This window comes from Oryx dammah, unplaced genomic scaffold, assembly GCF_014754425.2.
Source record: "Oryx dammah isolate SB20612 unplaced genomic scaffold, SCBI_Odam_1.1 HiC_scaffold_16, whole genome shotgun sequence".
NCBI classification, from domain to species: Eukaryota; Metazoa; Chordata; class Mammalia; order Artiodactyla; family Bovidae; genus Oryx; species Oryx dammah.
Genome location: NW_024070200.1, coordinates 61,636,579 through 61,766,971, shown reverse-complemented (window position 1 = coordinate 61,766,971; position 130,393 = coordinate 61,636,579). Strand labels below are relative to the sequence as shown.

At 38.4% G+C, this 130,393-nt stretch overlaps 1 protein-coding gene and 1 long non-coding RNA gene across 2 annotated transcripts; both read right to left on the bottom strand.

Moving 5' to 3' along the window:
- Positions 1–546: 546 nt before the first annotated feature.
- Positions 547–6,993, bottom strand: LOC120875265. Its single transcript, XR_005723903.1, has 2 exons — positions 5,479–6,993; positions 547–4,803 (listed from the first exon to the last, which is right to left on the bottom strand). It is a non-coding gene; the product is annotated as an uncharacterized LOC120875265 (long non-coding RNA).
- A 1,927-nt stretch (positions 6,994–8,920) lies between these two features.
- Positions 8,921–98,392, bottom strand: LRRC28 (leucine rich repeat containing 28). Its single transcript, XM_040257135.1, has 5 exons — positions 98,152–98,392; positions 72,235–72,337; positions 47,549–47,724; positions 45,467–45,626; positions 8,921–9,209 (listed from the first exon to the last, which is right to left on the bottom strand). The coding sequence occupies exons 1-5, from the start codon at positions 98,390–98,392 to the stop codon at positions 9,137–9,139; spliced, it is 753 nt and encodes a 250-aa protein (XP_040113069.1). The 3' UTR covers positions 8,921–9,136.
- Positions 98,393–130,393: the final 32,001 nt, after the last annotated feature.

Genomic DNA, 130,393 nt, shown 5'->3' with positions numbered 1-130,393 from the left:
ATCCCAGACTATTGTGCTAACTATAAGTATTTTCACTGAGAATCTGATGTAAATCAATGCTTTGAAATTAATATTAAACAGAAGGTTAATTGATCAGATCCCAGCTCATTTTTTTTTTGTTGTTCTAGAAAAAATATGCCAAGTGGAAATGTCTGGGGTGGGAGAAAATCTCTTTACTGAAGACTGTAGTGGTTGTGGCATGCTAGACAACTGCACTAATCAAAGTGCATTTTGAATGAAATCCTAGTTCAGGGCTCCAGCCACAGTGACTTTGACATTAAATAAAAAGTTACAGTTTTTCAAGATTGCTCTAGCTGAAAAGAGCTAAACTGATGATATATACCTATAAAAGTAGTAGCAATCTAATACTTGCTGATAAAATTTAATCTCCCATCTGCCTTCCCAAATAAATTGGTACTACATAAAGAAACTAAGAGAAATCGATGCTTTCAAGTTCAATAAAAGCAAAATTTTTTGTTTAAAAATGTATTAAATATATATATTACATAATATTGGTAAAAAATTTAATACTACATAGCCAGTATGTATGTATGTATTTTTATTGATATGATTATCACAAAATATTAGTTGAAGGAAGCAAGTTATAAAATAGTTTGTATGCTAAGATGCCATTTAAGGAAATCCACAAGTATATGTGTAGCATTCATAGAAAAGACTGAAAAGACAAATACTTATGAAGGGGTTATTGGGATAGTAAGCTTTTTCTTCATCTCTTTCTCTAGGCTGCAGTATTGCTTTTGTAATTAGGAAAAAAGCCTACTTTAATATGAATTACAAGATGTAAAAAATTACACGAATAAAGAATTCTTATAGGAAGATAGGGATTAAATAAAAAAGAGCAGATTTTCCTTTTAGGATTGTCTACCAAGTGCTTTTATGCATGATTGCATTATATAATCAATGCATAGGACTCCTTAATCATAACTCACAACACAATTTACTGGATTGTTTCAAATAGTAAGATCATACTAATAATACTGCAACTGGATTTATATTTTTCTTTTAAAATTTTTTACCAGACCAATCACCTAAAATTAAAGAAGATAAACCTGAAGAGGGCAAGATACAACTACTGTTTCTTATGCATAGTTACAAAATCTCTTTTAATTTAAAATCTAAACATTGTTTTGGTCTACTGAACTAAGACTGCATATTCTCAAAGTGGGTGTAATTGTTTGGTCAATAAATTAAACAGTGATCTTTATCAGTTTCAGAGAATTATTAACAGCCTTGGATAGAAGTATTTTTTTTAAATCATGATAAACACATAGCTGTAATTATGATGAAAAGATACAAAACGACCTTTAGTAAATAATACCCCCCTATAAATTTTTGTTCTAGATAAAAAATGGTACCAATCAGTGTTGTAAACTAGGATAAAAGCAATATGATTTACAAGTACTTTACAGAAGAGTACTTCCTAGTGCTTTCTAGAATTTTCCACTTGATTATATTTTCAAACACATTAATTTCATGGTGTTTTACTTTTAGTGGTCTCTGTTCCTTGAGGGGCCTCACTGGAATGGTGACTGTTTGTTCAGTGGATTAAGTGAGTTGGAACACTCACCACCTGGGATTTTTAAATTACTGTGGATTTGGCCTGATGCTGATGTTAACTAGTAAGCACAGACTCTAAAACCAGATGAGTGTAAATACTGAGTTTCCACTCACTTCACAGCCACAGGGACTGCAGTTCCATTCTTGGATTCTGGAAGGATTATTGGTCTATCGAAAAATAGCTTGTTTACAGGTATGTAAAGTAAGCTGTGTCACTGGTTTTGAGTTTTAAGTTGAGATATAATTCACATACCACAAACCATCTCTTCAGTGTGTGCATTCTTGGTATATTCACAAGGTTGTGCAACCATCGTGACTACCTAACTCCAAACTGTTTTCATTACCCCATAAACGCCACACTCATTAGCGGTCATTACCCATTCCCCACCCCCCCCATCCAGGCAACCATTAATCTATGGTTTCTTCTTTTACCCATTGATTAATTAGAAATGTAATGTTAAATTTCCATATATTTATAAAATTGCCGAGTTTCCTTCTGTTAATTGTTTCTAATTTCATTCTCTTGTGGTCAGAGAACATATTTTGTGTGATTCTATCCTATTAAAAATATTGACTTTTTTACCCTAAGGAACGCTCCAAGTGCACTTTAAAAGAATGCGCATTTGCTGTTGTTCTATGGATGTCTGTTAGGGCTACTTGGCTTAAGGTGTTGTTCAAGTCCTCTCTTTGTTGACTTCTCTTTAGTTGTTCTATCCAAAATTGCAAGTGAAGCACTAAAGTCTCCAACTGCTGTTATTGAGTTGGCTATTTCTCACTTCAGCTCAATCAGTTTTCTCTTCATGTATTTGGTGCTCTGTTGTTAGGTACATATATGTGCATAATTATGTCTTCCTGATGGACTGATCCTTTTATTATTATGTAATGTCTTTGTCTCTAGTAACAATTTATGCCGTAAAGTCTCTTTTGTTTGAGATTAATATAGCCACACTGGCTCTCTTTGTTAGTGTGGTATATCTTTCCTTTTTTTCGGTTTTACTTTCAATCTATGTGTTACTGACTTGTAGGCAGCATATAGTTGGATCATGATTTTTACCCATTCTGCCATTTCTGCCTTTTAATAGGAGTGTTAATTCATTTACATTTAATATGATTACTGATAAGGTAGGATTTAGTCTGCCATCCTGCTATTTGTTTTCTATGTCTTATGTCTTTTTTTCTGTTCCTCCATACTTCCATGCCTTCTGTTGTGTATTTTTAGTGTGCCATTTTTGTATCTTTTGTATCCTTTTCTGTATCCTTTTTGTATCTTTTACTATATATTCTTTAGTTATTGTTTTACCATATATTTCTTAGTGTTTTCCCTGAGGATTATAATTAATATCTTAATATATAGTCTAGTTTTGATTAATACCAGCTTAATCTCAGTATTATACAAAAAGTTTGTTCCCATACAGGTTTGTTCCCTCTCCCTTTCTTTGTACTGTTATTGTCACACATATTTTGTTTTCTCACTTTGTGACCATCAACAAAGATTTATAACTTTTTAATGGAGTTGCTTCTTAAATTAGGAGTAAAAAAAGTTGTGAACAAAAAATGCATTTATGCTCTTTTATGTTTACCCATGTAGCTCCCTTTATCTGTACTCTTTATTTCTTCATGTGCATTTGAGTTACTGCCTATTGTCCTTTTATTGTAGCCTGAAGGACTCTGTTTATTATTTCTTGTAGGACAGGCTTGCTAATGCTGAATTTTGTTTTATCTGAGAATGTTTTAATTTCATCTTCACTTTTGAAGGACTGTTTTGCTGGATACAAAATTCTTCCTTGATAGTCATTTCCTTTTGCATTTCCAAGAAGCCATCCTTCTCCCTTCTGGTCTCCACATTTTCTAATAAGAATTTCTTGTGTATGAGTCAATTTTCTCCTTGTCTTTATCTTTTGACAGTATATGTCCAGGAATGAGTTTGAATTTATCCTACTTCAGGTTCATTGAGCTTCTTGGTATGTTAATAGTTTTCATCAAATTTTGAAGTCTTTGGTCATTATTTTTTCAAATATTCTTTTTCTCTTCTCCCCTTATGTGACTCCTGTTATGCATTTATTGGTACATTTGATAGTATATAGTATCTTATGGGTTATCAAGGCTCTATTAATTTTTCTAATTAACCTATATTCAAGTTTGCTGATTCTTTCTTCTGCCTACTCAAATCTGATGTTGATCCCCTCTGGGGAATTTTTCATTTCAGCTATTTTTATTTAAACTCTACAATTTATGTATTTTAAATAAATAATTTCTATCTTTTTATCACTTTTTATTTACCACTGAGTTTTCTACTCAGTGATACACCATTTTCATACTTTAGTTATATGAATATATGAAAATAGTCAATTTAAAGTCTTTACATATTCCAACGTTTGGACTTTCTCAAGACAGTTTATTGACTTTTTCCACTTTTTATGGGGCAAGCTTTTTTTTTTCATCTCTCTCTCTCTCTCTTTTTTTTTTTTTTGAGGACAACTAATAGGATAACTTTAGATTTACTTACCCTTTTGCTAAGAGTTTGATGAAGTTGCTGGTTTGGGTTGTTCAGCAACTCATCGGAACTAATTCTTTAAAGTCCATATTCTTCATAAAAGATAGACTCTGAAGTCTTTCTCAGGTAGTTTCTTAGTCACTGAATGATTAGACAGTACTTCCATAAGCACCTGAAACCAATAACTCTCCCAGTCTTTGCTGACAGCTTTGTATGCATGTTGGGACATCCTCCAACACCAGGCCAGGAGGTTGACAAGCCTTCATCTTCACTTTCTGCTTGAGCAGTTCACCAAGACCAACCTAAGGTGAGAGTTAGGATGTCTCCAGGTCTTTCCTGAGCAGGAGTAACAAACCTTGGCTTGTGCAAAGTCCTTGGTCTATGCATGTACAAGGTCATCTAAATTCCCAGGAATGGCAGAGCTTTTTGAAGCCTCTCATTACTCAACTTTTCCTTTTTAGTTTATGGTTGGCCTGTGGTTTGCTCCAATGGTTATTACTTCAGGCAGCCACAAATGCCTCTGATTTTTTCTCATTAAATACTTGGAAAAGCATTGGTGGCAAACTCTGATCAGAGAAAATACAGTCTTGCAAGTGAGGTCTTCCAGGAAACCACCAGACAATTCTCTGGGAATGAGGCACTGAAAGAACTCCAACCCCATCCTTCCAGTGGCTTCTATGCTGCTGCTTCTACCATGATTGTGAACTGTTGGTCTTCAAGGATAAGCAGAACTAGAGATGGGCGGGGGGTGGGTGGTGGTGGTGGTGGAAATAAGACTAGTTAAAATACCATAAAACTTACAGTTCTTACTGAGATTCAGCTATTTCTCTTGCATAAATATTTCTTGGGATGCTGCAAGATTAATTTCCAGAGTTCTGAAAAAAGTTGACTCTGATTTTTTTGCAAATTTTTTCCTTGTCTTTATGGAGGAGAGAATCTCCAGAGGTGCTTATTCTACCATTTTGGCTGGCTTTAAGTATTTAATGTCTTTATTTTTCTTAGCAAAGTGAATCTGGTTAAAACAATAAAGTCATCACCATTGACATTTCTAGGCACTGACATGGTTCAAGCTCAACTATTCCATAAACAGCAGTATCTGTGAGAATGACCAAAGTGGATATAATATGAATTGTAGAAAATATCCACACTATAAATGAGCAGTGTCAAAATGTTTCAGCCAGCAGATTCAGAATATTAGAAAAAATTTTCACAATATAAAAACGAAGGAAGGAATGAATCTTGGTGTACTATAGTCTCAAAACTGCTATGAGAAGCAAAACCTGACAGGTAGCAAGGATAATCCACACTCTGCTGTAAGGTAAACTGGAGGCAGGGGGGCTGGGGGAAACCTGGCCAAAGCTTGCAAGTCTCTTAATTACATATAGAAATGACTTCCAGATGCTCACCTTCTGTCCAGCTACTGCACTGGGCTGTCAGTACTTTTCGGTCTCTGTGTACCATATAGCCATGCATCAAAGAGAATATCCTAGACTGTGAAGCGGTCTCTTTCCCTGACCAAAGATAACAGGCACTCAGCTATGATCAATCCCTTTCCTAGAGACACTTGCATCTCTTTCAGATCTATCAGCTACTAGCACAGGGAGGTACTTCCTGGGTAGGGATAGTGAGAATTGAATGAGTTTTAGATAGCCATGTAGTTATTTTTGAGAATACAGACTTCATAAAAATTCCCTCAGTTTAACAGAAGGCAAGATATTCACTTAATTTTCCTGGATAAATGTAGAAGAGCCTCATCAGGAGTATAAGCAAGAGTTGATGAAAACCACAAAAATAGTAAGAGCATAATAAATTGTCCAGGGTTATGTAAGGATACATTTTAAAACAAGACTCCTGATTTTTAAATAAGATTATAAGTCTATGAAATGAATTTACATCTCAATATTGAATTACATCAGGTTGCATTAGTGTTGGCCCAGTTAGGAATCCACGATCATAAATCATCTGAACAAAAATGTTTTGATTTCTCCTGAAGCAGTGTATCATGTTTAAGCCTTTTACACTAAAGATAAACATGTCTGATTTTTCAACTGAGGAAACAGAAACCTAATTTTACTATTAATAATTTCTAAAAGTGGCTTTGAAAGAGATTACAAAATAGGTATGTATTGAAAACTATGTGTAGAGCCTCATAAGCCAACTGGTATTGAAGTATTTTTTCTTAAATTGTGAACATTTTAATTTGTGGAATTAAATGTGGAAGAAAAGAGAGATGTACATTAAACTGGGAAGACAAGCCAGAATGTGAAAGGTTTTAGTGAGTGTTGAGTACGTTGACCAAAAGATATTTAATGTAGACCACGCTTTTCCAGAAAAGGAGAGTCAGATAACAAAGGAGTTCATCCTTCTATTAACTAGAACGTACCCTCCACTAGCCAGGACTCTTCTGTGTATCGGTCAGTTTTAAAACTATTAAAGTGTGCTCAAAATATGTATTTTATTCATCGAAGATGCAACATTTCACTGATCTATGCAATGTTATGTAATTGACGATTCTGGTATAACAACTTGGCATTTCAAAGAACACTGATACATTAATCCAGTTTAAATGGACCCTCTTTGAACTCTATCTTAAGAAGGTCTATGCCCAAAAGGGTATCCTGGATTTTAAAATTTACCAATATCCACATATCAGATTACTGATGTAAACTTACCTGAACAGGCTATATTTTCCAAACAATTAACTTCTGGGGCATTATTATAATTGCATGAAGTATTTCTCTACCTAAGATAACCATTACTCAGGAAAACACATATATAATAACTTCAGAATTTTCTGCAAAGCTCTGGACACAATTAAATATTTAGAATGTAGGCAAATCTTCTCCAGTCTACAATACTCCTTTATAGTATTAAAAGGTTAAGAATGACACCAGTGAATGAACAGCACCAAAGAAGTCAAATTATAAGTTCCATTTCTCATCAATTAAATTGGATTCTGCATCAAATTGGGTTCTGGTCTCAGGATTAAGGCTAAGACCATCCAAATGTTGTCTGCCTAGCCCACTGCTGGAGTTCAACTTATGTTATTCATACAGAGGCTGCTTGGATTGTAGCTGTCTTTGTAAAATCTCAAACAAGTTAAAAGTATTACATATTCTTGTTTCAATAGAATCCTGAATATTAGGTTATCAAATTTCACAACTCCATTTTAAGACATATGATTGTGGAGGGAGAAGTAGAAAGATGTTGAAAACATATTACTGTCACTTAAATGATAGGTAGCAGCCTCTTAGGCCTGAACCACATTTGTGAAATTTCATGCCACATTTTCACCTCCCAATTTATATACATGGAGGGGTTACACTAAAACCTCAATTATTCCAAAAGATGAAAGAAGTGTTACATTTGATATAGATCTTCAGTTCCTATTATACTATAAGCCTTTGAAAGATTAAGGCTGAAGAGGCCAAATTATGAAAGGGACAAGAGGAAGTAAGAACAGTGGAAATACAGTTGGCAATGTTCTGCCTTCACCATCCTATGTGTATAGTCTGCTTTCCGGGCAGCAGGTGGTATGACTGAAAAGATCACACATTCGTCAGTAACTAGGTAGGATTTTTTAGCACTGTTAGAGCCTAGCATTACAGATTTAGGGCAGCTAATAAAATTCCATAAACCAAATTTTTGACAAATATGAAATTTTTGGAAAATAATTTTCTTATCAAGTAAACCTTCCTGGTTCCCTTTTAGTCCTGCCTTTAGAGAAAACTATGTACAATTAAACTTTTTAAAAACATAAAAAAAGAATCAGTTCACAGCAACCAGAGGAACATCTGGCAGCAAAGCAACATTAAAATGCCATCCTTTCAAAGGAAGAGCAAATATGTGAGTCCTCCACTAAGAGCATTATCTTATGTCAGAGTACAATCTCACACTTTCCATTTATGGCCTTTTTGCAAAAGTCCAAGGCTGAATTTGGACCTGCGTTTCCTGTGTTTTCTCAGTGTTATCTGGACAACAGTGTGTCAAGTACTTAAGAAATCCAGGGTCAAAATGAAGATTATCTAATGCTGCAGGTATTTAAATAAATGTGCACAGACTGTACTTAGAATCACCTTGCTAAAAACTAGTAGAAGTAGCTGAGACTTGTTTATCATATGTAACAAAGATATTTCAAAGTCAGTATAAGTTTAACCATAATCCATCTAACAAGAAACACCAGAGGTCATATTTTGATGTGTTCCCTTCTCCCCTTCTCAGTACCCAGAAAATGTTTAAATCCGGAAAGAAAAGAATCAGATTTTTTTAAAGCCTCAAATATTCCTCAAACTCTTCTCAAATAAAAAATAATCTTATGAGGGAATAAAAAAAATCAAAAATTATTTTTTGTAGTCTTTCTAAAGTGTCTATTTCATTTATAGTCTAGTTTTATTTTTAAAACCCTCACAAAATAGGTTGCAAAACTTTATAAACAAGGTTGTAACTTTCCAGAGGGTGTGTGCTAGGACCCTTGTGAAGCCCCTACTAGAGTCCAACTTGGAGCCAACTCAGGCACCCTCTCTCTCCTCCCCCTCACCCCCCCCCCCCCCCACCCCCACCCCTCTGCCAACAATTCAATACTATTGAGGTCATAGGGTTGGCTGAAATTTGTTAAAAACATGGAGAATAACCTCTGGGGAATAATTCACTGGGGAAAGAAAGACAGAGGAGAAGATTACAAGTACCATTGAAGGTATATATGTTCAAAAGTTAATTTGGTTGTATTATCAAATTCTAGTTCTTCAGGGAGCTGAAACTTGCTCTAAATTAGATTTGGGGAGGCGTATCAAGCTAAATAGTCTGCATATGAGACACACTCACATAAAAAGAAAAACAGAAGACCAAGGGTTCTTAATTTGGGGGAGGATATATTCCAACTTGGGGGAAGGCATTTCAGTTCTGAAGCTTGATCGTGACGTTTCCAGAGTCCTGTAGTCTCCAAGTGTGGCAGGACGCAAGGGCTGCTGGGCTGGCTGGACTCTCCACCCCTTTGCCACACAGTGTGTGATATGCAGGCAACTGCAGTGTCAAGCTGGCACCACTCCTGAGGCTCTTGAGTGTTTATCAACTCAGTAGGTCAAAAGTCTGCAGACATTGGGTGGAGCAGCAGTAAGCCACAAAACTCACAGTTGTCCTCCTGGGAAAAGAGGGGGAGATGAACACTGTGAGTTCAAGAGGAAAGCCGCAGGATTCCTTCCATTAGAGACAGTCTTTTTCTTGGTTAAAATAAAGGATTAGGTATGGTCAACAGAACACACAATAGAAATGTAAATTCCTTTTAAAACTGAGCACTGGAATCAGGTGAGGTATGCATGTGCTCATTTTACTAGCAGCTTTCAGACAACACCTCTATGTTAGCTGGAGTGGGTTGACTTGCCCTCCTCCAGAGGATCTTCCCAACCCAGGGGTCGAATCCAAGTCTCTTATGCAGTCTCCTATGCAGTGGCAGGCAGGTTCTTCACCACTGGTGCCACCTGGGAAGCCCCCTATGTTAGCGGCTAAGGAAAAATAAGCTTTATTCCATGCTATGGTCTGAATTCTGCTTGCTAGACCCAGTGCAATAAGAAAATTTGAAATACATTATAAAAATCATGTAATTGAAAATGTCACCAATTTAACTAGAACATATATATATATATGTATATATATACACCAAAGAGTTTAAAAAACACAATTTTAAGGGATTTATCCTACAAATGTATTCCCATAGATTGCTTATAGAGGTAATTTCAGAATCTGAATCCCGGAGTTTGAGGGTCTTCTCCCACAAGCAGAGGAATCCCATCTCAAACTCCACTTGGCATCTTCCTGCAGTGAGTCGTGAGCCAGTCTGGGCAGCCCCAGTGGCTGGATGCCTTGTTTTCCCACCAGGAGTGCTATCCTCTGGTGAGGAGAGAATAACCTACTGTTGATCACACAGGACCCCCTGTGCTGGCGTTTCCTCTTTTCCCCATTCCTCAGCCCAGTCTCTGCCTTTCTCTGTGGCGGCACCAGTGGTAAACAATCCACCTACCAATGCAGGAGACATAAGAAATGTGGGCTCAATCTCTGGGTCAAGAAGATCCCCTGGAGGAGGGCATGGCAACCCACTCCAGTATTCTCGCCTGGAGAATCCCATGGACAGAGGAGCCTGGTGGGTTACAGTCCATAAGAATTGCAGAGTTGGACTAAAGTGACTTAGCACACACACATGTAGTCCAAGCAGGTGACCTCTACAGACCTTACCTCCCAAGCTGCTGATGGCTGGTTTCTGGCTGAATTAGGACAGTAGGAGGCACAGCCACAGGAAGAGAGAAAAGCTGAGCTTTTTTTTCTTCTTTTTAAGAAAAAGTTAATACAGGTATGCTGCTAAGTCACTTCAGTTGTGTCCGACTCTGTGCATAGACGGCAGCCCACCAGGCTCCCCAGTCCCTGGGATTCATGAGGCAAGAACACTGGAGTGGGTTGCCATTTCCTTCTCCAATGAATCAAAGTAAAAAGTGAAAGTGAAGTCGCTCAGTCATGTCCGACCCTCAGCGACCCCATGGACTGCAGCCTTCCAGGCTCCTCCGTCCATGGGATTTTTCAGGCAAGAGTACTGGAGTGGGGTAGGTACATATAAACACTGAATAAAATTCATCCATTTTAAGTGTACAGTTGAGTGAATTTTGAAATATGTACAAGTATGTAACACCACAATCAACATATAAAATATTTCTCATCTCTCTAAATGTTCCTTGGGTCCACTTGCAGCAAAGCACCGTCCCCCAAACCCCCTGCCAAGTCTCTGGCAACCACTGATAAACCGTTTTGTTTCTCTAAGGGCTTTTTCTCTGGGTCACCACAATCCTTCAAAAGAAGTTTTGCCATATATCATCTTGGATGATCAAAGATCTCAAGGCAAGAGCTAGACCTACTTCCATGGGTTCTCCTGTCTTACATTTTTGTACTAATCCTGGATTTCCTAACCAGCTGGGTTTGGCTGATATGAGGATATGCCTCCCCTGGATGGACCTTCCTATATGGCTTTAGTTCTCACTGGGCTCCAGTCACACTTTTCAGCACCCAACCAGGCAGCTGACAACTCTGCCCTAGCCTTCACATCCTGCTTGCACAGAGTCTCACTTCCTGCCAGCAGAAGTGAAAGCTCAGGGCCTTCTTGGGTCTTCTCTGAACATGCCCACATTTTTATGCATGCACATGACCTTACATACTCCCAGAAATATGTCAGTGCTTTTTGAAGCCCCTGCAGAAACCTCATTCTCCTATCTTCCTTTTCAGCCTTCAGTTCAGTTCAGTTCGGTTGCTCAGTTGTGTCCAACTCTTCCAACTCTTTGTGACCCCATGGACTGCACCACGTCCATCACCGACTCCCAGAGCTTGCTCAAACTCATGTCCATTGAGTCGGTGATGCCATCCAACCGTCTCATCCTCTGTCATCCTCTTCTTCTCCTGGCTTCAGTATTTCCCACCATCAGGGTCTTTTTCCAGTGAGTTATCTCTTCATATCAGGTGGCCAAAGCGCTGAGCTTCAACTTCAGCATCAGTCCTTCCAATGAATATTCAGGACTGATTTCCTTTAGGATTGGTTTGAACTCCTTGCAGTCCAAGGGACTCTCAAGAGTCTTCTCCAACACTGTAGTTCAAAAGCATCAGTTATTTAGTGCTCAGCTTTCTTCATGGTCCAACTCATCCATACATGATTACTGAAAAACTATAGATTTTTTTTTTTTTGAAAAACTATAGATTTGACTATAAGGATCTTTGTTGGGAAAGTAATATCTCTGTTTTTTAATATGCTGTCTAGGTTGGTCATAGCTTTTCTTCCAAGGAGCAAGCGTTGTCTAATTTCACAGCTGCAGTCACCATCTGCAGTGATTTTGGAGCCCAAGAAAATAAAGTCTGTCACTGTTTCCCTTGTTTCTCCATCTATTTCCCATGAAGTGATGGGACCAGATGCCATGATCTTCATTTTCTGAATGTTGAGTTTTAAGCCAGCTTTTTTACTCTCCTCTTTCACTTTTATCAAGAGGCTCTTTAATTCCTCTTCACTTTCTGCCATAAGGGTTGTGTCATCTGCATATCTGAGGTTATTGATATTTCTCCCGGCAATCTTGACTCCAGCCAGTGCTTCATCCAGCCCAGCATTTTTCATGATGGACTCTGCATACAAGTTAAATAAGCAGGGTGACAATATGCAGTCTTGATGTACTCCTTTCCCCATTTAGAACCAGTCTGTTGTTCCATGTTTGGTTCTAACTGTTGCTTCTTGACCTACATACAGATTTGAGGGCAGCACTTTAACAGCATCATCTTTTAGGGCTTGAAGTAGCCCAGCTGGAAATTCCATCACCTCCACTAGCTTTGTTCATAGTGACGCTTCCTAAAGCCCACTTGACTTTGCATTCTAGGATGTCTGGCTTTACGTGAGTGATCACACCATCACGGTTATCTAGGTCATTAAGATCCTTTTTGAATAGTTTTTCTGTATATTCTTGCCACCTCTTCTTAATATCTTCTGCTTCTGTTAGGTCCGTACCGTTTCTGTCCTTTATTGTGCCCATCTTTGCATGAAAGATTTCCTTAGTATCTCTAATTTTCTTGAAGAGATCTCTAGTCTTTCCCATTCTATTGCTTTCCTCCATTTCTTTGCATTGATCACAAAGGAAGGCTTTCTTTATCTCTCCTTGCTATTCTCTGGAACTCTGCATTCAGGTGGATATATTCTTCCTTTTCTCCTTTGTCTTTTGTTTCACTTGTTTGTCAGCTACTTGTAAGGCCTCCTCAGACAACCATTTTGCCTTTTTGCATTTCCTTTTCTTGGGGATAGTTTTGATCACTGCCTCTGTACAATGTGAACCTCTCTCTATAGTTCTTCAGGCACTCTGTGTATCAGATCTAATTCCTTGAATCTATTTGTCACTTCCCCTGTATAATTATAAAGGATTTGATTTAGGTCATACTTGGATGGTCTAGTGGTTTTCCCCACTTTCTTCAATTTAAGTCTGAATTTTGCAATAAGAATTTCATGACCTGAGCCACAGTCAGCTGCTGGTCTTGTTTTTGCTGGCTGTATAGAGCTTCTCCATCTTCAGCTGCTTAGTCTATTATTTGGCCCAACAGTTATTCACTGCCTCAGACATCTGTGAAGTTAAGCAATTGCTTGCAATTGTTTTGACAATTTTTGACAAATACCCTCAGGGAAGAGGTTTTTTGCACTGGTGAACTCTGACTGAAGAAATAAAAAGACAGGCTTGCAAGCAGGGTTTCTTAGTGAACCACCCTTTGAAGATGCTCCTACTTCCTCCCACACTTTTCCAATTGCTGCCAGCTTTCTGGTTTTAACTGTGATTTCAGATCCTTAGTTTTCAAGGTTAAGACTAGAAGATGGGACTGTAAGTTAAAACATCACAAAGATCTCTGTTCTTTATGAGATCCAGCCACTTTTCTTGAATAAGTGCACTCCAGATTGCTGTAAGCTTTTTGTTAATTTCCAGAAAAATTCAAAAATCTGAAAAATTCAATTCTGACAACTTTTGCCAGTTTTTCTCCTTGCTTTAATGGAACAGTTGACTATTTCCCCTCACTCTATCTCTACCTCTCTGACCAGAGCTTTTATTGGGCAGGCCCCTCCTGATGGCTCTAGTTCTCAACAGCCTCCAGATCTTCCTTTGTTAAACCTTCCTACTGCTGTAATTTCCCAGGTACTTTCTCATCCCTGTGGGTGCTCTGAATCTTGCTGAACTCCTATAAATAGTCCCTCACCATTAATTCCTCCTCAACACTCTAGCTTATGTATGCTTTCCAGCCAGTACCGTGGCTGATTTAGTGTGTGTTAGAGGGAGTGGCCTAAGGAACAGTCCATCAGAGTGGGATTCTGGGGTTGGGTTGGTGAGGACATGAATGACCTCCTTGCTAGGGAAACAACGGGACATCACTTGAAGCTGTGGTATCACGATGACTTAAATGGTCACTCAGACGGCCAGTGGAGGATAAGGTGCTGGGAGATCAAGTGTGGTGGTACTTGACTGCTGTGGCATCATGATGAATTCAAAGACTGTGGAGGGAGATGGAGTCTTCTGACTGCTGAAGAGATCCCCCCAAATCCCAAGCCCCCTCAAAAAAAAAAGATAAACTTAGTGACTTAAACTCTCAATTCAAGGCACAGGTAGAGAATCAGAAAGTTTCTATGGTGGCCTTAGAGGAATTCTTATTTTATGAAGCTGTGTGAGTGTCATGCCTGAGGTCTGAGTGTACAAGCTGCAGAACCACATGCCAGCTACAGGAATATTTATGCTAAGTCTCTTATGCTAAGATAAAGTTCTGGCTGGGAAAGGGTGAGGACTTGAGACTTGAGATGGAAACCTTTGTGTAGACAGGAGGATAAGAACCTTAAACCTCTAATATCTCTAAACATTTCTTCACATTAGAAACAGCCTTTCTTGCCTTCTAAGAAAACAAGCATTCACTTGAATAAAAAGATTTCACTGACTTCATCTGGTGTGGTTACCTAAAAAGGAAATTTTTCTTCTTAGGACCCACACGAACAATACTCCCTGCCTCTAGGGCCATAGAGAAAGTAAAATCCCAGGATGATTCAGAGTTAATTGCAGGAGCTGCTCCTGGGAGAGATTACATACATGAAGGAATCTTGCCAAATTTTATTTGCAGGAATTTAGAGAGCAATGGAGTCTAAGTACATTAGCCAGTGAGAATAAGTCTAAGACTGGATCAGGCCAAGGAGGGTGTTTCACATAGGCCTTAGGATTTAATGTGTTTGTTTGAGTACCTATAATGGTTAATAGAAGTCTTGACCCAGTAGAGGCCTACAGTCAGTGAGAAAGAGATGCTGGAACTTCCACTGTGTAGTCCAGAGGAAGAAAAACAAAGGCTTAGAGAAATGGGGATGTTGTAGTGGATCCAATGAGGTGTGATCTGCTCAGTCACTACCTGGAAATCTCTGGGTGGGTCAGGAAAGCAGTCCCTTCACTGAAACATTAAGATATGTATTGGTGAGGGGAAATCAAATTGGAAATAGCAAACACACCTGATACTTAAACACAACTCATGCCTACTAGAGGTGAGAGAGAAGGCCTGCAAAAGCTCAGGTATCTGCCACATTGGTAAAGTTTCAAACGGAAAGAAGAGTTACATCCAGAACTACTCACTATGAAGAAACAGATACATATTTGTGGGTTCCTTTGGATTTTGGAGGCAAAATACATTTTGGTGGGAGCTATTGGTTGTACCAAGAGGGAATAGTCCCATTGCTCCCAGGTCCTTTCTCTTATAATTAAAATAACACAACAAGCAAGCATTGGAAGACTATGAAAGACAGAACGAAGAACAGACAGCCTAGGACCCTAGGGCTTGAGAGGCAACACAGCAATGGTAAATCCCCTCGGCTTCCTTCCTGCCTCCCATATACCTCAGATAGGACTCCGTAGACACTTCCAACCCAGAAGGACCAACGAGCAGGAGCGAAAAACAAAACAAACAAAAAAACCAAATCCCTCGAACCTCCAAGAGAAGCCTGTTCTCCCTATCCAAAAGATTGGGACACAGAAATCCATCAATTTAGACAGAAAGCAAGCAATTCGTTGCTTAGGGCTGGGTATGGGGAAACAGAAAAGTGACAGCTAAAGAGTACAAAGTGTCTCTTCAGGTGAGAAAAATGTTCCAAGACTGTCTGTGGTATTGACGGAACGTATCTGTGACTATAGTAAAAACTGCTGAATTGTATACTTTAAGTGGGTGAATTGAATGATATGTAAACTATCTCAATAAAGCTGTTAAAAAATAATAGCACTGAAAGGAGAAATAGATAAACTCACAATAAGAGTGGGAACTTCAACATTTTTACTCCCAGCAACCAAACTACTAGCCTCTCAGCACAGGTACAGTAGAACTGAACAACTCACTGATGAAAGAATCTAACTGACATATACAAAACACTTCACCCAACAGTAACAAAACACACTTCCTTTTTCTCCCAGAAGCCCATGGGACATTCACCAGGACAGACTATATTCTGATTCTGTGCCGAAGAACAAACTTCGCAAATTTGAAAGAACTGAAATTATACACAGGGAATACATCTGGTTTCATCTCTGACATAAAGAGCCTAGAAGTTCTCATTCCTGTTCTTATAGTAAGAACAAGCTGAACAAATAGAAAATCAGTAACTTTTTGCTATTGACCAGAGAACTGAGGTCATAGGGCAAACTGCAACTTCAAAATCTGGCAAGACAGGTAGCTCCAGAGGGTAAGAGCTGAGATTTGCTTACCTGGACAGAAGATACTAGAATTGCAGGGGAGGCTAAGTGTGGAAAAGCCTGAGAGTGAGATACTCCTGGGGCTGCAATATTAGGGTGACCAGGACACAGGAACCTTATAAGGTGTCAAGGTGAAAATCCAAAAAAGATCCCCTTGCTACTCAGGAAGAGGGAAAAGAGTAGTCACTATGTAACATGTTCCGAGCATCCTCCATATAAAGGACTGTTCTCCAGAGGAAAGAGCTTACTAACACCTTACCCCAGCTAGTGAAGGACATTATTCCCACCCAAGCCTGTTTTGGCCTGCCCATTCCACCTAAGTGGGGAAAGCAAGCTATGCAAGACAAGAAAAATTTGTGAAGGTCACAGCCTAGAGATAAAGGCCCACTAAATTAGTGAGATAAAATCACAAAATTGAGAACACTTCCCTCCCTCATTAATAACCAGAGTAAATGGCCTGCAGCATAAGGACATTGGAGTACAGATCAAATTAATACCAAAAACTACTAACGATGAAAGATTAGAAAGAGAAATTAAAGAAACAATCCCATTTACCACTGAATCAAAAAGAATAAAATACCTAGGAATAAACCTACCTAAGAAGCAAAAGACCTGTACTCTGAAAACTCTAAGACACTGATGAAAGAAACAGGATGACACAAACGACGGAAAGATATGTTGTTTACTGGATGAATCAATATTGTCAAAATGAGTATTCTACCCAAGGCAATCTATAGATTCAATGCAAGCACTATCAAATTGCCAATGGCATTTTTCACAGAACTTTGACTGTGTGGGTCACAATAAACTGTGGAAAATTCTGAAAGAGATGGGAATACCAGACCACCTGACCTGCCTCTTGAGAAATCTATATGAAGGTCAGGAAGCAACAGTTAGAACCAGACATGGAACAACAGACTGCCTCCAAATAGGAAAAGGAGTAGGTCAAGACTGTATATTGTCACCCTGCCTATTTAACTTATGCAGAGTACATCATGAGAAACACCGGGCTGGAGGAAGCACAAGCTGGAATCAAGATTGCCGGGAGAAATATCAATAACTTCAGATAGGCAGATGACACCACCCATATGGCAGAAAGTGAAGAAGAACTAAAGAGCCTCTCGATGAAAGTGAAAGAGGAGAGTGAAAAAGTTGACTTAAAGCTCAACATTCAGAAAACTAAGATCATGGCATCCAGCCCCATCACTTCATGGCAAAGAGATGGGGAAATAGTGGAAACAGTGGCTGACTTTATTTTTCTGGGCTCCAAAATCACTGCAGATGTTGATTGCAGCCATGAAATTAAAAGATGCTTACTGCTTGGAAGGAAAGTTATGACCAACCTAGACAGCATATTAAAAAGCAGAGACATTACTTTGTCAACAACGTCTAGTCAAGGCTATGGTTTCTCCAGTGGTCATGTATGGATGTGAGAGTTGGACTATAAAGAAAGCTGAGTGCCGAAAATTGATGCTTCTGAACTGTGGTGTTGGACTCTTGAGACTCTTGAGTGTCCTTTGGACTGCAAGGAGATCCAACCAGTCCAACCTAAAGGAGATCAGTCCTGGGTATTCATCGGAAGGAATGATGTTGAAGCTGAAACTCCAATACTTTGGCCACCTGATGCGAAGAGCTGACTCACTGGAAAAGACCCTGATGCTGGGAGGGATTGAGGGCAGGAGGAGAAGGGGATGCCAGAGGATGAGATGGTTGCATGACATCACTGACTCAATGGACATGGTTTGGGTGGACTCCAGGAGTTGGTGATGGACAGGGAGGCCTGGCGTGCTGCGGTTCATGGGGTTGCAAAGAGTCAGACACGACTGAGCGACCGAACTGAACTGAACTGAGAACAAAAAGTTTGTATGGAAACATAAAGGACTCTGAATAGCCAAAGTAATCCTGAGAAAGAAACTGGAGTTTGAGGCATCAGGTTCCTTGACTTAGGATTATACTACAAAACTACAGCTATCAAAACATCATGGCACTGGCACCAAAACATAAATACAGATCAAAGGAATAGGGTAGGAAACCCAGAAATAAACTACGCACCTGTAGTCAATTAATCTATGACAAAGGGGCCCAGAACATCCCATAAGTGGTACTGGGAAAAGTGAACAGCTACATGTAAAAGAATGAACTTAGAACATTATCTATCACCATATACTAAAATAAACTCAAAATGGATTAAAGACCTACATGTAAGGCTGGATATTATAAAACTCTTAGAAGAAAATATAGGCAGAACACTCTTTGATATAAATCACAGCAGTATCTTTTTGCATCCACCTCCTAAGAGAAGCCATGCATTTTGAGAAGATGCCCTGGAAGGGGAAATAGCAACCCACTCCAGTATTCTTGCCTGGAAAATTCCCTGGACACAGGAGCCTGGCAGGTTACAATGTATGGGGTCACACAGAGTCATTCATGATTGAGTGAGCACACACGCACACCTAAGAGTAATGAAAACAAAACCAAAAGTAAAAAAAATGAGACCTAATTAAACTTAGAGGCTTTTTCACAGCAAAGAAAACCATAAACAAAATGAAAAGACAACCCACAGAATGGGAGAAAAGATTTGAGAATAAAATAACTGACAAGGGATTAATTTCCCAGTATGGAACCAGCTCATGCAGCTCTAAATCAAAAAAACAAACAACCCAATCAAAAAATAGGCAGAAGATCTAAATAAACATTTCTTCAAAGAAGATATATCCAGATGGTCAAAAAGCACATGAAAAGATGCTCAACACGGCTAATTATTGTTGTCGTTATTTAGCTGCTAAGTCATGGCCAACTCTTTTGGACTCCATGGACTGTAGGCTCCTCTGTCCCTGGGATTTTCCAGGCAAGCATACTAAGTTGGTTGCCATTTCTTTCTCCAGGGGATATTCCTGAATCAGGGATTGAACCCACATCTCCTGCATTGGCAGGTGGATTCTTTACCACTGAGCCACCAGGGAAGCTCGGCTAATTATTAGAGAAATGCAAATCAAAACTACAGTGAAGTATCATTTCACATTTGTCAGAATAGCCATCATCAAAAAATCTATAAACAATAAATGCTGGAGAGAATGTGGAGAAAGCAGAACCCTCCTCACTCTTAGTGGAAATATAAATTGGTGCAATCAATATGGAGAACAGCATGGAGGCTCCTTAAAAAACTAAAAATAGAAGGGCATATATCTGGAGAAAACCATAGTTGGAAAAGACACAAGCATCCCACTGTTCATTACAATAGCCAAGAGATGGAAGCAAACCTAAAAGTCCATCAACTGAGGAATGGATAAAGATCTAGTATATATACAATGAAGTATTACTCAGCTATAAAAAAGAATGGAATAATGCCACTTACAGCAACATGGATGGACACAGAGATCATTATACTTAGTGAAGTATATCAAGGACAAATATCATATAATACCACTCATATGTGGAATCTAAAAAAGTGATTCAAATTAACTTGTTTACAAAATAGAAACAGACTCACAGATGTCAAAAAGAAACATGGTTACCAAAGGGGAAATGTGGGAAGGATAAATTAGGAGTTTGAGAGTAACAAATAAACACTGCTGCTGCTGCTGCTGCTGCTAAGTCGCTCCAGTCGTGTCCGACTCTGTGCGACCCCAGAGACGGCAGCCCATCAGGCTCCCCCGTCCCTGGGATTCTCCAGGCAAGAACACTAGAGTGGGTCACCATTTCCTTCTCCAATGCATGAAAGTGAAAAGTGAAAGTGAAGTCGCTCAGTCATGTCAGACTCTTAGTGACCCTGTGGACTGCAGCCTACCAGGCTCCTCCACCCATGGGAATAAACACTACTATATACAAAATAGATAATCAACAAGGACCTATTATATAGCACAGAGAGAACTGTACTCAATATAGTAACCTATATAGGAAAAGAATCTGAAAAAGAATGGATATATGTATATGTATAAATGAATCACTCTACTTTACACTCAAAGCTAATATTGTAAATCAACTATATTGCATATAAAATAAAATTTTAACATAAATAAAAATTTAAAAATAAAACAAAATAAAATCTCAGCACTATTAAACCTTGGGCTCATCTTACATGGCCTGCAGGGGGTGCAGTAGGCAGTCCTGAGGGTGCTGGGGGAAGAGGGCCCACCATGCTCCTAAAGCTCATTTACGAACAGTGCATCCTGGGCTTGACAGAATATTGAGGCAAAGATCTAGCTTTTAAATTAGATAGGAGTACAGAAGGTAACTCTTGAGAAAATAGGAGAGAATGAAAATATTATGACAGAAATGCATTCCTGTTAAAAATTTGCATTTAAAAACAAAAACAGCTGCAAGATGCTAACTCTCTGAAGAGAAGCATATAGAGAAGCCCAAATCAAGCAAGGAGAATTTAAAAAGTACACTAAAGAAATCTGAATAGGAATCTGAAGCCTCTAATACCTACTACAGCCAACATAAAACAGAGCTCAGCTCCTAGCCAAACTAAAATAAAATCTCACACTAAAGGCCCATTTATCTCAGTTCTTATTACTCAGTACAAAATGTCTGTGTTTCAACAAAAAGTTTTAAGAGATGCCAAAAGGCAGAAAAAGTTCATGCTGAAAAGACAAAGGAAATCCTAGAACTAGACTCAGATATAACAGAGATGTTAGAATTGTCACAGGGAATTAAAAAAAATAGAAAATCCAAAATCTGTGGAACGATTTCTAAAGGTGCAGCGTATGCACAATTAGAATACTAGACGGAAAAGGAGAGAAAAAAGCAGAATTATTTGAAGTAATAATGGTCAAGGACTTTACAAAATTAATCACAGATCCAGAAACTTAACAACACCAAGCAGGATAAAACAGAATCAAAACAAAAACACTACAAATAAGAACTATATCCTATCACTTATATATGGAATCTAAAATATGCCACAAATGAACTTGCCTACAAAACAGAGCAGGCTCACAGAGAACAGCGGTGGAGAGTGGGGAAGGGATCAATAGGAGTTTGGAATCAGCAGATGCAAACTAGTATATATGGAACGGATAATCAGGCTCCCTACTGTATAGCGCTGGGAACTATATGCATAACCCTGTGAAAACCATAATGAAAATGAATATTTAAAATAATATATATGTATATATATATATATAACTGAAAATCACTTTCTGTAGAGCAATGTTACAAATCAACTATACTTCAGTAAAAAAGAAAGAAAAGAAATATCATATTCAACCTGGAGAAAACCAAAGAAAAAAAAAATCTTGGAAAAAAATGTTACCTATAGAGGAAAAAGCATAAGATTACCATAGACATCTTCTTAGAACCATGCCAGTAAGACTAGAGTGAAGTATTTGTGGGCTCAAAGGAAAAAAATCACAAATTGAATATTCTATATCCAGTGATATTATCCTGCAAAAGTAAAGGAAAATAAAGACTTTTTCAGACAAACTGAGAGCTGAGGGAATTCATTGCCAGCAAACTTGTACTTCAAGAAAGATTGAAAGGAGTTCTTCAGTGAGAGGAAAAGGATATAGGTAAAAAATTCAGATCAAAATAAAACTAGAGATGACACGATATCATATATATAAAGTTTCTACTCTAAAATCTACATAAACAGACCAAAAAAAAAAAAACCCAATTTAGAACTAACAAATGCATTCAGTAAAGTTGCAGGATACACAGAAATATGTTACTTCTTTATACTAGTAATGAACCATCAGAAAGAGAATTCAAGAAAACAATCTCTTCTACAACTGCATCAAAAAGAGTATCTATAAATAAGTTTAACCAAGGAGCTGAAAGACGTATGCCCTGAAAACAGTAAGATACTGACGAAGGAAACTGAGGATAAAACAAATTAATGGAAATATATTCTCTTTTCATGGGTTGGAAGAATATTGTTAAAATGTCCATACCACCCAAAGCAATCTATAAATTTAATGCAATCCTTGTCAAAATGCCCAGAACATTTTTCTCAGAACTAGAATAATCTAAAACTTCAAAAACATTTTTTTGTAAGTCCACTTATTCATTTCTTTTGAGATTCCACACATCAAGGATGCCATATGATGCTTTTCCTTCTCTGTCTGACTTACTTCACTCAGTATGACAATCTCTAGGTCCATCCATGTTACTACAAACGGCATTATTTTATTCATTTTAACGGCTGAGTGATATTCCACTGTATATATGTACCACACCTTCTTTATTCATTCCTCTGTCACTGGACATTTAGCTTGCTTCCATGTCTTGGCTGTTGTAAACAGTGCTGCAATGAACACTGGGGTGCATGTATCCCTTTGGATCATGTTTTTGTCCAGATATATGCTCAGGAGTGGGATTGCACAGTAATATGTAGCTCTATTCTTAGTTTTTTAGGGAACTTCCATACTGTTCTCCATAGTGGCTGTAACAATTCACATTTCCACCAACAGTGAGAAGGGTTCCCTTTTCTCCACACTGTCTTTAGCATTTATTGTTTGTGGATTTTCAATGATAGTCATTCTGACTGGTGCAAGGTGATAAGTCATTGAAGTTTTTATTCGCATTCCTCTAATAATTAGTGATGTTGAATATCTTCTCATGTGCCTCTTAGCCATCTGTATGTATTCCTTGGAGAAAGGTCTATTTAGATCTTCTGCCCATTTTTTGATTGGATTGTCTGCTTTAACGCTGTTAAGCATCATGAGTTGCTTGCAAATTTTGGAGACTAATCCCTTGCTGGTCATATCACTTGCAAATATTCTCTCCCAATCTGTGGGCTGTCCTTCATTTTGTTTATTGCTTCCTTTGCCATGCAAGAGCTTTTGAGTTTATGCTCTTTCTCTTTAATACTTTCTGACTTGAATCTTAGTTTGTTCAATAACAATATTGCCATTCCCTCTTTGTTTGTTTGTCTTGTTGCTATAATTTTCCTACCTTTATATCTTCAAGTTCAGTTCAGTCGCTCAGTCATGTCTGACTCTTTGCGACCTCATGGACTGCAGCACGCCAGGCTTCCCTGTTCATCGCCAACTCCTGGAGCTTACTCAAACTCATGTCCATTGGTTGGACGGTGATGCCATCCAACCATCTCATCCTCTGTCATCCTCTTTTCCTCTTGCCTTTAATTTTGCCAGCATCAGGGTCTTTTCCAATGAGTCAGTTCTTCACATCAAGAGGGCAACATATTGGAGTTTCAGCTTCAGCATCAGTCCTTCCAAAGAATATTCAGGACTGATTTCCCTCAGGATGGACTGATTGGATCTCCCTGCAGTCCAAGGGACTCTCAAGAGTCTTCTCCAACACCATGATTCAAAAGCATTAATTCTTCGGCACTCAGCTTTCTTTATGGTCCAACTCTCACAGCCATACCTGACTACTAGAAAAGCCATAGCTTTGACTACACAGACCTTTGTTGGTAAAATAATGTCTCTGCTTTTTAATATGCTGTCTAGGTTGGTCACAGTTTTTCTTCCAAGGAGCAAGTGTCTTAATTTTATGGCTGCAGTCACCATCTGCAGTGACTCTGGAGACCAAAAAAATAAGTCTGTCACTGTTTCCACTGGTTCCCATCTATCTGCCATGAAGTGATGGGACCAGATGCCATGATCTTCATTTTCTCAATGTTGAGTTTTAAGTCAACTTTTTCACTCTCCTCTTTCACTTTCATGAAGAGGGTCTTTAGTTCTTCTTCACTTTCTGCCATAAGGGTTGTGTCATCTGCATATCTGAGGTTATTGATATTTCTCCCAGCAATCTTGATTCCAGCTTGTGCTTCAATCAGTCCAGCATTTCTCATGATGTACTCTGCATATAAGTGAAAGAAGCAGGGTGATAATATACATCCTTGACATACTCCTTTCCTGATTTGGAACCAGTCTGTTGTTCCATTTCCAGTTCTAACTGTTGCTTCTTGACCTGCCTACAGATTTCTTAGGAGGCAGGTCTGGTGGTAAAGGAACCAAAAGCAAAACCAAACAAATGGGACCTGCTTAACTTTAAAAGTTTTTGTATAGTAAATGAAACTATCAACATAATGAAAAGACAATCCACTGAACGGGAGAAAATATTCACAAATGGTATTACCAATAGGGGTTAACACCCTAAATATGGGCTTCCCTGGTGGCTCAGTGGTAAAGAACCCACGTGCCAATGCACGAGACACAGGTTCAATTCCTGGATCTGGAAGATCCCCTGGCCACTCCAATATTCTTGCCTGGGAAATTCCCTGGACATGGGCTATAGCCCATGGAGTTGCAAAAGAGTCAGACATAACTTAGGGACTAAACAACAATAACCCCCAATATATAAACAGATCATAGAATTCAATAACAAAAAAACAAAACAAAAAACAAAACAAAAACCAAGCAACCTGATTAAAAAATGGGCAGAAAACATGAATAGACAGGTTTCCAAAGAAAACATACAGGTGGTTAATGGGCACATGGAAAGATGTTCAACACTGCTCATCATCAGAGAACTACAAATCAAAAACCACAATGAGATATCACTTCACAGTTTTCAGAATGGCTATTATCAAAGCGTTTACAAATAAAGAATTTTGGCAAGGATGTGCAGTACAGGGAGCGCTAGCACACTTCCAGCTGGAATGTAAACTGGTAGAGCCACCACGGAACCAGTATGAAGGTTCCTCAAAAACCTGAGACTGACCTACCGTAAGATTCAGCAATTCCACTCCTGGGTATACAACCGAAGAAAGTAATTCAAGAAGATACACACATGCCAATGTTCATAACAGAATTATTTATAATAGTGAAGATACGGAAGCTAAGTGTCTATCAACAGATGAATGGATATATACATATGCATATATATATAGACACATACACAATGAAATATAAGTCAGCCATAAAGAAAATAATGAAATCCTGCCATTTGCAGCAACAAGGATGGACCTGGAGAGTCTTATGTTAAGTCAAATAAGCCACCCATGGAATGAAAAATACTGTGTGTTATCACTTATATGTGGAATCTAAAGAGTAAAACAAAGAATATATATAACAAAACAGAAACAGATTCATAAATATAGAGATAAAATTGATCAAACTAGTGGTTACCACTGAGAGGGAAAGAGGAGGTGGGCTAAAATAGTGGATTAAGAGGCATAAACTACTATGTTTAAAGTAAATAAACTACAAGAACATATTATATAGCATAGGGAATACAGTCAATATTTGTAATAACTTTAAATGGAGTATAATCTATAAAAATACTGAATCACTGTGTTGTGTATTTCAAATTAACATAATATTGTAAATAGACTATACGTCAGTAAGATTTTTAAAAATAAAGATAGATTTCCCTGGTGGTCCAGTGGCTAAGTCTCTGCACTCCCAACGCAGGGGGCCGGGGTGGATCCTGGTTAGGGAACTAGATCCCACATGCTGCAGCTAGAGATTCTGCGTGCTGAAACTAAGTCCCAGAGCAGCCAAATAAATAAATACATGTATATGCATATATGTATATATATGTAAATGTATATAAAAATAAAATAAAAATAACTTACTGCAGAATAAATAAACAGGAAGGTTGCTGGAGAAGGAATAAAGGTAAATAAAATCTTTTATGTTTGTAATTTTCAATTAACCTAAAAATTAATTTGTTTCAAGAAATAAGGGTAACAATGTACTGTATAATTACAACAGATGAACAGTGAAATGAATGAGAACATTGTCATGGGAGGAATTAGGAATATTCTGTTAAAAAGTACTTGCAATACAAGTGGAGCACTGCAGTGTATCATTTGAAGGTGGAGTTTGATTAGTTTAAAATGTTTATTGAAAATGATAAGGGAACTATTACAAATTTTTAGAAAAGAAGTATAATTGACAAGCTATAAGAGGAGATAAAATAGAACCATATAAAAAGCTCAATTAAAAACAGAAAAGGCAAAAAGAATGAGGAAAAAAAGAACAAATATAGACAATAGAAAATAGTTATAAACACAATAACAATTAATCCAACTAAATCAATAACCACTTTATATGTGAATAATCTAAACATACCACTGAAAAGACAAACTATTTGAGCAGATGGAAATACAAGACTCAACTATGCTGTGTACAAGAAACTCACTTTAAACATAAATGTATAGATTGGTTAAGAGTAAGGGAACAGTAAAGGTAGTCACTGTTAACACTAATCAAAAGATAGATGTAATGGCTGTTTTGTTACAGATAAAGCAGACTTCAGGACAGGGAAGACTATCAGAAATAAAGAGGAACATTACATAGTAATAAAGGGGTCAATTCTCTAAGAAGAGATAGAAATGTGTAAGGTGCATGAAGTTAAAAACAGAGCATCAAAACCTTCAAGGCAAAAATTAACACAGCTTTAAGAAGAAACAGACAAATCCACTATTAGAGTTGGAGACTTCAGCATCCCTCTTTAAGTAACTGAAAGATCAAGAAAGCAGAAAATCAGAAGGGATATAGTTGAACTCAATATCATTAATCAACTTGACTTAATTGACATTTATAGATACTCTACCCAACAACAGAGAAACACACATTCTTCTCAAGCTCCATAGAAATTAAAATATTTTGAACTGATGAAAATGAAATATAACTGATCAAAAAATTTTGGTATGAGGCAAAAGAAGTACAAAAGGAAAATTTATAGCACAAATACAAATATTAGAAAAGAGGAAAGCTCTAACAGCAATAATATTAGCTTACCCGGAAGTTAGAGAATGAAGAACAATTTGTCTAGAGCAAGTGAAAATCACAGAGCATGTTCTGTGTCCACTGTGGAATCAAATTAGGTAACAAAAACAGAACAGGAAAACCTGCAAATGTATAAGTCTTTTCCACTGGTTAAACAGGCAGTCCCAAAGGATATAAAAATTTACACAACAATGAAAATAAAACATTCCAAAAATTTTGAGACACTGTATAGCCGTGCTGAGAAATTAATAGCTTTAAATGCTTATGTTAGAAAAAAGGAAACGTATCAAGTCAGTAATCTAAGTTTTTACCCTAACCACCACCATCCCCCACAAAAAGCACAAAATAAATCCAAGTCTAGTAGGAGGAAGTAAAGAGGAGAAACCAGTTAAATTAAACCTTTACTGGGATTAAGAAAGTTAATAGAGTTGATACATTGCTAGTAAGACTGGCAGAGATTTTTAAAGAAGACACAAATTAACATAAGAAATGAAACATGAAATCAGTATATCCTGCAGCCATTAAAAAGATACAAGGGATAGAATTTAGTCAAATAAAAATTTTTGGTCATTTGGTACTGACTTTTCTCTTTCTTTTAAACTTTATTTTTGGAAAAACTAGATTTTCAGTGGAAAGCTTTTCTGTTGATTATTTTTAAATACAATTTAATCAAAAATGATTTTTTTTATTTGAGTGATATTTTAAAGACTTGAATTTGGCTTTATCACCAGTAATAACTGTCTCCTTGCTTATTTGGTGTGGTAGTTTTGAGATGCTTGAGTATCTCATGGATCTATGGTTGAATTTGCTTCATGGTCACCAATCAAGTTCACTTTGTGGGCATATTAACATATTGTTGGTAACAGCTGTTTGAACTGTTGTGGAGATTATTTAGTAAAGTATATTAAAAGCCTTAAAACCAAAAAAAAAAAAAAAAAAAGATACAAGGGAACAACTTCATACATAAATACGCAAACTGAGAATAGATGAATTCCTTGAAAACTACAAATTATCAAAACTCAACCAAGATAAAATAGCCAATGTGATAACTGTATAACTATTAAATAAATTGAATCTGTAATTTAAAATGAGAAATTTCCAGGCCCAAATGGTTTCTTTGGAGAATTCTGTCAATCACTTAAAGAACTGAGAGGAATTTTTACACTACCTCTTTCAGAAAAATACGAGAGGAGGTACACTTTCCAGCTCATTTTATGTGGTCAGCATTACTCAGACTTTAAAACCAAAGTACAAAACTAGAAAACTAGAGACCAATAGCTCTCATAAACAGAGATAAAAAAATTCTCAAGAAAGTATTAACAAATTAAATACAGAAATGCACAGAAAAAACTATACACCATAATTAAGTGGGAGGTATTCTGGGTATGTAAAGCTGGTTCAATACTTGAAAATCAGTGTCATCCAATAATTCATCAACTGGTTAACAAAGAAAAATCAGTATGATATCAATAGACTCAAAAAGTATTTGACCAAATACAACATCCATTCATGATAAAAACTCAGCAAACCAGGAAGAGAGAGAATCCTTCTCATTTTGATACATATTTGATAAAACCTACTGCTTACATCAGATGTACAGGCTGGATTTAGAAAAGACAGGAACCAGAGATCAAATTGCCAACACCTGTTGGATCATAGAGAAAGCAAGGGAATTCCAGGAAAACATCTGCTTCACTGACTATGTGAAAGCCTTTGGACTGTGTGGACCACAACGAACTATGGAAAATTCTTAAGGATGTGGGAATACCAGATCACCTTACCTGTCTCCTGATAACCTGTATGCACGTCAAGCAGCAACAGTTAAACCTGGACATGGAACAATGGATTGGTTCAAAATTGGGAAAAGAAAATGATAAGGCTGTATATTGTCACCCTGCTTATTTAACTGCTATGCAGAGGACATCATGCGAAATGAGGGCCTAGATGACTCACAAGCTGTTTAATCAAGATTGCCAGAAGAAATATCAACAACCTCAGCTATGCAGATGATACCATTTTAATGAACTAACAGCAAAAAAAGACATCCATTTCATCACAGGGGACTGGAATGCAAAAGCAGGAAGTCAAGAGATACCTGGAGTAACAGGCAAGTTTGGCCTTGGAGTACCAAATGAAGCAGGGCAAAGGCTAACACTTTTGCCAAGAGAATGCACTGGTCATAGCAAACACCCTCTTCCAACAACACAAGAGATGACTCTACATATGGACATCACCAGACGGTCAATACTGAAATCATATTGATTATATCCTTTGCAGTTGAAGATGGAGAAGCTCTATGCAGTCAGCAAAAACAAGACCAGAGGCTGACCGTGACTCAGATCATGAACTCCTTATTGCAAAGTTCAGATTTAAATTGAAGAAAGAAGGGAAAACCACTAGATTTAGGTCAGGTGACCTAAATCAAATCCTTTACAATTATTCAGTGGAAGTGACAAATAGATTCTAGGGATTAGATATGATAAGACAGAGTGCCTGAAGAACTGTGGATGGAGGTTCATAACATTATACAGGAAGTGGTGATCAAAAACATCCCCAAGAAAAGAAATGCAAAAAAGCAAAATGACTATCTGAGGAGGCCTTACAAATGGAAAAGGAAAGATATATCCATCTGAATGCAGAGTTCCAAAGAAGAGCCAGGAGAGATAAAAACGCCTTTCTAAGTGATCAAGCAAAGAAACAGAGGAAAACAACAGAATGGGAAAGACAGATATCTCTTCAAGAAAATTAGAGATACTAAGGGAACATTTCATGCAAAGATGGACACAATAAAGGACAGAAATGGTATGGACCTAACAGAAGCAGAAGATAATAAGAAGAAAGCTGTGGTACATATACACAATGAAGTATTACTCAGCCATTAAAAAGAATACATTTGAATCAGTTCTAATGAGGTGGATGAAACAGGAGCCGATTATATAGAGTGAAGTAAGCCAGAAAGAAAAACACCAATACAGTATACTAATGCATATACATGGAATTTAGAAAGATGGTAATGATAACCCTATATGTGAGACAGGAAAAGAGACACAGATGTATAGAACAGTCTTTTGGACTCTGTGGGAGAGGGAGAGGGTGAGATGATTTGGGGGAATGGCATTGAAACATGTATAATATCATATAAGAAACAAATCACCAGTCCAGGTTCGATACAGGATACTTGGGACTGGTGCACTGGGATGACCCAGAGGGATGGTACGGGGAGGGAGGTGGGAGGGGGGTTCAGGATGGGGAACACATGCACGCCCATGGCGGATACATGTTGATGTATGGCAGAACCATTACAATATTGTAAAGTAATTAGCCTCCAATTAAATAAATTTAAATTAAAAAAACATAAAAACAGAAAAAAAAAAGAAGTGGCAAGAATTCACAGAAGAACTATACAAAAAAGATTTTCATGACCCAGATAACCACCATAGTATGATCACTCACCCAGAAAGAGACATCCTGGAGTGCAAAGTCAAGTGGGCCTTAGGAAGTATCACTATGAACAAAGCTAGTGGAAGTGATGGAATTCCAGCTGAGCTATTTCACATCCTAAAAGATGATGCTGTGAAAGTGCTGTATTCAATATGCCAGCAAATTTGGAAAACTCAGCAGTGGCCACAGGACTGGAAAGGGTCAGTTTTCATTCCAATCCCAAAGCAAGGCAATGCCAAAGAATGTTCAAACTACCACACAATTGCACTCATCTCACACGCTAGCACAGTAATGCTCAAAATTCTCCCAAGCCATGCTTCAACAGTACATAAACCGAGAACTCCCAGATGTTCAAGCTGGATTTAGAAAAGGCAGAGGAACCAGAGATCAAACTGTCAACATCTACTGGATCATAGAAAAAGCAAGAGAATTCCAGAAAAACATCTAGTTCTGCTTCATTGACTACGCTAAAGCCTTTGACTGTGTGGATCACAACAAATTGTGGACAATTCTTCAAGAGATGGGAACACCAGACCACCTGACCTGCCTCCTGAGAAATCTGTATGCAGGTCAAGAAGTAACAGTTAGAACTGGATGTGGAACAACAGACGGTTCCAAATTGGAGGAGTATGTCAAAGCTATATATTGTCACTTTGGTGTGCTACAGTCCATGGGGTTGCAAAGAGTCAAATACCACTTAGTGACTGAACAACAACTGCTTACATCATACTTTACAGTGATGTCCATTTTCACCACCTTAGTCAATATAGTACATATGGGAAGTTCTAGCCACTGCAATAAAGCAAGAAAAAAATTTTAAAGGCACACAGATTGAAAGGGAAGAAATAAAAACTATTTCTACTTTCAAATGACATGTCTATACAGAAAATGTCAAGAATCTATCAAAAATACTGTTTGACTCTTAAGCAAGGTCAACAAGGTTGTAAGTATTAATCACCTTTCTATATACTGACAATAAATAATGGAAATTGAAAATTTAAAATATAATATCATTTATAATCACATGAAGAAAGTGAAATACTTGGGTATGATCTTAAAACATTTAAAGGTGCTTAAAATTATTAAATGCTGATAAAAGAAATAAGAGAATACCTAAATAAATGGAGAGACATACTGTGTTCATTCACTGAAAGATTCATAAATAATGAAGATGTCAATTCTCTCCAAACTGATTTATAAATACAATTCTGTATGTAGCAGCAGCAGCAGCATGCTATGTGAATTTTAAGTTATTAGATACTTTGTATTACCTTCATTAAAAAAAAAGTAAAGTTCCTTAAAACCCTAGTTCAGATAATTCCATACCTCAGAATGTGGATAGCTAGATAAATAAAAACTTTGGCACAAATTATCTTAAAAGGCAAGTTCATTTTTAAGGCTCAGCTATCTAAACATATTTCTTCCTGCTTTTGAAAAAGATAATTATGTTAAGTGAAAATTCATTCATAGAAGTGATATACTTCATACCACAATTTAATTACAAATAAAGTTTCTAACATCAGGAAGCAACAGTTAGAACCGGACATGGAACAACAGACTGGTTCCAAATAGGAAAAGGAATATGTCAAGGCTGTATATTGTCACCCTGCTTATTTAACTTCTATGCAGAGTACATCATGAGAAACGCTGGACTGGAAGAAACACAAGCTGGAATCAAGACTGCTGGGAGAAATATCAATAACCTCAGATATACAGATGACACCACCCTTATGGCAGAAAGTGAAGAACTAAAGAGCCTCTTGATGAAAGTGAAAAAGGAGAGTGAAAAAGTTGGCCTAAAGCTCAACATTCAGAAAATGAAGATCATGGCACCTGGTCCCATCACTTCATGGGAAATAGATGAGGAAACAGTGGAAACAGTGTCAGACTTTATTTTTCTGGGCTCCAAAATCACTGCAGATGGTGATTGCAGCCATGAAATTGCCACTGCCCCTTGGAAAGAAAGTTATGACCAACCTAGATAGCATATTCAAAAGCAGACATTACTTTGTCAACAAAGGTCCATCTAGTCAAGGTTATCGCTTTTCCAGTAGTCATGCATGGATGTGAGAGTTGGACTATAAAGAAAGCTGAGCACTGAAGAATTGATGCTTCTGAACTGTGAACTGAACTGTGGTGTTGGAGAAGACTCTTGAGAGTCCCTTGGACTGCAAGGAGATCCAACCAGTCCATCCTAAAGGATCAGTCCTGAGTGTTCATTGGAGGGACTGATGCTGAAGCTGAAACTCCAATACTTTGGCCATCTGATGTGGAGAGCTGACTCATTGGAAAAGACCCTGATGCTGGGAAAGATTGAGGGCAGGAGGAAAAGGGGATGACAGAGGATGAGATGGTTGGATGTATGTCCATCACTGACTCGATGGACATGAATTTGAGAGAACTCTGGGAGCTGGTGATGGACAGGGAGGCCTGGTGTATTGTGGTTCATAGAGTCGCAAAGAGTTGGACATGACTGAGCGACTGAACTGAATTGAACTGAAAGTTTCTAAGCAAAATAATCCAATTTCATAAATATATGTGGGATTGCTATTCGCTGAAGCATAATGCCCACTGGATCATCATTAATTACTTATGATGCTCAACAGGGTTAGGCAGGCAACCTGGAGGTGTTATATTTGTGCTTTAAAGAAATTCCAAGTCTGTGTAGTTATTTACTTTTTAAAAAACTTTTTATTTTCTATCAGAGTATAGTTGATTAACATTGTTGTGTTAGTTTCAGGTATACAGCAAAGTTATACATGTATGTGTAATCTATTCTTTTTCAAATTCTTTTCTCATTTAGGTTGCTATATAATACTGAGCAGAGTTCCCTGTGCTATACAGTAAGGTCGTTTTGATTATCCATTTTAACTATAGAAGTGTGTAAATATCACCCCCAAACTCCCTAACTATTCCTTCCCTTAGAATGAATCAGAAATTCATCTCCAGGTCTGTGAGTTTGTTTCTGCTTTGCAAATAAGTTCATTTGTATTGTTTCATTTTAGATTTCATATGTAAGGCATAGTGTATGGTATTTCTCTTTCTCTGATTTACTTCCTTCAGCATGACAATCTCTAGGTCCATCCGTGTTGCTGAAAATGGCATTATTTCATTCTTTTTAATAGCTGAATAATACGTATACTTATTTACTTTTGGGAGGCTCATCTTAAAGTGTATTTTTAACTGCTTGTTTCATTAATGATCTAAGTTGTTACAAGTACATCAACAGGTCTACTGCCAGACAATGTGTTGTGTTGGTTAGGTCCTTTAAAAAAGTTACCGAACTGTGGCACCAGGGACATGATAGTTTCAGGGAAAGAACTTTTAGCTATGCAGTAAACTCTCCAATTAGGAGAAGATGCTGATAAATTCTACAAAGAACATCAGACATGACATTTGCTGCTTTAGTGTCTCTTGAGTATATTTATAGGCAAGGCAGAAGGAAGAGCATTTCAGCTCAGTTTTAAAATACAGAAATACCACTATTTTTAAGGAAAAAAATAACAATGTTGTTGCACATATTGGAGCCCAACAAAATCATAAGAAATGTGGTGTTTTCTTTATAAACCTCTTTCTGATTAGAAACAAAAAACATATCCTTGACTCATACAGAAATTCAAGCTAGAAGTAAAATAATATTAGACAGAATTGATCAGATGAAATCCCAAGCTTGTGAACATATTAACATGTAAGAGGATTATAGGAGAATTATCTGATGATATATTATATTTCTTGTTACATTTACGTTAAAAAAGACATGGCAAGAGTCTGTGTGCAGAACCAAAGACTTAAATATATAGTTTCTCTACTAGAGCTGTCATGCCCTAGACCTTTAGGAGTGAGATATGTATTGGAAAACAAGTATCAGGTGGTTTAATCACAGCTGAATCCCTAGCACTTAGCACAGAGTTTCACACACAGCAGATGGTCAATACAGAAGTGCTGAGTGACACAATGAGGAAAAAACAGTTAAGAATAATTTACTTAAATCTCTTGAAGAATATTTGACCCATGCAAAATTTCATAAGTCACCTTAAGAGGGTGCCAACATCTAGGTTGCTTCCATGTTTTAGCTATTGTAAATAGTGCTGCAATGAACAACGGGACACATATGTCTTTTTCAGTTTTGGTTTCCTCAGGGTATATGCCTGGGAGTGGAATTGCTGGGTCATATGGTGGTTTTATTCCTAGTTTTTTTAAGGAACCTCCATACCATCTTCCATAGCGGCTGTATCAACCTAGATGTCCATTAACAGATGAATGGATAAGGAAATTGTTGTACAGCCACACAATGGAATATTACTCAGCCATGAAAAGGAACACATTTTAGTCAGCTCTAATGATGGAAAAGGCAATGGCACCCCACTCCAGTACTCTTGCCTGGAAAATCCCATGGACGGAGGAGCCTGGTAGGCTGCAGCCCATGGAGTCGCTAAGAGTCGGGCATGACTGAGAGACTTCACTTTCACTTTCATGCATTGGAGAAGGAAATGGCAACCCACTCCAGTATTCTTGCCTGGAGAATCCCAGGGACAGAGGAGCCTAGTGGGCTGCCGTCTACGGGGTCCCACAGAGTTGGACACGACTGAAGTGACTTAGGAATGAGGTGGATGAACCTAAAACCTATTCTACAGAGTGAAGTAAGTCAGAAAGAGAAAGATAAATATCATATTCTAACACATATATATGGAATCGAGAAAAATGGTACCGAAGAATTTATTTACAGGGCAGCAACAGAGAAACAGACATAGAGAATAGACTTATGGACATGGGGAGAGGGGAGGAGAGGGTGAGATGTATGGAAAGAGCAACATGGAAACTTACATTACTGTATGTAAAACAGATAGCCAATGGGAACTTGCTGTATGGGTCAGGAAGTTCAAACAGGGGCTCTGGATCAACCTACAGGGATGGGGAGGGAGATGGGAGGGAGGTTCAAAAAGAAGGGGATATATGTATACCAATGACTGATTCATGTTGAGGTTTGACAGAAAACAGCAAAATTCTGTAAAGCAAGTATCCTTCAATTAAAAAAAAAAAAAAGAGGGTGCTAACAAATAGGCTTTTGCTGAAAGGAAAAAAAACCCCAAACATAAGTAAGAAAATAATGTCAGCATTATCGTTGTAAAGTAATACCCACAAAAAGCAAGGGTAAGGCAATGTGAAATATTTTGTAAGTGATAAGTCATTTAATCATATAAGAATTAGACAGAAGATATTATTTAAAAATAAACTACCAATGAGTGGGAAAAAGGAGTATTAACTTGTCCAAACAGACAAAGTCCTGCACACTCTCTAGCAAATGGGTCCCTACCCTAGGAAGAACAGTTACCCAGACATATTGTTCTCTCATGTAACCACTCAGGCTTAAAAGACCAGGGAGAACTCCTGAAAGAACAAAGCTCTGTAAATCTGAGCTTGAAAGCAGCCAGCTGAAGCCATGGTATCCTTACCACCACAGTGACCAGCTCACAGTAGATGCTCACAGCATGTCTGCTGACTGACTGGACAGAACAATAATTGAGTGGACCCATTATTCTGAGCTATTTGGAAATAACTCCAATGGCTTTTTAATAGTGGAAATAGAAAAAAGAATCCAAAAATTCATATTGTCCCACAAAAGATCTGAATGCTAAACAAATCTTGAGGAAAAAACCCATAACTGAAGGCATCATACTTCTTGATTTCAAAATATTCTACAGTAATCAAAATAGTATGGTACTGATATAAAGACAGATATATAGACCAATGGAACAGAGTAGAGAGCCTGGAAATAAACCCACACACAGGCAGTCAACTGATCTTCCACAAGGAAGCCAACAATATACAGTGGAAAAGGACAGTCTCTTTGAGAAATAGCATGGGAAAACTGAACATCTACATGCAGAAGAATGAAAGCGTACCCTTATCCTGCAGCATACACAAAAACCAACTCAAAATGAATTAAAAACCTAAACATAAGACCTGTAACTATAAAACCTCTAGAAGAAAACAGTGGAAAAGCCCTGACATTGGTCTTTGCCATGACACCAAAGGCACAAACAACAGAAATAGGCAAGAGGGACTACATCAAGCTAAAAAGCTTCCAAGCAGCAAAGTAAACAACCAGCAAGAGGAAAATGCAACCTGCAGAATGGAGATAATATCTGCAAACCCTGTATTTAATCATGGACTGATCTAAAGTATATCAGGAACTCCTATAACTCAATAGCAAAAAAACTCAATCTGATTTAAAAGTAGACATTTTCCCAAAGAAGACACAGAGACAGCCAATAAGTACATGAAAAGGCTCTTAACATCACAAATTATCAGAGAAATGCAGATCAAAACCACAATGAGACATCCCCTCACACCTGTCAGGATGGCTGCTCTAAAAAAAAAAAAAAGACAAAAAGTAAGTGTAGGCAAGGATGGAGAGAAACTGGAATCCTTATACATCTTGGGGGGAATGTAAAATGCTACAGTTGCTATGGAATACAGTTTCTCAAAAAATTAAAAATAGAATGAACATATCCAGCAACCCCACTTCTGAGCATATATATATTCAGAAGATTTAAAATCAGGGTCTCAAAGAAATATCTGCATTCCCATGTTCACAATATCGAAAACATGGAAACAACCTAAATGTCTATCAATTAATGAATGGATAAAGAAAATATGGAATGCACATACAATAGAGGGCTTCCCAGGTAGCTCAAACGGTAAAGAATCTGCCTGCAATGTGAGAGACCTGGGTTTGATCCCTGGGTTGGGAAGATCCCCTGAAGGAGGGCATGGCAACCCACTCTAGTATTCCTGCCTGGAGAATCCCCCATGGACAGAGGAGCCTGGCTACAGTCCATGGGGTTTCAAAGAGTTGGACATGACTGAACAACTAAGACAGACAGACAGACAGACAGACAGACACACACACACACACTAGCATATTAGTCAGCTTTAAAAAAGAAGTCCTGCTCTTTGCAACAACATGGATGAACCTGGAAGATAATATGGTAGGGGAAATAAGCCTGTTATAGGACAAATACTGCACGATTCCACTTACATGAGCTATCTAAAATGGTCAAACTCAGAAGCAGAATGGTGAGTTACCAGGGACTACGGGAGGGAGAAGCAGGAGTTGCGTTCAATGGGTGCAGTTTCAGTTATGCAGGATGAGTAAGTTCTAGCGAGCTGCTGTATAATACAGTACCTACAGTTAATACTGTATGGTACACTTACACATTTGCTAAGAAGGTAGATTTCATGTTAAATGCTCTTACCCTGATTAAAAAAAAAAAAAAGGAATAGGAAGCATCAAGAATCTGGATCCTCAGTTAAGAAGTCAACTAAGAGATATTCTATTTTAACCTAAAATAGTATTATAAGAGTTGTCATTTCCAGTGGCAGTACTTCCATCTGATACACTTCCTTTTGCAGACTTTTTCCTAATTTTGTTTCAATGATAATGTATGACTTGAAAACATTTATTTTGTTTCCCCTGCAAATAAATAAATAAGTAAAAAAGAAACCATTGGTCAGCTAATGTTTTAATAATTAAACATCATTTTTAACTTTTAAAGCAACACCAGTTTGTTGCAAAAATTCAACACTACTCAAAGAAAACCAGTGCTTTGGTGAACCATCAAGACTTTTCCTACATATTCAAACAATTTAAACCACATATATACATACACACACACACACACACACACTTATATGTATTTATATATATATACCCATGGCTGACAAAAATTGGGTATCACTATGTAACCTGTTTAAAAACATTTTTAACTTAAAAATTGCTTCCAGAATCTTTCCTTTTCTTTTTTAACCTTACAAAGTTTCAAGCAAAAGGTTTTCTTAAGTCCCTTCCCTGGTGGCTCAGACGGTAAAGCGTCTGCCTACAATGCGGAGAACTGGGTTTGATCCCTGGGTTGGGAATTTCCCCTGGAGAAGGAAATGGCAACCCACTCCAGTACTCTTACCTGGAAAATCCCATGGAAGGAGGAGCCTGGTAGGCTACAGCCCATGGGTCGCAAAGAGTCGGACACGACTGAGGTTGTTTGTTTGTAGCTATATACTGGGTTTCCCTTGTGGCTCAGCTGGTAAAGAATCTGCCTGCAATGTGGGAGACCCAGGTTCGATCCCTGGGCTGGGAAGATCCCCTGGAAAAGGGAAAGGCTACCCACTCTAGTATTCTGGCCTGGAGAATTCCGTGGACTGTATTGTTCATGGGGTCGCAAAGAGTCAGACACGACTGAGCAACTCTCACTTTCTTTTCACTTTAGCTATACACTACTTTTTATTATTATTTTGTATATTTATAAAAACACATCCTTACTGAGAATATTCAAATGATTCTATAGTATACAGAATTGAAAATTAAAGTCCCTACCTGACTACTCCATAACCCTACAATCTTCCCTTTCAAGGTGATCACAGTTTACAATTAGATTTACATCCTGTGGGATTTCTTAGTGCACACAAACACATGCATGTATACACATATATATTTTTCAGAAGTATCTTGTGCAGAATATTAGAGCTAATCTTCATTTTATGAGCAGTATTTCAAAATTTCTTTGTAGGTAGTGATTTATCCAGTAGCTGTTAATAATTATAGCATAGTGTCTAAAACACAGATTTGAAGCCAGACTGCTAAATGGATCAAATCCCAGCTGTGCTGTGAGGTCCCAGCCCAGGTTCTAACCTTCCTGAGATCCAGTTCCACAACCTCCTACCCCCATAACATGGGGATTATATTAGGTTGGACCATATGGAAGGCATGATTCTCCTAATAATAGTACCTATCTTACAGTATTAAGTAACATAGCTCAACTTCCAACTGGGTCTCCTGACCCTCTAATGCTTATGAGTTCTTTCATTCCAGCCCCAGGGATTTACTGTACAAGAGCAGAGATATCACATGTCACCACACCAACACCAAAGCATACACTGTAGTATCTGTTATGGACCAGATTTAATCAAGTGATATGGAAAGGAACACTGGGATTCTGGGCAGTTTCTGTCTCAAAACATTCTGGTGATCTAACTGAGACCTTTTGAATGTGTATGGTGGTGAATTTTCTTATCAACTTGACTTGACTTGACCCAGTTATTTGGTCAAACACCAGTCTAGATGTTGCTGTGAAGGTATTTTTCAGATGTAGCACCAGCTGCAGCTTAGTTGCTCAGTCGTGTCCAGCTCTTTGTGACCCCATGGACTGTAGCCCACCCGGTTCCTCTGTCCATGGGGATTCTCCAGGCAAGAATACTGGAGTGGGTTGCCCTGCCCTCCTCCATGGGATCTTCCTGACCCAGGGATCGAACCCAGGCATCGCAGGTGGATTCTTTACCGTCTGAGCCACCAGCGAAGCCCTTTTTGACATTTAAATTCACAGACTCTGAGTAAAGCAGATAATGCTCCATAGTGTAGGTGGGCCTCATCCGATCAGTTTTAGAGCAAAGACGCACAAGGACTTTTCCTGAAGACAGCTACATAGAAACCCTACCTGAGTTTCTAGCCTGCTGCCCTGTGAAATTCAGACTCAAGGTTGCAGCATCAACTCTTTCCTGAATTGCCAGCCTGCCAGCCTGCCCTGTGGTTCTGGACTTGCCAGCTACCAAATCACGTGAGCCAATTCCTTAAAAGCAATCTCTGCCTATATTTATTATTTACAGATATAGATACACGTTCTGTTTCTCTGGAGACTGCTAACTAATACAAATTCAACTACTGGTAAGGGAAGCTGCGGTAACAAACATTTAAAAATCTAGATGTGACTTCGAAATTAAGCAGTAGAGGCTAGAAGAGTTTTGCCTTGTGGAGACTATTGGTAGAAATATAGATATTAAAGAATATCAGGTGAGGGCTTACAAATAAAGAAGAAAACTACAGAAAAGGGGCTTCCCAGGTGGCTCCATCATAAAAAATCTGCCTGCCAAGCAGGAGATGTAGGAGACATGGGTTCAATCCCTGAGTGGAAAGATCCCCTAGAGGAGGAAATGGCAACCACTCCAATATTCTTGCCTGGAAAAATCCTATGAAATGTAGGCTATAGCAAAAGCTTCTACTGTCTTAGACAATACATATATTGTCATGAACAGGATGTTGCTGGAAATAGGAGGTATTAAGACAAAAATGAGGAATGTGTTATTATAAAATGAAAGAAAGATCATCATTGTTAGAAAGCACAGAGGACTCAACTGAATTGTGTTATGCTGAATGGAAAAGAGAACTTGTCAGTGATCATCTTGGGTACAGGCATACCTCAGATATATTGCAGGTTCAGTTCCAAACCACCACAATAAAGCAAATGGAGTAATAAAGCAAGTCACACAAATTGTTTGGTTTCCCAGTGTATATAAAAGTTATTTTTACACTATAATGTAGTCAAAAGTATGCAAAACCATTATGTTTTAAAAAACCAATGTGTATACCTTAATTTAAAAGTATTGCTGAAAAATGCTAACCATCATCCGAGCCTTCAGTGAGAAGTAGGAGTAACATCAAAGATCACTGATGACAGACCCACTATCACAAGTATAAAAATAATGGAAAAGTTCCAAGTGAGAGTTACCAAATGTGACACAAAGATAGGAAGTGAGCAAACACTGTTAGAGAAATGGAACCAATAGGCTTTTTTGATGCAGAGTTGACACAAACCTTCAATTTGTAAAAACTGCACTATCTGTGAAGTGCAATAAAATGAAGCACAAAAAGATGAGGTACGCCTATATTTAGCTGAGGAGGTTTCTAAGCAAAGTCCTGAAGGCATGGCCTGGTTTCTCTTTGCTGCTTACAGTAAAATGTGAGAGGAGGGAGATAAATTGAGGGAGCTGTTCAGCAAAAAGGAATCAGAACTTGAAGATTTGGGAAATTCCCAGGCTACCTGCAAAAAATGAGAAAGCATGTTCTGGAGAAAACACCAAGGGTACAGCTAGACAACCTTTAAAAGATTAGGTGTGAGATTTGTGATCTGTTCAACCATTTCAGCAGAAATGCTGATAGCTTGGAGGGGACAGAGATGCAAAAGGGTAAAGAAATGCTGTCAGACTTCTGGGATTCCACAGGCAGGAAACAAGCTGTCAAGTAAAGGGAAGAATAACCCTGGGGATGGGGTCACCTCTCCAATTCCAGAGGGTGGAGTAACTTCCTTGGTTTTAGAGAGCAGGGCCCTCACTCAAGGCTAAGGAGGTGAGGCCACTTCACCAGAGGGTCTAAAGGACAGAGCATCTAACCAGAGGATTATTCTCAAGTATTAAAATCTAACGGAATTTGTCTTTCTAGGTTTTGGACTTTTCTGAAACTCATGATCTCTTTTTCTCCTTTCTGTAATGTAAATGTCTATCTTAGGCCTGTCCCAACCACGTATACTGAAAGAAGATAACCAGTCTGGTTTTACAGATTCACAGATGAGGAGTTCTGTCCCATGGTGAGTTATGCTTGAGTTTTATTCATACCTGATTTAGATATTTAAGATTAGATTTTGAATTCAAGAGTTGATGCTGGAATAGGTTAGCATTTGGGGAGTGTTGGGATGGAATGAATTTATTATGCATGTGAGAAGGACATGAATTTTTGGAGGACAGACTGTTATGGGCTGAATTGTACCCCCCTAAATTCACATGTCAAAGTCCTAATCCCTAAAACCCCAGGATGTGACTGCTATCAACTGAACTGTGTCCCCCCATCCTGCCACTGATCCATGTTTAAGCCCTAATCTCCAGTGTGATGGTATTTGGATATGGGGCTTTGGGAGATGTTAGGCTTAGATGAGTTCATAATGGTGGGGTCCTGATGATAGGATTAGTGCCCCTATAAGATGAGACACCAGAGACCGTGTGCATGTGTGTGATCATATTCTCTGCCACTCGAGGCAGCAAGAAAATGGCTAAATTCAAACCAGGAAGAGGGCCCTCAGCACAACCTAACCATATACACTCTGATTTCACACTTCAGCTTCTGTGTGAGACTGAATTTCTGTTGTTTAAGCCAGCCTATGGTATTTTGTTTGTTTGGATGGTGACCCTAGCAGAATAAAACAGTAACCTTATTTGGAAACAGGATCATTGCTGGTGTAATGAGGTAAGTTAGGATGAGGTCATCAGGGAGGGCCCTAATGCAATGCCACTGGTGTCCTTATAAACAAGGGACATTTGGACACCAAGACAGACTCACACAGAAGTAAGACAATGTGAAGAGAAGGGAGATGATGGCTATCTACAAGGTTTAGACCCTTCCGTCACAGCCTTCAGAAGGAACCAATCCTTTCACATCTCTAGCCTTCAGATCTCTAAGACAACATCTACAGGAGATCTTGTCAGACAGTTCTGTGGTATTCTGTTGAGGCATCTGTAGGAAATGAATAAAATACCCTTGCAAAACCTTGATTAGCCGGATTTCCTATTGGGAAATACAAAATTTATAAGGCTCATACACATGTGGGAAAAGCCAGACATATGTTCTAGTAATAAATAATCCTCTGAGTTGACATTCTCCACTTTGACAAATGAACAGTAATTTGGGGAAATGAAAACTTGCTATGCCTATTGTGATCAAAAGTTATGAACATACTAGCTATTATTCTCTCTATAAATATTTGAAGATTTTGGTATGTACTGTTTATGCAAAATACTGCAATTTCTTTTTACTTGACTCTGTATTAAACGTAGGTTGGAACTAATACTTGTATGAGACTTGGTATTTTAGAGGCGTATTCAATATGTTCCTCTAAAATGATGCCAAATATCCAGATTAATTTAGATATTGGCTGATATGCTGATTTATTTTATGACAAGCAATGTAAACTGAACTGAATATATTAGAAAACTTAAAAACAATATTGTCAAGACCTTTTCGAATTTATGATATTAAAAATATTGATTTATTTTTAGCAATAAGCTATTGAGATTCAAGTATTTGGTTTTCAGTTATAAAAGAAAGTACTTTAAAGACTATGTTAGGAACTAAAGTCAAAGCTTTTAATATAATCTCCATAGCAACATGGGAAGGAGCGAAGTCCAGCGGATCAAATGAAATATACAAATTCTAAAATTCAAATCTTAGCATTAACTCACCACAGAAAGCCATGTTTGTATCTTGGTATTTCAGTTTGTGCTATAAACATAGGCACTTCTGGCATAGATTAACAAAAGGGCATTGCCTATGATCTATGTATTTGATACACTCATTTTACTAAACTAACAATATTATATTTATGTTCTAAAGCAATATAAGATATTCATACTAGTTGAAGCAGAGAAACAAGTAGCAGTAAATAGAATATGCAAATACTTATCGAATAAGTTTCCCAAATTTTATGTAAAGATAACACAAAAATGACTTCATTTGAAGGATCTACTTTATTTTCACAAATTAATTACCATGATGAAATGAAAATTTAGCTTTTAAATCGGTATTTAGGATTTTATCAGCTGCTAACAGAGGATCCTTGCCATACTGCACTGTTTTAATTTTCACATTTTTTGTAAGGAAATGTCCTCTACAGGAAGCTGTGCAACAACAATGCAGAAGGATTTTACTACAGTTTAATGAATTTAAGATTTTCCTATAATGATATCTTACTAATATAAACATCATTTGCTAAAGACATACACACAAAATAAATTTTTAAAAGTTTTTGAGCTACAAAAAGATATCACAGTTAACAGTTACTCAATATGTATTACATGCCAGGTACCATCCTGGGCTCTTTATATAAAATAATCTCATTTAATCCTCACAATGACCTTTTAAATAGATATGATTACTAAGTTCATTTTACTGACGAAAAGACGAAGCTCAGAAATGTTACGTCAATTTGCCCAAGATCTCCCAGGGAAGGAGTCAGAATCATGGCCGGAGACTTGATCAATATATTCCCTACTGCTTCTTACAGATGTGCCTATTTCATTTGTTAATATTACTCATGTAGTTAACACTCAAATCCTGACTCCATCCTTTCAGCTCTGATCAGAAGGAGGAGATTAGCAAGGTTTGGAGGAGGGCTTCTGGAGGCAGGCAGGGTAAAGAAGCAGGAGACTAAAAATAAAGAAAGTTGAAACGGGAACTGAAAGTATAGCAAAACAGGATTATTAAGGTAAGAAAAAAGACAAATGCAGTTTGGGGAAGGAGTGGGTAGAGAGATGGAAAGGTAACTACCATTTGCTGAGCACCCATTATGTGCCAGGTGTCTGCCTTCATCGTCTGCTGATCCTCAGATGCCCTGCCCAGCAGGCTGTTCCAGCTCCATTCTGAGGCTCTGAGAGGTGCAGTACCCTGCCCACGCTCGCTCTCATTCTACAAAAATGATTATAAAGGAAACGCTTCTGGGACTGAATAGGGGTAACAAGCTTTCCTGAAAAATGTACTAACCCAAAATACCACATTTGAGGATAAGTGAGGTATTATAGCATCTTTTTTTTTCAACTTTGAAAAATGCGAACTTAGAAGATCCTAAATTTAGAAAATCTATAAGCTGAGGCAGGGCTAATGGAAGATTTTTCATTTCATGTCCTATTTTTAATTGTCTGGTATTCTTTTTTAAACTACCAGTATGGAAGTTTTTTATTTAGTTAACATTCTTTGCAAATTCAAGGCACTATGCCAAGAAACAGAGTGGCAAGAGAATGCCATTTGGAAGTGTTAGAAATTCAAAACAGAAACACACACACAATGTTCAGCCACACAGTTTCAGTTAGCAATGTGAGTTAAATAGAAGGGCTGGGCTGGACCCATTATATAACAAATATTTTGTTCTTACACTCCTTGCCTAAAGACTATTGTGAATAGGGGAACAGCAGGAAAACACTTCTCCAAAGAATGAGCTACTCTAAACAACATATACAATAAAACCATTCTTCACAAGACCAAAAATGTAATAAAGGGAAACCCAGTTTTCTTATTATACTGAAAATGTGCTCTTGTTTCATTTAGTTGTATGGCAGGAAGCACTCTAGGCCCCTTTCAAGCTGCTGACTAGACATCACTTTTTACGTATGTCCTCCACCCCTCCCCACGTTCCCACCCCTTGCCCAGGTATAAGCCCTGGTGCCCTCTTAGGCATGATTACCCCTGGTGCAGCCCTGCCATTGGCGTCTCTCTCAAGGGAAAGAGCTTGGGGTAGACAATCGTGAACATGGGCTCGCTGCACCGGTGACAGTGCCCCAGGGGGCAGTGCAGCAGCTCCAGCAGACTTCTGGGTAACGAGACTGGAGACAGAAAGTCCAGATCTGGAACACAAGAGAAAAATCATACACAAACAAAAAATGAGACATCCTTGAACGAGGCTTCTTATAATACATCTCACTCTTAACAAGTAAATTCGGTTAGTGAAAAGTACTGTATGTGGAAAGTTTTGTTATCTGATAGGCACTGAATGAAAACATAACATTATTTAGAAATGAAAGATTTTTTTTATACTTTAGACACTAAGAGAAACCCTAAGTCTATTCTTTTAAGAGCAACCTGAGCTGTCCTGAGGTGGAAGCAAGGAAAGAATAAGGCCAAATATTGTTTAAGAACAAAGACCAAAAAGGCTGTTGGGTTTACCCAGAGAGGGTCTGCAAACTTCTGTAAGACCAAATAAAAAAAGGTCCTTTTTCAAAAAAAGGACCAAATAAAAAAGGTCTGCGACTGAAGACTGAAACAGACTTTCATTAAGTTCCTCCTAAATCTACTGGGGATTTAGAATGTTTCAAGCTAAATTACATTTACTGAAAAGAATGAAAAGGGGAAACAAAGGAATCAAAGAAAACGAAAAATAATGATTCCCTGTCTCCCTCCATGAGCTGTCATTAATAAAAACGGGATGTTTTTTCCTTAGTTTAATCTGAGCACACAAAAGAAATGTTTAAAGCAAAACATCCTAGGCGTCTGGGCAATCCTGAACACAAATGTACCCTGGATTGCTACTGACAGTGAACACCAGGAGAGAGAAACAGTCATGATGAGGTGACACCTAAAATTCACTGAATCATCTTTGGGAAGGAAATACAAATTATCTTACTATCTTCTGTATCTGTCCAGATTTTTCAATAACCATTTTGAAAAATGTAATTTGTTCATAGGTTAATAATTTCAGTTTTCTGTTCAGTTTTTGAAAACAATACATTCCTGGGAGGTTAATGTTAGATGTCTTTGTATGAACTTTTCTTTTATTTAAAGCAAGGACAAAACATTTAGCAGTTTTAAAAACATTTGAAATGTATTTTCTCATTAACATTGCCTAGTGCTTTTCTTTTCTTTTTTAGGAGAAGGCAATGGTACCCCAATCCAGTACTCTTGCCTGGAAAATCTCATGGATGGAGGAGCCTGGTAGGCTGCAGTCTGTGGGGTCGCGAAGAGTTCGACACGACTGAGCGACTTCACTTTCACTTTTCACTTTCATGCACTGGAGAAGGAAATGGCAACCCACTCCAGTGTTCTTGCCTGGAGAATCCCAGGGACGGGGGAGCCTTGTGGGCTGCCATCTATGGGGTCGCATAGAGTTGGACACGACTGAAGTGACTTAGCAGCAGCAGCAGCAGTGCTTTTTTAAAGCATCTCAGGTCCACTCCATATCACCTAAGACATATATACACTACTAAAGACTTTCCAAACCAAGAGTTGGCATCCTGTGGTAACACTGCCACAGTCCTGGAATTAATTTTCCTTTACATATATAAATTTCTCAGATGTGAGGAAGGTGCAAGGCAAAAGCCTGCTATGTTGGAAGAAGTACCAACTTTGCTTTAGGGGTAAGATCTTTGCACATTTTTTCTTATGGGAGAAAGTACCAATGCCAGTCTTCTCACTTCTACCAAATATGTGTTCCCCAAAACCAACTTCTTTCAATTTCAACCACATAGTTTAACCTGTAACCTGTTCTTTTGACTGAACACCATATCTAGTGAACGCTTCTCTGTGTCTGTAGGGGTTGCTAAAGGGATCAGTGTTGACAAAATACTAAACTTTTCTCTTACAAAAAATGTCCCATTGCACAACTGAGCAAATGTACTTAATGCCACTGAACTGAGCACGTAAAGGTGGTAAATTTTATGTTGGGTACATCTTACCACAATTTTGAAAGTGAACATCAAAATAGCATAAAACACAATCCCTAAGCTCACTGAATAAGAAGTAGGGGAAAAAAGAAAAGAGAGGTCCCATGTACCTTTTAGAGAAGCGTGGTAGGTGTGATGCAGAGTCCTCATGGCCAGCTCCTGCAGAGGCAGGACATGATCCGTCTCTGTCCCTATGGCCTTCACCTCAGCAGGGAGGAAAACGGTTAGTTGCCCTGATGAAAAGGAAAGCAGCTTCACCTCAGAAACTTGAATAGGAGCACCACAGCTACAGAAAGACACACATTCACAGTAGTGTTAGCCAAAAGGAAATGACTATATGTGCCAATAAAAATGTGTTAATCAAAATATACATTTAGAATTTTAAGACACTGCTGAATTGCCAAAATTCTTTTCAAAGTGAACAGATGCTATCTTGGGTTCCTTAATAAAATCTGGCACAGAAATTTAGACTCATCATTTGGAACTCAGCTAAAATCTTCACTGAGGTCCAGGCATTGCCAGTAAGGACAAACTTGGAAGGAATTTCCTTCGTCGGGTCTATACAATTTGCTTAGTAAGCTCCATTTATCCTCGTTTTCTTACCCTTTCTAAGTTTATGTTTACTGAAATTTTCAAAATTGAAAGGAACAAAGAGAACTCTGTTAAGTTATAATACCTCGGTTTAACAGAATTTTTGTGTGGGGAAAACACCCAACAAAGTAAACAGATTTTTAATGGTAGCAGATAACTTCCATAAACTTGTGGAGAAAATATTCTTGGCAGGGTCTATTGAATAAGCCAAATCACATACTATTCCCTACAGCCACGCATAACCAGAAGGCAGAGACATTGCTGTTCCTTTAGCTTTACAGGGTTACTAAAACTCAGGAGTCCAATCTCTTTCCATTTCCTGTCTGAGATCACCAGGTTACCTAAACACCTCAACACCTTTCTTCTCTAATGACAAACAGGTGCCAACAAACCTTGACTCTCCAGACACAATACGAGGTACTCTCTTGATGCTTGTCTAGAGACAGGCAATGAAGAAGGTACAGTACTGGAAGGCAGAAGCCCTTGGCTTATTTGTTCACTATAAGTTCCTACATTTATTCATTCCTTTCATCAGGAAATGGGCTTCCCGGGTAGAGCTAGTGGTAAAGAATCCGCCTGCCAATGCTGGAGATGTAAGAGATGTGGGTTCAATCCCTGGGTCAGGAAGATCCTCTGGAGGAGGGCATGGCAACCCACTTTAGTATTTGTGCCTGGAGAATCCCATGGACAGAGGAGCCTGGCAGGCTACAGTCCATGGGGCAGCAAAGAGTCAGACACTAGAGTGACTAGGCACTATTTCATCAGAAAATATTCCCAGGGAACTTGCTATACAGAAGTCAAGATACTTAAATTAATAAAAAAAAATGACTTTCTTCCCTTGAAAAATGTAATAATTATGATATAATTAACAATATAATTATTCTAATATTGGGTCAGAGAAGATGGAGGAACTGACTGTCTAGGGAATTAGAGAAGGTTCTACAGAGAAGAGAGTATCTGACCTAGAACTCAATTAATTTTACTCAGTTTTTCCACTCAGCTCAACAAAATGAACCTCAGGAGGCCACACTGGCCTTCCTACTAGGCAAAACCTGTATCTCAAAAGGAAGCATTTTTTCAAATTCTAACAGTATAGTTTGGCTTTGCCTTCTTCAACAACAGCATGACAAATTCTGTGTCTGGCTCTTTTTGTCAACATTATCTTCCTGGGATACACCCATGCTACTGTGTGTACTATAATTTATTCATTTTCATTGCTGTGTTGTACTGGAAAATGTATGGGCTGTTTCCAGGGCTGGGCTATATGAACATTGTTGTATGTATTATTTGATACATATGAGCATGAAATTCTGTTAGGTACATACGTAAGATCAGAATTGAGCTTATTATATTGAGGAGAGATGGACAATTAAAAGATACACATATGCTAAAACAAGAGTGAAGAGGGGAGTGAGAGCTATACCATTTCAGATAACATAATCAAAGAAAGTCTTTCTGAAAAGGTGACGTTTGAGCAGAGACTTGACTGAAGAGAAGAGTTAACTCAGTCAGAGCCTGGTAGGCACCTTAACTTGAGGACAGGGAACTAAGAGTTCAGGGTGCCCAAAACAGCAAGAGTTCACAGGACAGAGAACCTCAGGGGAGAGAGATATAATGTACACAGAGAGAACTCTGGGGATTTGCAGAAGGCCCCCTTTGAATATTCAGATGAGTACTGATCAGCACATGCAAGGAAACTACCTGAGGCTGGAAAAAGGAAGAGGTGAAAAGATTAAGGCTAACAGTGCCCCAGCAATCCCACACAGCTGGAAATGGCTCCTGCTCTTATCAGGTAGACTTAAACATCAACAATTCAAGGGACCCAGAGCAGAATCTTATCTCAGGAGCAGTGAGTAATTAGTGCTAGACTGAACACCATTCCATTCCCACCCAACAAATCCTTAATAGCCATATCTGAAAGATTAAACTGTTTCCAGTTAACTTAAATGCATCCCAGGACATATATTAAGAATAGTTACATGAAATCAAAAATATTCTGCACTCAATCAACATCATAAATTTCACACTACATGGCATCCAACCAAAAATGACATACAATGGGGGAAAAAAATCACATGACTGAAACAACCAAGATAGATATTAAAACTGACAGGAAAGGTCATTATATCAATAGAAGAAAGATGTGTTGCATCCATAGCTCTCACCTAAAGCAACCAGAAATAAGACAGTAAAGTAAGCCCTAAGTAAATAAAAGAAATAATAAAGAGCATCAAGATAATCAATAACATAGAAAACAGTAATAGAGATAAATCAATGAAAACAAAAAAGCTGGAACTTTGAGAACATTAATAAACTCAAAAAACCTCTAACTAGACTAATCAGAGAGAAGACATAAATTACCAATATTAATATGAGAAAGACATTGCCCAGTTTCTACAGATAATAAAAGGGTAAGAAGCAACTTTATACTAATACAAAGTCTTTGAAGGACAAAAATTAGCAAAGCTCACTCAAGATCCACAGAAGCTGAACAGCCCTACATTTATGAATGAAGTTGAACTCGTAGTTGAAAGACTGGAATACTTCTCAATTCATTCTCTGAAGCCATCATTATCCTGACACCAAAACCAAGTGGACACATAACAAGAAAAGAGAAGCAATTAGTATCACACATAGACACAGACGGAAAAAGTTAAACAGAAATTTAGCAAATTTAATTTAACAATGTATAAAGTCGTTATGATCAAATAGTTTACTTAATCAAGATTGTATTAATCTTAAGGAAATAATGTAATTCACTATATTAAAGCCTAAAAAGGAAAAACAATATAATCACTTCAAAAGATGTGGAGAAAGGGTCTAACAAAATTCAACATGCATCTGTAATTTTAAAACTCTCAGCAAACTAGGAATAAAGAGAATTTACTAATCTGATAAATAACCATCAATATTGTACTTAATGTTGAAAAACTTTTGCCCATAAATCAGCAAGACAAACATGTCTGTTCTCACTACTTCTATTTACCATACACTGGAGCTTCTAACCAGTACAATAAAGAAAAAAAAGAAATAAAAGGCAACCAGATTTGAAATGAAGAAGTAAAACTATCTTTCTTCCCAGAAGACATGGCTGTATGTAGAAAGTTGAACATAGTCTTTAAAAAACCTGCTGGAACTAATAAGTGAGCTTGTTAAGTTTGGAGGATACAAGATCAGTTATAGGAAATTATATTTCTATTGGTTACAATAATCAATTGGAAATTAAAAAAAACTTTGAACACCATGTATAATACTATTTGAAATATGAAATACTTAGGGGTAAATCTGAAAAAAAAGTGGTCTGAGACATATACACAGAACCCTACAAAAAATGCAGAGTAATTAAGACTTTTATTGTGATCATAGGCTAGGAGATGCAATATTGTTAAGATGTTAATTCTGCGCAAATTGATCTATAGACACAATGCAATTAAAATTACAGGCCTTTAAAAATATATATAAATTGAAACTTTGATTCTAAAATTTATATAGAAATGCAAAACAGCTAGAATAGTAAAAAAAAAAATTTTAATTTAAAGACTTAAAATTGCTTGGTAATCAAAGCAATGTATTATTGGTGCCAAAACAGGTGAACAGATCAACAGAGAAGACAATGTATCCAGAGACAGACCCACACATACATGGACAACTAATTTCCAACTAAGGTACAAAGGAAATACAGTGGAGAAAGGCTAGTATTTTACACAAATGGTATCTGAACAACTGTATATCCATATGTAAAAAATAGGAACTTCTAGACTGAGATGAGTACACAAAAGTTATCATGGAAATGTTTTACAAGAAGTTAAATAAAAGTGCAGATTTGAGAGAATAAAAAATTTTTAAAAATAGGACCTTCAACCATACCTTGTACCATACACAAAAATTAACTCAAAATGAATTACAGACCTAAATGTAAATCTAATGCATTAAAAATTCTAGAAGACAACATAGGAGAAAACTTCTGTGATTTGGATTATAATAAACTGTGAAAAATTCTGAAAGAGATGGGCATACCAGACCACCTGACCTGCCTCTTGAGAAATCTGTATGCAAGTCAGGAGCAACAGTTAGAACTGGACATGGAACAACAGACTGGTTCCAAATAGGAAAAGGAGTACGTCAAGGCTGTATTTTGTCACCCTGCTTATTTAACTTATATGCAGAGTACATCATGAGAAATGCTGGGCTGGAGGAAGCACAAGTTGGAATCAAGATTGCCGGGAGAAATATCAATAACCTCAGATATGCAGATGATACCACCCTTAGGGCAGAAAGTGAAGAAGAACTAAAGAGCCTCTTGATGAAAGTGAAAGAGGAGAGTGAAAAAGTTGGCCTAAAGCTCAACATTCAGAAAACGAAGATCATGACATCTGGTCCCATCACTTCATAGCAAATAGATGGGGAAACAGTGGCTGACTTTATTTTTCTGGGCTCCAAACTCACTGCAGATGGTGACTGCAGCCATGAAATTAAAAGACGCTTACTCCTTGGAAGGAAAATTATGACCAACATAACTTTAGACAGCATATTCAAAAGCAGAGACATTACTTTGCCGACTAAGGTCCGTCTAGTCAAGGCTATGGTTTATCCAGTGGTCATGTATGGATGTGAGAGTTGGGACTGTAAAGAAAGCCGAGTGCAGAAGAATTTATGGTTTTGAGCTGTGGTGTTGGAGAAGACTCTTGAGAGTCCCTTGAACTGCAAGGAGATCCAACCAGTCCATCCTAAAGGAGATCAGTTCTGGGTGTACACTGGAAGGACTGATGTTGAAGCTGAAACTCCAGTACTTCGGCCACCCGACACGAAGAGCTGACTCATTGGAAAAGACCCCGATGCTGGGAAAGATTGAGGGCAGGAGGAGAAGGGGACAACGGAGGATGAGATGGTTGGATGGCATCACTGACTCGATAGACATGGGTCTGGGTAGACTCCGGGAGTTGGTGATGGACAGGAAGGCCTGGTGTGCTGTGGTTCATGGGGTCGCAAAGAGTCAGATGCAACTGAGCGACTGAACTGAACTGAAAAGCAAGATCCATAAAGGAACAAATTGATAAGTTGGACTTTATAAAAATAATAACTGTCTGCTCTCCAAAAGGCCTTGTGAAAAAAATGTCAGTTCTGGACTGGGAGAAGACACTTGTGAAACAAATAAATACGATAAAGGACTTTTGTCCAGACTCTAAGAGAATTTTCAAAACTCAGTAATAACACAAACACCCAAGGGAAAAAATGGGAGAAAGACTTTAGACACTATATCAAAGCAGATATCTGGATGGCAAATAAAACATAAAAAGATGCACACCTTTATTCACTAGGGAAATGAAATTTTAAAATATAATGGAAATATCATTACACACCTAGGATTAAACCTAAAAGACTTACTATTCCAAGTATTAGCAAAAATATGTAAGAACTGAAAATCTCCTTTATTATAGGTGGGAATGTAGAATGGTACAGTTGTTTTTTAAGTTTGCCAGTTCTTTCAAAAATTAAACATATATGTACTATATGATCCAAATACTCCACTCCTAAGTATTTACCCAAGGAAATTTAAGTCTAGGACATTTAAAAGACATTCTATATATGTTCGTAACATTTTATTGGAATAAAGCCAAAAACTAGAACCAACACAAATGTCCATGAACAAGTGGACGGGAACAACCTACAGTATATGCATCCAACGGAATTCTACACAGCAATAAAAAAATGAACTGTTGATCCACACTAGATCATGAATAAATCTCCAAATCGTTATGCTAGTAAAAGAAGCCAAGAATTTCATGTAAAACTCAAGAAGATACAAATTAATTGACAGTGACGGAACACAGATCAGTGGTTACCTGGAGACAGGATGAAGAGAAGAAAGGGGAAATGATTACCAAGGGGAATGAGGAAACTTTGGTGGTGGTGGATATGTTTATTATCTTAATTGCAGTGATGGTTTCAAGGTATGTATGTATGTTTATACATACATATGTAAAAACTTTTCAAATTATATATATATATATATATATATATATATATATATATATGAAAGTGAAAAGTGAAACTGAAAGTCTCTCAGTCATGTCCGACTCTTTGCAACCCCATGGACTATACAGTCCATGGAATTCTCCAGGATAGAATACTGGAGTGGGTAGCCTTTCCCTTCTCCAGGGGATCTTCCCAACCCAGGGATTGAACCCCGGACTCCCACATTGCAGGTGGATTCTTTACCAGCTGAGCCACAAGGGAAACCCAAGAATACTGGAGTGGGTAGCCTATCCCTTCTCTAGTGGATCTTCCTGACCCTGGAATCAAACTGGAATCTCCTGCACTGCAGACAGATTCTTTACCAACTGAGCTACTAGGGAAGCTGGTAGTTAGATGTGTGTGTGTGTGTGTGTGTGTGTATATATATATATATATATATATATATATACACTTTATTGTTGTTGTTTAGTCGCTAAGTCATGTGTGACTCCTTTGAGACCCCATGGATTGTAGCTCCCCAGGTTCCTCTGTCCATGGAATTTTCCAGGCAAGAACACTGGAGTGGGTTGCCATTTCCTTCTCTATATACATACTTTATATCTGTGCAGTTTATCATGTCAGTGTAGAATTGGGAATAAAAGCCTAACTGGGCGTGGGCTGTGAGAAAATAGAAAGAAGTGGAGAAAGTGAATATAGACATTGCTTTCAAAGAGCTGTTTTTTAAAGGGAAGCAGAAAAATAGTGGAGAAGTCAGAGAATAAAAACAAAATCTTATATGGAAGAAGTATACCATGGGAGGAATATATATAGCATCATTCAGTTTACACAAAGTTAAAGACAAAACTTGAAAATACACTATACGGGGATGTATTTACATATATTAAAACCACAACTCAGTGAAAATGAATGATAAATACATAATTCAGAATAGTGGCTAACCTCAGAGAAGCAGAAGGAGCAGCATGGAGAGAACCTTATAGGGGCTTCAAAACTGTTAGTGATGTCATTTTTGTAAGCTAATGATACTTATACACACTTCCCAGGTTGCTCAGGGATAAAGAATTTACCTCCCAGGCAGAAGACATGGGCTCAGTCCCTCGGTCTGGAAGATCCACTGGAGAAGGAAAAGGCAACCCACTCCAATATTCTTGCCTGTGAAATCTCATGGACAGAGGATCCTGGTGGGCTACAGCCCATGGGGTCGCAAAAGAGTCAAACATGACTTCGCAACTAAACAACAACAATGATGTTTATACTGATGTGCAGGGTCAAAATATGGAAGCTTTCAGGTCAAATTTTAAGAAATGACCCTCTTACTTTAACTGATGCCAGAGAGAGTGGACTTAAGCAGAAAGGTACCCTGTGGATGCTGGTGGCCTTATAAATTCGAAATCATACCCCTTACTAGGGAACACTGTATTCAATAAGCTATGGCTCTTCTTGCCTACAGGCCAAATTGGGCCTGGAGTTTTCCATATCCTGTCATTCCAGATACAAATTTTACTCTTCCCCCAATCTAATTCCTGACGTCTTTTCTGACATTCTCTTTTACCAATGGCATATCACAACGTTTGCTGTTTCTAAATCACACTTTATATAACTGCATTATGAGAGTTCTTCTGTTGCTAACTCACGGAATATGATCATTTCCTCCTCTATCTAGTCGTTCTATATGGTACTTACGGAGTTCCAAGTAAAGACTGGTTGTTTTGAGTCTTCACACAGAGGGAAAGAAATGTGAAAGAGAAACAATAAAAAGCAAAAGGCATCATCATCATCAGTCATCCACAAAGGAAATACTTTCAGGGGAGCTTGTTGGTACAGTCTATCTCAGGAGATGTTCTAAAGAGATGAGCATCACAAATACCTGTATTTGGTTATCCACCAGGATGGCCACATTTAAAGAAATGCTTATTTAGAAATATGATAGTAATCTGCCAAATGGGATTTTTTGGAAAATGTCTCATGTATGGATTAAATTAAATATATCTTGAGTTGTGTGTCTATCATGGTGAACTATGAAGAACCACAATATAGGCTAGCTAAATCTGTTCAGAGAATGACAGATGAGCCACAGACTGGGGGAAAATATTTGCAAATCACATATTTGATAAGAAACATGTATTCAGAATATATAAAAAACTCTCAAAACTCAATAATACAAGCCCAAACCATCCAATTTTTTAAAAATGGGGCAAAAGATTGGAACACATTTCACTGAAGATAAGAGATGACCCTTGAATGAGTTTGAATTGTGTGGGTCCACTTAACGTGGATTTTTTTTCCAATAATAAGTACTACAATACTACATGATTCAAGGTTGGTCCACAAATGTGGTTCAGTTCAGTTCAGTCACTCAGTCATGTCTGACTCTTTGAGACCCCATGAACCGCAGCACGCCAGGCCTCCCTGCCCATCACCAACTCCCAGAGTCCACCCAAACCCATGTCCACCGAGCCAGTGATGCCATCCAACCATCTCATCCTCTGGCATCCCCTTCTCCTCCTGCCCCCAATCCCTCCCAGTATCAGGGTCTTTTCAAATGAGTCAGCTCTTTGCATCAGGTGGCCAAAGTATTGGAGTTTCAGCTTCAACATCAGTCCTTCCAATGAACACCCAGGACTGATCTCCTTTAGGATGGACTGGTTGGATCTCCTTGCAGTCCAAAGGACTCTCAAGAGTCTTCACCACCACAGTTCAAAAGCATCAATTCTTCGGCTTTCAGCTTTCTTCACAGTCCAACTCTCACATCCATACATCACCACTGGAAAAACCATAGCCTTGAGCAGATGGACCTCTGTTGGCATAGTAATGTCTCTGCTTTTTAATATGCTGTCTAGGTTGCTCATAACTTTCCTTCCAAGAAGTAAGTGTCTTTTAATTTCATGGCTGCAATCACCATCTGCAGTGATTTTGGAGCCCAGAAAAATAAAGTCAGCCACTGTTTCCACTGTTTTCCCATCTATTTCCCATGAAGTGATGGGGCCAGATGCCATGATCTTCGTTTTCTGAATGTTGAGCTTTAAGCCAACTTTTTCACTCTCCTCTTTCACTTTCATCAAGAGGCTCTTTAGTTCTTCTTCACTTTCTGCCATAAGAGTGGTGTCATCTACACATCTGAGGTTATTGATATTTCTCCCAGCAATGTTGATTCTAGGTTGTGCTTCCTTCAGCCCAGCGTTTCTCATGATGTACTCTGCATATAAGTTAAATAAGCAGGGTGACAATATACAGCCTTGACATATTCCTTTTCCTATTTGGAACCAGTCTGTTGTTCCATGTCCAGTTCTAACTGTTGCTCCTGACCTGCATACAGATTTCTCAAGAGGCAGGTCAGGTGGTCTGGTATGCCCATCTCTGTTTTTCCACAGTTTATTGTGACCCACACAGTCAAAGGCTTTGGCATAGTCAATAAAGCAGAAGTAGATGTTTTTCTGGAACTCTCTTGCTTTTTCGATGATCCAGCAGATGTTGGCAATTTGATCTTTGGTTCCTCTGTCTTTTCTAAAACCAGCTTGAACATCTGGAAGTTCACGGTTCATGTATTGCTGAAGCCTGGCTTGGAGAATTTTAAGCATTACTTTACTAGCGTGTGAGATGAGTGCAGTTGTGCAGTAGTTTGAGCATTCTTTGGCATTGCCTTTCTTTGGGATTGGAATGAAAACTGACCTTTTCCAGTCCTGTGGCCACTGCTGAGTTTTCCAAATTTGCTGGCATATTGAGTGCAGCACTTTCACAGCATCATCGTTCAGGATTTGAAACAGCTCAACTGGAATTCCATCACCTCCACTAGCTTTGTTCATAGTGATGCTTTCTAAGGCCCACTTGACTTCACATTCCAGGATGTCTGGCTCTAGGTGAGTGATCACACCATCGTGATTATCTGGGTTGTGAAGCTCCTTTTTGTACAGTTCTTCTGTGTATTCTTGCTACCTCTTAATATCTTCTGCTTCTGTTCGGTCCATACCATTTCTGTCCTTTATTGAGCCCACCTTTGCATGAAATGTTTCCTTGGCATCTCTAATTTTCTTGACGAGATCAAAGTGGAACCCTGGATACAGAGCACTAACTATAAGGTATATGTGGATTGTGAACTGTGCCAAGGACCCGCCTCAACCCCTGAATCATTCAAGGGTCAACTGTACATGAAAGGGAACTAAGCACATGAAAAGGTGTTCAACATCAACAATCATTAGAGAAATGCAAATTAAAACCATGAGACATTACCCACTTACTAGAATGTCTGAAAGAAAAAAAAAAACTGACAAGGATTCTCATGAAATACACAGTAACACAGTCATGTTGGAAACAGTTTGGCAGCTTTTTGTAAAGTTAAACATATAGTTACCACAGAACCTGGCAAATGCATTCTTAGATATTACCCAAGTGGAATGAACTTATGTTCACACAAAACCCCAGATATGTTTGCAGCAGCCCATGTCATTCCATTTGTATAACATTCTGGAAAAGGTAAAATAAAAGGATACAAAACACGCCCTATTTCCAGGAGCTGGTGTGTCTCCTTAAGAAGAGAAGTTAAATCTCATTAAGAAGAAAAGTTAAGGGACATGAGGGACATTCTTGGGGTAAGTGAACTGTTCCAAACCTTGATTATAATAGTGGCTATACAATTGCATGCATTTGTGAAAATTTGTGGCATTATACACTAAAAGGGTGAACTTTTCTGTTTGTAAATTACAATTTAATAAAATGAACAAAAAACAAACAAATAGTACCTCTCCCAGAGCCCTCTGTTCTGCTAGTCTTTTAGTTACTGGATTATGGGGAAATCTTAGGGGAAGGGCAGACACAGCAGCGGGGGACCGCAAGAGCTTTTAATTCAATGGCTATTCATTAACTTGTGCAGAGACACTTCAATACTGTCAATAAATTAACAACCAGTATGGGTACAATAAAGCAAAGCAGCTGCACAATGGCCTGTCAATGGTGTCAACATTTATATGAAATTTTCCTCAAATGTTTTTCTTTGATTTGCTACCTTGCCTTTATCTCTCATACTTTCAAAACCTCTGTTGACTCTATATGATCATATAAGAGTCTGTAGCAGCACAACTGTGATTTTGTATGAGTATTTCCGTGTGTTAAACGGGCATAACTCTTATGAACCATTTTGTAAAGATGTGGAAATAAATTTAAAATTTACTTTATAATTACTCTGTTTCTTAATATGGAGAAAATTCAGATGAGAGGACCATATCCAAAATGCTATTATGCAGCATGGCCACTAAGTCTGGAAACACAGGCCGACACATAATAAATGATTCTTTTGATGACATACAATACATGGTAGGATGATTAAATTTTTGTGTCAATTTGGCTAGGCCAGGGCATCCAGATATTTGGTCAAACACCAGTTCAGATGTTTCTGTAAACATATTTTAAAGGCGAGATCAACAATTAAATCAGCATATTCAACAATTAAATCAGCAGATTTTGATAAAGCTGATTACCCTCTGTAATGTTGAGTGGGCTTGTCTAGTCAGTTGAAGACCTTTACGAGGAAAAGACTGAGTGCTCAAGGAAAAATTCTGCCTCTAGACTGTCTTTAAACTCAAGCTGCCATATCAGCTCTTCTTTGGGTCTCTAACATGCTCTGCAAACTTCAGACTTGCCAGTGCCCACAATCATATGAGCCAGTTTTGTAAAATAAACCAATTTCCTTCTCCTTTCCCTCTCAGTGTCCATCACCCCACCTACTCACACACCCACACACACATGTACACACACACAGTCTCTCTCTTTCTACTGGTTCTGTTGCTATGGAGAAGCCTGATACTCATGGTAAAGCATATTGTTTTCAAACTTTATAGCCATACTTTAGTATGAGAATACTGAGAAAAACCATAGAATAATAAAAACAGGTAAAAAGCAAGCAAGTGATTCACAAATAATTACTTCATACTGTTATTGCCTTAACAGCTGCTGCTTCTTAACCTTACAACCGTTGATTAAACTCTACAAGGACACTGTCCAAAGAATGTAACAATAACAAAGGTTTAGAAAACTGAAAGCCATACTTTTCCTAATGCTAGAAAGATAGGTTTCTGACAGAAACCGCTGAAAAGACTCACATGAACAGTTAAGTGGATCCTCATTTCACATACCATCTAATTTCCCTTTGAAAATTCTTTAAGCACAAGTTCCTATTCTTCACCACTGGCTACAAACAGCTAATTAAACTCATTTTACAAAACTTCTATTACATGCCTTCTCTGGTTAACCCTGGAGAAGAGGGGCAGCTCTGCAGAATGCAGGCTGTGAGGGAGGAATTCACACGAGCAGGTGTCCTTCTGCTGGTCCTGGCCAACCAACCGCAACCTCATCAGAGACTCCACTACACGGAGTGACGTAGGAAAAGAAAGGGATTCTTCACCCTTGCTTTCGGGAAGCTAGTAAAGAAGCTCAAACATACAGAGGTGACTTTAGACCAAGGAGAAGAGGGAGACAGTGTATACAGTGCAGTGGTTAGGTGTGGACAATAAAGTAGATGGTAACTCTACTGCCAACTAGCTTTGTGACCTGGAACACCTTGCTTAATCTTTCTGAGCTCCAGTTTCTTAATTTCTAAGACAGGGATGATATTACAAGGGTTGCTGGGAGGATTATGTGCAATAAACAGATAAATCTATGAGTATAGGACCTGGTACACAGTAAGGTAGAAATACTTATAGCTGTGCTTTCTTCTTATTATAATAAGTGATTCTGGGGGGTAATATACATGCTGTGGTGGTTTTCATATTCACTTGGCTTGATCACGGTACCCAGACCTTTAGTCAAATGCTAGCCTCGATGTTGCTGTGAAGGATTCTCTATTGAAACCTAAGATTAACATGATGATATTCTAGGGAAAGGGAACAGGGATTTGCACAGGGCAGACAGGGCTACACAAATAGTTCCAGTGGCTAGAGAGTCATGTCTATGGGAGAGTAGAGCAAATGGGAGAGGAGGCAGGAAAGGCACCTATCTTGAAAGTTAGTGCTGCTCATCTCAGTAAGAAGTCATCGTGAAACAGTAAAGAGAGATGGGAGCTCCATGATGTGTTCAGTTCACAATAGCATGAAATAACTATTAAGTGGCAATTATTAGGCTTTGGTAACTTTAACTTCTAACTCAATAGTTTTTATTATTTTAGAATGAATGCTGAGGTAATTACAAAAAAGATTACATTCAAATCCTTAAGTGGGTTGGTTATTATAATGAGTTGGTGCTCCAGCGGCTAAGGTTCCACGTTTCAATGCAGGGAGCCCGGGTTCGATCCGTGGTCAGGGAACTAGATCCCACATGCTACAACTAAGACCCAAGACAGTTAAATAAATAAATGCTTTAAAAACTGAATTGAAATCGGTTAAAAATGTCAGGACCCTTGGCTTAGTTACACAGACAATTTATAACAATGATCACAATTCCTTTTCAATTCAATGTTTTCAGAGCTGCCATTCAACATGTAAACCTAAACAAGATAAATGAATAGTAACGTAACTTTGCCACTAAGATTATGCTCCAAAACATGTATGTGATTTAGCAAATTAATTCATATGCATTTTCAAACTTATCACTCCACCGACCAAAGTGTTGAGAGTAAAGAATTAGTTTAAATCCCCTAACCAAAAGAACCCAAATGACTAAATTTTGTACTTCAGAAAATATACTGTCATCCACATGCTCATTATTGAGGGAACTGCTATCAGATTAATCCTTTTTAGCAAAAAAAAAAAAAAAGCTAAAAGGAAAGGGGAGAAATGAATATGGGGAAGGAAAGAAGCTATGCCACCCTGATAGAATAAGCCTTGATTTGGATAAAGCATCTGTCCTCTTGGCAGAGTCTCTTCAAGACTTAGTTTTGTTCCATCTGGGAACACATTTATTTTACTTTCATTTTTGAAGGATATTTTTGCTGGTTGCTAGGTTGACTGTTTTTTTCTTTGGCACTTTAAAAATATCATTCTACTGTTTCCTGGCCTTCAAAATTTGAAGGCAACAGTCTTTTGAGTTCTTTGTATGTAATTTGTCATTTTTCTCTGGTTGGTTTCAAGATTTTCTTTTTACGTTTGGTTTTCAGCAGCTTTGTCTGGGTATGGTTTTTTTTTTTGTAATCTATATTGCTTAGAGTTCACTTAGTTTCTTGAAAATGTAAATTTATATGTTTAATCATATTTGGCAAGTTTTTGGACAATATTTGTTCAAACAACTTTGTTGTTATTTCTGCCCCATTTTCTCTCAGGTTTTTTTATACTGTCTGGCAGTTTCCCAATGATGCTGTAGTTCATACTTGTTTTCAATGTTTTTTCATGTTCTTCAGATTGAATCTTTTCTATTGATCTACCTTCCAAGTTCACTGACTTTTCCTCTTATACCATTCTGTGTTAAGCTGTAAAGTTTTTACTTTCCTTGACACTAGATCATATTTTCTTTATTCTTCAAATGTTATGCAATTTGAGATTGCACCCTGGACATCTGGAAAGTTATATTGTGGATACTCTGAATTCTGTTAAATTTTTCTAAATCTTAGAAGGAATGTTAGTAATTTTTAAATAAGCAATTAATAATTGCATTGGAATCAAAGTACAAACTCTTGAATGATAGCTCAAATCGTACCTCAGTTTTGTTATTTTTTTTAATCTGTAGTTAGGCTGCTTTGTGCCTGTCCCATGGAGGTGTGATTCAAGTATCTACTATTGCTTGTTTTGGGTATGTAGGCAGCCCCTACACAAAAATGCACTGTAATCCAAAGGATATTTTCTAGTACATTGATTTAACTCAGAATTCAGAATGCATCAGACAACTCTGTTATCTTCAGCAGTTATATTAACAAACCATTTAACCGAAGTATTTATCCAACTTGTACCCAAACTCAGCTATAATTGCTTATTTATATAAGAAAAAGCACAGCAATGACTTGGTTTTCTTTGACTCGTACAATCAGACAACTGAGAAAATAAACCTGATACAGGGCCACTTTTGATATAGGTCTTCTGAGTAGGCAAATGTGCCAATTCCACTTTATAAAATTCTACCATGGGAGAGACTTCTCCTTTGAGGTAAAACAAAAAAGAAATAAAGACATTTATTTCTGTAGTAAGACAAATCCAGACAAAATAACAACCACATTTTTCTAAGAGACTAGCAAAGAGCACGAGTGCAATCCAGGGTGGCTCCCATGCTCCTCCCCTCCTGGAAGTCTCCTCCACAAGGAACAGGGTTAACCAGTGTAATCAATAGGATGTAAGAGAAAGCCGGTATGTGACTTCAAAACTAGGTCATAAACAGGCACTATGCTATAGATTTTCACTATTCTACTTTTCTCTTAGGGTAATTATTTTTTATATTAGGATAAATATCTAAATGATCTTTTCTACAATTATCAGCACAGTGCTTACTTGCTACTTAATGTTCAATAATTATTTGACAAATAAACATGAAATAAGCAGAAGCTACCTTTATTCATATTTCTATGAATAGCAAATATAATTTCATGAGACTTCTGAGAATTCTTGAAACTGTGCAATGTTTAATTGCTATTTTTATACCTTTTTATATGTTTTACATTTGCTTCTCTATTTTCCTTCTGTGATGTGAATTTTATACACATATATACATATCTATCTATATATCTGACTTTTTAATATCATGCCACAGATCCCTAAAGCTGTACTCATTCTGCTCCAGTTTTCCGTGACTGTTAATCAGAAAAGGGTAAGATGATAGTTTCCGGGAAAGCACAGCACAGCAGGAGCTGGTGTGCTCTTTATCCTAGACCTACTCCTGGGCTAGAAGGAGCATGTGATGGTGGTGGAAAACAGTGTGAGATTCTTCTGTTTTCAGCTTAAATACCATCTGCTTGGAAAGAATCAGCGCCAGGTATGTTTAGCTACTGACTGTTCATCTGGATCCCTAGTTAGATTATGAGGTCCACGAAGGCAGGAGGAGCTGAACAGTTTGGCTCCTACACCGTATAGCCACTGTCTAGAGAATAACCACACAGAGGAGCTGCTCAAAAATATGCACTGAATAAACAACTGAACCACGATCCTCGTTCAGAAGCAAGCGGTACACTTCCTAGGACTCCGACACCCTAATGTCCTTCACACAGGTTTACCTTAGAAGCTTGTTCTTCACCTTGCCCTTCTTTTCCCAAACCACCTTTCCTTGGACTTGGAATGGGAGACTCCCTTTGAATATATACAACAGACAAAAGAGATAAAAGAAGGGAGCTCCTTAATTCTGTTGTTAAGACTTCAATAGTTACCATGTATTAGAGTTCGATGGCTGCTGAATAACCGTCGACAGGAGAATGTTGGATCCCACCAAAAAAAGATACCATGCACCCAAGGGCAAAGGAGAAGCCCCAGTAAGATGGTAGGAGGGGCACAACTGCATTAAAATCAAATCTAAGACCCGTCAGAGATGCTTGGAGGGCACCAACAAAACCTGTGCCCACCAGGACCCAAGGAATGGAGCAGTGACCTCCACAAGAGACTGAGCCAGACCTGCCTGTGAGTGTTTCAGTGTCTCCTAAGGTGGCACAGGTCGGCAGTGACCTGCACGGGGACAGGGGCTCTGGTGCAGCAGATGCGGGAGGCGTGGCATGTGGCCTAAGTCCTCTTGGAGGAGGTCACCAACAGCGCCACTATCGAGCCGCCGAGCAGGTGACTCACCAATTGGAGAACAACTATACCAAAGAAGTTCTTCTACTGTTGCAAAAGTTCTACGGCCCGTAACAGACTGCCCAACCTGGGGATCCCACAAAGGGACTGAGAACCCCCAGGAATTTGACTTTGAAGGCCAGCAGAATTTGATTATAGAACTTCCACAGGACTGGGGAAACAGACTCTTGGAGGGCACAACAAAACTTTCTGTGTACCAGGACTCAGGAGAAAGGAGCAGTGACCCCACAAGAGACTGAGCTAGACTTGCCTGTGAGTGTCCGGGAGTCTCTGGCAGAGGTGTGAGGCCTCCAGCAGGGTCAGGGGTGCTGAACACAACAACCCTGGGAGCTGCAGCATGCTGCCGTAAGTCCTTTTGAAGAAGGTTGCCATTACCGCTACCATAGTTTGGCCTCAGGCCAAACTATAGGGAGAGAACACAGCCCCACTCATCAGCAGAAAATTGGGTTAAAGATTTACTGAGCATGGCCTGGCCCACCAGAGCAAGACCTAGTTTTCCCCACAGCCAATCCCTCCCATTGAGAAGCTTCTATAAGCCTCTTACCCTCATCCATCAGAGAGCAGACAGAATGAAAACCATAATCACAGAAAACTAACCAAACTGATCACATGGACCACAGCCTTGACTAACTCAAAGAAACCAGGAGCCACGCCGTGTGGGGCCACCCAAGATGAGTGGGTCGTGCTGGAGAGGTCTGACAGAATGTGGTCCACTGGAGAAGGGAATGGCACACCACTTTAGTATTCTTGCCTTGAGAACCCCATGAACAGTATGAAAAGGCAAAAGAGATGACACTGAAAGATGAACTCACCAGGTTGGTAGGTGCCCAGTATGCTACTGGAGAAGAGCAGAGAAATAATTCCAGAAGGAATGAAGAGGCTGAGCCAAAGTGGAAACAACACCCAGTTGTGGATGTGACTGGTGGTGAAAGTACAGTCTGATGCTGTAAAGAACACTATTGCATAGGAACCTGGAAGGTTAGGTCCCATTAATCAAGGCAAATTGGAAGTGGTCAAATAGGAGATGGCAAGAGTGAACTTTGACATTTTAGTAATCAGTGAGCTAAAAGGACCAGAATGTATGAATTTAATTTAAATGACCATTATATCTACTATTGTGGGCAAGAATCCCTTAGAATAAATGGAGTAGCCCTCACAGTCAACAAAAGAGTCCAAAATGCTTGGATGTGCTTGGGTGCAATCTCAAAAATGACAGAATGATCTCTGTTTCCAAGATAAACCATTCAATGTCATAGCAACCCAAGTCTATGCCCCAACCATGAATGCCAAAGCAGCTGAAATTGAACTGTTCTGTGAAGATGTACAAGACCTTCTAGAACTAACACCAAAAAAAAGATGTCCTTTTCTTCATATTCTGTTGTTTTCCTCTATTTCTTTGCATTGATCTCTGAAGAAGGCTTTCTTATCTCTTCTTGCTATTCTTTGGAACTCTGCATTCAGATGCTTATATCTTTCCTTTTCTGCTTTGCTTTTTGCCTCTCTTCTTTTCACAGCTATTTGTAAGGCCTCCCCAGACAGCCATTTTGCTTTTTTGCATTTCTTTTCCATGGGGATGGTCTTGATCCCTGTCTCCTCTACAATGTCACAAACCTCATTCCATAGTTCATCAGGCACTTTATCTATCAGATCTGGGCCCTTAAATCTATTTCTCACTTCCACTGTATAATCACAAGGGATTTGATTTAGGTCATACCTGAATGGTCTAGCGGTTTTCCCTACTTTCTTCATTTTGAGTCTGAATTTTGTAATAAGGAGTTCATGATCTGAGCCACAGTCAGCTCTTGGTCTTGTTTTTGTTGACTGTATAGAGCTTCTCCGTCTTCTTTGGAAGGAATGATGCTAAAGCTGAAGCTCCAGTACTTTGGACACCTCATGCAAAGAGTTGACTCATTGGAAAAGACTCTGATGCTGGGAGGGATTGGGGGCAGGAGAAGAAGGGGACGACCGAGGATGAGATGGCTGGATGGCATCATGGACTCAATGGACCTGAGTCTGAGTGAACTCCGGGAGATGGTGATGGACAGGGAGGCCTGGCATGCTGCGATTCATGGGGTCGCAAAGAGTCGGACATGACTGAGCGACTGAACTGAACTAAACTTTCTTCATATGGGACAGGAATACAAAAATAGGAAGTCAAGAGATACCTGGAGTAATAGGCAAATTTGGCCTTCAAGTACAAAACGAAGCAGGGCAAAGGCTAATTGAGTTTTGCCGAGAGAATACACTGGTCATAGCAAACACCCTCTTCCAACAACACAAGAGATTATTCTACACATGGACATCACCAGATGCTGAAATACCAGTATTTGGTCAATACAGAAATCAGATTGATTATATTCTTTGTAGCTGAAGATGGAGAAGCTCTATACAGTCAGCAAAAACAAGACCAGGAGCTGACTGTGGCTCAGATCACAAACCCCTTATTGAAAAATTCAGACTTAAATTGAAGAAAATGTGGAAAACTACTAGGCCATTCAGGTATGACCTGAATCAAATCACTTATGATTATACAGTGGAAGTGAGAAACAGGGATTAGACCCGATAGAGTGCCTGAAGAACTACAGATGGAAGTTCACAACACTGTACAGGAGGCAGTGATCAAAACCATCCCCAAGAAAGAGAAAGGCAAATGGTTATCTGGGGAGGCCTTACAAATAGCTGAGAAAAGAAGAGAAGCGAACGGCAAAGGAGAAAAGGAAGGATGTATCCATCTGAATGTAGAGTTCCAAAGAAGAGCAAGGAGAGATAAGAAAGCCTTCCTCAGTAAACAATGCAAAGAAATAGAGAAGAACAACAGAATGGGAAAGACTAGAGATCTCTTTAAGAAAATTAGAGATACCAAGGGAATATTTCATGCAAAGATGGGCTCAATAAAGGACAGAAATGGTATGGACCTAATAGAAGCAGAAGAGATTAAGAAGAACTGGTAATAATACACGAAAAACTATACAAAAAAGATTTTAATGACCCAGATATCCACGATGGTGTGATCATTCACCTAGAGCCAGACATCTTGGAGTGCGAAGTCAACTGGGCCTTAGGAAGCATAACTACGAACAAAACTAGTGGAGGTGATGAAATTCCAGGTGAGCGATTTCAAATCCTAAAATATGATGCTGTGAAAGTACTGTACTCAATATGCCAGCAAATTTGGAAAACTCAGCAGTGGCCACAGGACTGGAAAAGGTCAGTTTTCATTCTAATCCCAAAGAAGGGCAATGTCAAAGAATTTTTAAACAACTGCACAACTGTACTCATCTCACATGCTAGCAAAGTAGCGCTCAAAATTCTCCAAGCCAGACTTCAACAGTACGTGAACTGAGAACTGCCAGACGATCAAGCTGGTTTTAGAAAATATACAAGCAACTCCTGCAGCTCAATTCCAGAAAAATAAACGACCCAATCAAAAAATGGGCCAAAGAACTAAACAGACATTTCTCCAAAGAAGACATACAGATGGCTAACACACACATGAAAAGATGCTCAACATCACTCATTATCAGAGAAATGCAAATCAAAACCACAATGAGGTACTATTTCATGCCAGTCAGAATGGCTGCGATCCAAAAGTCTACAAGCAATAAATGCTGGAGAGGGTGTGGAGAAAAGGGAACCCTCTTACACTGTTGGTGGGAATGCAAACTAGTACAGTCACTATGGAGAACAGTGTGGAGATTCCTTAAAAAACTGGAAATAGAACTGCCTTATGACCCAGCAGTCCCACTGCTGGGCATACACACCGAGGAAATCAGGATTGAAAGAGACACGTGTACCCCAATGTTCATCGCAGCACTGTTTATAATAGCCAGGACATGGAAGCAACCTAGATGTCCATCAGCAGATGAATGGATAAGAAAGCTGTGGTACATATACACAATGGAGTAATCCTCAGCCATTAAAAAGAATACATTTGAATCAGTTCTAATGAGGTGGATGAAACTCGAGCCTATTATACAGAGTGAAGTAAGCCAGAAAGAAAAACACCAATACAGTATACTAACGCATATATATGGAATTTAGAAAGATGGTAACGATAACCCTGTATGCAAGACAGCAAAAGAGACACAGATGTAAAGAACAGTCTTTTGGACTCTGGGGGAGAGGGAGAGGGTGGGATGATTTGGGAGAATGGCACTGAAACATGTATAATATCATATAAGAAACGAATAGCCAGTCCAGGTTCGATGCAGGATGCAGGATGCTTGGGGCTGGTGCACTGGGATGACCCAGAGGGATGGTATGGGGAGGGAGGTGGGAGGGGGGTTCAGGATTGGGAACACGTGTACACCCATGGTGGATTCATGTTGATGTATGGCAAAACCAATACAATATTGTAAAGTAAAAATAAAATCTGAAAAAACAAAAGGCAGAGGAACCAGACAGAGATCAAATTATCAACATCTGTTGGATCACAGAAAAAGCAAGAGAATTCCAGAAAAAACATCTTACTTCTGCTTCACTGACTACAGTAAAGCCTTTGACTGTGTGGATCACAACAAACTGTGGAAAATTCTTCAAGTGATGGGAATACTAGACCACTTTACAAAGCTGCCTCTTGTGAAACCTGTATGCAGGTCAAGAAGCAACAGTTAGAACCGGACATGGAACAGTAGACTGGTTCCAAATCAGGAAAGGAGTACATCAAGGTTGTATATCATCACCCTGCTTATTTAACTTTGCAGACTACATCATGAGAAACGCTGGGCTGGGTGATGCACATGATGGAATCAATATTCCCAATAGAAATATCAATAACTTCAGATATACAGATAACAGCATTCTTATGGCACAAAGAGAAGAGGAACTAAAGAGCCTTTTGATGAAGGTGAAAGAGGAGAGTGAAAAAGCTGGCTTAAAACTCAACATTCCAAAACCAAAGACCATGGCATCTGGTCCCATCACTTCATAGCAAATAGATGGGAAAACAGTGGAAACTGACAAATTTTATTTTCTTGGGCTCCAAAATCACTGCCAATGGTGACTGCAGCCATGAAATTAAGATGCTTATTCCTTGGAAGAAAAGCTATGACAAACTCAGACAGCATATTAAAAAGCAGAGACATGAGTTTGACAAAAAAGGTCCGTCTAGTCAAAGGTTTGGTTTTTTCCAGTAGTCATGTATGGATATAAGAGTTGGACCATAAAGAAAGCTGAGTGCCGCAGAATTGATACTTTTGAAATGTGGTGTTGGAGAAGACTCTTGAGAGTCCCTTGGACTGCAAGGAGATCAAACCAGTCAATTCTAAAGAAATTCAAACCTGATTATTCATTAGAAGAAATGACGCTGAAACTGAAGCTCCAATACTTTGATACCTGATGCAAAGAGCCAATTCATTAGAAAAGACCGTGATGCTGGGAAAGATTGAAGGCAGGAGAAGGGGATGACAGAGGACAAGATGGTTGGATGCCCTCACTGACTCAACAGGCATGAGTTTGAGCAAGCTCCAGAGATGGTGAAGGACAGGGAAGCCTGGTGTGGTGTAGTCCCTGGGGTCACAAAGAGTCAGACACAACTAATCAACTGAACATTAGAATTTTGAATACGTTTTTGCACAGAAATATTTTATAAGTAAGTATAACTTTCAGGGTGCAAAATGGATTAAATGACCATTTAATGAACTGGCTAGGAGTATAACCACCAATACTGCTTCTATACAAAATGCATTCTAAGTTAAACCGATAGATTAAAAATACCTTTTGGATCACATTTTATTGGCACATGGGACTGCCAACACTCCAAAATCCACTAAAATTAGAAAACTGATTGCTTGATAACTTTCCTTTTAATAATTTTATCTTATTATTACTACCAAAGGAATATGCCAATAATAATAAAAAGTGTAGGCTATCTGCTAATAACTGGCATATTTTGCCTTATTCTTTATTTTCTCAAAGATGTGAAGCTCTCATAAAATTCACTAATTGTGCCACCAGATGCCAAGTCAACAATGAAAATATATTTTTAAAAAGCGCAGGGGTCGGGGGTGGAATTCTCTGGTGGTTCTGTGGTCAGGACTCAGTGTTCTCTCTGCCATGGGCCCAGGTTCAATCCCTGGTCAGGGAACAAAGATCCTGCAAGTCATATGGTGTGGCCAAAAATTAAAAAGAAATACAAGGAAATATGTACCTCTCAACTCGGCACAAATAGAACCTTGTGGCAGTCAGTAACAGCTATAGCTAAACACCAAAAAAACACTTACTTACACTCAAGTAAGAGCTATTCCTTTATTATGGCAGAAATTTTAGATCATATTACAGTGCAGTCTCTGAAGGCTTTGATGCAGAAAAAACTGCCTTCAGCCTTGGAGCCTGCTTGCATCATTACATGGATCTTGGTGACTGAGGGTATTTTGCTCACACTTGGAAAAATTAGGCTATATTATAGATAGTTTAAGAACTTATTAGGATTAGTGAGTGAGTAGTAGCACAGCTGTTGTACGATCAGCTGCAGAAAAATCACTGAGCTAAAAACTCTACCACATATTCTACTATCTGTTCTTCACAGAAAGTTCTGGAATATATCTCTGGGCTTATATTTCATCAGCCTGCACAGGCACTGAATTCATCTAGGGCTCTTCCAAGATAACAAGTGCATAATTTTTCCTAGGGGAAGGCCACTACTTCTAGGATTACCCTCTCTGGAGCAATCACTGCTCAGGGCCCATCCCCTGGAGCCAGGCCAGCAGGGGAATGGCTGTCTCTATGTACAGGCTTATTGTCATCCCTTTTCTTGCCAGAAATATATAGAGTACGAGTCAAGTTATTCAGGATGTTTGAAATTATAAAGAGAGAGTCAATATGCTGGCTAAGTAGCCTCAGAGGTGTTCCAAGTATCCTGTGGCTGCTTAAGTGAGGAAAGTGAGGCCAGTCAAAAGCTGGACTGGCAGCTGAGCTGTCCTGTATTGAGCCCATGCCACTCTGGGAACCACTTCAGGGTGCTTCTGTCTCACTGCTATAGGAGGAGAAGCTGACATTATCTTTCTAAAAGCCTAACTGAGAAGGAAAGATTAATGCTGTCCTGAAAATAAAAGTTCTTCATTTCCTATTAACTGAAACATCTGCTTTGGTTGCTGGAATCATGATTTGTACTGAGGGACTATTTCAAATTGTCAAGCTGTAAATATTTTCAATTGGTAAAGTCTCAGTGTAGTAAAATTGTCACTGCAATGGAAGGAAAAGAAAAACTTTTACATTAACACTGATTCCTCCAGTATTTGTGACTGATACTACTGAGTTTATAATGGTATGCATGAATTAGTTTTTCTTTTACCTGGAAAACAACAAATAATTGACCAAATTTATAACTTACGAACTAAACTCAAAATAAAATATCCTAATTGCTCGTTCAATATTTTTGGTTTCTAAGGGTACTTGGTTTAGCATGTTAAATCTCAAAACAAAATTGAACAGGATTATCAAAAATCATACATCTATTTTTGAGTTTTATCAGGGCTAAGTACTGAAGTAGAAATAAAGCTAGCAAAAGAGCTGAGTATTAGTATAAAATGTGAAATCAGCCTTACCCACTGCACCCGATGACTTTGTTGTACAGAAAGGATGGCAAGCCTTTCAGATGAATGTTGTTATCCACGTACACATACTGAAGTTCTCGAGATCGACCTAAATCTGGGTTAGAAAGAAAAGTGCTATGATTCTTATATACCAATATAATGTGAAACATGAAATTTAATAAATAATGTTAGAATAATTCAAAATTTCTGCTCTGGAAGAAAAAATGTTGCAGATTGACCTAGGTGTGAAATTAAGTCAGCTGTAATATGAAATTCTACCAGAAAACATGACTATTGAAAAAAATTACTCAACCCACCTGAACTTTTGAGTATTTAAACTGTAAAATGAGGACTGGTAATGGAATATTATCAGATTTCCTTTCCATATTTAATGAACAACTTCTATTTATTAAGCTTGTTCAGTTCAGTTCAGTTCAGTTCAGTTCAGTTGCTCAGTTGTGTCTGACTCTTTGCGACCCCATGAATCGCAGCACGCCAGGCCTCCCTGTCCATCACCAACTCCCAGAGTTCACTCAGACTCACATCCATCGAGTCCGTGATGCCATCCAGCCATCTCATCCTCGGTCGTCCCCTTCTCCTCCTGCCCCCAATCTCTCCCAGCATCAGAGTCTTTTCCAATGAGTCAACTCTTCGCATGAGGTGGCCAAAGGACTGGAGCTTTAGCTTTAGCATCATTCCTCCCAAAGAAATTCCAGGGCTGATATCCTTCAGAATGGACTGGTTGGATCTCCTTGCAGTCCAAGGGACCTTCAAGAGTCTTCTCCAACACCACAGTTCAAAAGCATCAATTCTTCGGTGCTCAGCCTTCTTCACAGTCCAACTCTCACATCCATACATGACCACTGGAAAAACCATAGCCTTGACTAACCTTGTTATGAAAGTGTTAGTCCCTCAGTCATGTCTGACTCTTCACAACCCTAATGGACTATAGGCGACCAGGCTCCTATGTCTGTGGGATTTCCCAGGCAAGAATACTGAAGTCAGTTGCCATTCCCTCCTCCAAGGGATCTTCTTGACCCAGGGATAATAAAAAATTTATATTTATTAAGTTTTTATAGGTCATTTATTTAGTTTCATTTTTCTCCATAGGAAAAAGTGTCATACGAACTAAATTGGCAGGTCAGCCCAAATGATGTCTAGTTCTGCCCCAATATCAAGATTTACTGTGTCTCACCTCCCCTTGGCAGAAAGATGATAGAAGGCATGACGGAGAGCTGGGGATCAATCAGGCCCTGGCTGGGCTGGGCCTCAGAAGCCAGCTGATGTGGGGATGGGTAGAACTGCCCACGGCTACAGGGGGAGGAGGCAGCAGAGGGAATCCTATCCCAGTCTTCAGTGAGGTGTGGGGTGCAGCTGGATGGACAAGACCTACAGGCCAGGGAGCCAGGGTGGGAATGGGCAGGAATAGGAAGAGATGAGAAAGGGAGCCCAAAGAGAAGAATCTGCAGGAGGAACAAGTATGCAGAAAGAGGGTGACTTCAGAAGTCTCCCACAGGTAGCTGGGCATCACTGACTCAAGGGACATGAGTTTGAGCAAACTCTGGGAGATAGCGAAGGACAGGGAAGCCTGGCATGTTGCAGTCCCTAGGGTCACAAAGAATCGGACACAACTTAGGGACAGAACAACAATAAAGCTGGGTAAAAGGGTAGCAAAGCCTAGAGTATCTGCTTGTGAAAATAGGAAATAGGCTGAAGGAGCTCTCTTTTCCCCTGTCCTTCCAAAGTTAGGATAGACAAAGGCCCAGATAGCTAAATTAGCATCTTTAATTTAAGGTTCTTAAGCATACTTACATTTCAAAAGAAAACCCATTTAGCCACTAGGAATCTTTTAGGCACTATGGTAGGCCTTGGGGATTCAGATATGAATATGATATTGAGGACAAGCATGAAAAATGGTTAACTGTAATACAACATGATCATTGCTATTAGAGAGGCTTGTCTAAATCATGGTTTCACAGGTGGGTTCTGGACAATTTATTACATAAAGTGGGAGGTGCATAATATAAGATTGAAGTAAGGAAGGGTTTGTCATGGATGAGGGTAGGAAATGCTGAACATTACCTTCTCTTTTCCACTACAAATCTTATCACAGTAATCTTGCCCAGGATTAGCCCTGGGGCAAGTTACACAAAGAACCAAAACTGGAAGCAATGGAAACTGACAACTAAAGGGGAAGTGGGAACTCTTAGAGAGAAAAAAGAATTACTAGGCTAGAGATGCCCTTTCCCAGTGGTGGCTTTAAGATATCTAATAAACAGAATATGGATCTGATAAAATCTAGATCTCTAATATTTTTAAGCCTAAGGCCCTGGACACTGAAGCTCTTTTCAGTTTTTGCTTATATACAATTCATTCTTTGCAGCAAATGAAGCTGAAGAAGCCTAAGAATAAAGTTTGAGACAAACAGAATACTGGAATGCAAAAATAGGAAGTCAAGAAATACCTGGGGTAACAGGCAAATTTGGCCTTGGAGTACAGAATGAAGCAGGGCAAAGGCTAACAGAATATTGCCAAGAGAACGCACTGGTCATAGCAAATAGCCTCTGCCAACAACAAAAGAAGCCTCTACACACAGACATCACCAGACGGTCAATACTGAAATCAGATTGATTATATTCTTTGCAGTCAAAGATGGAGAAGCTCTATACAGTCAGCCAATACAAGACCAGGAGCTGACTGTGGCTCAGATCATGAAGTCCTTATTGCCAAATTCAGGCTTAAATTGAAGAAAGTAGCGAAAACCACTAGATTTAGGTCAGGTATGACCTAAATCAAATCCCTTATGATTATACGGTGGAAGTGAAAAATAGATTCAATGGATTAGATTTGACAGACAGAGTGCCAGAAGAACTATGGATAGAGGTTCATGACACTGTACAGGAGGCAGGGATCAAGACTATCCTTAAGAAAAAGAAGTGCAAAAAGGCAAAATGTTTGTCTGAGGAGGACTTACAAATAGCTGTGAGAAGAATAGAAGTGAAAAGCAAAGGAAAAAAGGAAAGATACCCATTTGAATGCAGAGTTCCAAAGAATAGCAAGGAGAGATAAGAAAGCCTTCTTCAGCGATCAATGCAAAGAAATAGAGGAAAACAACAGAATGGGAAAGACTAGAGATCTCTTCAAGAAAATTAGAGATACCAAGGGAACATTTCATGCAAAGATGAGCACAATAAAGGACAGAAATGGTATGGACCTAACAGAAGCAGAAGATATTAAGAAGAGGTGGCAAGAATACACAGAACTATACAAAAAGACCTTCACGACCCAGATAATCAAGATGGTGTGATCACTCACCTAGAGTCAGAAATTCTGGAATTCGAAGTCCAGTGGGCCTTAGGAAGCATCACTATGAACAAAGCTAGTAGAGGTGATGGAATTCCAGTTGAGCTACTTCAAATTCTAAAAGATGATGCTATGAAAGTGCTGCACTCAATATGCCAGCAAATTTGTAAAACTCAGCAGTGGCCACAGGACCGGAAAAGGTCAGTTTTCATTCCAATTCCAAAGAAACGCAATGCCAAATAATGTTCAAACTACTGCTGCACAATTGCACTCATCTCACACGCTAGTAAAGTAATGCTCAAAATTCTCCAAGCCAGGCTTCAACAGTATCTGAACCATCAAATTCCAGACGTTCAAGCTGGTTTTAGAAAAGGCAGAGGAAACACAGATCAAATTGTCAATATCTGCTGAATCACTGAAAAAGCAAGAGAGTTCTAGAAAAGCATCTACTTCTGCTTTATTGACTATGCCAAAGCCTTTGACTGTGTGGATCACAATAAACTGTGGAAAATTCTGAAAGAGATGGGAATACCTGACCACCTTACCTGCCTCCTGAGAAATCTGTATGCAGTCAGGAAGCAACAGTTAGACCTGGACACGGAACAACAGACTGGTTCCAAATAGGAAAAGGAGTATGTCAAGGCTGTATACTGTCACCCTGCTTATTTAACTTATATGCAGAGTACATCATGCAAAATGCCAGGCTGGATGAAGGACAAGCTCGAATCAAGATTGCTGGGAGCAATATCAATAACCTCAGATGTGCAGATGACACAACCCTTATGGCAGAAAGTGAAGAACTAAAAAGCCTCTTGATGAAAGTGAAAGAGGAGAGTGAAAAAGTTGGCTTAAAGCTCAACATTCAGAAAATTAAGATCATAGTATCTGGTCCCATCACTTCATGATAAATAGATGGGGAAACAATAGAAACAGTGGCAGACTTTATTTTGGGGGGCTCCAAAATCACTGCAGATGATGACTGCAGCCATGAAATTAAAAGACGCTTACCCACACAGCATATTAAAAAGCAGAGACATTGCTTTGTCAACAAAGGTCTGTCTAGTCAAAGCTATCGTTTTTCCAGTAGTCATGTATGGATGCGAGAGTTGGACTATAAAGAAAGTTGAGCAACGAAGAATTGATGCTTTTGAACTGTGGTGCTGGAGGAGACTCAAGAGTCCCTTGGACTCAAGGAGATCCAACCAGTCCATTCTAAAGGAAATCAGTCATGAATATTCTTTGGAAAGACTGGTGCTGAAGCTGAAACTCCAATATTTTGGTCACCTGATGCGAATAACTGACTCATTTGAAAAGAACCCGATGCTGGGAAAGTCTGTAGGTGGGAGGAGAAGGGGATGACAGAGGATGAGATGGTTGGATGGCATTGCTGACTCAATGGACATGAGCTTGAGTAAACTCCGGGATTTGGTGATGGACAGGGAGTCCTGGTGTGCTGCAGTCCATGGGGTCGCAAAGAGTCAGACACAACTGAGCGACTGAACTGAACTGAACTGAGCAAACAGAATAGATTTCTGCTGTGTGATTTTGTGATTTCAGAGTAAGTCACAAAAGGCATTGTGGCTCTATCTTTACTGTTTCTCTTGGATCACTTCTTCAGGAAGACAACTCCTTTTTCACGAAGGCCCTAAAGCAGCTTTATTGGAGAGGAATGAGACCTCCAGCCAATATCCATGTGAGTAAACAGTCTTGGAAGCACCTCCAGAAACTCCAGGTCAAGTCTTCAGATTACTACAACTCTAAACTAAATATCCTGTTCCTTCTCCAAACTTTGCCCATTAATTTTACCATTCATCAATGGATCTTGTTTGTAACAATTATAACATAGTATTTACTTAGTGGTGATTTTCAATTACCATCTTTCTGTCTACATTTATTAATTGAAATTCTTATGTAAGGAAGAATGATCCCTCCTCCCCCATTTATTTGATGTTTATATTGGTATGGATTCAAGGACATTTATTTTATTTTAAGGACTAAAAACCCACTACCATTGTTGTTTACTGTGTTGGGTAAAATGTTCCAGTTTTGGCAACTAGGAACACTTAAAATTGGTCTTTTCATTCCTTAAACAAGTTATCATCCTTTTATGAGTATCATCATACTTTCCAGGAGCAAAACATATTCCAAGTTCAAATTGTACTTTCCCTGCACTAGTCCTGAAATCAATTACTTCTCCAAGGAGCTTTAATTCCTTTAATTAAAGGAATTGAATTAAATTAAATTTATTTAAATTCTGGGGTATGGCATCTAAAAACCAACATCTGAGTGCTAGATGTGCCCCTTACTATAAGAGTGCCACTGCTTCTAGGATCCATAAGTAGGCAGATTTACAAAGCATATGTATATATACCAACCCATGCATACATATTCAACTCCATTGTTGCAAGTGTACCTTCAGTATACATTCTAAGCAATGGACCTGCTGGGCCAAAACGTAAATACGTGTATAGAGTCCTTGGTATTTCCCTCCAGAGGAATTACACCAGTTTGCATTCTCTTTATCATGTATGAAAGCATTGGCTTTCCCACAGTCTCATCAACTTCTAAAACATGTTGTCTTATTTAAAACATTTTGTCATTCTCAATTTGTATTTCTCTCATTACTGATGTGAACATTTTTCAATACGAGGGTCATTTTTGCATTTTTATTGTGTGAATTGTCAACATCTTATGTGTCTATTCTTTCACTTATTAGCAGAGCCTTAGTTTGAACATGTATTTTTTTCTTTTTCTTTTCTAGATTACAAAAGAGTCATAAGTTTACAGGAGATTTTGAAAATACAGAACAAAGTTACATATAGTTCACTATATATTACAATAATTTTTAAGTAGATAAATTAGGATACTTAGTTACAGTTTCAGTATCAAACTCAAAAATCAATAGAATGAATAGACAGAAAAGTAGAAGGATAAAGTAGACCTGAAAAGCGCAGTGAACCAATTCAACATAATTAAGATTTATGTAATTTCCACACAATAGCAGGAAAAAAATTCTATTCAAATTTCCATAGACTATAAACCAGAGGACAGTGGAACATATTCAGGGATTACATAAGGTGTAAAAATTTCATGGTCTAAAGGTATTGAAATCGTACAGAATTTGTTCTCTTATCACTGAGGAATTATGTTAGAAATCAATACCAAAACATATTTGAAAATAACCCATATACTTTCTAGTGCAATGTGACATTTACCAAGAGACCTTTGACTTAGCCATTGAAAGCCTCAATAAAGTTAAAAGACTGAAAAAACACAGAGGGTGATTGCAGACAAGAAAGCATTTAAATGAGAAATTAATATCAAGGATAACTTACAAACCTCATGGATTTGGATATTAAACATCCACTTTTAAACGATGGCTGTATCTGAGAAGTCATAACAAGGAAAATTAGAAAATATTTGTAACAGAGTAAAAACAAAAAGAATTAACCAGAATTTGTTGCATACAGCTGAAGCTGTTCAGTGCAACTAAATACAATGTGAAATCTTGAATAAGGTATGAGAACAAATAATGGAAACTAGCATAAAATTCCGTGAAATTTGATCAAACTCTGTACTTTGGTTAATAATACTGTATCACACGTTACTTTCTTGCATTTTTTTTTCTTTTTAACAACATAGCATTTCTCAGAATTGGAACAGAAGTTTCAAGCCTCATTCAATTTTTTTTAATCACTAAAATAATAGGCTTTCCAGACTTTAGCAATAAAAAGTCTAGTAGACTAGATGCCAGAATAAATGGAATTACATCAAAGTTTTGATTGACTATAAATTAGAACTAACATACAATTGCACTCATCTCACATGCTAGTAAAGTAATGCTCAAAATTCTCCAAGCCAGGCTTCAACAATACATGAACTGTGAACTTCCAGATGTTCAAACTGGTTTTAGAAAAGGCAGAGGAACCAGAGATCAAATTGCCAACATCCACTGGATCATGGAAAAAGCAAGAGAGTTCCAGAAAAACATCTATTTCTGCTTTACCGACTATGCCAAAGCTTTTGACTGTGTGGATCACAATAAACTGTGGAAAATTCTGAAAGAGATGGGAATACCAGACCACCTGACCTGCCTCTTGAGAAACCTGTATGCAGGTCAGGAAGCAATAGTTAGAACTGGACATAGAACAACAGACTGGTTCCAAATAGGAAAAGGAGTACGTCAAGGCTGTATTTTGTCACCCTGCTTATTTAACTTCTATACAGAGTACATCATGAGAAACGCTGGGCTGGAGGAAGCACAAGCTGGAATCAAGATTGCCGGGAGAAATATCAATAACCTCAGATATGCAGATGACACCACCCTTGTGGCAGAAAGTGAAGAAGAACTAAAGAGCCTCTTGATGAAAGTGAAAGAGGAGAGTGAAAAAGTTGGCTTAAAGCTCAACATTCAGAAAACGAAGATCATGACATCTGGTCCCATCACTTCATGGGAAATAGATGGGGAAATAGTGGAAACAGTGTCAGACTTGATTTTTCTGGGCTCCAAACTCACTGCAGATGGTGACTGCAGCCATGAAATTAAAAGATGCTTACTCCTTGGAAGAAAAGTTATGACCAACCTAGATAGTATATTCAAAAGCAGAGACATTACTTTGCCAACTAAGGTCCATCTCAAGGCTATGGTTTTTCCAGTGGTGATGTATGGATGTGAGAGTTGGACTGTGAAGAAAGCTGAGCGCCGAAGAATTGATGCATTTGAACTGTGGTGTTGGAGAAGACTCTCAAGAGTCCCTTGGACTGCAAGGAGATCCAACCAGTCCATCCTAAAGGAGATCAGTCCTGAGTGTTCATTGGAAGGACTGATGTTGAGGCTGAAACTCTAATACTTTGGCCACCTGATGTGAAGAGCTGACTCATTTGAAAAGATTCTCATGCTGCGAAAGGTTGAAGGTGGGAGGAGAAGGGGATGACAGAGGATGAGATGGTTGGATGGCATCACCAACTCAATGGACATGAGTTTGAGTGAACTCTAGGTGTTGGAGATGGACATGGAGGCCTGGTGTGCTGCAGTTCATGGGGTTGCAGAGTCAGACATGACTGAGCAACTGAACTGAACTGAACTAAAGCATTACATTCAAACTTAGTCAAACAAGTGGAGCTAAAAATGTCAAATATTTTAGCTAAACAAAGACTCGCTCCCTAAAATATATTGTACATACTACACACACACACATACCACACATGAAATCTTTTCTCCTATAAGATAAAGTCTTGAACAAGAACAACAAAAAAGAGAGAAACTGGAAAATAATAACTAAATGAAATGAGAGCACTGAATATGAAATAGAAAAAGTAAAACAAACTAGATGAAAGCAAAAGATCATCATACAGTCCAGTTGTTTTTAAACGTCACTGCTCTTAGAATCACATCTGGAGCTTTGGAGAAAAAAATACTACCTGGGCACTCAATAGTTTTCAAAAAAGTTCCAAGATAATTCTGATGTGCATCTGGATTTTAAAAAGTGATATCAGGTTTTTCTATTAAATGGTAGTTTTAGTGATATAGAATTCTATTATTATCTGTTGACTGATCATAATACAATGGTATTAAATAATAAATAAATTACATAATTAAATATATAAATAATAAATTACATAATCACAACAGTAAAAGACATTAATCAGTTTTCACAATCAATAGTCAAAGAAGAAAGTAAAAGATAATCACAACTGCAAGCCATAATGGAAACATGATAAACCAAAAAATATTAAATAATTACATACAATTAAGCCACTCTGGGCCTGCCCCCGCTCGCGGCACACACAGCTCAGGTTCTAGGTTGCTCTGCCGGGAACCGTCCGAGGCCGACCGTGGGCTGCATGCACCTCCAAGGTCTAAGCCACTTAGGTTCAGGCACTCGGGTAGTCCTCAGAGGCCCAGACCCAGTTGGGCCTGCATTTTGTGCCCTTCCCAGGTCGACCGACCAGTGCACTAAGCGCAGGCGGCTGCGACCGACCGGCGCACGAAGCGCAGGTGGCTGCAGCCGAGAGGAGCTACCCACGTCCGAGGCAGGGGCAGAAGCCAGGAGGACCCCATGTCCAAAGGGCGGCGGCCAAGAGGAGTTACCCCACCTCCAAGGACAGGGGCAGCGGCCGAGAGTCCCAGGCTGTGATGGCGCAGGAACGGCCGAGAGGAGCCACCCCCCACCCGAGGCCAGGGGTGGTGGACGGGAGGAGCTACACCACGTCCAAGGAGCGGTGGCTGCGCGGGCACAGGAGGGCCTAGAGGAGCTATCCCACGTTGAAGGTCAGGAAGGGCGGCGGTGAGGAGATACCCCTCATCCGAGGTAAGGAACAGTGGCTGTGCTTTGCTGGAGCAGCCGTGAAGAGATACCCCATGCCCAAGGTAAGAGAAACCCAAGTAAGATGGTAGGTGTTGCAAGAGGGCATCAGAGGGCAGACACACTAAAACCATACTCACAGAAAACTAGTCAATCTAATCACACTAGGACCACAGCCTTATCAAACTCAATGAAACTAAGCCATGCCCTGTGGGGCCACCCAAGACGGGTGGGTCATGGTGGAGAGGGCTGACAGAATGTGGTCCACTGGAGAAGGGAATGGCAAACCACTTCAGTATTCTTGCCTTGAGAACCCCATGCACAGTATGAAAAGGCAAAACGATAGGATACTGAAAGAGGAACTCCCCAGGTCACTAGGTGCCCAATATGCTACTGGAGATCAGTGGAGAAATAACTCCAGAAAGAATGAAGGGATGGAGCCAAAGCAAAAACAATACCCAGCTGTGGATGTGACTGGTGATAGAATCAAGGTCCAATGCTGTAAAGAGCAATATTGCATAGGAACCTGGAATGTCAGGTCCATGAATCAAGGCAGATTGGAAGTGGTCAAACAAGAGATGGCAAGAGTGAACGTCAACATTCTAGGAATCAGCGAACTAAAATGGACTGGAATGGGTGAATTTAACTCAGATGACCATTATATCTACTACTGCGGGCAGGAATCCCTCAGAAGAAATGGAGTAGCCATCGTGGTGAACAAAAGAGTCTGAAATGCAGTACTTGGATGCAGTCTTAAAAACGACAGAAAATCTCTGTTTGTTTCCAAGGCAAACCATTCAATATCACGGTAATCCAAGTCTATGCCCCAACCAGTAATGCTGAAGAAGCTGAACTTGAATGGTTCTATGAAGAGCTACAAGACCTTTTAGAACTAACACCCATAAAAGATGTCCTTTTCATTATAGGGGACTGGAATGCAAAAGTAGGAAGTCAAGAAACACCTGGAGTAACAGGCAAATTTGGCCTTGGAATGTGGAATGAAGCAGGGCAAAGGCTAATAGAGTTTTGCCAAGAAAATGCACTGGTCATAGCAAACACCCTCTTCCAACCACACAAGAGAAGACTCTACACATGGACATCACCAGATGGTCAACACCAAAATCAGACTGATTCTATTCTTTGCAGCCAAAGACAGAGAGGCTCTATACATTCAACAAAAACAAGACCAGGAGCTGACTGTGGCTCAGATCATGAACTCCTTATTACCAAATTCAGACTTAAACTGAAGAAAGTAGGGAAAACCACTAGACCATTCAGGTATGACCAAAATCAAATCCCTTATGATTATACAGTGGAAGTGAGAAATAGATTTAAGGGTCTAGATCTGATAGATAGAGTGCCTGATGAACTATGGAATGAGGTTTGTGACATTGTACAGGAGACAGGGATCAAGACCATCCCCATGGAAAAGAAATGCAAAAAAGCAAAATGGCTGTCTGAGGAGGCCTTACAAATAGCTGTGAAAAGAAAATAGGTGAAAAACAAAGGAGAAAAGGAAAGATATAAGCATCTGAATGCAGAGTTCCAAAGAATAGCAAGAAGAGATAAGAAAGCCTTCTTCAGAGATCAATGCAAAGAAATAGAGGAAAACAACAGAATGGGAAAGACTAGAGATCTCTTAAGAAAATTAGAGATACCAAGGGAATGTTTCATGCAAAGATGGGCTTGATAAAGGACAGAAATGGTATGGGCCAAACAAAAGCAGAAGATATTAAGAAGAGCTGGCAAGAATACATGGAAGAACTGTACAAAAAAGAACTTCACGACCCAGATAATCACGATAGTGTGATCACTCATCTAGAGCCAGACGTCCTGGAATGTGACGTCAAGTGGGCCTTAGGAAGCATCACTATGAACAAAGCTAGTGGAGGTGATGGAATTCCAGTTGAGCTGTTTCAAATCCTGAAAGATGATGCTGTGAAAGTGCTGCACTCAATATGCCAGCAAATTTGGAAAACTCAGCAGTGGCCACAGGACTGGAAAAGGTCAGTTTTCATTCCAATTCCAAAGAAAGGCAATGTCAAAGAATGCTCAAACGACCGCACAATTGCACTCATCTCACATGCTAGTAAAGTAATGCTCAAAATTCTCCAAGCCTGTCTTCAGCAATACATGAACCATGAACTTCCTGATGAGGAACCAGAGATCAAATTGCCAACATCCACTGGACTGTGGAAAAAGCAAGAGAGTTCAATAAAAACATCTATTTCTGCTTTATTGACTATGCCAAAGCCTGTGACTATGTGGATCACAACAAACTGTGGAAAATTCTGAAAGAGATGGGAATACCAGACCACCTGACTTGCCTCTTGAGAAATCTGTATGCAGGTCAGGAAGCAACAGAACTGGACATGGAACAACAGACTGGTTCCAAATAGGAAAAGGAGTACGTCAAGGCTGTATTTTGTCATCCTGCTTATTTAACTTATATGCAAAGTACATCATGAGAAACGCTGGACTGGAAGAAACACAAGCTGGAATCAAGACTGCCGGGAGAAAGATCAATAACCTCAGATATGCAGATGACACCACCCTTGTGGCAGAAAGTGAAGAGGAACTAAAAAGCCTCTTGATGAAAGTGAAAGAGGAGAGTGAAAAAGTTGGCTTAAAGCTCAACATTCAGAAAACGAAGATCATGACATCTGGTCCCATCACTTCATGGGAAATAGATGGGGAAATAGTGGAAACAGTGTCAGACTTGATTTTTCTGGGCTCCAAACTCACTGCAGATGGTGACTGCAGCCATGAAATTAAAAGACGCTTACTCCTTGGAAGAAAAGTTATGACCAACCTAGATAGTATATTCAAAAGCAGAGACATTACTTTGCCAACTAAGGTCCATCTCAAGGCTATGGTTTTTCCAGTGGTGATGTATGGATGTGAGAGTTGGACTGTGAAGAAGGCTGAGTGCCGAAGAATTGATGCATTTGAACTGTGGTGTTGGAGAACTCTTGAGAGTCCCTTGGACTGCAAGGAGATCCAACCAGTCCATTCTGAAGGAGATAACCCTGGGATTTCTTTGGAAGGAATGGTGCTAAAGCTGAAGCTCCAGTACTTTGGCCACCTCATGAGAAGAGTTGACTCATTGGAAAAGACTCTGATGCTGGAAGGGATTAGGGGCAAGAGGAGAAGGGGACAACAGAGGATGAGATGGCTGGATGGCAGCACTGACTTGATGGATGTGAGTCTGAGTGAACTCCGGGAGTTGGTAATGCACAGGGAGGCCTGGCGTGCTGTGATTCATGGGGTCGCAAAGAGTGGACACGACTGACTGACTGACTGAACTGAACTGAACTGAACTGAAGGGGGTTAGGAGAGGGCAATGGCGGCCCACTCCAGTACTCTTGCCTGGAGAATCCCATGGACAGAGGCTCCTGGTGGGCTGCAGTCCATGGCGTCGTGGGGAGTTGGACATGACTGAGCTACTTCACTTTCACTTTTCACTTTCATGCACTGGAGAAGGCAATGGCAACCCACTCCAGTGTTCTTGCCTGGAGAATCCCAGGGACGGGAGCCTGGTGGGCTGCCATCTATGGGGTCACACAGAGTCGAACACAACTGAAGTGACTTAGCAGCAGCAGCAGCAAGGGGGTTAAGTAGAGGGATGTGGTAAATGGAAGTGCATACATGCACATGTTTTCATCTACCCAGCCAGTCTATGTCTTTTGGTTGGTGCATTTAATCCATTTACATTAAGGTAATTATTAACATATGGTAAGCCTCTAGTATTCCTGCCTGGGAAATCCCACAGAGGAGCCTGGCAGGCTACAGTCTGTGGGGTTACAAGAGTGAGACAGGACCCAGTGATCAAACAACAATAATGATCCTATTACTTTTCTTAACTGTTTCTTATTTTTTTGTAGGTCTTTTCCTTCTCTTTTGTTTCTTGCCTTAGGAAGTTTCTTTAGCATTTGTTGTAAAGCTGGCTTTGTGGTAGCACTGCCCACCAGAGCAAGACTCAGTTTTTCCCATTACCAGTCCCTCCCCTCAGGAGGCTTACCCAAGCCTGTTACCCTCATCCAACAGTCAGCAGACGTAAGAAGCAATAGTTACAACCCCCAGTCCACCAGAATGAAAACCACATCAATAGAAAGTTAATCAAAATGAAAAGGCAGAGGATTATGTCCTAGATGAAGGGACAAGATAAAACCCCAGAAAAACAACTAAATGGAGTGGAGAGAGGCTGCCTTCTGAAAAAAGAATTCAGAATAATGATAGTAAATTCTTGATCTCAGAAAAAGAATGGAGAAGATGCAAGAAATGTTCAAGAAAGACCTAGAAGAATTAAAGAACAAACAAGCAGAAATGAATAATACACAAGAAGGAATCAAAAGCACAATAACTGAGGCAGAAGAACAGATAAGTGACCTGAAGACAGGATGGTGGAAATCACTGCCACTAAACAGAATATTAAAATAAAGAATGAAAAAAAAAATGAAGACAGCCTAAGAGATCTCTGGGATGACATTAAACACACTAACATTTGCATCATAGGGGTCCCAGAAGGAGAAGAGAGAGAAAAAAGACCTGAGAAAATATCTGAAGAGATAATAGCTGAAAACTTCCTTAACACAGGAAAGGAAAAAGTCAACCAAGTCTAGGAAGCACAGAAAGTCCTAGGCAGGATAAACCCAAGGAGGAACACTCCAAGACACATAGTAATCAAACTGACAATAATTAAAGATGAAGATAACATATTAAAAGCAATGAGGTAAAAATGAAAAGAAACATAAAAGGGAACTCCCATAAGGTTATCAGCTGACTTCTCACCAGAAACTCTACAAGTCAGAAGGGAATGGAACAAAATATTTAAATTGATAAAAGGAAGAACTATAACCAAGAATACTCAGTAAGACTTTAATTCAGATTTGAAGGAGAAATCAAAAGCTTTACAGACATGCACATATGTTAAAATTGCATAACAGTGCCCAATCCCTCAACTTTATCAAGTTGTTAAAATTGAAGGTGAAAGTAATCTGTGAAATTTAAATGACTATACAGTATGTTGTTTAAGCATAAGAATTTTTAAATAATTGCCACAATAATATGTACTGCTACTTTGGTAAACATGTATAAACATATCTACTAGTAAAAAAGGCTACAAATTTATAAAACACAGATGGGAAAAATATACATAGAATACCAGAATCTACTTGCCATGAAAAAGTCCTCAAAATTTAACTAAAAATTCCTTTTCTGTATTTTTTCACTACTTCTCTGGTATGTATACAAACCCTTTCATCACATATAGAAATCTGCAGACTTTAAAGGCATACGGAAAAGTTTGAAATTTTTAAAAAACTGAAACTACACTGATAAAATACAAATGAGTTCAGATCTGAAATATGCTTGTCAGAGCCCATAGGTTAGGTAAAGATTTTTTATTTGAGTTTATGGAACAGTAAGGAGCGTAGAATACTACTAATAATTACTGGAGCAGGAATACAATTTTGGAGTCAGAGAACTTGGATTTGAATCCTAGTTCTTCAATTTACTAAATGTGTATCTTCAGTTTCCTCATCTGTATAAAGAGCAAAATAATGCTGTCCCTTACTTTTAGTGAAAACTACTAACAAAGTTTATAAATTAACAAGCAGAATTCTTGGCATACATCCTTCTCCAGTATATGGCAGTTATTATTATTCTCATTACTAGTGACACATTTGGAAATATGTCCTACAGTACAAGGCCAATTAAGAGAAAATTCTCTTCGGCATGAAGCAAAAGGCACTCTTTTCTATACTTTAACTGCACAGAACAGAGTCGGAGGCAACTGCCTCTAGAGACGGTGATTCATCTTCCTAAGCCAAGGACACAAAGTGGGACATGACACAGGAAACAAATTGAATGGGGCTACATGTAACGATCACAATACAAAGTTAAAGACAAGCTGGCACTGGCTAGTTTTTCTATAGTTTAGTTTTCTTTCCTATCCTAGTTTTATAGGGGAAAAAAATGAAGAGTTGATGATTTTAAAATACTGTTTGGTTTAGACCTCATCTCAGGTTTTCAATATTCCAAAGATTTCTGTTTATACCTCCAGACCAATTTGTATATGGAATATAATTTTTTATATATGCCCATAATAGGATGAATTGTTTTCTACTGAAGGCAAAAGAAAACATGAATCAACTGTGTTCAAACTATACTTTATATACATTATACTTTATACATTATACTTAATATATATTATACTTTAACCAGTATAATGTCACACAGACATAAGTATTTAATACAGACATTCAAACTGTGCAAACAACACAATGTCAAATAGAGTAAGAAAAAGCAGTACTGAAATTACAAGATGTCGTGGGCTTTGGACTCTGAAACCTGGCTTTTTCAATCAAACACTCCAAGCCAGTTACCTCCTGTGTGAAATGAAGATAATAATACCTATGACATGAGTTTGTTATGAAGGGTCAACAATCTAGTCCCTTGAATAACAGCTGGTACTCAACATCTTAGTCTTTTACCTCTTTCCTGAATATAAAGTGAAGATCACAAAACAGAGTGTAGGAGTCTAAAGAGAACCAGGCAATCCTCGCTTTAAGCTGACACAGCACAGCCTGCTGGCGAGGCAAAGACACCTAAACAATCAGCAAGGTCACAGGCTATACAGGCAGGGCTGTGACAGCCTCTTGAGAGTGTGCTCTCGCCAAACCCGTCAGCTGGCAAAACCCCAAGCACAATGGAATGACATTTTTAATCATGATGCTGTTGAAATGTTAAGTATTTTGTGCAAGAAAAAGCTTTGAGCTATTTCTTCTATTCTTATAACAGAAAATCTTCACCCAATAATTAACTTTGGAAGAGATCATTAATTTACTACCTAATAAGCTGTTTGTTTCTTCCATTAATTTCAATGGACCAAGAGTTTTCAATAAATAATATTGGATATTGCAGTAATACTTTTAAGTTCCTGTGCAAAAACTGCTCTGTACATGAATTTTATAAATCAAAGAAGTTGTCCATCTGCATAGATGTTAAAGCAACAAAGAAGTTTTTCATGTGGCTTTTTAAAGTGCTGTTCTGTGTCTAAAATGCTTCCCTTTTTTTCTTTCAGACTCAGAGATCAAAGTATTGTTACTTAAAAATTAGCAAAAGCTAGCAGTCCTGCATAAACTCCAGTTCTCTTTCCCTCTCTGTTTTGACTTCAAGGCCCTGACATATGCAGTCCACATGGCTGAAGAAGGAACAAAAAGCTCCTGTGTGTTGAGGCTGCTGCTCTTTTAACCACACTGCAGAAGCAGGCACAGGATGACAGCACGCGCCAGACCAAACAGGCTCTGTTTACTGCACAATGACCAGCTTGCAGCTCATTCACTTCATCAGAAGGAGAATGATGTATTCTAGTCAACAAAATTAGGGGGCAATGGAAACCAGAACATGAAAGCAACAGACTGAAGTAGGCTGTTTGGAATGTTCTATCAATGTTATTCCGATTATCATGGTTCAATACATCAGATTATTAGTCACAATCACATTTTTATTTACTATAAAATCTGGGTTTCTTCACAATGAATTCAGAATAATTTACAGTGTATTCCCAAATCATCTTTAAAACTAAGTCCTTATATGATGCATTCGACACAGAACTTTTTGATTACTTTTTCAGAATCATTAATTATTTAAAGTGCTAGTTTCTCTAAATAGACATACACACACAACCATTTAATCTTTTACATAATCATATTCTTTCTGGTCTATTCAACTTTTACTAAACAATATTTCACAGTGAATTATGATTTAATTATGATTTAATACTTTACACAAGATCATCAATGTTAAAATAAATTAATTTCAATGAATCTGAATAACTGAAGGCTTTCTCTGCAGTTGGTTTCAATATTCAAGCATCAGCATCTCTATTTGCACTGCACAGTCAAGTAATAGAGAAATTATTACAAGCAATGGGCATGACTCTGTGCTAGATGCTTAGAGTACAAAAGTGAAGACACATGCTGCACCAACCCTTTCTTACCACGACCCTTTCTTACCGTCTAGTCAAACAGTAAATGTAGTTTATGCTGACTGGGTGCTTATGTAGTATTTATGAGTGATACAAGTGTTTTAAATATATCTTACTTAATTCTCACAATAGTCCTACAAAGTAGGTACCAACATACCCCATTACTGAGACTTAGACAAGCTAAATAGAGTTTCTAAGCTCAAGACCATACAACTATTAAATGGTAGAGCTGGAATTTAAAAGGATGCCTGGGACCTCCCTGGAGGTCCAGAGATTAAAACTCTGCACTTCCACTTCATGGGTTGCGGATTCAATCCCTGGTCGAGGAACGTAAGATCCCACATGCCGTGCAGCGCAGCAGAGATAAATGAATAAAAGCATGCCTGTCTCCTTCACCATGATATTACTTAAGCCGCCTCCCTTAACAGATCATTTCCGTACAAGCAGGGGCCCCCTACATAACACAGGAAGTAACACTACCTAGCAGATGGCATGGGTGCAGTGGGCACCTGAGGACAGGCATGCCCAAACATCCAGATGTGATACCAGGAGACACTGACAAGGAGCTAAATGATGAACAAAATATCCCTCCACTTTTGTTAAAAGATCAGATAAGTGGTGGGGTGGTTCTGACTTACAGATTTAGGACAGCAACTTCAAGAAATACCAAGAATTCCTTCGGAGAAGATCCTAGAGAAGGAGTCTTGAGGCTGACTGTCCGGCACAGGCTTGGGAAATATATAGGAGCACTTCTTCCAGCCAGGGGAGCCAGCACTGAGAGCAAAACGTCTTCGCTCTGCATCTGATCTTCAGCTCTTGCTCAGCTATTCTCTTTTTCCCTAAATTTAAGAACTTGATTGAAAACTATGACTGACTTTTGTCAACTGACATCTTCCAGACTCTGCTTGTACTGCATATTCTTGTCACTATTTAAAAAAACAAATTAACAAAAACTTTGCTGGCAGAGATTCTGTTCATGAATCTAGCCCTCACGCTACTTATTTTGGTTCCACATCTGTATCTTTTTAAGAATGAATAGTAATTCTTTTTCCTAACTGATAGTTGAGGAAAACAGTTTCAGTTTTTTCATATTAATCATTGCCTACCCCTGGTGGCTCAGACGGTAAAGCATCTGTCTACAGTGCGGGAGACCCAGGTTCGATTCCTGGGTTGGGAAGATCTCCTGGAGAAGGAAATGGCAATCCACTCCAGTACTATTGCCTGGAAAATCCCATGGACAGAGGAGCCTGGTAGGCTACAGTCCATGGGGTCGCAAAGAGTTGGACACGACTGAGCGACTTCACTTCACCCCAAACCCTATTCCAAAAACTTTGAGAAAAATACACACTTGTCCCTTTAAAGCTCACCTACTCTAGGTGAACTTTCCTCTTCATACATTAGCACAGGAAAAGTCAATGTCGGTCCACACTAGAGAAGCTATATTAAATAATCCTATCAACTCAATCATATTAAATAATCCTGTTTACACTCTAAGAAAACCTTAAGGTAAGAGTAAAGGTCTGAAATTATGAAAAAACAAAGCAGAGGAGATTCATTAAGATAGTGGAAAAAGTCAAATGAGTAAGTCACACCAGGATGCAAATTTTTTAAAAATAAATACTTGCAAAGAAAGGAGCTCAAAAGAATTGAACACCCTCTTTCTTGAAAAAATACACATTCCAGAGTTAAAACTTTGCTCCCGAAATAGGGTCTATATAAACTTTAGTTAATAGAATACGTCTCTCTCATTTCGTCCCACTACTAGTTTTTGAAACTTGTTTTCAAGCCTTTCTTTTCTCCTTTTTCATTATGTCTTTGATTGGAGACCTGCCCAACAATCCCTACAGAACATGATTTTAGGTCCCTCCTTGAAAAGCAGAAGATACCTTCTACTCAAACATAAGACTGATTCCAACCTCTGGGCTTCTGGTCTGAACCAGAAGAAAACATTTTAGTGCTGAAACATATTTAAGGCTGCAAACTTTGCAGATTATTCCCATTAAACAATGACCTCAATGCAGAACTTCTTCAAGTTGCAGATCAAATACATTCCACGGTTCAGTAAAGTACAGTTTACATTCATCTCTAAGTCTGAGATTAAGGAATTATTAACTGGTTTCCATCTGGTGTCCATACTGGAGTTTAAGTTTGAATAGCTTCACTTTGTGGATTTAAATATTTTCTTAAAAAACAGTAAACAGCAATTCTTTTCCTGACCTTCTAAGCAGATACAGAGAAAGCAGGAATGAGAAGCAACAGTGAAAATAAGTGTAGTTAGAAAATTGCGTCATTTATATACCATTTGCAAAAACAACAAAAAGATTTCAGCATGGGCTTTGAAAATGTCTACAAGCTACTTTCTAATATTGCACCGATACTTGGCATAAATTTTTTTTCACCCTACACAAGGCATCCTATTCCTACAAAGGAAAAATTACTACAGCTACCACAGAAACTAGAGTAATCTTCTGTTATGTGATAAAAAGTACAGTTTTATATCCCTATAAAAGTTACAGGATGTAGCCCACAGTAATAAGAAGGTATCATTTTACTCACAGTCCAAGTCCTTGGCACACAGAATAACTTTTCCTGAGAAAATAAATACTTTACTACTAGAATATCCAAGGAACAACAACTCTTGGACTGATTTAGAAACATAAATAATTTCCCAATAGTAGGAAGCTATTTTCTCACTAATTTTTGGGCTTACGACATGGGAGTCCACACACCAGGATACTCTGTTTATCTCAACGTCACTTGCCAAATGTTTTTGGTTAAGAATTCATTCACTGTTTTCTAAATTAATACTCAGAAATTCCACCTGCCATTGTGGGTGCAACTTTTGTTATCTTAAACTACAGAAGTTCCTGACATTGAGTTTAGCTGACACAGCACTTCCTGGGGGCAAACTAAAATGCTCTTCCACAGTCAATTTGTACACGGGCAACCTCACGGAACTTGTATCTATTATTCAACATTAAATAAGTCGTAGACATTACTGAATAATGGTTTATTAGTTATGCAAGAGCAATCAGTAAACCTAGTTAAAAAAAAAAAACAAAACCATCTTAGGGGAAAAAATCCTTTTCTTTGTATTTTCCTATACTTTCAGAAGCCCAGAGGAGAGTCACATCTTTATGAGCTATTTGGTCCACAGAGCTATACTGAACCAACAAGACTTCTATTAAATCTCATAGCACAAGGCTCATGCAATTAATTTCCTTTCCTCCTCACTGACAGTCAGCAGTGGGAACAGGGCTTCTGTGTGTAGACTAGTCTGTCACTCAGCTGTCATGGTATAGCTATAACAGGAACATCCTTGTTTCTTGATACAACTTTTCATCTTAAAAAGAACACACTCCATGGGTGTTAATGATTTAGATAGTATTTTAAGTGAGTTAAGTCATCTGTACTATAGCTTGTGTAACTGCTTTATGAAGAGGCTATAATCTGACGTAAAAGCCCCATTAAAAAACTGCCTTGTCCTAAAAACTGCTTTGTCCAAAGTTCTGTGGCAAGAAACTGAATTCAGTAAGTAGCATTTCTCTGATCACAGGCAGAGATATCAAAGATATTAAAGATATTTCATGAGCACTTAGCTCCTACATTAGAATCATGGTTAAACATAGGAGCCTTCTATTTGAAACCTTGAGTTGTGTGTATGTGTAGTCACACTGTATCTGACTTAACTACATTACAAAGGCGTCCCTATATGCTGATTTCAACAATTCAGTTCTCTGAGGAAAGCTGGTGCGAGCAGCTGCCTGCTCGTTTTACTCTGTCCTGTATAGCTCTTAGCATTAGACAGTTTTGCTGTATTAGAGAGGAGTTGAAGGAAAGGTTTCACGCACACAAAGTCCATGGAAGGAAGGACAGCTATGAACTTGTTTTCTTCCTAAAGACTTAATTAAATTCCCTTTCCAAATCTACCGTCCATGGTGTTGAAAACAAAAAATCAAAACCATAATCAGACTGAGAAGATTGCTGATACTTCTGTCAGCTTCGACTTCATCTTCTCAGAGTACGTGGTCTCTGCTCTCCTGAAGCCCTCTGGGCAACCTCACCCTGTAGCTCTCCGGTTGTCTCATCCACTTCTTCACTTCATCCAGCCCAACAGTGGAGAAAGGCCCCCAGGGCTTGTCTCAGTTATCTGGCCCTTTACTCATGCTGTTCTCAAAGAACCCGGTCTGAGACCAGGGCAGAGCACTGCTCCAGGCAGCCTGCTTCCTGCTCACTGGACGGTCTTCACCAGATCCTCTTGCCTGCATGACTTTCTAGCAGGGAGGAAAGCCTGCCCACAGGCCTGTGTCCAGCCACGGCTGAGAGCCTCACGAGCTCGGACGGCGCCCTGGGGAGTGTGGAAGCTGCTTCCGCATCTTTGGCCGTCCATGGTCCCAGGATTGAGAGTTATGGAGAGCCTGGATGTTGGGAGGGACCCTGCTCAGAACCCAGTGCAGACCTTCTTGCCTCTCTTTGATAACATATTAACAAGTTCAGCAAGGCTTTGGGGGCGACAAGAAGCCTGGAGATAGAAACTAACCGGTAGGGCTCTCCTCACCACTGAACACTGAGTGCTGAAGAAGAGATGCCCACATCCGTAGCCACAACAGCACCAACACAGCGTATAGAGAAGATGCCTTAGGGCATAAGGGAGGTGTCAAAGCAGAAGGCAGCCGAAGTGCAGTGGACTCTATCCTCCACCCACAGCCGTTTCTATCATCTTGCACCAGCCACGGCCACTTAGGTCAGCTGCTGCTGTCACCGCACCCCTTGGCACCTCAAATGTTAACAGTGGTCAGCCATCTGCAGGGACGGGTTCCCTCTCTTCTCCAACACCCCTGTCATCCCAGCACATGCTGCCCTGTCTCCCTGGTGAAACAACAGGTAGGAATGAGCGGAACTGACTAGGGGGATGAGGAGTCACGGCTGGAGGAGATAAAAAACAGCTATCTTATGTACCTTCAACAATCAAATCCCTTATGATTATACAGTGGAAGTGAGAAATAGATTTCAGGGCCCAGATCTGATAGATGGAGTGCCTGATGAACTATGGACGGAGGTTTGTTGACATTGTACAGGAGACAGGGATCAAGAACATCCCCATGGAAAAGAAATGCAAAAAAGCAAAATGGCTGTCTGGGAAGGCCTTACAAATAGCTGTGAAAAGAAGAAAGGCAAAAAGCAAAGGAGAAAGGAATGATATAAGCATCTGAATGCAGAGTTCTAAAGAATAGCAAGAAGAGATAAGAAAGCCTTCTTCAGCAATCAATGCAAAGAAATGGAGGAAAACAACAGAATGGGAAAGACTAGAGATCTCTTAAAGAAAATCAGAGATACCAAGGGAACATTTCATGCAAAGATGGCTCGATAAAGGACAGAAATGGTCTGGACCTAACAGAAGCAGAAGATATTAAGAAGAGGTGGCAAGAATACACGGAAGAACTGTACAAAAAGGATCTTCACGACCCAGATAATCATGATGATGTGATCACTAATCTAGAGCCAGATATCTTGGAATGTGAAGTCAAGTGGGCCTTAGAAAGCATCACTACAAACAAAGCTAGTGGAGGTGATGGAATTCCAGTTGAGCTGTTTCAAATCTTCAAAGATGATGTTGTGAAAGTGCTGCACTCAATATGCCAGCAAGTTTGGAAAACTCAGCAGTGGTCATAGGACTGGAAAAGGTCAGTTTTCATTCCAATTCCAAAGAAAGGCAATGTCAAAGAATGCTCAAACTACCACACAATTGCACTCATCTCACATGCTAGTAAAGTAATGCTCAAAATTCTCCAAGCCAGACTTCAGCAATACGTGAACCGTGAACTTCCAGATGTTCAAGCTGTTTTTAGAAAAGGCAGAGGAACCAGAGATCAAATTGCCAACAGCCGCTGGATCATGGAAAAAGCAAGAGAGTTCCAGAAAAACATCTATTTCTGCTTTATTGACTATGCCAAAGCCTTTGACTGTGTGGATCACAATAAACTGTGGAAAATTCTGAAAGAGATGTGAATACCAGACCACCTAACCTGCCTCTTGAGAAATCTGTATGCAGGTTAGGAAGCAACAGTTAGAACTGGACATGGAACAACAGACTGGTTCCAAATAGGAAAAGGAGTACGTCAAGGCTGTATTTTGTCACCCTGCTTATTTAACTTCTATGCAGAGTACATCACGAGAAACGCTGGACTGGAAGAAACGCAAGCTGGAATCAAGATTGCCGGGAGAAATATCAATAACCTCAGATATGCAGATGACACCACCCTTATGGCAGAAAGTGAAGAGGAGCTAAAAAGCCTCTTGATGAAAGTGAAAGAGGAGAGTGAAAAAGTTGGCTTAAAGCTCAACATTCAGAAAACGAAATCATGGCATCTGGTCCCATCACTTCATGGGAAATAGATGGGGAAACAGTGGAAACAGTGTCAGACTTGATTTTTTGGGGCTCCACACTCACTGCAGATGGTGACTGCAGCCATGAAATTAAAAGACGCTTGCTCCTTGGAAGAAAAGTTATGACCAACCTAGATAGCATATTCAAAAGCAGAGACATTACTTTGCCGACTAAGGTCCATCTAGTCAAGGCTATGGTTTTTCCTGTGGTCATGTATGGATGTGAGAGTTGGACTGTGATAAGGCTGAACGCCGAAGAATTGATGCTTTTGAACTGTGGTGTTGGAGAAGACTCTTGAAGAGTCCCTTGGACTGCAAGGAGATCCAACCAGTCCATTCTGAAGATCAACCCTGGGATTTCTTTGGAAGGAATGGTGCTAAAGCTGAAGCTCCAGTACTTTGGCCACCTTATGTGAAGAGTTGACTCATTGGAAAAGACTCTGATGCTGGGAGGAATTGGGGGCAGGAGGAGAAGGGGATGACAGAGGATGAGATGGCTGGATGGCATCACAGACTCTATGGATGTGAGTCTGAGTGAACTCTGGGAGATGGTTATGGACAGGGAGGCCGGGTGTCCTGCAATTCATGGGGTCGCAAAAAGTCGGACACGACTGAGTGCCTGAACTGAACTGAACTGATGTACCTTCAACATAACTCTAAACTAAGTAGGATAAATGTTATCATTTCTGGTTCCAGATAAGGAAAATGAAGCTGAGAGAGGTTTGGTGACCTCCTCCAAGTAATGCTCTATGAAGTGATGGAGAAAGTCTAGAACTTGTATCTTTAGATTTGTAACTTGGTGCTTGTCCACTATAATTGTTCTACAAACTGTGGTTTATGCAGCAGGGGTATATTTATTTTCTAATATCAATTTATATTCAATAATTTGCTCACTTGAAAGAAAGCTCTGATTTCTTAGGAATGTAGCTTGCTTCTGAAATGGTTTTTACTTTAGCTTCTTAATTTTAAAAAAGAATTTAATTATATGTATAGAAAAGTAATCTTCTTAAATTGGATAATTATTTATTATTACTCAAACTGATGTGCACATCTCCCATAATTTTCAATTCTGTCAGGATTTAAGTTTTCTTAAAGATATTTTTTATTGAAAATAATTGTACACTGTACTTTGGTAGACTAGTAAATTATTCACTTCATTGCTCTCAAGATAAATTATTCATTTTAAAAATGCTTTTATGAATAATATCATATGATGCTTATTCTGACAGTTTAGGGTTCTGTGGGGCTTCAAATTTTAATTTTTTTAAATGGCAGTTCTGTTTCTTACAAGTTAACAAAATAATCCAGTTTTTAGTGAATATTAATGCATTATTTTATTAAAGGCCTATGTTCTTTAACACATCTTATACTGAAATGGGCTACTACAGAAATCTATAGTGCACACTATGTTATTTATTAGCCAGGGTGACATTTCTAGCTCAGCAGGCAGTTCAAAAGTCTTTAAAATTGTCTGGTCTGGTTGTCTGGCAATACTAATCATTAGGATACTCAATGACATTTTTTCTACATGGAAGCTAACGTCTAAGCAGATATATTTGCACAGTAGCTATTCTTCATCTTCCTCAATACCACTTGCCAATTTTATAGTTTTATATATATAAAATATACATATATAATATGTATTTGCATATTATATATACATACATTTTAATTCCTTTCTCTGAATAAATCATCTCATGTTTCATATTTTTTTCTAAATAAATTTTTCACACAGTTTTTTTAAACTATGATATCCATAACAGAAATAAACTTTATTTGTTAACTGGGAATAATGCTTTGTTCACTGCAAAAATGAATTTAGAGAAGCATCTTCAACATAAACACAATAAAGGAAACAGACTAATCCTTCCCAGTCAAGGAAACAAAGGCTTTCCATCTTATTCTTTAGATGTTTTACATTGCCATACAAATAGGATTACTTACCAAGTGGCAAAAATGCAAGACGGTTTCCAGCCATGGAGAGCTCATTGAGGCTGGGCAGCTGGCAGAGGTGGCGCGGCACACACCACAGACGATTTCGGTCCACAGTGAGGTACTGCAGAGAAAGGCACAGGTGAAGCCTCTCGGGTAAAGTTAGCAAACGATTGGTAGAAATGTCTAGTGTCTGCAGCTCCTTCAAATCGCCAACCTCTACAACCAAAATCAAAATTAAGATAAATTGCATCCTGATTAAATGAATTAATTAAATAAATAAAATAAATCAATACTGTAACAGTTCAACCAAATAAAATTAGTAGCTGCTACTACTTCCACAGACATGAATACTGACTGAAGTGCAGGAATTAGGTCCAGTAGGCAAATAATCCAACCTAAGTAGATATCTTTAAATTAGTCTGCCAGAATTTTTCTAACAGGGGAAAAGTGCTGTCATGGAGAAAGGAGAAACACAAAGCGATGACCCTGGGCCAAGTCTGTTACTATGGCTTCTGCTTCCTGATGAATCAAAAAGTCATTGCAAATGTGAAAGAACAATTACAGTCACTTCATGGTATCTGGTTCTTGCTACTTCAGTGGTTTTTTACCTTCTATTGAGGTAGATAGTAGGAGACTTAAATATATATATATTACAGTATCCCAGTAAGTGCACCTTGTTCATGTGAACTAAGTAGAACATTTCTGGACTAAGCATGAGGACAGTTTTTGAAATTTTCACGACAGTAAAAATTATGATAATAATATGCAATTATTGTAACATTTTTAGATATTGTCCAGCCGTGTGGTTCCTCTTTTAAAGCCCAAAGTATACATTTCCTATGAAGATTCACTTTAATTCCACCTAAAGGAAATCCTCCCATTTAACGCCAATATTCCTTTATTATTGGTGCCTATATTTGTAATCTATTCCATGACAAGTACAATTATGTCCCTGTCATACACTAACTGACACTGGCTGAAGGTGGGCGGGAGGGGAGCTCTTTACAAGGTATTCCGTCCTTTCAGGGAAAACCGCCAGGAAGCATTGAGAGCAAAGGAGGTTCTGCTAGCCAGTCTCTACAGGAAGGCCGTGACTCTGTCCAGGACTGCACGCCTCATCCGAGGCTCTACAGGGAGCACTCTGCAGGACATGCCTGCTCCTCTCTTTCATGGGACTCCCACGCTGAGGACCCCTGCAATGCCCTCTCTCACTCATCTAACCTGACCTGACAAGTTGTTCCTCTCAGGTTAAGGTTTCTCATGATCCGGCCACTTGAACACATCCCTCTGGATACATTACAGTTTGTTCAGGCCTTGGATTAGTATGAGCAATGCCTTCTCCATAGGAGAGAAAATCTTCTGCCCTCTTAGATGTCCAATTGCACAGATTAGCTTTTCTTATTGGCAAACAGCTTGGTAAACTATGGCTCACAGGCAAAATCAGACCCACGGTCCACTTTTGTAATGCATGCAAGCTAAGACTGGTCATTTTTAAGGGTGGTGAAATTCAACAACAATGATAAGAACAACAACAACTACATATACACATATATGTCTGTGTGTGTATATATATGACAGAGACTATAGGTGGCCTGCAAAGCCTAAAAATATTTAGTATCTCATCATTTACAAAAAAGTTTGCCAGTCTTTGTTATGGACTCACTCTTAACAGGAACATTTTTAATAACTGTTTTTTATAAAAGTAATACAAGTACAAAATATATTAATTTCTAGTTATTTTACTAATACTAGAAGAGATTTGTGATAAGCTGAGAAGTTCACACTTTATTTTCTAATTTCCCCAATACTACACAAAGACATATTTGAAGACAGGAGACAGGATTCAGTGAATGTTTGTGACTCCCAATAAGAGTTTTGTTCTATTTTTACCAAACTGATGCACAAGGGGGTCAATTTCACCCTTGGCTCCATTAGCACAGTATTTCCTCTAGCGAAGTCTTGCTGCCTGTCTATTCTTATTGCTTCTGATGGGGCATGCAGGGTGAAGGAATTGACAGAAGAATTATGTTTTAGAATTGGACGAAAACAAAAAGAAACAAGGAATCTTCCTGACCTCACTTTATGAAGTTATTATGGGAGTGAAATGGGACAGAAATGCAACCAATCAGCTTACACACCACGGGGGCCAGGTGCTGAGAGAACAAGAGAAGATATCTGCCACTGAGAATCACACTACACATAAAAGACCCTGTGTGATAGGAGCTGGCAGGGGGGACGGCGGGGAGGAGCTAGATGACGGGCTGGAGATGCTTTTGCAAAATTTATCGAAGGAAATGAGAACTTGAATAGGTCAAAAAGAAAATGGATATAGCATTTCAAGCCAGGCATGGAGATGGGGTTGAAAGCATAAGGAAAGGCATGCAAGTAAAAAGATAACTACAACATGCACAATGACTACTTGAGACCTGACAAGTACCAAAGATACCAATGGGAAAAAAGGAGAAAATAAGCTCAATACAGAGGGCTTGGTGGAGACATGGATGATAACGAATATTGGTGAGAGAAGTTTGAACTTATTACAGTAAGAACATAACACTTCCTGAAAATTCTCAAAGGATGAAGGGGCTCTTTTGGAAATGTGAAAATGGTAAATACGCAGAAAGCAATGAAACGAAAAGAGAGAGTCAGATGGGGAAACAAGGAGACAGCTGATGAGAACAGAGGCAGTGTGATAGAGTTTAAAGGTAAATTCCAGAGAGGTTTGAAGAAAAGCAGAGAGTAAGTTTGGTTGGAAATGGAAAATAGTTAAACAGGAAAAAATCAAAGATCATTTTCAAGTTTCTAGACTATTATACTCTAAGTCAATCAATGCTAATAACATCCTTTCTGTAGGAAAAAAATTTTAAGTATGTCAATACTTCTGAATTACAGTACCTATAAACCCACCTATTTAAAGGAATTTGAAAAATCCATCAAAACTCACATGGGAGCAAGCAAAATAAACTATTTTCATTATTAGTTCAAAAATAATTAAATGCATAAAACAGTGTTTTGACATGGTTGCAAAAATTACTAAGGCTGGAGGGGGTGTGGGGGGCAGGGAAAAAATTAGGCTTGCGACCGCCCATCATTTTGATTCAGTACTGTCTTATTGTATTGTGAAATGAGGAAATAAGTGATTATGAATTTAAGTTTCCTATAATGTGATTATTTACTTTTTAACAGATTAATATTCATACTTTATTTTGATAGATAGGCAGACATTTTCAGATATTAAAATTAATAACACTTGTGACAAAGAAAATGAGAATACATAGTGTCAGTATGAATGAAAGGTCAAAATACTAAGGAGTGGGAAGATAAAAGAGAGCTGACATTTCTTATTCCCTATAAGTTATGAATAAGACTTAAACATGCAGGACTGCATTAAATGAACAAATGTACAAAGAACATTTTTGTCTAAGTAGCTTACTATATAGGCCTTTTCATCTGTTAGAAGAAAAGTGAGCTAATTATTACTCCAATTACAATACTGAGTACTATATATAATATGGTTGGGAAATTAATAATTCTGTCATCCTATGAAAGTATTTGGGAAAGAGAGTGAAATAAAATTAAATAGCCTTTCAGGAGAAGTGAATTAAACATAATTTTCATGACCATTTTACAATAGGCCACAAATATAAGACTATATGTGGCATCTTTATCTCAACAAAATAAAAAAATATATACTTGTTAAGCTCAGCTAATGGGAAGCACATTTTTAGAAAACAATAAAGTCAAAACAAACTTTGTCTAAGATTCTAACTTAAACACAAGAGACAGGAAATAAACCTGGGGTGGTAATGTATCACACAAGAATACAGAAACAGAGTCCAAACTATGGGCTCAGGTTAAAAACTGGAAAGCTATTAGCCAATCAGAAATCTAGCAAATTTGGTCAAATTCAGACGCTACACTGAGGCCAGGACAACAGGATACTCATATATTTTGCTGCTCTTTCTTCATTCCTGAAGATCCAAGCTTCCTGATCATATCACTTCCACCAGCCTGAAGAAATTTTATTTCTTTTAGAGCAGGTATGCTGGCAACTTCAGCAATCAATGCAAAGAAATCGAGGAAAACAACAGAATGGGAAAGACTAGAGATCTTTTCAAGAAAATTAGAGATACCAAGGAACATTTCATGCAAAAATGGGCTCGATAAAGGACAGAAATGGTATGGACCTAACAGAAGCAGAAGATATTAAGAAGAGGTGGCAAGAATACACAGAAGAACTGTACAAAAAAGATCTTCACGACCCAGATAATCATGATGATGTGATCACTAATCTAGAGCCAGACATCTTGGAATGTGAAGTCAAGTGGGCCTTAGAAAGCATCACTACAAACAAAGCTAGTGGAGGTGATGGAATTCCAGTTGAGCTATTTCAAATCCTGAAAGATGATGCTCTGAAAGTGTTGCACTCAATATGTCAGCAAATTTGGAAAACCCAGCAGTGGCCACAGGACTGGAAAAGGTCAGTTTTCATTCCAATTCCAAAGAAAGGCAATGCAAAAGGATGCTCAAATTACTGCACAATTGCACTCATCTCACATGCTAGCAAAGTAATGCTCAAAATTCTCCAAGCCAGGCTTCAGCAATACGTGAACTGTGAACTCCCTGATGTTCAAGCTGGTTTTAGAAAAGGCAGAGGAACCAGAGATAAAATTGCCAACATCCGCTAGATCACGGAAAAAGAAAGAGAGTTCCAGAAAAACATCTATTTCTGCTTTATTGACTATGCCAAAGCCTTTGACTGTGTGGATCACAATAAACTGTGGAAAATTCTGAAAGAGATGGGAATACCAGACCACCTAACCTGCCTCTTGAGAAATCTGTATGCAGGTCAGGAGCAACAGTTAGAACTGGACATGGAACAACAGACTGGTTTCAAATAGGAAAAGGAGTACGTCAAGGCTGTATTTTGTCACCCTGCTTATTTAACTTATATGCAGAGTACATCATGAGAAACGCTGGACTGGAAGAAACACAAGCTGGAATCAAGATTGCTGGGAGAAATATCAATAACCTCAGATATGCAGATGACACCACCCTTATGGCAGAAAGTGAAAAGGAACTAAAAAGCCTCTTGATGAAAGTGAAAGAGGAGAGCGAAAAAGTTGGCTTAAAGCTCAACATTCAGAAAATGAAGATCATGGCATCCTGTCCCATCACTTCATGGCAAATAGATGGGGAAACAGTGGAAACAGTGTCAGACTTGATTTTTTGGGGCTCCAAACTCACTGCAGATGGTGACTGCAGCCATGAAATTAAAAGACGCTTGCTCCTTGGAAGAAAAGTTATGACCAACCTAGATAGCATATTCAAAAGCAGAGACATTACTTTGCCGACTAAGGTCCATCTAGTCAAGGCTATGGTTTTTCCTGTGGTCATGTATGGATGTGAGAGTTGGACTGTGAAGAAGGCTGAGTGCCAAAGAATTGATGCTTTTGAACTGTGGTGTTGGAGAAGACTCTTGAAGAGTCCCTTGGACTGCAAGGAGATCCAACCAGTCCATTCTGAAGGAGATCAACCCTGGGATTTCTTTGGAAGGAATGATGCTGAAGCTGAAACTCCAGTACTTTGGCCACCTCATGCGAAGAGCTGACTCATTGGAAAAGACTCTGATGCTGGGAGGGATTGGGGGCAGGAGGAGAAAGGGCCGACCGAGGATGAGATGGCTGGATGGCATCATGGACTCGATGGACATGAGTCTGAGTGAACTCCGGGAGATGGTGATGAACAGGGAAGCCTGGTGTGCTGCGATTCATGGGGTTGCAAAGAGTCGGACACAACTGAGCGACTGAACTGAACTGATGCTGGCAACAAATTCTCTTAGCTTTCCTTTTCTCTGGGAATGTCTTTATTATCACTGTAATTCTCAGTCTTTTCATTAGATACAGAATCCTGGGCTAACCATTCATTACTTTCAGTACTTTAAAGATCATGTTCCACTATCTTCCAGCCTCCCATGGTGTCTGAGGAGAAATCCACAATTATCTGCATCATTATTTCTTTAGGTGTTTTCAAGATTGGTTACTTATCTTTAGTCATTAGCAGACTGATTATGATGTATCTGTAAATGGCTTTCTTTGAATTTATCCTATCTGGGGTCTGCTGAGCTTTTTAAATTTGAAAATTTATGTCTTTAACCAAAGTTTTGAAGCTTTAGAATTATGTCTTCAAATTTAAGAGTTATATCTGGGTAAATATAACAAACTATCACATTTCTCCTTTTAAGTTGTTATGCATAACTGCTGAAAGCATTTCAATATATGATAAACTACTTAGGATAAGTATAACAAAGATTAGTGGGGTAAAGTAAAAGTAGTTCCAAAGCAATTCTGAAAGACTGGTATACTGCAATAATTAAAAATAAGATAAATACCAAAAAAAAAAGGATAAACCTAAAAAGCCAATAAATGAATTAAAGCAGAAAACAAAAATACACTCAATACAAAAAAAGGCAGGGAAAAGAAAACAAAGAAATAAAACCAGATGTTACAAATAGACAACTAATAACAAAATGACAGGCCTAAATCTAACAAGATCAATAACAACATTAAAAGCAAAGAGCCTAAGAACACCTAATAAAACAGATTATCAGGCTGCACTTTAAAATAAGACCTCAGTATATTCTATCTAAAAGGATTCCATTTTAAGTATAAATACATAGATGAACAAAACATAAATAATACAACCATATACCATGCAAACAATACCCCCCAAAGCTGGAACTTCTAGTACAATAGAATGAGGAGGATGTCAAATCCTCTGCTGAAAAAAACAACTATAAAATCACTCAAAATTATCAAAAGCAACAATTTCAGCACTCTGAAAACTGACCTGTGCTTTTCAACAGAGAATAACTTATTCATGAAAAACTACTGCACTTTGGATATGAAGAACAGAAATCTGTGGCATGCTTCCTTTGGATGGTTCCCATTCTCCCATCCAGCTTGGTTAGGATAATAGTTCTAATACGGCAAGGTAGGCTGCAAACAACCAACAGCTTTACTGATGGAGTGGGCTAACTTGGAACAAAAGTCACAGGGTTAATTTGGAATGAAAGTGAAAAACCCATACCCAGTACTGTTGTCAATAACAATTAGGAATCTTGGTCACAAGCAAACATGGAAGACCAATACTTTTATCAGTTGAGGGGTTGCTGGTTGGGAAAGCAAGGGAATGGGCAGATGAGCCAAAAATATAAGAAGGAGGAACAGGATATAAAATGGTAAGAAAGCATTTGATAGACTCTCCACATATCCCAGGCTGACTAGAGTGGTGAGCAAGCTCAAGGGAGACCACAGAGGGTCAAGCTATTTACATATCCCAGGTCCATTAACTTGCACAGGTGAACAGAAGACAACACAAGACTCAACAGAATATAAAGGCTGGGGCAACTTGAAAATTGCCTAAATGTTAAATGTGTTTCTGAACCCAAACACACAGCATAGAGCCTTACTAGGTCAAGGTGTTCAGCTACTACGTTACACAGACACAGGGCCAAATCATAAAAAGACAGGTTTAAAAATTAAAGCAAAAACATTAGTAAAAAAAAATCAAAAAAAAAAAAAACACAAACAGAGACATAGTCATACATTGTGGAGGAACTGGACTTCATGATTTTTTAGCCCAGGAAAATTACTAAGATAAACAAATAAATAGATAGCAACAATCTTCAGGTAGGAAAAAATAATCAGGATCCAGAGTTGCTACAACATATATTTTTTAATGTACAATTTTTTAAGATTAGAAGACATGCAATAAAACAGAAAAGCGTAACTCATGCTCAGGCTTCCCTGGTAGCTTTAGATGGTAAAGAATCTGCCTGTAGCGCAGGAAATCTGGGTTTGATCCCTGGGTGTGAAAGATCCCTTGGAGAAGGGAATGGCTATCCACTCCAGTATTCTGGACTGGAGAACTTCATGGACAGAGGAGCCTGACTGGCTACAGTCCATGGGGTTGCAAAGAGTGGAACACGACTGAGTGACTAATACACACACAACCCAAACTCAAGCAAAAATGGGTAACGGAAAACAGAAACTGGTGCGAACTGGATCCAGATGTTGGATTTACCAGACAATGACAGTAGCTATAATAAAGAGCAGCTATAATAAATATATTGAAAGAACTAAAAGAAAAAGTTTAAAGAATGAGATAAAATTATGACAATGATTCAAAAACCAGAAAACATTCTCAATAAAGAGAAACAAGAAAATGGAAATTCTTGAGTTGAAAAGTACAAGTGAAAAGAAAATTCATTAGAAAGCCTTACCAGCAGATTTGAATAAGCAGATAAGAAATCAGTATAAACTGGTAACAAAATTTATCCAAAGAGAAACTAGCAAAAAAGACTGAAGTGAAGTGAACAGGGCTTTAGAGATCTGTAGGATAAAACCAGCTGCAAAGACGTATGTGTGATAGAATTCCTATAAAAAGGAAAGGAGGATGAAAAGGAAGAAACACAATATTTTTTAAAATAGTGGCTATAAATTCAAATTTTGATGAAAAATATTACACTGAAGATCCAAGAAGCTCAATAAAACCCAAGTGGGATAAACACAAAGAGATCCAAACTTATACACATCATAATCAAACTGTCAGTCAGTTCAGTCGCTCAGTCACATCCGACTCTTTGCGACCCCATGAACGGCAGCACGCCAGGCCTCCCTGTCCATCACCAACTCCCAAAGTCCACCCAAACCCATGTCCATTGAGTTGGTGACGTCATCTAACCATCTCATCCTCTGTCGTCCCCTTCTACTCCTGCTTTCAATCTTTCCCAGCATCAGGGTCTTTTCAAATGAGTCAGCTCTTCGCATGAGATGGCCAAAGTATTGGTGTTTCAGCTTCAACATCAGGTCCTCCAATGAACACCCAGGACTGATCTCCTTTAGGATGGACTGGTTGGATCTCCTTGCAGTCCAAGGGACTCTCAAGAGTCTTCTCCAACAACACAGTTCAGAAGCATCATTTCTTCAGCACTCAGCTTCTCACATCCATACATGACTACTGGAAAAACCATAGCTTTGACTAGATGGACAAAGTAATGTTGGCAAAGTAATGTTTCTTCTTTTTAATATGCTGTCTAGGTTGGTCATAGCTTTTTTTCGAAGGAGCAAACGTCTTTTAATTTCATGGCTGCAATCACCATCCGCAGTGATTTTGGAACCCAGAAAAATAAAGTCAGCCACTGTTTCCACTGTTTCCCCATCTACTTGCCATGAAGTGACGGAACCAGATGCCATGGTCTTAGTTTTCTGAACGTGAGCTTTAAGCTAACTTTTTCACTCTCCTCTTTCACTTTCATCAAGAGGCTCTTTAGTTCTTCTTCACTTTCTGCCATAAGGGTGGTGTCATCTGTGTATCTGAGGTTATTGATATTTCTCCCAGCGATCTAAACTGTGAAAGACTAGAAAATCTTGAAAATAACAAGAGAATAATGACTGACTATGTTTAGGGGAACAATACACATACATGCCAAGATCCACTCTCTCTACTCAGGTATCTAACAAATGTAATAATGCAAAACAAACAAAAAGTATCAAGACTGGAAAAGAAGCAAAACTTTCTTTATTCACAGATGACATGCTCCTTAGGATAAAATACTAAGGAATTCATAACAACTATGTATATATATGTTATATATATAACAACATGATTGAATCTCAAATGCATTATGCTAAGTGAAAGAAGTCAAACTCAAAGGGTACTTATGTATAGTTCCATTTATATGATATCCTGCTCAAACAGTAAAGAATCCGCCTGCAATGTGGGAGACCTGGATTCGATCCCTGGGTTGGGAAGATCCCTGGAGGAGGACATGGCAACCCACTCCAGTATTCTTGCCTGGAGAATCCCCACGGACAGGGGAGCCAGGCAGGCTACAGTCCATAGGTTGCAAAGAGTCAGACATGACTTAGCAACTAAGCACAGCACACAGAAGTAGAAAACAGCAGTGGTTTGAGGCCTGGCAGGGCGCATGAAGGCTGGCATAAGGGGCATAAAGGAATCAGGAGGGTGCTGAAACTCTTCTATATTGTATTGTAAAGATGACTACATAATTCAAAAGAGTGATTTTTCCTTTATGTTAAAAAAAAACACTAACAAAAATTATTTTTTTAAATTCTTTCCAAAAGAATACCTAAAAATAACATTTCCATGAAACAAATTAAATGTGTACATTTAAAAATTCCATATGCTGATCATCTGAACACTGTAAATCAGAATAATTATTCTTAGTATAAATTCATATAATTTAATCAGTTCTTAGCTGTTTAGATTTCTAATAATGTTTTACTTGCATTTTTTGAAGTCTTTTACAATATGGTACTATGTTTCTTTTTAATAAAATTGTTTACAATTAAGTTTATTACCAATTAGTCTCATGACACCTTCAAAATATTTATTGCTATGCCATCTTGAAATTAATGAAGTATTACTGATGTAAAGTTACAATGCATTCTTTTTGGAATACAAGTGGAATCCTACTCTTTTCAGCTGGCCTGGGTCATTACATCACTTCCCAGTAAGTAAACATCAGTTTGGACACTTTATTTCTTTAGTGTGCTTACAATAATCCTAACTTCAGTTATTTGCACTATTTACTTTCATGCTAAATATACAATACCTTAACTTTTCAGTTACTTATAGAATATCCTGAAAATGATTTCATTACTGCCACATAGTAAGTACCAAGACCGAGCCTAAAAATAACATTAAAGTGGCGATTTCAAACAAAAAAATAATAAGTCTCCTTTAAATCATCATTCTCTGCTACTGCATACTGACCTAACCTAAAATTTAAATGGGAATGGGAAGGAAGCCACCCACTCCACACCAAGCCAGTGGCCACAGAGTCAGTAACAAGGCCTGATACTTTCAAGCACTGGCTTTTTCTGGTGCCACTAAAAACAGCTCTAAATTGAGATCCAAAGCACACTGGGTTAGGAACAGCATACAGAGAAATAAAAGACAATATTTCAATGCCAGCTAAACTCCATTCTATACACAGTAAGTTCCTCTCTATATTCATTCTCTTTTGCTTGATTGCACAGTGAAATGCACATATTCCACTATGCAGAAATAGGTTCAAATCATCAGCTGTGCAGTTCTGGGTTATTTACTCAAACATTTAGATCACTGGTTTGATGTTAACTTAAAAATCACCTGTAAAAAGGAGACAGAACAGCACATCCCTCAAATGATTACAGGAAATATCTCATATAATTCAATGGTATATGGTAGAAAATCAATAAATAGTTCTATTTTTTCAGCTCACCATACTAAATAATATTTTAAATGTAAAATCTGAATATAAATATCTTTTTTAAAGCAGCTTTTAGCAGAAAAAAGCTTTTTCAGGGAAGAGCTCTCTGCAGGACGCAGCTCTTTGTCTCATCAACAACTTTAAGCCAGGTACCCCCATGCTCCACACATCTCTGGCTAGCACATCTTTAAGATCTTTCGATCACACAATATTTTGCCTAACTTGTTGGTTCTTTCCATAGATAAATAAGTAGTAATGAAGAATAAGTAATTAACAAATGACCAGATCTCTTCTATTTAAAAAAAGTGTATATATATATATAATAATCCCTCTTATTTTATGGTTAACATTTTTTGAACTGGGTAAAGACCAAATCTGGGAACACTACTATAACTTGGCAATTCATCTACAGGTAGAGAAAAATAGAGAGCAGAGGCTGTTAAGTGCCTCAGGACAGGCCACACTGCAAAATATGTACCGAATCTCTCTTCTCTGACTCCACTCTTACCACCCTGAACCAAGCACCACTATTCTCTCTTACCTGAACTCAACAACTGACTCCTTTAGTCTTCCTACTTCCATTCTGGGCCCCTCCAATCTATTTTATACACAGAAGCCAAAGTAACACTAAAAATAGATTACAAACAATATTGACAATACCAAAAAGTTCACTGAGAAAATCTATTAACTGTTCTTTTGCCTGTTATAAGCAATAAACAAAAAGAACATTTTAAACTAAGAACAGCAAACCAGCAATTAAGAAGTTCTCTTATTTATGAAAGATAATTAAATGTAATGTGGGAGCTTCAAAATAAAATGCTCCAAAATATATGACATGTAAGAAACACAACAGAAACTGATTTAGCTTGAATATTTGTCTCGGTATCAAGCTTTTCAATTAATTCCTTCCCAACAGAAATTTTAAAATCTTAAAGACATTGCTTCAAAACAGAAAATCACTTTGTTTTGACATTTTACCTGGTACTTTGCCTATGACTAAATTGTGCACTAAACTTTCACTGAATGTTCTTCAAAATAAGTTATTTGTCAGGTGTTTATTATTTATCTAACCAAATAGTCAATATGACATTTGAAGTACCATACCTAGCAAGATGTCACTGAGAGTACTGCAGAAGACAAGAAAAAGTATCTAGGAAAATATTCTTGTTAAGTGGCAATTATAACTACTATTAGAGACTCATTGGAAAAGACTCCGATGGTGGGAGGGATTGGGGGCAGGAGGAAAAGGGGACGACTGAGGATGAGATGGCTGGATGGCATCACCAACTCGATAGACATAAGTTTGAGTGAACTCTGTGAGTTGGTGATGGACAGAGAGGCCTGGCGTGCTGCAATTCACGGGGTTGCAAAGAGCTGGACATGACTGAGCGACTGAGCTGAGCTGAGCTGAGAGAAAAATGACATGTCTTTTCTTCAGATATATTCTGTCTAAGAAATGTAAAGGCTTTTATTCTAAAACTTTGTATCTTTATTATTGCTTTGTGTCAGTACATGGACGACCACTTGGAAAAATCCTTTATCTTACTCATTCTGTAAGATTTATGGAGACAACCTACGTAGATTTTCACTTTATATTTTAGTGATTGTCTATTTCACAGATTTCTTCTAGGTAGGCTTTTTTCCTCTTTACTAAGGTAGCACAATGGAGTTTTTAGGCTTTGACCTGAATGAGACCACCAGGTGTCCATTGTTGGCATGAGACTATTATAATCACTGTCTCAAGAAATATCATTGTATCATAGCCCAGAATAAAAATTTATTTTTTTAATTCTACTACATTGCAGAGAATAGCTACAAGCAATCCACATCTTGCTATCTGAAATGAATAATACTGTTATAATAATGATTGCTTTCATCTCACTTTCTAAACCTAAAATAGGGGAAAATTTTAGAGTGATAATTTCTAATTGATTCACTCAAGTTTATTTCTTTGAAATTCCCATGAGAAAACAAAATGGTTGACAGAACACTTATAAATCAATGGAAAAATATACCATTGGTTTATTTTTGCTCAAAATATGAACCATAGTTTAAAAACAATTCTCCATCAATTAAATGAATTCCAAATTAAATTTTAAAATATAACTGATTTCTAAATATACACTCTTTAAAACAATCTCAATTACCATTAAGATGAGAAATTTTACATTAGAGAAATCTTAATTTGTACTGTTAATATAAAAGCAAGTTCCTTGATTTATTACCTGCTACTGAATGAAAAAAAAAAAAAGTACTCAATATGAAGGCTAGGAAAGAAGCAAGGGCATAAAAAGATGTTAACTTTTCATTTTTAAACTTTCCTCTACTATTTATTTCTATGCTCAAATATTACTTCTATAAAAATACAGAACTTAACTGATCACATACTACTAATATGGTACTACATTACATACTTTGGGATTCCTTAGAATAAGAGATGCCACAATTCTAAACCCCTGTTACTCTAGGGTTTTTAAAAAACTTATTATTATATTTATTTGGTATAGGAGGGATCACACAAAAATCTGTGATTAAATTCTAAGAATCTGAATTTCCTAATGTCATTTCAGTTCACTGAAATAAAACAGAAAGCAAAATCTCATATATGTATATATATACACACGCAGCACTGCTATACAAATCTAGATTGCTGAAGGTTTACAAGTTCTGTCATTATAAAATAAAAAAATTATACAATTTCTGTTAAATTTAAGTATTACATAAAAATTATATGGTGCTTCTAAAGAGAATACATAAAATTATTTTTTTTCCAGATTTCTATTTATTGATATTTATTTCATATTTCTCCAACCATTGAAAAAAAGCTGAAGTAGTACCACTGCTTTGCTACAAGTCAGTCAATATACACTGGAGTTCAAAACTTTTTCTTGCACTCTATAAACCTTCTGTTGTGCATACTGCATTAACAAAGAGATCAAACACCCCTCAAAACAGAAACTAACAGAAAAATGGAACAAAAAGAACAATAAAGCAGGTAAAGAATACTAAACAGTTCAATGTGAACAGATGAGTCATGGCTCTCTAACTTGTATTTCTTTCAAAAATTAGTTGTACATAAAGTTTCTAAGAATATTAACATTTTCCAAATTCACTTATTTAGGATCTACTCATCCTATTATTTGAACCGGCAGTTTAGTACAAAATAAGAAATTATGTCAAAACAATACTCAAGAAGCAACTTTAGAAAAAGAACTAAAATAAAGCCCATATTTAATTTTTATATTAATTTTATAAAAATACAAATATTTCCAATAATAGTGTGACAGCACTTTGGAACACTACTTACCTGGAGCAATGTTTACTCCCAACTATGTTCACAAGACCACCAGTTTAGAGGGATGTCATGTTCAAATAAGTTTAGGAAAAACTACATGCTATACTGCTTATTATAATACACACTAGCTTTTTAAAGAACAGTTATCCAGTCAGGAAACCCATTCAATTCTGAATCACCAAAAGTTCCCCATTTATGTGGCCACAGTATACTTTTTTCACAGAGCATGTAGAGGAAGTTTAGAAAATGCTGATGATCAGCATTCACGGCATGTTTTCCCCCATGGAATCTATAAGCAAGGTCTAACACTCAAAATAGTAGTAGTAGCAACCTTTTTTCTTTTTTTACTTTTGTATAGGGAAAAAAAAAGAATTATGTTGCATTCTGCTCAAGAAAAAGAAAATTAAAATGTGCTGCCAAACTCTGGCTTTAGTATTTGTGGTCACTGTGACACATGTATACATATGGCATTGGAAAGACCCCAATTATCAAAACCTGACATCCAAGCCTCAGCCACGGTCTTTTAAATACAATTTTTCATATATTTTATTATATTCTTGAAGCCCTTCTGAAGAATGTTCAGAGAATTTTACAATCAAGTCTTGTCTAATCTATCTTAATAATTCTGTCCCATCAACCATCGACTTTACACTTTTTTCCTTCTAGGCAAACAGGCATTTCAGCCCTTTATGGGTCATAAAGTTTTAAAGTTTTTAAAGTTTTTATTTTTTTAAAATAAAATATAGAACAAGCCATATCCATGATCTCTCCAAATCCTTCCACAAATAGATGATTTTCATTATTCTCAGACAAACAGCTTCTACCATGAAAATCCTTCAGAACAAAGTTCCAAACAGACAACTTAAACTAAAAAGGAAAAAAGGCAATTCTGGTTTGAAATTACTCAACAAAAATATGGGTACAACTACTGTTCAAATGGGCTTCCCTGGTGGCTCAGAGGTTAAAGCGTCTGCCTGAAATGCGGGAGACCCGGGTTCGATCCCCTGGAGAAGGAAATGGCAACCCACTCCAGTATTCTTGCCTGGAGAATCCCATGGACGGAGGAGCCTGGTGGGCTACAGTCCACAGGGTCGCAAAGAGTCGGACATGACTGAGTGACTTCACTTCACTGTTCAAATAATCATTAATATCTCTTTGTATTCACTTTCATTAATAGTAACACTATATATGACAAAAATTATATTTTACAAGTGTCTAAACACAGTCACTACAAACTTTATAAACAGTTTACTGGTTGAGCAAATACAGCATTAGAACTAATTACACTTAAACGGTGTTAAAATTTGCAGAGAACATGAGCTCATTCCAAGAATGGCAAAGAAAAGTTGAAAATTTGATGCTTTATTTTTTTTAAGGCAATACTTACTGTTACAAATGTATATTTTAAAATAAAAGCTTCACAGTGTTTCTAATACGTTATCTTAATCATGACCACTGTCATAGCTGATGCTTAGCCAAATTAGTGTCACAGAGTTTCAGAAAACTTCAAACCTTTCTACAGGGCCCCTTTCATTACCCACAAAGTTGCAATAGCTAATTTTTGCAAAATTAGTTAATAGTTGGGTGAAAGAAAAAATATGACTGGTTCACAGCATATGGATACCTACTGCATGGGAATCTACAATTACTTCAAAATTAAAAGCTTAATATAAGCAAGCAACAAACATATGAACTGCCAATGGCACTACTGGCATGTGATCCTGGAACTCTGTATCCTACCATAAAAATTTTAGGATAGTAGCAACTGTCCAACGGAAGCTCATTTTAAAACCTACAATTAATACAGTAAGGAAGTCATTTAGGTTAGTGATTCAAACCACCAAGACACTCCTGGCATCATAAGAACAATGCAAAAACAGTAGCACCTAAAACAGTAAAAATGAATTAATTTCCTTTTCTGTTGCCAGGATATTATTGTCTGTTGATCTGCTGTTGTCCTCAACAACTCAGTAATGTTTCATATTTTAAATAAATAGTCAACACTGCAATTATACTGTGCTCTTCAAAGAATTATTACATGAATTGCATTTATTGTTTAAATCCATTACAGGGTAAAAAACCTCAATTTTTCATTCTCTGCTGCTGCTAAGTCACTTCAGTCGTGTCCGACTCTGTGCGACCCCATAGACAGCAGCCCACCAGGCTCCCCCATCCCTGGGATTCTCCAGGCAAGAACACTGGAGTGGGTTGCCATTTCCTTCTCCAATGCATGAAAGTGAAAAGTGAAAGTGAAGTCGCTCAGTCGTGTCCGACTCTTAGCAACCCCATGGACTGAAGAGTTGCAAATCTCTTTTATTATTTTATTCTTTTGGGAATAAAAAACATAAAAATGTGTTAAATATTGATTTAAGTAATATATACACATTATTGATTTCTGAGGAAACTATAATCAAAGACTTACATATGTATCTTTGATTATAGTTTTAGACATGAATCTGCAAGAATGAAGGTAACTGTTGTCCCAAATGAGCCACACCTCAGAAAAATGCTAAGGGCACCAAAAAGATTTTTCAAGCTATGCTTAAAGCAAGAATAATTAGCTAGCAGATGACCAATACAAGGCTTCCATTTTCTCCACCAAAGAAAATGACGTTCAGACACCCTAGAGAGAAAAAGGTTACATAAAGCCACTGGAGAGATTTTCACATATCTTATAGCAGATTACAAACTCAGAGAAAGAAGATCCCAAGATACTGAAAGAACATAACAAGCATATTTTCAGTGTTCCTATCAAAGACTAGGACATAGGACCTTATCCAATAAATGCCAAAGACTCAGGAATGGGAAGATATTGTCAAAAAATTATGACAAAAATAGGGATTTGGAAGCTCAATGAGCCCCTTCAACACTCTAAATAGTAAATTAAACAATGACTTGAGAATATTTTAAGAGTAGGGGCCTAGCTCTCAGAAAAATAAATCAAAATCCAAAGTTGATATATTACCTACATCTGATATACTACCTAAATTTCCAGTTTTCAACAACAACAAAAATACAAGACATGCAAAGAAACAGAAATCTGTGACTCATAGCCAGGAGAAGGGTGTGGGGGAAGCAGTCAACAGAAACACTCTAATAGGTCCAGATGTTGAAGTTGGCAAGGATTTCAAAGAAGCTGTTACAAATGTGTTTAAAGAAGCTATGTCCAAAAATTAAACAAAAATATGATGACAATGATTAAATAAATAGAAAATCTAAATAGAAAAATACAAGCCATAAAAAGAACCAAAGACCAGTTCTAAAACATACAATACAGTAACTGAAATGAAAAAATTATTAGAGGGTCTCAGAAGCAGATTTGAAGTGGAGGAAAGAAATCAGTAAACTCAAAGACGTATCAATAGAAATTATCAAATCTGCAAAGTAGAGAGAAAAAGAAACAAGCAAAAATTACATGTAGGATACAATCACATGCATAATAGGAGTCTCAGAAGAGGAGAAAAAAACATGAAAAAACAATGGCAATAGATGTCTCATATTTGATGAAAAACATTCATCTACAGATCCAAGAAGTTCAATAAACACAGAGATCAACACCTAGACTTACCACAGGCAAGTTGGTATGAGACAAATACAAACAAAATCTTGAAAATTACAAGAGAAAAAGCAACTCATACACACAGAAGAGTAACAATACAATTAAAAGCTAATTTCTCATCAGAAACCACATATAAGTGAGAAGACAGTGAAATGACATGTTTAAAACGCTGAAAGAAAAAAAAGGTTAATTGAGTTATATATAGGGCTAAACCACTCTTCAGAAATAAAGTCATAGACAAGACATTCCCAGATAAACAAGGAATGAGAAAATCAGGTGCTAATAGAACAATCTTATTAGAAATATGAAAGGAAGTTTCTAGAGCTGAAAAAAATGACACCAGATGGTAAATAAACCAACAGGAAGGGAAGTTTTGTTGAGACACCATATGATCGATCTTAGAGAATGATCTACATATGTTGGAAAGGAGTTATATATTCTCCTCTTGTTATGTGGAAAAGTGTACAAGTTTTCTATATCCTTAGTTTTTTGTTCTATCAGATGAAAAGAAAGGAGTATTAAAATCTTCAACTATAATTGTTTAGTTGTAAATTTGCCCTTTTAATTCTATCATTTTCTGCTTAATGTATTTTGAGTCTCAGTAGTTAGGTGGATAAACATAACAGTACATATTCTTGACACATTGATCCTTTTATCATTATGAATTTTCCCTCTTTAACTCGAGTAATGCTTTTTATCTTAAAGTCTATTTTGTCTGTTCTCAAAATAGTTACTGTACCTAATACTATCTGCAAGATATGTCTTTTCTCTTTTTATTTTCAACTTATTTGAACCTATTCAACTTATTTCAATTGATCTGGCTCTAAAGTGTGTTTCTTTTGATAAGATATAGTTGGATTCTGCTTTTTTATCAAGTTGGAAATTTTCTGCCTTTTGATTGCAGTGTTTATACCACTCACACTTAATGCAATTATTGATAAGACTATATTTATATCTGTGACTTTAATATTTTTATTATGTCTCATGTCTTATTTTTCCTTTCCTTTATTAATATCTTTTGGCTTATGTAAGTAGTTTTTACATGCTATTTTAACTGACTGTTGACTTCCTAGCTATACTTCTTGAGTGATTTTCTTAGTGGCTGTTCTAGGGCCACAACACACATCATCAACTCATAACAATATATTTCAAGTGACCCCGTGAACTACACAGTCCATGGAATTCTACAGGCCAGAATACTGGAGTGGGTAGCTTTCCCTTCTCCAGGGGATTTTCCCAATCCAGGAATTGAACCCAGGTCTCCCACATTGCAGGTGGATTCTTTACCAGCTGAGCCACAAGGGAAGCCCATATTTCAGGTTAATACTAGCTTACCTTTTATCTGCTGTGAAAGTGCTGCACTAAATATGGCAGCAAATTTGGAAAACTCAGTAGTGGCCACATGGCTGGAAAGGTCAGTTTTCATTCCAATCCGAAAGAAAGGCAATGTCAAACAATGTTCAAACTACTGCACGATTGAACTCATCTCACATGCTAGCAAAGAAATGCTCAAAATCCTCCAAGCCAGGCTTCAACAGTATGTGTACCGTGAACTTCCAGATGTTCAAGCTGGATTTAAAAAGGCAGAGGAACCAGAGATCAAATTGCCAACATCCACTGGATCACTGAAAAAGCAAGAGAGCTGCAGGAAAACATCCATTTCTGCTTTATTGACTACGCCAAAGCCTTTGACTGTGTGGATCACAGCAAACTGTGGAAAATTCTTAAAGAGATGAATTAAAATTCTTACCTACCTCCCGATAAATCTGTATGCAGGTCAAGAAGCAACAGTTAGAACTGGACATGGAACACAGACTGGTTCCAAATAGGGAAAGGAGTATGTCAAGGCTGTATATTGTCACCCTGCTTATTTAACTTAAATGCAGAGTACATCATGTGAAATGCTGGCCTGGATGAAGCACAAGCTGGAATCAAGATTGCTGGGAGAAATATCATAACCTCATATATGCAGATGACACAACCATTATGGCAGAAAGTGAAGAACTAAAGAGCCTCTTGATAAAAGTAAAAGAGGAGAGTGAAAAAGCTGGCTTAAAGCTCAACATTCAGAAAACTAAGATCATGGCATCTGGTCCCATCACTCATGGCAAAGAGATGGGGAAAAAACAGAAACAGTGAGAGACTTTATCTTGTTGGGCTCCAAAATCACTGCAGATGGTGACTGCAGCCATGAAATTAAAAGATGCTTGCTCCTTGGAAGAAAAGCTATGACTAACGTAAACAGCATATTAAAAAGCAGAGACATTACTTTACCAAAAAAGGTCCATCTAGTTAAAGCTATGGTTTATCCAGTAGTCATGTATGGATGTGAGAGTTGGACTATAAAGAAAGCTGAGGGCCAAAGAATTGATGCTTTTGAACTGTGGTGTTGGAGAAGACTCTCGAGAGTCCCTTGGACTGCAAGGAGATCCAACCAGTCCATTCTAAAGGAAATCAGTTCTGAATATTCATTGGAAGGACTGATGCTGAAGCTGAAACTCCAATACTTTAGCCACCTGATGTGAAGAACCTGAGTCACTGGAAGAGACCCTGATGCCGGGAAAGATTGAAGGCGGGAAGAGAAGGGGATGACAGAGGATGAGATGGTTGGATGGCATCACCGACTCGATGGACATTAGTTTGAGCAAGCTCCAGGAGTTGGTGATGGATAGGGAAGCCTGGCATGCTGCAGTCCATGGGGTTGCAGAGTCAGATACAACTGAGTGACTGAACTGAACTGAACTGACTAGTTTAACTGCGGGTTTCCCAGGTGGTGCTAGTGGTAAAGAATCCGCCTATCAATGCAGGTAGACATTAAGAGACACAGGTTCAATCCCCGGGTCAGGGTGATTCCCTGAAGGAGAGCATAGCAACCCACACCAGTATTCTTGCCTGGAGAATCCCTATGGACAGAGAAGCCTGGCAGGCTATAGTCCACAGGGTTTCAAATAGTTGGACATGAGTGAAGTGACTTAACATGCCCTAGCTTAATTATGGTAAAATATAGCAACTTTGCTCCAATGTAGCTTCATTTCTACCTTTCTCATGGTTATAACTATTGCTTTATGAAACTTTTATGTTTTCTTAAGAGTAATTAAGAGATATACATCAAGCCTTTTATATTTCTCATGCAATTATCATGTCTATTAGATCATACATTTGGACAGGTTGGAAACTGTTTTGGTGAAGAGTCAAATAGTAAATATTTTAAGCTCTGTAGGTCATACACAGTATTTGCTGCATATTATTGGTTTTTTCTCAGTTTCATGGAAAAATAACTGACATATAAGTTTAAGGCACACACTTTGATGGTTTGATTTATATATAGGATAAAAGTCATTACCACAATAGGTTCAACTAACATCCATCTTCTCACATAGATACAATTTAAAAAAAAGAAAGAAGAAAAAAGGCAAAAAAATCTATTCATGTGAGAACGAACTCAGGATTTACTCTAACAACTTACTCATATATTGTATAGCAGTATACACAATATATACAAATAAATATAACTTGCTTATCATTGCTCTTGTTATTACAATCATACTTAATGGCTTGCCTGCAGGACCCTGCCCCTTTCAATTCAGTTCAGTTCAGTCACTCAGTCCTGTCTGACTAGGCAACCCCCTTGGACTGCAGCACACCAGGCTTTCCCTCTGCTGGAAAGTGCCCTTGTTCAGTTCATGGAGATAGTTTGTCCCTGCCCACCTGAGAATAGAGGAGATTAACATACCCCTTCCAAAGTCTGGTCATTCCCTTGGAGACATTTTGCAAGACTGAAGACCCTTTCATTTCACTTCCCCACTGCCTCCTTCAATTCTGCCTTTTGACTTTAGTTCCTCACTGCTTCTATCTCTCTGATCTATAAAAAAACCTGGCATCCAGACCCAAATAAGATGTGTGTTTTGAGGTGCTAGCCTGCCATCTTTTGTTTGCTGGCTCCCCAATGAAAGTCTCTTCCTTGCCTAAAAAAAAAAAAAAAAAATGTGCAGAGGGGTTCCCTTTCTCCACATCCAGGGCAGCATTTGTTATCCCTTGTGTTTTTCATGATATGGCCATTTTAATAGGTGTGAGGTATCTGACTGTGTTTTAATTTACATTCTCCTGATGACTAATGATGTTGAACATCTCTTCATGTACCTGTTGTACTTTCACATATCTTCAAAGAAGATATGTCTATTCAGATTCTTTGCCCCTTTTTAAATTGGAATTTTAGGGTTTTCTGCTACTGAGTTATATGAGTTCTGTATGTATTTTGGATATTAACCCCTCATCAGATATATAGTTTACAAGCATTTTTTCCCATTCGATAGGCTGCCTTTTTACTTTGTTGATGGTTTCTTTGGCTGTGCAGAAGCTTTTCAGCTTGCTGTAGTCACACCTGTTGATTTTTTATTTTGTTGCTGTGCTTTAGGTGTTATGTCAAAAAAATCATTTCTAAGACCTATTTCAAGGACCTTTACTCCTGTGTTTTACTCCAGGAGTTTCATAGTTTCAGGTTTATATTTAGGTCTTTAACCTATTTCAAGTTAATGTTTGTGATTAGTATACAATATGAGTCCAGTTTCACTCTTTTACATATAAATATCCAGTTATCCCAGCACCATTTATTGAAGAGACCGTCATTCCTCTATTAACTATTCTTGACTATCATCAAATATTTGTTGACCATAGATGGTTAGGTTTATTCCTGGGCTTGGGTCTATTTCTCTGACTTTATATCAGTACATTACTGTTTTGATGGCTATAGCTTTATAGTACAGCTTAAAATCAGGAAGGGTGTTGTTATTCCTCAGCATTTCTCTGGCTATTTGGCGACTTTTGTAGTTTCATATACATTTTAGGAGTGATTTTTCTACTTCCATAAAAAAAAAAAAAGCCATTGGAATCCTGAAAGGGCTTGCACTGAGTCTGTAGATGGCTTTTGGTAAAACTGACATTTTAACAATATTAAATCTTCCAATCTGTGAATTCAGGATACCTTTCCATTTATAGTTGTTTTCTTCAGCTATTTTCATCAAAGGACTGGCAGTTTTCATTGCAGAGATCTTTCATCTCCTATAATTAATTTATTCCTAGGAATTTTATTTTTGATGCTAACACAAATGAGATCAATTTCTTCATTTTCCCAAATTTTGCTGTTTGTGTATGGAAAGGCATTGATTTCTGCATGTTTATTTGGCATTCTGCAACATTACTGAATTCATTCATATATCTAACAGCTTTTTGGTTTAGTGTTTAATTTCTATATATAAAATCGTGTAATCTACAAATAGAGACAATTTTATTTTTTCCTTTCCAATTCTGATCCTTTTTCTTTTTCTTGCCCGATTGCTCTAAATAGGACTTCCCATACTATGTGAATATAAGTGGTGAGAACGGGCACTTATCTTGTTCCTGATCTTAGAGGAAAAGTGTTGAACATTTCACCTCTTGCTTGATTTTAAGCCTTATTATATTGATATGTTTCTTTTATGTCTAATTTGTTAAGAGGTTTTTATTTTTAACTTATGAATGGATGCTGAGTTTTCTCAAATGCTTATTGTCTGCTGAGATGACCATACGATTTTTTTCTTTTATTATTTAAAAAATTTATCTTATACTGGAGTATAGTTGATTGCAAATGTTGTGCCAGCCATACAGCAAAGTGATTCAGTTATACATATACATGTATCTATTTTTTTTTCCTGGTGGCTCAGCAGTGAAGAAGCTGCCTGCCAATGTAGGGCACGTGGGTTTGATCCCTGGGTCAGGAAGATATCCTGAAGAAGGAAATGGCAACCATTCCAGTATTCTTGCCTGGGAAATCCCATGGGCAGAGGAGGCATGCTGCAGTCTATGGGGCCACAAAGAGTCACACAACTTAGCGACTAAACAACATTCTTTTTCAAGTTCTTTTCCCATTTAGGCTATTACAGAATACTGAGCAGAGTTCCCTGTGCTATACAGTAGGTCCTTGCTGTTTTACCTTTTTTTTTTTTTAACCAGTCTCACTTCATTGTTTTGTTTTGGGAGGGCTGTGCTGGGTCTTCTTTGTGGCATGTGGGCTCCTTGTTGCTGCAAAAGACCTTCTCTAGTTGCAGTGTGTGGGCTCTAGAACCCAAGGGCTCAGTAGATGCGGCACCCAGGCTTAGCTGTAGTACATGAGATCTTGGGTCCCTGACCAGGGATGGAACCCGGCCCCACTGCACTGGGAGCATGGAGTCTTAGCCACGGGGCCACCATGGAAGCTCCTTAGCTACTTTAAGTACAGCAGCATGCATGCATCAATCCCAACCGCCCTCCTGATCTGTCACCCCATGCCCCACACCTTCCCAGTGTCTGTAAGTTCATTCTCTAAGTCTGTGAGTCTGCTTCTGTTTCATAAATAAGTTCATTTGTATCAGTTTTTAAAGATTCGGCAAATAAGCAACATCGTATGATATTTGTCTTTCTCTGACTTACTTCACTTGGTATAATAGTCTTCAGGTACATCCATGTTGTTGTAAATGGTTTTATTTTGTTCTTTTCCATGATTTAGTAATATTCCATTGTATATATGAACCACATCTTCTTTCTTCATTCCTCCCATCAAAAGGACATATAGGTAATTTTTGTGTCTTGGCTACTGTAAATAGTGCTGCACTGAAATTGGGGTGAAGGGATCTTTTCAAACTATGACTGTCTCAGGATATATGCTCAATAGTGGGATTGCTGGATCATATGGTGGCTCTCTTTTTCATTTTTTAAGGAACTTACATTCTGTTCTCCATAGTGGCTGGACCAATTTACATTCCCACAACAGTGTCGGAGGGTTCCCTTTTCTCCACACATTCTAGCATTTATTATTTAGACTTCTTGATGATGGCCACTTTGACTGGTGTAAAGTGATACTTCATTATAGTTCTGATTTACAATTCTCTCATAATTAGTGATGTTGAGCATCTTTTTATGTGCGTCTTGGCCATCTGTATGTCTTCTGTCCATTTTTTGATTGGGTTGTTCATTTTTTTGATCTTGAGACACATGAGCTGTTTAAAAATTACGGAGGTTAATCCCTTGTTGATCACATTCTTTGCAAATATTTTCTCTCATTCTTTGAGTTGTGTTTGTGTTTTTGTTTTGTTTGTGGTTTCCTTTATTGTGACAAACCTTTTGAGTTTAATTAGGTTCTGTTTATTCATTTCTGTTTTTATTTCCATTACTATAGGAGGTGTAATGAGAAAGATATTGCTGTGATTTATGTCAAAGAGTGTTCTGCCTATGTTTTCCTCTAAGACTTTTATAGTATCTGGTCTTACATTTAGGTCTTTAATCCATTTTGAGTTTATTTTTTATATAGGGTTTAAGAATATTCTAATTTCTTTTTGTGTGTGTGTAGCTGTCCAGTTTTCTCAGAACCAGTTATTGAAGAGACTGTTTTTTCTCCATTCTCTGACCTCAGTTGTCATAGATTAAGTGACCACACTTACAACCAGCACCCAAAAAATAGGTCCTTTTCACTATAGGAGACCAGAATGCAAAAGTAGGAAGTCAAGAAACACCTGGAGTAACAGGCAAATTTGGCTTTGGAATACAGAATGAAGCAGGGCAAGGGCTAATAGCGTTTTGCCAAGAAAACGCACTGGTCATAACAAACACCCTCTTCAACAACACAAGAGAAGACTCTATACATGGACATCACCAGATGGTCAACACCAAAATCAGACTGATTCTATTCTTTGCAGCCAAAGATGGAGAAGCTCTATACAGTCAACAAAAACAAGACCAGGAGCTGACTGTAGCTCAGATCATGAACTCCTTATTGCCAAATTTAGACTTAAATTGAAGAAAGTGGGGAAAACCATGAGACCATTCAGGTATGACCTAAATCAAATCCCTTATGATTATATGGTGGAAGTGAGAAATAGATTTAGGGGCCTAGATCTGATAGATAGAGTGCCTGATGAACTATGGACGGAGGTTTGTGACACTGTACAGGAGACAGGGATGAAGACCATCCCCATGGAAAAGAAATGCAAAAAAGCAAAATGGCTGTCTGGGGGAGGCCTTACAAATAGCTGTGAAAAGAAGAGAAGCAAAAAGCAAAGGAGAAAAGGAAAGATATAAGCATCTGAATGCAGAGTTCCAAAGAATAGCAAGAAGAGTTAAGAAAGCCTTCCTCAGCAATCAATGCAAAGAAATAGAGGAAAACAACAGAATAGGTAAGACTAGAGATCTCTTCAATAAAATTAGAGATACCAAGGGAACATTTCATGCAAAGATGGGCCCAATAAAGGACAGAAATGGTCTGGACTTAACAGAAGCAGAAGATATTAAGAAGAGGTGGCAGGAATACACAGAAGAACTATACAAAAAGGAGCTTCAGGACCAAGATAATCACGATGGTGTGATCACTCACCTAGAGCCAGACATCCTGGAATGTGAAGTCAAGTGGGCCTTAGAAAGCATCACTACGAACAAAGCTAGTGGAGGTGATGGAATTCCAGTAGAGCTATTTCAAATCCTGAAAGACGATGCTGTGAAAGTGCTACACTCACTATGCCAGCAAATTTGGAAAACTCAGCAGTGGCCACAGGACTGAAAAAGGTCAGTTTTCATTCCAATCCCAAAGAAAGGCAATGCCAAAGAATGCTCAAACTACCACACAGTTGCACTCATTTCACACGCTAGTAAAGTAATGCTCAAAATTCTCAGGCTTCAGCAATACGTAAACCGTGAACTCCCTGATGTTCAAGCTGGTTTTAGAAAAGGCAGAGGAACCAGAGATCAAATTGCCAACCTCCTCTGGATCGTGGAAAAAGCAAGAGAGTTCCAGAAAAACATCTATTTCTGCTTTATTGACTATGCCAAAGCCTTTGACTGTGTGGACCACAATAAACTGTGGAAAATTCTAAAAGAGATGGGCATACCAGACCACCTGACCTGCCTCTTAAGAAACGTATATGCAGGTCAGGAAGCAACAGTCAGAACTGGACATGGAACAACAGACTGATTCCAAATAGGAAAAGGAGTACATCAAGGCTGTATATTGTCACCCTGCTTATTTAACGATGCAGCGAAACGCTGGGCTGGAAGAAGCACAAGCTGGAATCAAGACTGCCGGAAGAAATATCAATAAGCTCAGATATGCAGATGACACCACCCTGATAGCAGAAAGTGAAGAGGAACTAAAAAGCCTCTTGATGAAAGTGAAAGAGGAGAGTGAAAAAGTTGGCTTAAAGCTCAACATTCAGAAAACGAAGATCATGGCATCTGGCCCCATCACTTCATAGGAAATAGATGGGGAAACAGTGGAAACAGTGTCAGATTTTATTTTTCTGGGCTCCAAAATCACAGCAGATGGTGATTGCAGCCATGAAATTAAAAGACGCTTACTTCTTGGAAGGAAAGTTATGACCAACCTAGATAGCATATTCAAAAGCAGAGATATTACTTTGCTGACTAAGGCCCATCTAGTCAAGGCTATGCTTTTTTCAGTGGTCATGTATGAATGTGAGAGTTGGACTGTGAAGAAAGCTGAGTGCCAAAGAATTGATGCTTTTGAACTGTGGTGTTGGAAAAGACTCTTGAGAGTCCCTTGAACTGCAAGGAGATTCAACCAGTCCATCCTAAAGGAGATCAGTCCTGGGTGTTCATTGGAAGGACTGATGCTAAAGCTGAAACTCCAATACTTTGGCTACCAAATGAGTAGAGTTGACTCATTGGAAAAGACCCTGATGTTGGGAGGGACTGCGGGCAGGAGGAGAAGGGGACGACAGAGGATGAGATGGCTGGATGGCATCACCGACTCGATGGACATGAGTTTGAGTGAACTCTGGTAGTTGGTGATGGACAAGGAGGCCTGGCGTGCTGTGATTCATGGGGTCGCAAAGAGTTGGACAGGACTGAGTGACTGAACTGATGCTCTCTCTACGGGGCTTCCCCACTGGCTCAGCAGTAACCTGCAATGCAGGAGACACAGGAGATATGGGTTCAATCCCTGCATTAGGAAGATCCCCTAGAGGAAAGCATGGCAACCCACTCCAGTAATCTTGCCTGGAGAATCTCACGGACAGAGGAGCCTGGCAGACTACTGTCCTGAGGGTCACAAGCAGTCAGACACGCCTGAAGTGACTAAGCACAGCATAGCGCATGTTCCCTCTATATATACTTTATGGAGTTTTAACCATAAATAGGTGTTGAATTCTATCAAAAGTGTTTTTTTTAATCTATTGAGATGATGGGTTTTTTATTCTTCGATTTGTTGATGTGGTGTGCTGCACTGTGATTTGTATATATTGAAAAATTCTTGCATCTCTGGGATAAATCCCATCTGAACATGGTATATGACCTTTCTAATGTTTTGTTGGAATTGGTTTCCTAGTATTTTATTGAGGATTTTTGCCTCTATGTTCATCACTGATATTGGTATATAATTTTCTTTTTTGGGGTATCACTGTCTGCTTTTGATATCAGTGTGATGGTGGGAGTGTTCCTTCCTCTGCAGTTTTTTGGAAGAGTTTCAGAAGGACAGGTATTCTTCTCTACATGTTTGATAGAATTCACCTGTGTAGCCATCCGGTCCTAGACTTCTCTCATGATCCTTTGTATTTTCGTGCTGTGAAACTTCTCCATTTTCATTTCTAATTCTGAATTGAGCCTTCTTCCATTTTTCTTGATGAGTCTGGCTAAAGGTTTACCCATTTTATTTATGCTTTCAAATAACCAGGTTTTAGTTTCATTGATCTTTTCTATTGTTTTCTTCATCCCTATTTCATTTATTTCTGCTCTGATCTTTATAATTTCTTTCATTGTAACTGTGGATTTTGTACGTTCTTTATCTAGTTGCTTTAGGTGCAAGATAAAATTGTTTATTTGAGATCTTTTTTGTTTCCTACAATTTTATTGCTATAAACTACCCTCTTATTACTGCTTTTGCTGCGTCCCATAGGTTTTGGATCCTTTGCTTTTACTTTCATTTGTCTCTAGGTAGTTTTTAATTTCCTGCTTGATTTCTTCAGTGATCATTAGTTGTTTAGCAGCCTACTGTTTAGCCTCCACATGTTTAATTTTTACAGCTTTTTTTCTTATAGCTGATTTCTATCTCATAGCATTGTGGTTGGAAAATATGCTTGATGATATGTAAACTTTTTAAAATTTATCAAGGCTCACTTTGTGGCCCAGCATGTCATCAATCCTGGAGAATGCTTCATGTGCACTTGAGAAGAATGTGTATTCCACTGCTTTTGGATGGAATGCTTTATAAATATCAAGTAAGTCCATCCGGTTTAATGTATCATTTAAGGCCTGTGTTTACTTATTGATTTTACGTCTGGATGATCTGTTCAATGATGAAACTGGGGTGCTACTGTCCCCCACTATTACTGTGTTACTGTTGATTTCTCTTTTTATGGCCATTAGTATCTGTCTTAGACATTGAGGTACTCCTATGTTGGGTGCATATATATTTACAATTATTATAGATTATTCTTGGGTTGATCTCTTGATCATTAAGTAGTGTTTTTCTTTGTCTCTTGTAAGAGTCTTTATTCTAAAGTCTATCTTATCTGATATGAGTATTGCTACTCCAGCTTTCTTCCGGTTTGCATTTACATGGAATACCTTTTTCTTCCGGTTTGCATTTACATGGAATACCTTTTTTTCTACCCCTTCACTTTGTGTGCATGTGTTCCTAGATCTGAAGTGGATCTGTTGTAGACAGCATGTATACATCTGTTTTTGTCTGCCTTCTTTTTGTATACATTCAGCTAGTCTGTGTCTTTTTATTGGAGCATTTAATGTTTACCTTTAAGGTAATTATCTATACGGATGTTCCTACTTGGGCTTCCCTCGTAGCTCAGTGGGTAAAGAATCTGCCTGCAAGGCAGGAGACTGGGGTTTGATCCCTTGGTCAGCAAAATCCCCTGGAGGAGGGCACGACAACCCACTCCAGTATTCTTGGCTGGAGAATCCCATGAACAGAGGAGCCCGGCAGGCTACAGTCCGTGGAGTCATAAGAGTTGGACACGACTTAGCGACTAAACCACCACCATGTTCTTACTTCCATTTGGTTAATTGTTCTGGGTTTGTTTTTGTAGGTCTTTTTTCTTTCCTTCCTCTTTTGTTCTCTGTTGTGGTTTCATACCTAACTTCAGTACTGTGTTTGGATTCCTTTTTTTTTTTTTTTTTTCGTGTGTATCTATTATAGATTTTTGGTTTGGTTACCACAAGGTCTTGATATAGCAATCAGTAATATAAAAAGATTGTTTTAAGTTGCTAGTCTTTTAATTTCAAACACATTTCCAATATCCTGTATTTGTACTCTCCTCACAATTGCAGTTTTTGACATACCTGTGTAGGGGTGATTTTCTACCTTTATTGTATGTTTACCTTTACTGGTGAGTAATTTTGTAATTTTCTTTTTCTAGTTGTGGTGTTTTCTTTTCCACCTCAAGTTCCTTTAGCATTTGTTGCAAAGCTCTCCGGTGGTGCTGAATTCTCTTAGCTTTTGCTTCACTATAAAAGTTTTTATTTTTCCATCAAATCTGAATTAGCCCTGCTGAGTGGAGTATTCTTGGTTGTAGGTTTTCCCCTTTCAGCACTTTAAATATATTGTGCCACTCTTTCTGGCCTGCAGAGTTTCTGCTGAGAAAGCAATTGATAACCTTACAGGAATTCCCTTGTATGTTATTTGTTGCTTTCCCCTTGATGCTTTTGATTTTTTTTTCTCTGTCTTTAATTTTTACCAATTTGATTACTATAAGTCCCGATGTGTTCCTTCTTGGGTTTATCCTGCCTGGGACTCTCTTTGCTTCCTGTACATGAGTGACTGTTTTCTTTTCCATGTTAGGAAATTTTTCAGTTGTCCCTTCAAATACCTTCTTGGGTCCTTTCTCTCACTATTCTTCTTCTAGGACCCCTATAATGTGAATGTCTGTGCATTTATTGTTGTCCCAGAGGTCTCTTAGACTGTCCTCGTTTCTTTTCATTCTGTTATCCTTGTTCTAAGGGAGTGATTTCTACCATTCTGTCTTCCAAGTGACTTTTCCATTCTCTTGCCTCAGTTATTCTGCTACTGAGCCATTCTGATTTATTTTTCATTCCAGTTATCATATTGTTAGTCTCTGTTTGTTCTTTAGTCTTCTAGGTCTCTGTTAAACTTTTCTTATATCTTTTCGACCTATCCTTCCATTCTCCTTCCAAGGTCTTAAGAATCACCTTTACTATTAGTATCATTAGTGTAAAATTTTCTTTTTTTTGGTAAATTGCCTATCTCCACTTCACTTAGTTGTTCTTCTAGGGTTTTATCTTGCTCTTTAATGTGCTGTCTCATTTTGTCTGACTTTCTGTAATTGTGGTTTCCATTCCTTAAGCTGCAGGAGTGTGGCTATTCTTGCCTCTGCTGTCTGCCCCCTGGTGGATGAGGCTGTCTAAGCGTTTTGTGCAGGCTTCCTGGTGGGAGAGACTGGTTCCTGCGCATTGGTGGGTAGAACTGGGTCTTGTCCCTGTGGTGGGCAGGCAAGGATTATGTTTACTGGTAAACTGTTTATTTAGAAAGACTATAAGCAGCTTATAAGTTGACTTCCCTCCCTGCTGGTTGTCTGGCCTGAGTGATTCTTCTCTTTCATTTTAGTAAAGTTATAAATCACACTGATTGATTTGGATATGTTGAACAAGCTGTGCATCCCAGGGATAAATTCCACTGGATCATAATGAGTGATCCTTTTAATGCTGCTTAATTCAGTTTGCTAATATTTTATTGATAATTTTTGCACCTACAGTCATCAAGGATATTTTAGTTTTCTTTTCTAACAGTGTCCTTGATTAGGCATCAAGGATGATGCTGTCTTTGTAAATCAAGTTTGGAAGTGTTCCCACCTCTTCAATATTTTAAGAGAGCTTGAAAAGGAGTAGTGTTAATTCTTCTTTACACATTTGGTAAAATTCACTAGTGAGGCTATCTAATCCTAGGCTTTTCTTCGTTGGGAGATATCTGATTACTGATTCAATCTCCTTACCAGTAATTGGTCCATTTCTAGATTTCCTATTTCTTCCTTATTTAGTCTTGGAAAGTTATATGTTTCTTAGACTCTTCCCAGTTCTTCTAGGTTGTCTAGTTTGCCGGAATATAGCTGTTCACAGTAACATCTTCTGATCC

What these genes read in the sequence shown, in the direction of transcription:
- LRRC28 (XM_040257135.1), bottom strand. Translation starts at nt 98,392, where the DNA reads ATGCAATTTATCTTAATTTTGATTTTGGTTGTAGAGGTTGGCGATTTG. An exon ending in TCTTGCATTTTTGCCACTTG is followed by an intron (nt 72,338 to 98,151) that starts GTAAGTAATCCT and finishes TTTCTAACCCAG; the next exon opens with ATTTAGGTCGATCTCGAGAA. An exon ending in CTACCACGCTTCTCTAAAAG is followed by an intron (nt 45,627 to 47,548) that starts GTACATGGGACC and finishes CTTGTGTTCCAG; the next exon opens with ATCTGGACTTTCTGTCTCCA.